Source organism: Vigna radiata, chromosome 5, assembly GCF_000741045.1.
Source record: "Vigna radiata var. radiata cultivar VC1973A chromosome 5, Vradiata_ver6, whole genome shotgun sequence".
Taxonomy (NCBI): Eukaryota; Viridiplantae; Streptophyta; class Magnoliopsida; order Fabales; family Fabaceae; genus Vigna; species Vigna radiata.
In genome coordinates this window covers 23,446,771-23,568,556 of record NC_028355.1, presented here as the reverse complement: position 1 = coordinate 23,568,556, position 121,786 = coordinate 23,446,771, and the positions used below count along the sequence as shown (strand labels likewise).

At 31.7% G+C, this 121,786-nt stretch overlaps 19 protein-coding genes and 1 long non-coding RNA gene across 25 annotated transcripts; 11 read left to right on the top strand and 9 right to left on the bottom strand.

The window, feature by feature from the left end:
• Positions 1-836: 836 nt before the first annotated feature.
• Positions 837-3,945, bottom strand: LOC106760488 (MLO protein homolog 1-like). Its single transcript, XM_014643917.1, has 14 exons — positions 3,817-3,945; positions 3,657-3,714; positions 3,340-3,575; positions 3,122-3,238; positions 2,961-3,021; positions 2,657-2,742; positions 2,504-2,578; positions 2,327-2,415; positions 2,183-2,232; positions 2,033-2,073; positions 1,768-1,941; positions 1,550-1,585; positions 1,333-1,461; positions 837-1,220 (listed from the first exon to the last, which is right to left on the bottom strand). Exons 1-14 carry the CDS (start codon positions 3,943-3,945, stop codon positions 837-839), a joined length of 1,665 nt encoding a protein of 554 aa, XP_014499403.1.
• A 3,588-nt stretch (positions 3,946-7,533) lies between these two features.
• Positions 7,534-10,544, top strand: LOC106759963. Its single transcript, XM_014643369.2, has 5 exons — positions 7,534-7,744; positions 8,350-8,482; positions 9,384-9,480; positions 9,762-9,848; positions 10,168-10,544. The coding sequence occupies exons 1-5, from the start codon at positions 7,702-7,704 to the stop codon at positions 10,300-10,302; spliced, it is 495 nt and encodes a 164-aa protein (XP_014498855.1). The 5' UTR covers positions 7,534-7,701; the 3' UTR covers positions 10,303-10,544.
• A 1,522-nt stretch (positions 10,545-12,066) lies between these two features.
• On the top strand, positions 12,067-14,956 carry LOC106762331 (glyceraldehyde-3-phosphate dehydrogenase B, chloroplastic). The gene is made up of 9 exons (XM_014646193.2): positions 12,067-12,265; positions 12,357-12,470; positions 12,863-13,024; positions 13,110-13,277; positions 13,382-13,542; positions 13,638-13,699; positions 13,787-13,836; positions 13,972-14,378; positions 14,517-14,956. The coding sequence occupies exons 1-9, from the start codon at positions 12,167-12,169 to the stop codon at positions 14,647-14,649; spliced, it is 1,356 nt and encodes a 451-aa protein (XP_014501679.1). The 5' UTR covers positions 12,067-12,166; the 3' UTR covers positions 14,650-14,956.
• A 929-nt stretch (positions 14,957-15,885) lies between these two features.
• LOC106762717 (glutamate receptor 3.3) lies at positions 15,886-20,305 on the bottom strand. The gene is made up of 7 exons (XM_014646758.2): positions 20,172-20,305; positions 19,421-19,876; positions 17,875-19,220; positions 17,505-17,800; positions 17,233-17,264; positions 16,739-17,148; positions 15,886-16,570 (listed from the first exon to the last, which is right to left on the bottom strand). Exons 2-7 carry the CDS (start codon positions 19,677-19,679, stop codon positions 16,172-16,174), a joined length of 2,742 nt encoding a protein of 913 aa, XP_014502244.1. The 5' UTR covers positions 19,680-19,876; positions 20,172-20,305; the 3' UTR covers positions 15,886-16,171.
• A 3,850-nt stretch (positions 20,306-24,155) lies between these two features.
• LOC106762093 (probable protein phosphatase 2C 27) lies at positions 24,156-27,575 on the top strand. The gene is made up of 4 exons (XM_014645803.2): positions 24,156-25,014; positions 25,410-25,604; positions 25,954-26,159; positions 26,792-27,575. The coding sequence occupies exons 1-4, from the start codon at positions 24,802-24,804 to the stop codon at positions 27,342-27,344; spliced, it is 1,167 nt and encodes a 388-aa protein (XP_014501289.1). The 5' UTR covers positions 24,156-24,801; the 3' UTR covers positions 27,345-27,575.
• Positions 27,576-28,109: 534 nt separating this feature from the next.
• On the bottom strand, positions 28,110-32,037 carry LOC106762094 (protein seele). The gene is made up of 9 exons (XM_014645804.2): positions 31,863-32,037; positions 31,630-31,656; positions 31,455-31,534; positions 30,742-30,811; positions 30,469-30,523; positions 29,291-29,342; positions 29,126-29,150; positions 28,926-29,017; positions 28,110-28,464 (listed from the first exon to the last, which is right to left on the bottom strand). The coding sequence occupies exons 1-9, from the start codon at positions 31,983-31,985 to the stop codon at positions 28,413-28,415; spliced, it is 576 nt and encodes a 191-aa protein (XP_014501290.1). The 5' UTR covers positions 31,986-32,037; the 3' UTR covers positions 28,110-28,412.
• Positions 32,038-32,475: 438 nt separating this feature from the next.
• On the bottom strand, positions 32,476-33,199 carry LOC106761690 (IgA FC receptor-like). The gene has a single exon (XM_014645259.2). It carries the CDS (start codon positions 33,147-33,149, stop codon positions 32,730-32,732), a length of 420 nt encoding a protein of 139 aa, XP_014500745.1. The 5' UTR covers positions 33,150-33,199; the 3' UTR covers positions 32,476-32,729.
• A 2,704-nt stretch (positions 33,200-35,903) lies between these two features.
• Positions 35,904-39,069, top strand: LOC106762563 (F-box/kelch-repeat protein At5g42350). 3 transcript variants are annotated; one of them, XM_014646546.2, is made up of 3 exons: positions 35,904-36,143; positions 36,417-36,445; positions 36,660-39,069. In XM_014646546.2, exon 3 carries the CDS (start codon positions 36,747-36,749, stop codon positions 38,484-38,486), a length of 1,740 nt encoding a protein of 579 aa, XP_014502032.1. In that variant the 5' UTR covers positions 35,904-36,143; positions 36,417-36,445; positions 36,660-36,746; the 3' UTR covers positions 38,487-39,069. The 3 variants fall into 3 exon arrangements, with proteins under 3 accessions (XP_014502032.1, XP_014502033.1, XP_022636771.1); XM_014646547.2 differs by having other exon boundaries at positions 36,314-36,445; XM_022781050.1 differs by lacking the exon at positions 35,904-36,143 and having other exon boundaries at positions 36,162-36,445.
• Positions 39,070-41,167: 2,098 nt separating this feature from the next.
• On the bottom strand, positions 41,168-46,710 carry LOC106762251 (U-box domain-containing protein 44). Of its 2 annotated transcripts, none has more exons than XM_014646041.2 (4): positions 46,675-46,710; positions 45,124-45,693; positions 44,702-45,011; positions 41,168-42,934 (listed from the first exon to the last, which is right to left on the bottom strand). In XM_014646041.2, the coding sequence occupies exons 2-4, from the start codon at positions 45,676-45,678 to the stop codon at positions 41,358-41,360; spliced, it is 2,442 nt and encodes an 813-aa protein (XP_014501527.1). In that variant the 5' UTR covers positions 45,679-45,693; positions 46,675-46,710; the 3' UTR covers positions 41,168-41,357. The 2 variants fall into 2 exon arrangements, with proteins under 2 accessions (XP_014501527.1, XP_014501526.1); XM_014646040.2 differs by lacking the exon at positions 46,675-46,710 and adding an exon at positions 46,353-46,646.
• A 3,486-nt stretch (positions 46,711-50,196) lies between these two features.
• On the bottom strand, positions 50,197-61,868 carry LOC106762008 (actin cytoskeleton-regulatory complex protein pan1). Of its 3 annotated transcripts, none has more exons than XM_022781047.1 (14): positions 61,460-61,868; positions 60,060-61,209; positions 56,285-56,503; positions 55,958-56,187; positions 55,251-55,325; positions 54,495-54,566; positions 54,320-54,418; positions 52,719-52,790; positions 52,523-52,637; positions 52,111-52,179; positions 51,717-52,023; positions 51,501-51,573; positions 50,885-51,242; positions 50,197-50,813 (listed from the first exon to the last, which is right to left on the bottom strand). In XM_022781047.1, the coding sequence occupies exons 1-14, from the start codon at positions 61,592-61,594 to the stop codon at positions 50,473-50,475; spliced, it is 3,315 nt and encodes a 1,104-aa protein (XP_022636768.1). In that variant the 5' UTR covers positions 61,595-61,868; the 3' UTR covers positions 50,197-50,472. The 3 variants fall into 3 exon arrangements, with proteins under 3 accessions (XP_022636768.1, XP_022636767.1, XP_022636770.1); XM_022781046.1 differs by having other exon boundaries at positions 50,197-50,851; positions 50,923-51,242; XM_022781049.1 differs by having other exon boundaries at positions 50,197-50,851; positions 50,923-51,242; positions 51,501-51,570.
• Positions 61,869-62,735: 867 nt separating this feature from the next.
• LOC106761472 (WUSCHEL-related homeobox 13) lies at positions 62,736-64,008 on the bottom strand. The gene is made up of 3 exons (XM_014645025.2): positions 63,709-64,008; positions 63,047-63,463; positions 62,736-62,954 (listed from the first exon to the last, which is right to left on the bottom strand). The coding sequence occupies exons 1-3, from the start codon at positions 63,878-63,880 to the stop codon at positions 62,893-62,895; spliced, it is 651 nt and encodes a 216-aa protein (XP_014500511.1). The 5' UTR covers positions 63,881-64,008; the 3' UTR covers positions 62,736-62,892.
• On the top strand, positions 63,721-65,039 carry LOC111241625. The gene is made up of 3 exons (XR_002667639.1): positions 63,721-63,829; positions 63,953-64,039; positions 64,327-65,039. It is a non-coding gene; the product is annotated as an uncharacterized LOC111241625 (long non-coding RNA).
• Positions 65,040-70,275: 5,236 nt separating this feature from the next.
• Positions 70,276-72,250, top strand: LOC106760886 (putative 12-oxophytodienoate reductase 11). The gene is made up of 5 exons (XM_014644325.2): positions 70,276-70,446; positions 70,577-70,717; positions 70,826-70,956; positions 71,333-71,488; positions 71,600-72,250. Exons 1-5 carry the CDS (start codon positions 70,343-70,345, stop codon positions 72,190-72,192), a joined length of 1,125 nt encoding a protein of 374 aa, XP_014499811.1. The 5' UTR covers positions 70,276-70,342; the 3' UTR covers positions 72,193-72,250.
• A 2,682-nt stretch (positions 72,251-74,932) lies between these two features.
• On the bottom strand, positions 74,933-76,893 carry LOC106759646 (HMG1/2-like protein). The gene is made up of 8 exons (XM_014642928.2): positions 76,732-76,893; positions 76,575-76,629; positions 76,282-76,398; positions 75,910-75,967; positions 75,777-75,821; positions 75,612-75,692; positions 75,404-75,496; positions 74,933-75,300 (listed from the first exon to the last, which is right to left on the bottom strand). The coding sequence occupies exons 2-8, from the start codon at positions 76,619-76,621 to the stop codon at positions 75,283-75,285; spliced, it is 459 nt and encodes a 152-aa protein (XP_014498414.1). The 5' UTR covers positions 76,622-76,629; positions 76,732-76,893; the 3' UTR covers positions 74,933-75,282.
• A 1,188-nt stretch (positions 76,894-78,081) lies between these two features.
• On the top strand, positions 78,082-81,779 carry LOC106759818 (proteinaceous RNase P 3-like). Its single transcript, XM_014643164.2, has 6 exons — positions 78,082-79,196; positions 79,498-79,599; positions 79,739-79,914; positions 80,521-80,641; positions 81,129-81,197; positions 81,540-81,779. The coding sequence occupies exons 1-6, from the start codon at positions 78,288-78,290 to the stop codon at positions 81,747-81,749; spliced, it is 1,587 nt and encodes a 528-aa protein (XP_014498650.1). The 5' UTR covers positions 78,082-78,287; the 3' UTR covers positions 81,750-81,779.
• Positions 81,780-81,978: 199 nt separating this feature from the next.
• Positions 81,979-83,346, top strand: LOC106759819 (protein HIRA-like). The gene is made up of 2 exons (XM_014643165.2): positions 81,979-82,118; positions 82,886-83,346. The coding sequence occupies exons 1-2, from the start codon at positions 82,011-82,013 to the stop codon at positions 83,207-83,209; spliced, it is 432 nt and encodes a 143-aa protein (XP_014498651.1). The 5' UTR covers positions 81,979-82,010; the 3' UTR covers positions 83,210-83,346.
• Positions 83,347-86,824: 3,478 nt separating this feature from the next.
• On the top strand, positions 86,825-91,332 carry LOC106759765. The gene is made up of 9 exons (XM_014643099.2): positions 86,825-87,234; positions 87,891-87,927; positions 88,052-88,130; positions 88,250-88,295; positions 88,380-88,478; positions 89,325-89,393; positions 89,489-89,828; positions 89,924-90,072; positions 90,243-91,332. Exons 1-9 carry the CDS (start codon positions 86,905-86,907, stop codon positions 91,059-91,061), a joined length of 1,968 nt encoding a protein of 655 aa, XP_014498585.1. The 5' UTR covers positions 86,825-86,904; the 3' UTR covers positions 91,062-91,332.
• Positions 91,333-94,175: 2,843 nt separating this feature from the next.
• Positions 94,176-96,755, bottom strand: LOC106760487 (glycosyltransferase family 92 protein RCOM_0530710). Its single transcript, XM_022780313.1, is given in 2 exon segments — positions 94,176-95,310; positions 95,312-96,755. Coding segments are annotated over 2 exon segments (1,764 nt in total). The 5' UTR covers positions 96,189-96,755; the 3' UTR covers positions 94,176-94,423.
• Positions 96,756-100,069: 3,314 nt separating this feature from the next.
• On the top strand, positions 100,070-104,391 carry LOC106762292 (probable serine/threonine-protein kinase PBL21). Its single transcript, XM_014646118.2, has 6 exons — positions 100,070-100,469; positions 100,540-100,727; positions 100,875-101,064; positions 102,851-103,242; positions 103,601-103,870; positions 104,069-104,391. Exons 1-5 carry the CDS (start codon positions 100,376-100,378, stop codon positions 103,859-103,861), a joined length of 1,125 nt encoding a protein of 374 aa, XP_014501604.1. The 5' UTR covers positions 100,070-100,375; the 3' UTR covers positions 103,862-103,870; positions 104,069-104,391.
• Positions 104,392-109,081: 4,690 nt separating this feature from the next.
• On the top strand, positions 109,082-112,285 carry LOC106759798 (probable serine/threonine-protein kinase PIX13). Its single transcript, XM_014643139.2, has 6 exons — positions 109,082-109,384; positions 109,624-109,883; positions 110,930-111,065; positions 111,158-111,294; positions 111,526-111,649; positions 111,731-112,285. The coding sequence occupies exons 1-6, from the start codon at positions 109,315-109,317 to the stop codon at positions 112,147-112,149; spliced, it is 1,146 nt and encodes a 381-aa protein (XP_014498625.1). The 5' UTR covers positions 109,082-109,314; the 3' UTR covers positions 112,150-112,285.
• The last annotated feature ends 9,501 nt before the right edge of the window (positions 112,286-121,786 follow it).

The following is a 121,786-nucleotide window of genomic DNA, read 5'->3' as shown; positions in this document are numbered from 1 at the left end:
GACTGTGTTTCTATAATCCCTTTATTAATTAATTTATTTTGTTGTTGAATAATTAATTATTAATGTGCCGTCTTGACATAAAACATGGCAATGATTTGGAATCTTCCAACTAATGATTTTTTTGTGTGGAAGCGATTCCTTGGAAAGTTAGTGTAATATGAAAGTGACAAAAGCAATAGCGTGGGAGAGTTAGCAAAGTCTAATAACATACCCAAAATGTTTGGTATGTGCAAAACCCAAAAAGAAAAAGAACCAAAAGCACTGATTTGACGTACCAACTACACTTATGATTTACAAAAATTATACGAATATTCCTTAATTTTTTAAAAATTATAATAAAAATTACTGAATTAGTAAAAAAAATGACATATGTACTGTAGGAAAATATTATCAAAAAAATCTGATAAAATATTTTTTTTATTTTTTTTCTCTCAAAAGCTTTTTCTCCTTTTCATTAAAAGATACATAAAGATTTTAACAGTATTTTTTGTTACAGTCAATTCTAACCAAACACTCGTATGTCTTTGTTTATCAGTCTGTTTAAATTTTTACATCAGTGTTACAAAACATAAACTTTTGTTAACTGTAAACTTAATATGTTTGGGTAGTTATTACATTATATTTTATAGTTTGAGTTATAACTATTATCATTTGAATCAGAATGTCTTAAAAGAACAAGCACAGCTGAAAGCCATTAGCTTGAGAGAAAGGTTGCATATATGATATGACTCTTGTGCGAGGCTATTCTGCTATATGAATCATGTTCATTATCTTAAACACAGCTTCTTTAGCTGCTATTACCCGTTAATTCTGCAGACACAATCACACAAGTCCTTTCAAAATTGTTCACTTTTAAAGCTTACAAAGGAAAATTCGGTAATATGAGGTTCTCCATTTCTTGGAGCTTGAGGTGTCTGTGTCTGTATTATTTCATTCAATTGGTACGATGATCCTTCTGTGTCAGACAAGTCGGTATCAGATTGGTATGATCGTGGAGAATAAAGAACAGTATCAGTGTCTGTTTGGTTAGGCTTGTACTTGTGAAGTAAATGTATTGGTGATGATCCTTGGCTTGGTGTTGCTTCCCCACTCATTGTTCCCGAAGGAACATCTACCCCTGCTTTTCTCAACTTTCTCTTGTCTTTTGCAACCCTCTGCCATTTCTTTAGTGCCTTTGCAGTTTGCTCTTCAAAAATTGCTTTTTTCATGTGAGATCCCATCTACAAGTTAACACACACTTCATTTTATGATGCTGAATGAAAAGTTGACACAAATATTGGAGCTAATTAATGCTTAATCGAGTAATTTTGTAGTTAGTTTGAAACTGTTCACCTGTGTTACTAGGGAGTAGAGAGGAAATGTAATGTAACTACACACGACTTGCAAGACTATTCCAAGGAAAACCCTTGTCAGTATCAGCGGCAAGTTTTCATGGAAGCAAGATGTGATCTTGAATTCATACTGCAATTTGAGAACATCATTAAAACAATGAAGTACTCTAAGTTTGAAAACATCATTAAAAACATCTCTGGTTATGCATGCTACTTACCCATGTCCACAAGAAAAAGGCTATTTGGAATGCATTCTGCAAAACAACAGATAAATAACACACGTCACAAGAGAAATTGTTTGTTTCACAGTCATAACTTGTACTAACACCTCTTTTTTTATAAATTGAAAATCTCAGTTATATGTCATAATGTGTTAATCCAAATCAGTAATTTTTCTGCCTAAATTTATGTTATATACGGACACACAAGTTATGACCTCGAATAAGGTAAAGTGGATTAAGAAGGTAATCCACTGGGGCCGATTAAACCAAAAATACTTGTTGTTAGGCTCTACAATAGGGACTCCTCTGACAATTGTGGTTCGATCTTGAATTTCTTGGGCCATTTCCATGATTATAAGTTCAAGCTTGGTGCCCACTAATAGAAGTATCTGTCAAGCAATGAAGTTCAAGGGATGTTAGCATCATTAATTTTCTTTCGAGCTTGATACAAGCTTTTCAATAACAAGTTTCCTTAATTACCACTAGCGGCGCTAACGATAGCCAGGTGAGAGTGTACCATTCTGTAGCAATAAACAAAACAAAGTCAAGAACTTCAATAACAACACGGTTTTGAGCATTGCGTGTGTGAGTTGGAGACTTAAAAGAGAGGACCAAGTAGAGAAAACTTACTGTAAACGTTCACCAGCATAAAGACGATAGCGAAAGCCCATAACGGAATACTGCAAAACAAGAACTGATATGGTAAAAAAAGACCAAAATTGTGTTGTTAGATTATTAATGCGTTACAGATTTTTGAGGTCTTATGATTGATACCTTATACCCACGACCACTTTAAAGTCGTCCTCCATGGATCTTTTAATGTACTTTTGGAAGTCAAATTTGCTATTGGGAGCAAAATGTGCCTGAGTTTGTCAAAGTTTGTCACCAACTCAATTAATTCAAAACGGTAACAACATTTATTTAAGGTACATGTAGAACTTTGTCACCCACGTTAATAAATCCATGCCGCATGGTCATGTAATCAACCTTGGTGACAGACGCAAAGAATTGCCTGAAGAATGCTACCTGCAACAAACAATTACAAATATCATTTTGGTATTGTTTTCTTCTTCGTGCTGAACCAGAACAATGAATGAAACTCACAATCCATCGAATTCCTGGCATCCTAGACCAACCAGAGTGACGCCTAACAAACGATGTTTGATGCGCAAACCTGAACCTCGAAGGATCTGCCATAATTACATAAGACACAGTTCCATTACTTCTTATGTTACATATTATATACGTTGAATAACGCGCTTTTTTATACATATATGGGCAAACTTTCACAGATATTACGAAAATAAACAAGTCAAAAAGATATTAACTTCACAACAAAATATTAACATTGAAATCATCATGACTCCTAACATCTTCACTTTTTCAGAAGCTCGTGAAGATGACTTACCATTTGTAAATTGATACTCGAGAGAGGATGTTTCAGCTTCCCAAGCTTTCCATTTCTTCATCTGTAGAGCAATGCCATTTTCGTTATTCCCTTTTTTGTAGAAACAAATTAGGTAGAATAATGGAGTCGTTAGACCTTTGTATTTGGCAAAACAAACTTACTTTTGCTCGGGCTAGTACCATGGTCATTACGCTGTAGAATATGTGAAAAACAGCGAGGACGAAGATAAATATGTGCAACTGGTGCACCCCTGACTGAGAAATCAATGGCACTTTACCCTGATTTCTCATAACACATGTAAAGAGAGATAATTAATTACTGTTTAACATGAAAAAAAAAAAAAAAAAAACCGAGTATCAGAAGAGATAATCTTCCTCACTTTCTGTGAGCAATAATCACCACCAGAAGACGCAGTTGCTAAAACTCGACGCCATTCCATGTTGTCCTCAAAGTAAAGTAACTTCCTTCCGCCATTTGAATCATCTGGGTCCTTTGACGCTTCCACCTTCTTGCATGGAAGCATGATATCACCAGCTGATGCAGGGATGCATATCTTTGCAATGTATTGTGTACCAAAAGTAAGTAACAGGGATATAAATCCTAATAACATTAACTCTGCAAACAAACAAAAATCAACACATGTATCTGTATCTGTATCATCAAAATTTGAATTCACATCAGTCTAATTTTGTTCACCTGCTTTGATTTTCTCCAAGGCTTCACTCATGGCTTTCTTATGTCGTTTTTTAAACCACTGTGAGTGAGAATTAACGAATAACTTGGTCATGATCCAATCCAATTTCGCATAGCAGTTTATAGTTTATAACAAGTTAAAAAAACCAGAACAAAAATGAACCTTTTCAAGTAAATGGATTCCCTGTTCAATCAACACAGAGAGAATAACGAAGACTGCGCAAACAGCAGCCACTGCCCATGTGGGTGTTTCCTGCAACGTTCTTTCTCCGCCGGATGCTCCACCGGCCATTTCGCCAAGCTTAGTTTACAACATAAGAATAATATTAATAATCATTATTATTATAGGAGTTAATTAAGTTAAACACATTGTATTTATTGGTATAATTGAAGGTGTAGAGAAGGATGTTTTGTCATGTGCTTCCATGTTTTATCCGCCCAGAACGTAACGGTATTACAGTTACAGGAACCACGCAGTTTCCTTAGAAGACAGAACATGATTAATTAACTAATAAACATAATATAATAATAACGTTAAAGCCGGCCCTGGAAGATTATGCGTGGAGTTTTATTGGCTATCGATTCTGAGTGATGAACTATTCTTGATGTCATTAACTGAAGACGAGTGGGATCTTAGGACACACTGATCAAATAATAAAACATGTTACAATTAATGTATTTGTATATTAATATTTGTTAAAGTTCCAAAAAAAAGGTTAATATGTTCATAGTTTTCATAAATAAAAATTAAATCAGTTTAACAAGTTAATTTGTTGATTAATTTTAACTGATGTTAACAGTTTAAATTTGGTTAAAGTCATATATTACAAAATCCTCTTTCAAGGATTGTGCATTATTACAATAGCAAGAAAGGAAACTCCCAAACCAATGTGGTTTTTTAAATAATTATAAAGAAAATATTCTTTGACACACTTGAATTTTTTATATTCATTTGATATTATCTTTATTTACTTTTTATTCTCTTCTTTTTTAAAAAATTATAAAATTTTACACTTTTTAAATTATTTTACTTTTTTATTCTGTGTTAAATAAATGTAAAAGTATGTCATGATATTATTTATAAAATCAATGTATGAGAGTGAGCAAATAACGTATAAAAGAAAAGAAATGTGAGAAATGTTGTGAAAAATGTTGGTGAGTTACACTTTTACCCTCTATATATCATATATGATATTTAATATATATGTATCCGAATAATAGTAGTTAAAAAAAGTAATTTTTGTGAAAAAAACGATTTTTTAGGAGTATAATAGATAATTATTCATCAACTAGATTCACCGGTTATATTAATTAGAGGGATAATGATATTTAGACAACATTCTTTTGACAACATTTGAACATTGATTACGTGATTGGTCAAAAATTATTTCACAGTCAATAATAATAATCATAAACATTATTGTGGAGTGATTTTTGACCAATCACAAATTGACACGTAATCAATATTTAGATATTGTCAAAAAAATGTTGTCTAAATAACATTATCCTAATTAGAGATGTTAATTTAATTCATAGACTAATTTCGATTGACTTAAAAAGAATCTCTTTTGGAATAAGTGAAAATAAAAAATCCAACGTCGTAAATACTTTTTTAAAGTGAATTAAGATTAAGGTTAAAGTAAATTTAATCTTGATACAAGACTTTACGTAATTTTTAGAGCAACACATTAAACTTTGATCAAGATAAAATTGAGTTTGTCACAATTAATAATCGAGACGAGTCAGTTTGACTCTAATAAAAAATAAAAACAAATAAACTTTGACAAAAAAATCGATATATATTACTTATGTTAAAATTTAAAATGGGATTCAAAATATATAAGAGATTTAAAACAAATTTAAAAATAAAACAATTTATCTTAAAATGTATCATATTCTATTTTTTTTTAAATCTTTTGAGATGTTTTTTTCTTGTAGGTCTAAAACAACAATAAAAAAATATATTTAAAACCTTATTTCAGACTTAAAGCCATTAATACTAAAAACAATTTATAAAGTTGTTTTTTAAGCTTAAAATAAGAATTTTATCTACCTAGGCGTTAACCGGTCTCCCGATGTATACTTAATTGTAATTGATTGTATCCTATCCTTGATTAATTATGCTTTAATCAGAATTAGTTGTAACGAACTTTGTTTATAATATATATTTTTAGTCAATTGTTGTAGCGAAATTACATAATTTGTTTTGCATATTAAATTGTGTTCACGAGATATTCATATAAACTTTTAGTTCTCAGATGAACTAAGCATTGATTTACTTATTTATAATCTACAATTTGAATACTTAGATAGATGCGTGTATTTGAGTATTACTTATTTACTTACTATTTTACCTGTAGTATAAAAGCATGCATAAATATTTATTTTGGTTAAATATGTTTTTAGTCCCTATATTTTGGGGCGATTTTGTTTTTAATTCATTTTTAAACTAAGATACAATTTAATCTTTTAATTTTAAAAAACTCTGGTTTTAATCTTTTTTACTAAATTTTTTTAACTTTATTTGTTGTTTCAAGCACGTTTCATTATAGTATTTGGACTGTTTGACACTTTTGCTTCAATGTTAACAACATTTTGACGTTTGACACTTTTTTGCTTCAATGTTAATTGAGAAACATGCTTGAAATAACAAATAAAGTTAAAAGAATTTGATAAAAAAGACTAAAACCAGAGTTTTCTAAAGTTGAAAGACTAAATTGTATCTTAGTTTGAAAATGGACTAAAACCAAAATCGTCCCAAAATATAGAGATTAAAAACATATTTAACCCTATTTATTTCCATACCATAACTATTGATATATTTTATATTTAGTTCAATAACAAAAAATATATTTCTAATATAACATTCTTCTTTTTGTTAGTTTTATTTAAATTTTACTAATAACAAATATAATTAAATATAAGTTTGATTTTTAGTAATTGAAAAATGTGTTTATTAACAACAGAAGTAACATTAATATGCAAAGATTTTAAATTTACAAAAAAATGAAAAACGTTTTTTAAAATTAATTATATATTGATCTTCATTTATTATTTTTAATAAATTATTACTAAAAATTAAATATGTATTTAATTACCTCAGCTATTAATAAAATTTAAATAAAATTAAAACTTTTATATTAAAAAGTGACTATTTTTTTTATTGTATTTAAAATAAAACACGTCTATCTTATATATTAAATAGAAAAAGACGCTAAAAATATTATGCATTTGACATTATTTTAATTATTATGATTTTTTTTCTAGGTTAAACGGTTGACTTTTAAAACAATCCAGTTTATTAATTTTTTTTGCAATTATTTTGCAATTATTCTGTCAAGTAATAAACTATATTTTAAAAAAATAGTTTTTTTTTTTACTTTTTCGAACTAAAAAATATATATATTTTAAAAATATACCTAAATATAATTTAGATAATACATTAAAAACAATTATAAACCTTCGTTAATTTAAACATTTTCTATGCAAATCGGAATACTATACTTTTTATTTAATTCCTCTTCCATTTCTTTCAAACCAATCATTCACTTTCTACGTCAAATTAAACAAAACGTTACCAAACATGGAAAAGTATTAAAATAAAATTAAAAAAAAATATTAAGACTGACATTCTTTGGATGCCAAAAGACAACATTTACTGTAAATTTCATCAAATATACAAAGTCTATACAGAAAGAAAGTGTATATAAATTTCATTTAAAACACGTTTCAATTTCAGTTAAGAAAACGTGTTTTAATTAAAAAAAATATAAAAAAAAGAACACCGTTATATTTAAAAACAGTAAAATATTTTTATTATGAGCGGATATTTAGAGGAAAAAAAAAATAGAGAGAGGTGGTTATATCCGGAAGCAGTTCTCTGAACAGAACACGAGGCAGTGATTTGAGATATATATACATAAGAAGAAAGGAGAAGAGAAGAGAAAAAGAAAAGAACGAAACAAGTGTTACTTTCTTACTTGCTTTCCTTACATCCAAGCTTTGATATTATCGAACTTCTTCGTGATCACACTCACTCACCAATTCCATGGCGGCTGCTGTTCCCACCTCTTTCCTTCTAACCAAATCTGGTATCTTTCTCTCCGACTCTTCTTTTTTTCTTTTCAATATTATTCATTCTTCGCTTTATCTCTCTTTAATTACTTCCAAGATTTTTAATTTTGACCTGTTCAATGCAAAATTCGGCTATAGATAACCCAAAAACCGTTTCCCCTTATTTCGATCTCACCATAATCACAAATCTTTTATGTTTTTTTTTTTTCACGGTTCATTAGGGTATTACAGTCTCACTGATTTATCGTGAGCTTTTCTTGGGGTCTGTGTTCGAAGACAAATTGGATTTCACCGTGCCGCAAATTGGCTGTTACTTGTCAAGATAATCTTGTTTTTCTTGCTTTTTGTTTGTCGGGGAAGGGGGAGATGCGTGATATATATTTAAGATTTCCTGTGGAATTGTTTCATGCAATGTTGTCATATTTCTGTACAACATTAGTGGTGGTTTTTATTATTTTACTTCTCCCATTTATTATTCTTTTAACCCGAAAGAACATGTCTCGCTTTCTAGCTTCTATACTGTGGAACTAGACTCGTCTTGTGTTTGTGAGTGTTTTTTTTTTTTTTCCTAACCGAGCATCTTGTTTTAAAACTCTTTTACTGTTGCAAAAACTTTTACCAGCATCGTCCATAAACAAGGTGGACCACTCTCTGGTCAAGATTAAACCATACAACTCATGTCTGAATCTAAATCGACAAGGGAGAATGCAAACGTCTTTAGCAAGAAGGCCTTTAACAATCCAAGCTACATATAGGTATTTCTTTTTGTCTTGTGACTTTGTTATGACTGCTTTCTGTAGTCTGTCTTCATGAATGCGCTGAATTAGATGGGAAGTAATGCTTTATAAATGTTATTTATTCCTTTCGTTTCTTTGCAAGTGTTCTTCTAGAGAAACCAAGAAATGTAATAAGTTTTCTAGATTTTAATACGATATTTATAAGATTTCTGTCTAATCATTTTCACTTATAAATAAAAATGTGTAAACTAATTAAATATTAGGTGAAATATAATGGTATAAATGAAAAAGAAAAAGATTAATGAACGCCGTGTTGAACTTTGAAAGTGATAGTTTAGTAAAAACAAAAATCTTTAAGAAATGCGATCCTTAAAAAGAAACAGAGGGAGTAGTTGTTATGCAAACAATACATGATAGTGTTGATTAGATAGAAGTTGTGAACAGAAACATGGTTAAGCACCTTTTTTGGGAACTTTTGTTTGGTCACATTTGGACTCAAATAAATGCATGTTTGATCAAGAGTATTAATTTAACTTAAATGAGCTAACAATTTAAAAGGAGTTTTATACTTCATCCAATTATAAATGACCGTGTAAAGTAAATTTGTAGACTTGATAACTATTTTAGAAGCTGTACCTAGAATGGTTTCTGATTGTTCGACAGTGTAAAATTCTTGACAAAGCGTGAAAATCAAACCCTTTAAACATTTATAATCATTGTTATTGTTTTTATCTGATACATGCCTTAAAGTCACTGCCACAAATAATAATCACAAGTTCACGACTCTAAGGAAAACATAGCTAAAAGAGGAAGAAACAGAACACCAGAAATATTCTTGAATGAGAAAAAGAATTGACTGTGGAAGTTGTTTGATGAATATTTGCGATTAACTTGACCTCTGCTTCCTTTGGCACTACAGTGATGGTGGAAGGCCCAGCAGTGCTGGTATATTTGTTGGTGGGTTTGTCTTGGGAGGGTTAATAGTTGGCACTCTTGGTTGCGTGTATGCACCTCAGGTAGTATTTGCTACTGAAATATACTTTTTCAACGGGATACTTTCAGATGTTTTTCTTGCTTAAAAACTCATCAATCATGTGACTGCATACTGGAATTAAATTGGTTAACTGCTTGTATTTATCCGGTCAACAAGGTATGTAATATAAATACAAGTAGGTGGCTTTGCACATGTTTAAGATTTCAGGAAGTGCATTGTAATTTTTTCTTCAAAATTTATAAGATGGAGATCGGTATTTTTTTTTTATTGCTTGAGTATTATTATTATTTTATTATTCCACAGATCAGTAAGGCCATAGCTGGCGCGGACAGGAAGGAGTTGATGAGAAAATTACCAAAGTTTATATATGATGAGGAAAAGGCTTTAGAGGTGAGCAGTTGCTTGCTCTTGATACCATCCATCATGTTTATCTTCTTATAAGGGATTCTTGCCAAAGTTGATATTGCCGTAGGCTTTTGCTGGGAGGCCATAACTGTTGTGTGATTAATTTCATTGTTCTCCTTATCAATTTTACTTTAGACCCTTATATGCCAGATTTATATAATTATTGTTCTACTGTTGGAAAAGGTTACGTCCAATTATGTCCTAATACTATGTGGGGAATTGCACCTGTACTTGCTGCAACATGTTGGTTTTAAGAGAGGGTATTACTTCAATGACTAGCAAAATTTGCTTGCCTGATTTGCAGAAAACCAGGAAAGTTCTGGCTGAGAAGATTGAACAACTGAATGCTGCCATAGATGATGTTTCTGCACAGTTACGTTCAGAGGAGGCCACAAACGGAGTAGCTGTTAATTCTGATGAAATTGAAGCTGCCACATGAGACTGCTGCCGAGTGCTGTGATGTCATAGTACAAAATGTGTCATTGCTCTTTTCAGTAAACAATCTTTTATTGGTACAAAGTGTATTTTGATTTTATTGTAATATCTTTCTATTTCTTAATAATAAACTCTGGTTTTCTGCAAATGGCTGCCGCTACTGTGGGTAAAATAGTCGTTACGCTTTTATGGCTCTGATTTCTTTTGTTCTATCAGCCATTTATTTATAGTAAAAAGTTTCCATGATGGGCATGGTACTGGAGCAACGCTGGTCGTTTTCTGGTTGGGATCATTTAATAATCCAGGTTTGATGATTGTTAATACTAGGATCATGTCACTTTTGCTGCCACCATGAATTCGATGAATGTTGATCTATATGTTTATGCTTTTAATCTTACTTGGACAATAACACTTAAACAAGCATTGTGAAAACAATTTAATTAGATTGCATCCCATTATCCTGAAATAAAAATTGTTATAATTCTATACTGCATCAAAATCAAACATGTCTTTAGAAAGAAAAAACGAATCGTGCTTGAAGTTGTTTTTATCACAAATTAATTGACTAATTAACACGAGTAAGCCTCATAAAGCTTCTTTTCATATTCATTACATGTTTTAGCTTTTATATATGTTACCATGAGGATTACACGACTAATATTTGGATAATTGTTTTCAGGATTTTTATGAATAAAAATAATAAATTTCTAAAAGAATTAAATAAGTTATTTTCTAATTTGTAAAAAAAGTAAACTTACTTCCACTGTTAAGAGTCTTAGGATCAATTTATCCAATTAGACTCTTATTTGTTTATTTATGTTTCACGGAGGTACTTAGGGAAAACAACTACTAATAATTAAAATGGTTTATATATATATATATATATATATATATATATATATATATTTGGAAATGTAAATATAAAAAATTAGATTAATTGAAAATATATAAAAATAAATTAAAATTCTAAAGAAGAAGTGGCATATTATTTAATTGTTTTTTTATGTACGATTTAGTATTTTTTCTTCATTTGTTTTTGGTTTCTCGTTGTAATTGATTTTTTTTTATCCAAACTTTTTTCCATGCTAATGAAACAGTACCTTTTACCGTTTACTTCAGAAATTCTTATTACTCATGAATCAAGGTAATACTGCTGAAAATTATGGGTAATTTACTGAAAATAAATAAGTTATTTATTAATATTTCCAAATTACTTTAATTTTAAATTAAAATGAAAAATAGTATTTACTTTTTCACCTTGTTCTTATGTTACACTGTTTGATTTACTTCACGCCTATACAATGAAATTATACATTCTTAAAAGTGGGGAGTCCTCTCTGTTGTACAGTATTTCTTCCACGTGATCTTTTAAATTTTTATATTACCAAAAAGGTCTCACACTCAATTTTTTTTAATGTATTTTATTTTTCAATAATTTCATTATGTTAAAAATAATTACTCGTAATTTGTTGTATCTTAATTTAAATCACTTTTATCTATGTAAGTTACATAATTTTGAATAAAGATCAAACTTATGTAGATACACAGGAAACGTGTGGATGCAAAGTAGGGTTTGTGATTGCCAAAAATGGAAAAAATAAAAAATATTTTCCTGTTGAGAAAGTAATGAACGGCCATAATAATGATACGTGGCTAAAAATATGAAGTGGCAATATTGAAAAAATTGAGCTCCAAACATTATCTTATCCCATAGATTTTCTCACATCTTATTCACCACTCATTCCCGTTATTTTCCTTCTTTTTTTTTCTATGACAATCTGCAAAGAATAAAACAAGAGGAGGAAATGCAACTTTGTTGCTGATATATACATTGTGACACAGAGTTGTAGCACACCCTTGTTGCATCCATGGCCTCTCATGCGGCTCTAGCTTCCACAAGGATCCCCACAAACACCAGGTTCCCATCCAAGGCTTCTCACTCTTTCCCAACCCATTGCACCTCTAAGGTTCATTTCTTGCATTATCAATTTCCATCTTTCCTTCTTTCACTTTAATATGTCTCCACACTCTCTCATACATTTCACTTTGCTTCTGCAGAGACTTGAGCTCACAGAATTCTCTGGGCTAAGATCCTCTTCATCTGTCACCTACGCTAACAATGCTAGGGAATCTTCCTTTTTTGATACCGTGGTTGCCCAACTCACTCCCAAGGTTATTATCTTATACTTATGATTCATTGGATCCTCATGATGAGACTTACTTGTATAGATTATATATATCTATAGACAACAACCTCTTACTTTCTGTGTTTTTTACAAAATGTTACATTCACTACATCTATGATATAGAAACCATGAGAAATGAACGACAAATTTTATCTGTATAACACCTAGAGAGAAATACGAGACTTTGTCGTAACTGTTTTATAGTATCTTTAGTAATGAAAAATCTTGTTTGCCAATAAAAAAATATGATGTGATACACAATCTATTGACATGAAAAGTATTTTTGTATAGAACAATGTAACAATTGTATGAATAAAGCATGGCTTCTTAATTATTCTTTATGTCTTTTTCTACTTCTAATTTGCAAACTAAAAGCAGACCAATGGATCCACTCCTGTGAGAGGAGAAACAGTGGCCAAGTTGAAGGTGGCAATCAATGGTTTTGGACGAATTGGCAGAAACTTTCTTCGTTGCTGGCACGGCCGAAAAGACTCACCCCTTGATGTTGTTGTTGTAAACGACAGTGGTGGTGTCAAGAATGTAAGTCATTTAACTATCTTGGCTTAGCTGGTTTTATTGGCACAGATATTTTTGTTTCACTAATTCTGCTTCACGTATGATCCAGGCTTCACACCTGTTGAAATATGATTCTATGCTGGGAACATTTAAAGCAGATGTGAAGATACTAGACAATGAAACCATCACTGTTGATGGTAAGCCCATCAAGGTTGTTTCAAGCAGAGATCCTCTTAAGCTTCCTTGGGCTGAACTAGGAATTGACATTGTTATTGAGGTAACCTCCATTACTTGATTTATCTTACACATCTTGTATAGTGAATTAAAAATTTGTTTACTAATGGAACAGCTTATAAAAAGAATGAATGAACTTTTGTTCAGGGAACTGGAGTGTTTGTGGATGGCCCTGGGGCTGGCAAACACATCCAAGCAGGTGCCAAGAAAGTTATTATCACTGCTCCTGCAAAGGGTGCTGACATTCCAACTTATGTTGTTGGAGTAAATGAAGGGGACTACACTCATGAGATCGCTAACATTATAAGGTCTGTGACACTGAACATTGTTTTTGTGCCACTGAACTGATTATTCATATTTTATCCTGCTTCTTGTTTTTTCTTATTGTTTCTTCAATGTGCAGTAATGCTTCTTGCACCACAAACTGTCTTGCTCCCTTTGTGAAGATCTTGGATGAAGAGTTTGGTAAGCAAACACTGATCACACTGGCAGTTATTATTTAAGAGAGATGTTACAGGCTCAAAGTCACTTCCCTTTGGTCTGTGTTTCCAGGAATTGTGAAGGGAACCATGACAACCACTCACTCCTACACAGGAGACCAGGTACAAGATCGATCAACCACTGGTTTGACCATGCATTTGTAATTATATGACTATGATTTACACGTCTCAGTTAAATATAGAGAAATGATATCATCACTGCGTATATATATGATCAAGTATCATGTGGTTGTGCAGAGGCTTTTGGATGCTTCACACCGTGACTTGAGACGAGCCAGGGCTGCAGCACTGAACATTGTCCCAACCAGCACTGGAGCTGCGAAGGCTGTGTCTCTGGTGCTGCCACAGCTGAAGGGGAAGCTGAATGGCATTGCACTCCGTGTGCCTACACCCAACGTTTCAGTTGTTGACCTTGTAGTGAATGTTGAGAAGAAGGGTCTCACTGCTGAAGATGTGAATGGAGCATTCAGAAAGGCTGCAGAGGGGCCATTGAAAGGTGTTCTTGATGTGTGTGATGTTCCACTGGTGTCCATTGACTTCCGCTGCTCTGATGTTTCTTCCACCATTGACTCCTCCTTGACCATGGTCATGGGAGATGACATGGTTAAGGTGGTTGCTTGGTATGACAATGAATGGGGTTACAGGTTAGTTACTTCACTCTACATGTATAATAAACTCTATGATTATTAAGGCCGGATTTCTTATAACATAAAGAAGATGAGTAATAAGATTGTGTTTTGATGATAGTTATGAATTGATATTTAGAACATTGGTGATTGCAGCCAAAGAGTTGTAGATTTGGCACATTTAGTAGCAAGCAAGTGGCCAGGAACACCTAAAGCAGGGAGTGGAGACCCATTGGAGGAATTCTGCGAGACAAACCCTGCTGATGAGGAATGCAAAGTTTATGAATAGAGGATCGCTAGCAGCAGCAACCCATTTTTACTCTTTCTTTACCTCTTTACCTTGTGTTAAGCGTATCATGTGAAAAAGAAGGATCTTTTTCAGACAGACAGTGTCTGAGGGCAGATTTTCAAAGTTTAAATTTATCTGTAGCCAATAATAAGTTTTGGCGTGATTCATGTTCATGAATACCACCCATATATTCATTCATATTGCATTTCTTAATTCTTGTGACAGAGTTACATAACTCAAAAACAAGGGCAATTATTACTACTGTAACTTAGATGGGAAAGTGGGAATAATTCAGTGTTGACTACAAGACTCCCTGTCTCCCTCACATGGCTCACGGCTCCATCACCATAACTGGTTTGAGTTTGCTTTTACAGCTACCATCTCTTCTTTTTCCTTCATTTTCTTTCTCACTATAACAAAGACAAACACCAAAAAAACAGACTATTTCTCTCTAAATTTTCCACTGTTCTATAGTTATAATTTGTAAAGAAATAAGTAAGTAAATCATAATAAGATAGTTACAGTAGTTTGTATGAAAAGACTAATTAGAAATATTTTGTCATTATTGAAGGTTAGATACCACAAATTTTATAATAATTGTATTGTTAATGTATTATAAGATTATATATCAAATATAAAGATATCAAATTTTTAATATAAAAGTAAAATAATAAATAAAATAGAATGTTATAAAATAATATATTTAAACATATTATTTTAAAATATAACATTTTGTTTAATACAATTCGATATTAGTTTTTATTTTAATTTAAATTTTATCCTACATCTAATTTATATTTTAAAAATACTTTTATATCAAATTATTTTAAAAAAATATTTTATAAATTTTTTTAATATATATTAAAAAAACTGTTCTATTTCATCAATCAAAATACAAAACTTTTGTTCGTCTCTTCTTCTCTTTTCTTTTCTACTTCAAATCCAAACAAAACATAAGTTAATATTAATAAAATTGTTTTATTCCATTAATAAAATCAATTATAAATTGCAAATTTTTTATTCTTCTCTACTCACTTCTTATACTTTTGTCTCTCCTAATATACTTTTTTTATTTAAAGATTTATAGAAATGGGTAACGATACATAGACATTCCTTCTTTTTTTTCTGCATCTACTTAACATTAATAAAATCGTATTTTTATTATTAAATATGAAATAATTATGAAAGTATTAAATAGAAAAGTAAATATATTCAGTTCTTGAGGTACTAGATAGGTATTGAAAAATTAAAAGGTGTACATATATCATCTTCCTATAAAAAGGACAGAAAACATATCTTTTCTCTATCTGTATTTAGAACATCTTAAAATGTGTAAATACAATAGCATGTAACAGAACTACCTATGTGATGTGTTAACACTTCATAACATGTTCTCCGTCCGAGGAAAACTTGTAACTATGAACATTATCAATAAAAAATCAATGACATCAAAGTGTTAAGTTGAATTAGGTGCCATTTCTGTTTGTAGTTGTAGTTGTAGTTGTAGTTGTACCCTCTTTGGCTACCTTACCAGTTGATCATCAAGTGATCTTTCTCTCTTTCTTCCATTACTCCTTGATGGATCTTCTTTCTCGTCAATGAGCGAGAGAAATCTCTGAAAACGACCAGAAATTGACCAGGCAGTAGTAGAAGATGGAGGTTCAGAAGGAGGAGATTTCCATAACTGGAACATGATCTGCAAAAAATGCAAAAGAAGAGCAACAAAACAAGCTATCCCGCAAATGAGAAATAGACCCCAGAAGCTTTTAAGCTGAAGACGATCTGAGTCGATTTCAGCATTGTCTAAACAAGAGCTTCGTGTCATCCACTTGTCATGAATCCGCTGTAGATCACCCGTTTCAGAGAGTTGTAGAATGGCTGTTGACATATCCTCGGCCAAAGGGGAGTCCCGAGGGAATGCCTGACAGGCCAACAAAACCAGAATCATGATTCTCATAACCAAAAAGTACCATTTGAAAACCTTTTATAGGAGTAAAATGATCATAACAAATGAGTTCATCTAATGCATATATATATATTAGGATTTCAGAAATTATGGATCTAAAAGTAGAGAACTAGAGGTACTCACAAAGCCCCAGCCACTTCTGGTGAACTCCTGACCAACAATTCTGAAGGTGCACTGGCTTGATAAGAAGATTTCAACATAAGGTCGTTCATCAACAATAGCAGCAACACCTCCTCTTTTTTTAGGACCAAGCTTTAGGGCCATAGCATATTCTTCTGGAGTTCCAAGGGCAATAAGCCTGGATTTGGATATTCCAATATCTTCAGTCAGGTAATGTTCTGCAAATGAACCAACTTGGTAACCTATAGGTTCATCACCAGCCTTTAAACTATCTATTCCACTGATAGGAGAAGATAACTGTTGCACTGTGAGTATGGATGTTAAACTTGCAGTGTAGCTGGAAGTGAGGATCAAGACCACAAATAGCCATAGAAGCATCACAAACCGACCAAGACCACTCATGGTATTCTCTCCTGCAGAAACAATGAAAAAAAAAAACAAATAAAAAACTTCATTGTGTCCATCCACCAAACAAAAGAAACCGAGGTTTCACTTACTGTGGGAAAAAAACAGAGTTGACAGGCTAAACCTGCAGACATTGTTAAAATATGGATCAGACACAAACGAGATTATCCAGTTCAATCATGAAGATGATTCTAAAAACGTGTTTTGTGCATCCTATTGATAAGCATAATGGCATGAAAATCCAGTAAACATGATGCTACCGAACAGGAAGGTGTTGCAATGTTTCTCATGGACCACCCACAAGTAAAAGGTATGCAACCATTAAGCCAAGTATAGAAGTAAGATGATCAAGCAAATAACTTACCATAACAAGGTTATAATTTGCTGTCTAGGTGGACCTCTGAACTCATCATTGATCCTGTGTTCCAGAATCCATATAACTATCCCAATGAAAAGGAAGAAACATGCAGTGACAATCCACATAAGAGTAGTAAATGGCTGCAGGAAAGCCCAACCACCAGAATTAATTTTTGTAAATGGGGCCACCACAACAAGTCCCGATGCTGCATACGGTTGTGTAAAATCTACAACCCTTGTCCGATTTGTGACAATAGCGATGTCACCAATGGCACCATCAAAGTACTGTACCAAGAAAATGTACTAATTAGGCAGTTGATTAAAATAACACGCCGCAATATGTTATAGAGGATCAGAATTAGGAGACATAAACATACACCAGTTGTGATCAAACGGACAAGTTCTGTGTAGCTTGGATTTTTGTGTCCGTCTCCAAATGGAACAAATTGGTAAGGAACGGCATAAGGCAACAAGTTCAGAGCTGCTGTGAATACATCAACACAAAAACCTTTAAACATCTCAGTTCCCTTCACTGGTGAAACAAATTCACGATAACTGACTCTGATAGGCACACCAATCCTCAACTGTCTACCATTATTTGGGAAGACCCATCCACGGGGTTTAGATAATGTTTCTCCAGGCCATATCACACTGTAAAGCTTCTGATTCGCACTAGATCTATTAGGTGGCTTTGCATACAGTATCTCAGGAGATACAATTGACAAACCAGAATAGTTGGACCAGTAACCAACCCTCCTAAGGCCAGTTCCAACCACATTAAGCACGTCATAGGCAGGATGAACGAGAGATCGATCTGCTTCAAATTTCATTCGACCTGATAGTCCAACAAAATCACTCTGCAATATGTTGTTCAGCAGAAGCGTTCCGTTGTCAAAAATGCTCATTGCATCAAGGTTCAAATCACTTCCCTTATCAGCAGCACCACCCAAACTTGTGTAATTCGTACTCGAAAGAACCCCACCCTGACTGAAAAAAGCATCAAGGGCCCGTGCAACAAGCCACACAGAATCATAAGCGTAGAGGCCATAAGAATGTAACCCCAAAGAGCCACCGGTCAACTTGTTCCACCGAGAGACAAATCCCCTTTTTCTATCTGAATCAGGTGTATGCTGGCGCAGAACAAGTACTCCTTGGAGAACATCCATTGTTTCTGAAGGGAGAGAAGCAGAATCCAAAAGTGAAGAGAGCCAGTCTGTGACTATCCACACATAGCCATTGTTTGTCATCCCAAGATAACGCGCCACATTGAAAACCATAAAACCATAATCAGTTTGTGCATGGAGAACAATGACTCGAGACTGCATCAGTGCCACTTTCACTAGCAAACTAGTAATTTCTCCTCGGTTGACTTGAGTTCCGGAATTAATCCCTTCCTTGAAGGAGATTCTACAGCGCCTGGCAGCTAGTTCATCGTCCAAAGCAGCCACACCATTCCGTCCATAATCATCATCCACGTATATTGCAATCACCTCCTTCCAACCATAGTAATCAATGATTTCAGCAACAGCCTTCATTTGGTACAGATCACTCTGTGTTGTCCTCACAAAGAAAGGAAATTGCAGCGATGTCAGGGTAGGGTCTGTTGCGGCAAATGACAACAAAGGAACTCGTAGTTCATTTGCAACATGGGATATTATATGCGCAACCACAGAAGATTGTGGTCCTATTATAGCAACAACATCAGTCTCCATGAACCGCAAAGCTGCAATTATCAGTCAAAACAACATACTTATCACCTATTCTTAGTAACATAACAAACAATTAACTACATAATTTAAACACAAAACTCAGATTCAGTTCCAACTGCGTTTATAGTACTGTCTCTCTAATTAAACAGAATTAGAGTAACAAGGTTTGCATTAAATGGAAAAATATAATAGCACAGAATCGAAAATAAATCACCTTGAACCATGCCTAAGAAACCGCTGTAATTGGAATTTTGCATAGTGAGAACAATTTTAGTTCCATGTAGAATGCTAGTGTCGGCGTTAACATCTTTCACGGCTTCCTCCAATGTAATTTTAGCCACTTTCCCTAGAATAGAATCGAGGTTGAAGATTGCTCCAATGTTGACGATGGCGGGTCTCGAGGACGACACGTTTGCAGCCCTCACAAATCCCAGACACCACACCACCCAACAAACCACCCGAAACGAATTCATCTCAATCAAGAACGATTTTTCCCTTCAATTTTTCAAGCATTCACTGATTCCCAAGACAAAAACACCATCTTGCCCGACCCAAAAGAATGGCCGAGAGAAAACGGTAACAGCAACCTCGTACAAACCACCAATCCCAGGAAAGTATTTCAAAACTTTAAATACTTTAGTGAAACAGAGAAGCTTGATTCAATGGAAACCTGGAAGTCGTGAGTGGTAAGGTTTCACATTTATTAAAAAGGAAGCAGAAGAAAATATGGTTGTTTGGAATTACAATGTAAACAAAAAACACAAGAAATAAAACAGTACTACTAGATTTAGAAATTGGATATAAAGGGTGAAGAAATTAATTAATGTCGGTCTGTCTTTCTTGGAGTAAAAAAGTAATAATGGATTGAAGAACAGGAACAGGTAGTGGGTGTGGAGTGGGAGTGGGAATCCCACCGCATCATCTGCAAATTGTAAATAATAAATGATAAAGCTTTTTGTAAGAACCTTATTGCGACCAAGAAAAACCACACACCCTCATCATCCATCCACGCTTTCACATGTAAGACATAGAAACAAAGTTAACTCTTTCAGGTTTAAACTTCTTAGATCCTCCCAAAACTCCATTTTCAATCCTGCTACTGGCCCGCCAAACAAGCAAGCAAAAAAAATTAATTTTTTCCCACAAATATATAATATTACTATATACTTTTAGTTTTAATAATTGAACCATCTTTATTTAATTCATGTGCTAGGTTTAAGACGCTTATTTAACATAATTTTCATGCAAAGCGAACATATAAAGTAGATTTGATTGATTTAACAACACTTTTATAAACTTTATGTCCTAATAAGGCACACATTACAAGAATGAATTGATGTTTGTATTGAATATACGAAAAATGGATTTTTTTCTGGAGTTTTAATTATTTTTGCAGTTACTTTTTCAATATTCTTTTCTTGAGTGCAGTAAGAAGCTGTCTTCTTTTTCCCTGAAACACACCAGGAATAAACTAAACTGACTCTGAAAGAATGAACACACCAACAGAGTGTTTCATTTTGCTTTGTAAATATCGAATCATGAAGTAAAAACTCTTCCTTTAATTTTATAACTTCAAAATTTGAAATTTACAGAATGAAAAATTTCATAACAAAATGCAAAATTAAGTATAAATCTGAAAAGGTTTGGGGTGGGTTAAAAGTTGAAAGAAGGAGTTGGTGTGTCGGGAATAAAGATAAAGATTTGTATGGGGACAAAGCAAAGACACAGTCCTTTTCTTCTTTTTATTTGTTTTTTTTTTCTTTTCTTCTTTCTTTCTTTCTTTTCATATGGAGATAGATGAAAAGAGACCAAACAATGGTATGAGGTTATTGCCGCTTTTTCTCGTACACACAAATGTTATGTTGGAGTGAAAGAATTGGTGACATGGAACATAACAAAATTGCAGCCTTTTCAATCATCTTCTTCTTTTTCCTGCTCTCACCTTCATAAAACAGTATTCTTTATTTTGTTTACATGATTTCTAATCTCCTTTCTTCTTCTCCACCTTTCATTTTTTCAGAAAGTTAAGATCAGATGTCACCCACTTGCTTCCTTCTACTCTTAAACTATTTTATTATCCTTTAATCTTCTTTCTTGTGTATTTTACAGCTTGATTTAAAATATATATTTTCTTTCTCCCTCCTTTTTCTTTTTTTATTTTCAATTATTATTTAGTCCATAGAAGACATAATGTATGAATTTCTTTAATTTCTTCCTTTTTAAATGTGTCATTCATTTTTTAATTCATGTGGTATTTATAGTATTTGATTCTATATTCTTAACAAATTTTAATATAATTCTCAGAAATTTCTTTTAAATATTTTATCACCAGCTTTCATATTTATTGAATGTAATATAATTTATGTTGTTTTAATCAATTTTGACTTTATGTATGTAGTAGCCACATGACAAATGTGTGTAGCATGTCTTGTATTATATACATGCATGGTTGACTATAAGATAATCTTTACATATACTCAAAGTTTGTGTACCTTTATTATATATACATGAATCCATCCATGTGTTAAATTGGTTCCTTTAATTCAATGCCCACTCAAATGGGATGTAAGTGAAAAGACAAAATACACAAACAATAATGTATTAGTCAAAATAACTACAATAAGAAAAATAAGTGAACACGTCTTTCCCACCTGTTGAATCAATAAAACAAACAAATAAAGATGATAATAATTTTATATCTTCTTTAATTACAAATCATGAATTTATTTTGTCAATATATAATTATTAAATTCAATAAATAAAGTGTGAAAGACAGAAAGATAAAAAAAAATTATTAAAAAAATCTTATAGATTAAAAAAGTGATATTTCAGTGTATATATATATATATATATATATATATATATATATATATATATATATATATATATATATAATTTTTTTACTTTGCCAATATTCACTTATTGTGTTTTATGTCATTGTACTTTATTATTTACAAATATTTGATTAATGTTGTAAAAATATTATTTTAAAGAATTTTAAATGAAAAAAAAAAACTCCTTTCCATTTCATACCAAATCGAAAGTTTAATTATCTACAAATAATCATTTATGATAAAAAAGTTATCTACAAAATAAAAAAAAAATATCTATAATAAAATTATAAAATTTAATTACATATTATTATAACAAAGTAAACATGTATACGTGTAACCGCTAATGGTTTCACACTAATAAAAAAGAAAGTTTAATAATATAACTTTTTGTTCATTATTTTTATGTTTTTAATTTGCATTTTGTTACCTTATCTTTGTTTTCTCAAACATAATATATCTATAAACCCAAACATATTATAGAAATTAAGAAAAAATAGAAAAAAAAGAAAAAAACAAGATTATTTAAAGTGAGAAAAAAATGAAATAGAAAATTTATAAGGAAAATGTGACAGAAAAAAAATTAAAATCAACTGTATAATATAACTAATTACAAAAATGTATTTAATTATATTTTAAAAAAGGATAAAATATAAATTAAACTTGGAAATAATTAATTATGAAGTAATTAATTTATATAATGAAAATTAATATATTTTTAAAATATTGCATTTATTTAAATTAAATATATATAATATTTAATTACATATTAATTTTTCACATACAATTTTAAAGAGATAAAAATGTGTTAAAAAATTAATATTTAAAATTAATGTTTAAAATATATTTAATAAAACAATAATAGAAAAATAATATAGCAGAACTACTCTAATAAATAATAGTACATTTTAATTATTAAACATCCATATGAATTAATATGAAAATAGTCAAACAAAATATAAATAGGTTCGACCAACATAAATACGAACATGATAACAACGTAGTACTGCGTTTACTAAAATGAAGATACCAAAATATTACTTGTCATTTACACAAGTGGCAATTAAATTATATATTAAAATAATATATTTTAATATAAATTTTAATAAGAGATGTAATAGTGTATCATGTTCAAAAAGTTTTACATACATTGTCTATGTACAAATATGAATGAAATCACTAATCATGGTTCTGAGAATCCAATGTATGAATAACAGTTTATTTAAAAAATAAACATGTTTGGGATTATTCCAAGTAGACAAATTTTGGTTTGATTAATAAGATGCTGTGCATAGTAATAAGTGAGGGCCCTTTTTATGAGTAAGTGTAGCATTACTTATAAAAGATGGATAATGATATTTATATAACATTTTAGTGTACTTTGAACATTAATTACGTATTAATATATGATTGATCAAAAATTATTCCACAATCAATAATAATAATTATAAATATTATTATAGAGTAATTTTTTACACATAATTAATACTTAAATATTGTCATAAAAATATATGTTTTGTTACAGTTGGCTAATGCATAGTAAATTATAATGTATCCATAAATAACAGTTTAGACAATCATATGCTGAAAGAAACAAGAATCACTTCTAATTTTTCACCAATCACCAGTACACAAGCTAAAATAAAAATTAATCAATTCAGTTTCTTAAATTTAAAATGCAACTTCAAAAAAAATCCATCTAAGAACATGTTGCAAGAATTTTAAATTATTCTAGCAATATAAATTATTTGACTAATTTAATTAAAATATAACATTATTAAATACCATTTTTTATAAGACAAAAATATTATCTCTGAACTATCATAATCTGAGAAAACATGATAGAAAGTATCAAATACTAAGATCCAGCTATAATCATCCGAAGCTCTTGTCTTGGACACGTAGACATAATGATAATCCAAACATTTAAAAACCAATTGTTGCTAAACACGTGTACTTTCAGAATCCAAGGACTTTCACTTACCTTTACCACGTTTGAAAGGACATACCTATCCTCAGCCCTTCATTTCCCTCATCCAACGGCTTCCAGGTCATCCATAACATCCAATACAAACTCTCCACGTGGCGTGATTCCCCATCTAGAACCGCCATAGGCACAACATGTTAACCTGGAATCCCCGGTCACACACGGTGTGCGTAGGTTTCTGTTCTGTTTGTCTCCACCCTGATTTTGTTGGAACAATAGTAATATAGCAACATCGATTTAGGTTTTCTTCCTTCTTTCATCGATTCAAGACAACAACAGTGTTTTGTTTTTTTAGGTGGCTCGCTCTTTTGGTTTTGTTGTGGACATGAAGGCTTCCTTCAACAGCAATTTTGGGTGCCTTATTTCCAATTTCTAATGTGCAAAATTTAGCATCATTTAATGATTTCACCACCTACTCTCTCTCTTGTGCTTTCTTAGTCTACCTGATCCCAATTATTATTTATTTATTGAAACTCACATCTCTGTTTGTTCCAAGACTTCATCTTTTACATCATAATTGTAATCATTAGACTTTTGGATTTATTGGATCCAATCATTCCTTAGTACTTCTTTAGGTACCTTCTATTTTCAATACCAGCAATCAGTGGCCCTGCCAGAGTTACAATTCACATACCTTCAGGATCCTATCATTTCACTCTGGATTTGTTCAGACCGTATATTTGCTGGGACCCTAATAAATCTTCAGTTCGTAATCTCCTGGGAAATACGCAACCACACATAATTTTAAAGTTGCCATTTTAGTAATTGTTGGGTTGTATGCATGATTTGGGAGTGGTTATGCCTGTGGGAATGGATTTTCCTCCTCCTTTTGTTGTGATAGAGGACAAAGACAGTGCATTTGCAATGGAAGATGATAAATCGGGAGATTTGGATAATCTAAAACCAATAGTCAAGGGGAAGCCTCCCCGGCATGTTTCTAGTTTGAGGCACAGCGTTAGCACCACCAGATTGATGGCAGTAGCAGATTTGGTAAGTTTGACATCTTCATCTGATTTGGCTTTGTGGGTAGATTGATTTTGTTTTTGCTAATCTTTTGCCCCATATTTTGTAATTTTGGTTTAAAAAGATTCTTAATGTCACTGTTCTTTGCTCTTTTGTTGCTAGCTGCTATCTTCAGTTAGGCTTTTATCTTCTTTCTCTGTTTGCCATAAGACTGTGAAGCTTTATGTTATGCTTTGCTCAAACTTATGTTCCATCTTGCAAAACTAATATGAACTTACATGCTGTGAAGGTTTGTTATTCTTTCCAAATGTTTCTGGAACCTGAGTTTGTTTTTAACATTAATATAATTTACTTCTCCATTTCTCGTGGTAATTTGGAAAGTGTTGATTACTGAATTTTCTGTTTCTCTCCATTTTTTTAAGAGTTTGGAGGTGGGGGTTACTGGAAGCAAGTCATCTTCTGAAGAAAAGACGGAATTTTTACCAATATTTCGGTCAGGAAGTTGTGCTGAAAGAGGACCTAAACAGTATATGGAAGATGAACACGTATGCATTGATGATCTTATTCAGCATATAGGTCCCGCCTCAACTATTCCTTTACCTGGAGCTTTTTATGGGGTTCGTATGTTTTGTTTATGTTTTACCTGGCTTTATAATTTTCACACGGCTTTACATGTTACTTGGATGCATATGTTTCATCAGAAAGTTGTGTTTTACATTCCACCCTTTCTCAGACTGCAATATTAGTATTGATGAGATGAAATATGGCTGATGTTCGATTTCCGTTACATTTGACTAATCTGGTAACTGGGACAAATGAATTATGTAGACCATGGGAGATGATTCTATTCATTACTAGCAGATACTGTTTTGTTCCATTCATTTTGTTGCCCACATGGTGTGATGGAGACACTATATTGTTTTGATGTTAAGTTCAGCAGTTGATTAACTTCTACTAATTGTTCAGGTGTTTGATGGCCATGGAGGTACAGACGCAGCTGTGTTCATAAGAAATAACATCCTCAAATTCATAGTTGAGGACTCCCATTTTCCAACTTGCGTGGGGCAGGCAATTACAAGTGCGTTTCTTAAAGCAGATTATGCATTTGCAGATTCTAGTTCTCTTGATATCTCCTCTGGGACCACTGCTTTAACTGCTCTTGTATCCGGAAGGTAATCAATTTCGATTATGATCATATTAATTATTTAATATCAATGATTCTGTATCAGTTCACTGATGATGGCAAGCATTAGTTTATGTGTGGAAGTTGCTTCATCATCACCCTAGCAGTAACCGATAACATTGTAGTGGGACTTATTTAATCAACTTTCCTGGAAAATATTCCGGTATCTTACTCCTTTAAAGTTAACAATTCACTTTCAAGTATAAAGTAAGTAAATCAAAATAGTGGTTGATGAAGACATTTAACACTCAATTACTACGAACAAATACCTGGTAAATCATAAATGTATTAAAACTTAGAATATCAAAAATTGATTTCCTCATCAATGACTGAAGTTATTTACCTTATCCTTATATCCTGAATATAAAGGAATCAGATAAAAAGAATCTAAAGATTGATTCTCTCGTCAATGACTGAAGTTACTTAATACTCACATAACCATTATAAAGGAATCGAAACTAAAATTCTAAGTAACTACAGAAGTGATTTGTTTTTTTGCTCTTTGGACATGGGAGGCAAAAGTTAGGGGTAAGAAACTTACGAGTTTTCAACATGCATGTTATTGCCCCATGCAGTTTTATTGGCAATCTTTCTCAAGTTGTGAAATTTCATCGTGGACAGGACCATGATAGTTGCCAATGCCGGGGACTGCAGAGCTGTACTGGGGAGGCGAGGTAGAGCAATTGAGATGTCAAAAGACCAGAAACCAGATTGCACTTCGGAAAGGCTAAGGATTGAGAAACTTGGTGGAGTGGTGTACGATGGTTACCTGAATGGGCAGTTATCTGTTTCCCGTGCCTTGGGAGACTGGCACATGAAGGGTCCAAAGGGTTCTGCCTGCCCCTTGAGTTCTGAGCCAGAGCTGCAGGAAATCATCCTCACTGAGGATGACGAGTTCTTGATCATGGGCTGTGACGGCCTATGGGATGTAATGAGTAACCAATGTGCTGTGACCATGGCAAGGAAAGAACTAATGATACATAATGATCCTCAAAGGTGTTCAAGAGAGCTGGTCAGAGAGGCTCTAAAGCGTAACTCGTGTGATAATTTGACTGTCATAGTGATATGTTTCTCCCCAGACCCTCCTCCTAGGATAGAGACACCTCCTTCTCGGGTCAGGAGGAGTATATCAGCAGAAGGCCTCAATTTACTTAAGGGTGTTTTGGATTGTTAGAGTTGTTTCCTTATGGTTGTTTAGGCTTAGAAAGCATGGACATTGTTGTGTGTATAAAAAACTGATATTGATCTTTGTTATGGAGGTTGCTGGAGGATCTTGGCTCTCCAGTGCTGCCCCATACATTTCGAGCTTATTTTTATCTGTTCACCTTCCTAACTCCCGTTAGATCTGTCTTCTTGTAGATATGAGATTATGAGATCAGAAGTTTCTTCAGTTTCAGGGGTTATATTCATCAGTTCCAATTACTTTGCTCTCAAGAGTGGTATAATTCGAGTGAGATGAAATGCGAGATAGGTGGATTTTATCTTTTCTGTATTCTTCACTGACATTATAAAGAATAAAGGGAGCGGTAAGGTCGGTGAAACGTTTAACCAGTAAGCAGTGTGAGCCGGTGATAGGTATACTCCGACAACACAAATCATGACCAGAGCACCATACTAACTGCTGAATCTTAGAGAATAGGCTGAAAATTTGCAGATTAATGGTCTAATTTGTTGATCTCGGATACGGATCAAACATTTTTCACTAATGTCTTTGTCAAAATTACATGGCCATCTCCAATTGTGATTGAAGATGTGAACTTATTCTGATGACTTTTTTGGTTGTAACATCATTTCTTATAAAAGAACTGACTTCTTACATAAGAACTGAATTACTGTTTCAACAAGAACAAATAAATATGTGACGTGAAGTGCAACTAATTTTAAGAGATTAGGGTCATAGTTCTTAAATTTTATATCGCAGTGTCGGGTCCACTAAAAATAAGATAAAAGAAAATCAGTTGATTTCTCAGTTATGTATCTATTATTTAACAGTAGACGTAATATCTATCTGAATTAGGTATTACCAAATATCTATAAAATACAGAAAGCAAAATAAGATTTTTAGAGCGCAGAGCACCACCCTTAAATTAATAATTAGAGTTCGGTCCACCATATTGCTGAAAGAGTCTTCCACTGTAACGAGAACAAAGACAATTCCAACAGTAACAAATTATCCCATGCATTCTGTCAATTTGTAACTGCCCCAAAAGCTGGTATTTTCAGCCACCGTCGTTCCATGGTTTTAGAGCTCTTCATCATTCTCATCGTCATCGACCTCTGCCGCATGTGATACACTGTATGAATAGAGCCATTTCTAGTCATCTTCATATGGTGTGAGTTTGATGTAAATGGATTTTTTGAGACTTCAGAAAATAAAATAAAAAATCCAAAGCAAGATTTAAAGCTAATAATGACAATATCAAAAGCATTATTTATTTTATTATAATCTGAACCCCTCAAAGTTAGTTGTCGGTGACCTTCAAAGTGCGAAATTATCCTACATGGGTCAAAGGTCACTACCACCAATCATCAAGATGCATTCTAATTTGTTCCTAGAAACACTATTACTAGGAAGATATGGCAGAAGGAAGGCCACCTCACTAATACTAAAAGTTAGAATGTTCATAATCAATAACAAAGATATTATTGAACACCCAAATAACCATTACAAAACATGAATTTAACAAATATATGTCTGGCTTATCAAGCAAACCAATGTGTTAAGATAAATCCCCACAACTATCTTTGAAGTTACCTCGTTTGACTGCAATGTTTGCTTAAATCTTGACAAAGAACTTTGCTCACACCTCCTACTTTAACGGATCCTTTTTTGATCAATTCGGCCAACTGCAAGATAGGCATCATTTGGACAAAAAAAAAAAAATCAGCATTGCAATATAACGCAGATGAATACATATGCGCCAAATGCTGAAAAATCAGAACATGAAAATTCACCTCATCCTCTGTGTCTTCCAGTAATCTGGTCATAGTGCAGAGATGGTTTGGGCACAAATGTAATACAAAAGTTTTTAGCATCACTTGTTGCAAAGATAAAGGCAAAGCTTTGATCCATAAATGTCCCTATTAAAAAGTAAAAGTATACAGATAGTTGCTTCTTACCTTCCACAATAAGAAGATATATCTTTTGAATATGCCCGAGCTTCTTGCTTATCTGCCAAGAGAAGAATTTAGGAAAGAGTATTGTTCAGAAAACTACCATGAAAATGAAAAAATCTCTAGTTTTTCTATTTGCTGCATTAAAAAGAAGAAGCAAAAAACTAAAATGCCAACACTGGAATAGCCGTCACAATGCAACAAACTGCAATAGTTCACTGGTTAGTTTGATACAGTTAGATGTGAACAATACCCATCAAATAGAAAATGTGATAAAGTACCCAAAAACTTGGGAACTCTCCCTAAAAGCTAGCCATCAATGGAGAATGAAGCCACTTAAGAAATGATAAGTACCCCCAAGCACTTGGAAACCCACTCTCAAAAGCTAACTAGTAAGAGAGCGAACAAAACACTCAAATACCTCGACTAGATATGGGACTCAGGCACCCCATAATGATACCAATAGGCAGACTATAGGCAGGCTTTTCTGGGTTACCAAAAACTAGCTCAGATACCAACTGATAACACCCTAAAAGAACTAACGAACAAGAGGGAAAAAAAAAAACACTTCAATATTCCACCATGCTACTCAATTCAACAAGTGACTTGAACACCCCATAATATCCAAGTTAAGTTCCTATCAAGTACTCTACCAAACATCCATACTACTTGATGTGGTACTTGGGGACTCCATAATACCCAAGCCCTCATAAACATGCTACACATCGAAATAAGGATTTCAAAACAAGACATAAGTATGTATCATAAGCGACACGTTGGTAGATTACTATGCAAACATCTCAAACAAACGTAATATTGAATACTAGAATAATCCTATCAAATTGCAGTGTTCTTCTTTCCAGTAATTCAAGAATAGCATTCAAAATGCTAATAAAATATATATTCTTGCCTTGTGTGAATTTTTAGAATAACTTAAATTTAACAGCCCTATACATTTTGCCCCAACAAGTAAAGTAATCGTTAATCTCTTGTAAAGACAGTCACAACATTAAAATAAAGGATGGGTGTTTTCTAAACTACAGTCCCCAGTCGTCGTTTGCCATGAAAACTTGAATACTTAGGATTGAAGAACCCATCTGGAAATATATGTGCAGTATAACAGAGTGAGAAATTCCATGTAGTGGAGTATGCTAGATAAACGGTGGATGAAATAGATTACATACTTGTGAGGTTATCCCAGCTATTCACTTTGATCCATTCATGGGTACTTGTATCTTTCTGCAAAAATAGATGGAAAGTGAAAGCCAATAACACCCATTTTAGAGTATCTAAATATGAGTATAAGCAAAGGGAGAAAAGGAGTAGTAGTTGATTCGATAGAAAAAGTATGATGCTTTTATAAGTAAATTTCAATTCAGAAATGTAGAGACTAACACAGAAAAAAAGCCACAGATTTAGAAGCTGGAACAGTTAAGAACAAGTATATAATTAAGCACCTTGAGTGTATAATCTTCCATCTTTTCGCAAAGGCCATCAAGAAGTTCAACAACTCTTAGCTCGCTAACTCTGTGTATTGTATAAAACAGTTTCAAAGTTATGCAGCCATGAGATGTTAGTAAAAGACTAGAGCAAAATCATTTATATTCGAGAGATCAACATACAGAGATGTAAATACAACTGTTTGAAGAAATCAGATGACCAAATGTTTCAGTGTCAGATGTCAGATTGAATTCTGAAAAATGAAAAGGTAGAAGATTCAGCTGCCAACAACTCTCTACCACACTATCAATTTTAACAATTCCCCAGACTATGTTTGAATATATAACTGAAATGGAATCATGAAAGTGCACTTCAAAGAATATAATACCTTCCCAAGTCATTATCGTTAATAACAAAATTAACTTCGAGAAATATGATGTAATCAAATACATACATAAACTCTAAAATCGTTTACAATTTCAACCAATGATTTTTCAATAATCAGTAATGAAAGCGCACTCCATCACCTAAACTACACTTTCCTCACTTAAGGAGCCAAACACAAAAAGAAGATTCATCTCACACCCTCCAATTGAAAGGAACGGAACCTTGTATCTTCCCATCCCATTGCACTCCATTTCCTCATTTTGCATCAATCCAAACATATTCCCATAATTAATAAAGGTGTTGAAATTGAAGAGTATTTAAGCACATATTTAGATATACGTACGTGTAATCGATTAGCTTTCCTTCACGCTGACCTTTGGAGTCCAATCGATGACGCATATCCAAGTGATTCCGTGGCCTCTCCTGCGGAAACGCAATGTCTCGATATTCGATCGTGTAACCAAAAAATAAAGAGCCATATAATTGAAAAAAAAATAAATAACAAATAAAGACGTTACCCTGGAAAGCCCAATCTCCAGCTCCTCCTGCAAGGTGCAAACCATCGTCAGACCTAAATACCAAATGATTTACCATAGCATATCAAATAAAGAATGAGATCAAATCCACGATACGTGATTCGATAACATCATCTAATAAAAGTGATAGAGAAGATAGGATTAAATGGATCTATATTATGTATGCAATGTTGAGTTTGATTGGGGAGAAAATGAGGACGGCATAGCATATATACCGCGACGGCTTTGCAGGCGGCGCATTTGTCATGAACGGCATGAGAAGTTCTTGTTAAGATTCCGAGGAGTATGAAGAAACAGAGATGCAACATTGACATTGACATTAACATTGACCTTGCCATCTTCTTCTCTCAACCTCACTTCTTCTTTCTCCAGTTAAATATAAATTTTGTGTGAAGATATTCAAAACCATGTCAATCTAATAAACAAATTTTAATATTTTCATCAAAAACAATATTTGTTTAACGTATTGATTAAATCTTTTTAGTTTATACATTAAATAATAAACAATTTTCAAAAAAAAAAAGTTCAAAGTTACTTATTAAATATTAATACCTAATTATTTATTAAATAAGTAAAATTTTAATTAAAATCATTTCTAAGGTAATTAACACCTTTCTTTAGTTAAAGAATAACGTTTTTTTTTTAATTTCTCAAGCTACATCTTCAATTTTAATGCGTTAAATTCACCTTGAACTTTCTGATTTAACAAGTTAATACGTGTTTAACATAATTATTCGTGGCAAATGGAGATAATAATATAACAAGAAAACCTTCAAAATAAGTTTAAAATATATATTGAAACTGTCAAAATAAGAAAACAACGCAGCATAAACTAAAAGCACAAGATTTAGAACGTTAACTATACTGGATTTCAGATAATACAATCTTATTGAATTTATAACAACACTGACACATGAAGGATTTAAACAACTTTAAAACTGAACATAACTTCCAGTACGATTCAAAACTACAAGTAAACCATTACAACAACTCAAACAAATAATCTAACATTCATCAAACAAAATGAACTAGGCATTGCAATATAGACCAGAGGACAAGACTGCAAAACACATAATTCAAGCTCAAGGATGGGTAGCTGGAAATGCTTTAGGAAATTCTGGAATCTTAGCTATCTCAGATAATTTAGGCAATTCTAGAACTTTAGGTGTTTCAGGTTTTGGTATGTTAGGTAACTCAGGAACTTTGAATATTTCTGGAACCTTAAGTAACTCAGGAATTTTGGGTAATTCTGGAACCTTAGGTAACTCGGGAACTTTGGGAATTTCTGGAATCTTAGGTAACTCAGGATTTTTGGGTAATTCTGGAACCTTTGGTAACTCAGGAACATTGGGAAGTTGTGGCACTTCTGGCTTAGGTAATGTTGGTTCTAGAAGATTGCGGGCTCCGACAACCGTTGTGTGGCTATTTGCAGACAATAATGTTAGAACAAGAACTGAAAAAACCACTGTTGACAAACCGAAAGTAGTCATGGTTGAAGACATGAACTTTGCAAGTGTTTAGGGATGTTTTTTGAGCGTATGCTGCAGATGTTGCATGTGGGAGTTTTATACCAAAACTATGTGTCAGGCATGCAGGGCGAGTTGGTGAGATGGTGTAAGAACTGTTAGCTCAACTTCTTAGTTACCCATAACATCCCATATACCAAACTTCAACCAGAACCTTTCTGGGTTAACTAATCTATCTGCATTAGAAGGAACGATGAAAATTGTCACAAAAGTCCATGTTCTCTGTGAGAAAACGGTTGGGATAAAATTAAATTTTAGAAATTTATTATTTTATTAATTTTAGGTATAGTAATATTTAATTTGATTTGATAGAGATAAAATAAGAATGGATAGATGTGATTTTTTGTTTATCTAGGTAAAATATTATTTTATGATAGAATAAGCAAATTTTATTTTTAAGTAAATTGATATTTTATTGTCAATTTTTATTATTTGTACTTGGCCTAAGGTCTAATTTATACCTATTTAAAGATTCTTAAAATTTAATGAAAATCACTCACAATAAATTGAAGAGTAAAATTTATTTGTATGAGTATGTATAATGAGATTTTTCCAACAAAAACTACCACAATTCAAGGAATATCAAAGAGATGTTTGCCATGAAAAACTCAACCTGCTGTGCTTGTCTAAACCAACATTAACCACCTTTTCCTGCAATGCCAAATCTGCCTCAGGGGAGTGTGCCACTGTTATCAATATTTGTTTGGGAATTTATGGCCAGCAGTGGCATATTATTTTTTTTTTCTGATATACTATTATCATATACTACTCTACATTTTCCTACATATATTGAGTAAAAGTTTCGTCATGTGTAAATTAATTACACAGAATATGACATTTGACCTGAACTCTAGAACTATTACATACTATTATATTAAATGCTGAATAGTAATAGATATTTTCTCCTATACACTGTAAAAAAAAATAGCAATATCTGCACGTATACATTTTACTATATATGCATGTTATAATATCATTTCTATCCCGAATTAGGAAGACAAAAAGGATGATGTAAATGAAAAATAGATAAATTAAAGATCTTATGTGTAGTCTTCCGTACTACAAAAATGACTTTTTGTAGTAATTAAAAGAAAAGCTCATTCGAAGAAAACTCTGTTTGTTAAAATAAATAAATTAGTAGCTCTTAAAAATTTAAAGAGTTTTTTTTTTCTATAAAAATAGATGCAAAAAAGTAGCTCTGAGAAAGAAAGAAAAAAGACTTACTAAAGTAACTTTTAACAATAAATTTCACATCTTAGTCTTCTTCACTCTCATCCCAAAATAATTGGTGTAAGACAAAAGAAGTAGTTTCAAAATAATGTTGAACTTAAAAAATTGCTAAATAATTTTAATTTTTAACTTTACACGACTTTAATTTACTTTTCACTATGGTCTTTATACTTAATTTCATGTAGCATTTGTATTAAAATAAATAATATATGTAGTTATATATTAATCACCATTTTCTAAAGTAACACCGAAAATTCTTGGGTTATACTAATATATTTTCAATTGAGCATTGTTACCCTTGTGAATAATTATTTTATAACAGGTATTTATCTCTTTTCTCCTCTCTTTGATTAGAAACTTGAAATGAAAAAAAGAAGAAGAAGAAACTCGAAATGAATTTTTATTTGAAATTAAGAAATTGGACACATGCATTTTAATTAATTGATCTAATATTATTATAACTTTCTCTAATAATACAACTTTATTGATGTAACGAATGATGCTCTGATAACAGTAGTACTACTATGCTTATATTGATACGAAAAATTATAAAATGAACCTTCTTTAATTTCATAAATTAACTATATATATTAAGATGAATTAAATATGTTATATTCCTTAATTTTTTTCAAGTGAAAATTAAAATTAATTTCTCTTTATTCACGTTTTTAGAATTATGTAAATATAATATTTTTAATTAAATTTTGTTAAATTTATTTAAGATTTTATTAACGTTTATTAATTAATATTAACGAAAAAAACGTGTCAAAGTGAAAGTAAGTCTTATAGAATATGTTTAAAATATTAAATAAATTTAATAAAATTTAATTAAAAAAAATAAATTCACACATTTTATAAATTAAGAAACTAAATTAAATTAAAAATTAAAAAAAAGACTAAGTCTAATTTTTAGTAAAATTAAAAACATTTTTGACTTATATTAAGATTAATAATTCCATCGTATCGAGATTAAATTTAGATTCAGAATATTTATCATACGAGAATTTTTAGTTTGGTAAAAACGTAATTAAATTTGTTTCAAAAACATTCCCACAATTTGATATAAATGTTCCTGAGACATGGATTCATCATCTTTTTCAAACACAACCCATACCCATGTTTTTTTGTAATTTAGGGTTTCGCCATTTTCTTCTTCAAAATTTACCTACTTTAATTCTTCTGACCTAGAAGAGAGAGAAACGTGAAAACGTTGCAGAGAGTGAAGTGAAGGGTAACCGTTAAAGGTGAAACGTGGCTTCATTAAATCACACACATGGGGAATTGAATGCTGAGTATAGAGTTATTATTATTACATGACATTTTTTTTATTAGATGTATCATTACAAAACATGTTAGCAGCGTATGAGTGCGGAAAAAAGCATAAAGAAAAAGAAAAGAAAAGAAAAAGTTAGGAAAAAAAGATTAGCTGCAGAATAATAAATAAAAAATATTAATATAAATATTAAAAAGGAGAAATCGACGGGTCGCTTTTCTTCAGCGTTGCAGCGGCTTTACTAAATTCTCGTCGCGACCAATCAAGCCAGAACATTGTTGTTTACTGTCCAAATTTTTTGTTTGTATTTATTTAATTATTATTGATATTTTTATTTTTTTTTGTTTGATTTTTGGATGTGAGGCATAAAATGGAAAAGGTAAAGTTGGAGTAGGTATAAGAGGAGCATTTCCAATGGAGTAAGAAATTGGTGATTCATTTCATTTTTTTCCCAATTGCATTGCAATGTAAGTCTTCTTTCTTTTCCTTTTCCTTTTTCTCTTTCCGTCTTTGGAATTCTGTGAGGTTTCCGTTATGTGTTAGATTCGTCAAACCGCAAAGTTATGTGTCTCTATGAAATCAATGTCTTTGCTTCTGCGAAATATATGCTACAACTCACTGTTCACACTCATCACAGGGATTTACTATAATCACTCTCTCACAACCTTCTTCCGACATCACATACCGCTACTTTCCTATTAAACTGCCTATTTTAATCATACTTGTACGTTTTCCTTCAGGATCTGGACTCTTTGATTGGCTTTGCCAGGTAAAAATCCATTTTTTTTATTTTTTATTTTTATTTTCAGGATCACTTTCGTTTTCCCTTTTGTTTTAATTATAAAATTCTGGGGTTTAGATGTGAAAAGTTAACTGGGACATTAATGCCCAGTGGCTTTGCAAGGGGTGTGTATGTGTCTTCTATTCCTTGACAATGCTTAAATCTGTATTTTTTTTCTTTCTTTTGATTTGATGAATCGTAGAAGGGGGGCTTGCGTGCTGCTCTATACGCATATTTGCCAGATAGCGATGGGTGTTGTATATTTTTTTGTGAAGAATTAGTGAGCATAATGTTTTCTGGAAGATTGGGGGCAGACGAATCTTATTGTCAAGATTTACAGAATTTGAGTGTGTCAAAGCGACTTGTTAGGAGTTTCAGTCAGAGGTTGAAGAAGAAGAATAACAGGAATGCCGGGGAAGAAGATGGTGATGTGAATGGAGTTTCTTTAAGATGCTTAAATCTTTATGGACGAGGTGGGGGCTGCAAGGTAGGTGCTGACACCAGTGATGATTTTGGTGATTCAAACAGTAGAAGGAGATCTAGTGCCAGTGACGAGGGAAAGGGATATAAGCCGATTTGTGGCCCTGAAGAAACTGCCGTGGATTGCTTTTCGTATGGGGTGAAGGACAGGTTTTGGAGGAGACACAACCGAAAGAATTCAGAGCTTGAAGAATTTTTGACAAACAATACAATGCATATCTTTCTTCCTGATGATATTCTTGAAATGTGTTTGGTTAGGCTCCCATTGACAAGTCTCATGAATGCCCGACTTGTGTGCAAAAAATGGAGGTCCTTGACCACCACTCCTAGATTTCTCCAAATGAGAAGGGAGGGTTCCTATCAGAGTCCATGGTTATTTCTGTTTGGTGCTGTTAAAGATGGCTTTTGTTCTGGTGAGATACATGCACTGGACGTGTCTCTGAATCAGTGGCACAGGATTGATGCTCATTTTCTCCGAGGAAGGTTCTTGTTCTCTGTTGCTGGTATACATGATGATATCTTCATAGTTGGAGGGTGTTCTAGCCTCACTAACTTTGGGAAAGTGGATAGAAGCTCTTACAGGACACACAAAGGGGTTCTTGTATTTAGTCCATTGACAAAATCTTGGCGTAAAATGCCGTACATGAAATATGCTAGATCAAATCCTATATTAGGAGTCTCTGAGGTCAGTTTGGATTTTCCAACTTGCCAAAGTCATCAAAGTCGGCAGGATAGACGCTTTCCAAGATCAAGGATTGGTGGCATTTCAGATGTTTATGAGGATCCTCACAAGCTTTCACTGAGACGTCACTGCAGATCTTCTATTAATGAGACGGAAGCTTTGTCTTTGCCCAGTCGAAAGGCATACAAATTCGTTAGACAAAAAAGTGACCATTCAAGCTCAAAGGGCAGTAAAAGGTTCTTGTTGATAGCTGTAGGAGGTTTGGGATCCTGGGATGAGCCTCTGGACTCTGGAGAAATCTATGATTCTGTGTCAAATAAATGGACTGAAATCCCAAGGTTGCCTTTTGATTTTGGGGTTGCTCGTTCTGGAATTGTTTGTGGCAGGATGTTTTATGTTTATTCTGAAACAGACAAGCTTGCAGCATATGACATAGAACGAGGCTTTTGGATTGGAATTCAAACCACTCCAATCCCGCCTCGTGTACACGAATACTACCCTATACTTGTATCTTCTAGTGGCCGCCTTTTCATGTTTTCCGTGTCCTGGTGTGAAGGGGATGGTCAAATTGGGCAACGAAACAAGGCTGTTAGAAAACTATGGGAGTTAGATCTCACGTATCTTACCTGGACTGAAGCCTCAGTTCATCCTGATGCCCCAATGGACTGGAGTGCTATTTTTCTGTCGGATAAAAACCTCATTTTTGGGGTAGAGATGTTCAAAATATTCGGTCGGGTGTTAGGTTTTTTCACTGTTTGTGATGTGTCTGATATCACAAAATGGAACCATATTTCAGGAAACCATGTTACTCATGAGCTCGATGGTTCTTCCTGCTTGACCAAATCTGTGGCAGTGCTACACCTTTGAAATCCTTTGTGCATGTATGATGCCAAACAACAGAATCTTAGATCTTCCCTCTCTGTTTTGAGATGCAGCATGACCGGTAAGTCCTGCTCTATATTTGCTTCATATAATTGTATATGGGCAAATCTTCCGAACGCCGTGATTCTCTGTTTATGTGCTTCTCATGTACCTTTTATTTAATTCATTTCTCACCAATCATAAAAGTTGAATTCCACACTGACTTTGCTCTTGTATTATTTCTCCTATTCATCGAGTTTCTGGAGTAATGGGTTTGTTTTATAACTAGTTGCACAAATGAGTCTCGTTATGACTTTGTCATATCTCTATACTCATGCAATCCAAGTTAGATGTCTTAATTTTGAAGAAGACATAATCTCAGGACCAGGGAATTGGCATAAGGATGGAATCGAGTATATAATGTGTGATATTAGGTGCATTGTTGCACCCTTAAATCTGTCTATGCTAATGTTTGCCGGAAAAGTTGCTGGAGATTTTCTTGTGAAAACACATGAAAGAAAGTAGCATTCTCGTATGTCAGCAAATAGTTCCAAAACCTGTTTCTGTGTTCTAACAAATCCCCCTGATACATTTTTCTCATGAATATTTTCGGTTTGAGTTCTTAAGTTGAGTTTTTTACCCTGGTTATTATTAAAAAGGCAAAGTTCAATTTTTTACTACTTGGTCGTAAAGGATCTGAAATGGCCAATGGGATCTGAGATGTTTGAATCACTGTTATGCGTGTGGACAACCACTAGACAAGTTCGAAATATTAATGCAGGAGCATAATACAAGCGAAAAAATCATTTTAGCAATGTGTTTATTTTATATACTCTATTTTTTTCAACATCTATAATAAAATAAAACCTTTTGGGGGGTCAATTTTAATAATTGCATAAAAGAAGACATTTTGGAAAAAATATCTGCTTCATGTGTTATTTAAAAGGTAATTTAACTATATTTCAGATCATAAACTAATTATAACCACGGATAAATGTATATTTTTTTCCTGAAATTGTGATAATTGCACTTAAATTCTATTAATTTTCATAAGTTCACCAACATTTAGGAGTTTCAATTGAGTTTTTATTAAAAATATTTTAGTATCCAAAATTTTTATATTTTTTTAATTAAAGTTCTTGTGGTTAAAGTTTGTTATTAATTGAAGTGAGGAAGTTGTTGCTTATGTATTACTTTTACTTGTGTCTCTGCATAAAAAAAAAGAAACTTGGTTAAGTTCTAAATATCTTAATCGTGTTTTTAATTGAATCTTTATTTTTTAATTAAGTTCTTATTGTCAATTGGGGTGACTTAATGTTCAATGTTTCAAAAGAAAATTAAAATTCTATAACCATAATTACTTTTACAAAAAAAATGATTGTATCACCTACACTTCTTTTCTCTACAAGTTAGACCTATTTCTCTAGAAGTTAAATCGAAAGATTTACAAATAATTATAATAATTCAAGATTAATAGGTAATTAGGTTACATGATCTAGATTTATCCAGGTAGGTTTAATAAAGATCATATTAATCTAGTATCTGGTTATAGATACAAACATGTCTTATAATATCCTGTTAAAGCGACTATCACTTAACTTTCGGGGTGTCATTATAATACCTAGTGACAACTTTCCACAAGTCTTTAACATGTATTATGTTAAACTTGAAGGATTAATGTCCTGTGTCATGTACTCGGCTCATACCTACTTGATAAGGACAATGTCATACCAACTGCATTCTTAGTTACATTAATCTACAAATTAAATCAAAATATTTATAATTAATTACGATAACTCAAAATTAACATGTAATTATATCTCTTGACCTAACAAGTAATGGTCCATGAATTGTAAATACAAATAAGACCAAAAGATTATGTAACGCTAATATTCAATTGAAAGAAATCTTTTAATGTAAATTCAAATGAAAATATTAAATGACGATTTATAATAATCATGTCATTCAAATTAATTACAAAATTAATTGTAGAAGTGATTCAATTGAAAAATAAAAATTTTAAATACTTGGTAAAACGAATTTTTTTAATAAAAACTTAATTAAAAATAATTTATAAAATACTTAAAACTCAGTTAAATGATTATTTTTTAAGGGTGGAAGAGTGATATTTTCAAGTAACTATGTGTATAAAATGAATACTTTAATAATTATTAGTTAAAATTATTGAAAATTGAAAAAAAGAATAGACTCTTACATAAATAGTGAGACTTACTTGTCTTTCTTTAAAACAGTGTGAGCATTATTTAAAATATATGATATACGTGTATGTTTTTTTTCAAAAAAAAAAAAACAATTTAATTCAATAATAGAAAACCACCCGGGACAATTATTTCTTATAAATAATATAGTTCAAATGTCCATAATTCTAACAAATTTATATTTCCTTGAAATAATCATTCACCGATGTCTGCTTTATTTTCGATTCAGCCTTTCGGGTAACTTTACATTTTATTCTTGTATGTTTTATTGAATGTGACAGTTTATATCTGATATCTGATAGTTTCGAAAAAAGTTCAGTAAATGAAAAAGTTAAATATTCACTTTATTAAGAAAATTACTTGCTATATTATCACAATCATGATTCATATGCACAAAAGACAATATAGATGTAACAAAAAATGGAAAACACAAAAATGTTAGTTCAGAGATTGTAAAAAGAAAGAAGGTGGAGCAACAAATGAAGAGCTCGTAAAAGAATGGGCAACGTAGGTGTATACAGCAATCCCCAACTGTAGTTGGATAAATGCATATAGTAAAAGGATAAGCATAGATACAATCCAAAACTGCTAGGCACAATACAAATTACATACAAATTTTTTGTGATGACGATGATGAAGAGAACAGTGCAGAATGAATTCATCCTAGGTTCTGAAAGATTCCTGAGAAGTTTGGTATCTTATCAACATGTTTGAGAGCACGCTCAGCGGTCTGTCTAGTTCGATAATCACCATGTTGGAATGCATCCACGAGTGCAGTGCTCAGATTCTGGTCTGCAGAAACCTCACAAGCTATATCATCTGTTCTCAACAGTCTCTCCACTGCCCAAACTGCTCTCCTTCTCAATGTCTCTGTTCTCTTCTCAAGTAGCACATCAAGTATAGGCTTCACTCCCTCTGCTTCAACCAAAATTGCCACCCCTTGTTCTATGTCTACTCCATCATCTATCAAAGTCGATAATGCAGCCAGTGCTGCCTCAACCACATTTACATTTGTGTGGTCCAGTAGTCCTACTAACTTGGGCACTGCCTGCCCTTCATACAGGCAAAACGTTTCCTTCAAAGAGCATATTCCTCTGTGGAGCCTACACAATCCACTTATCACTGGCTGCTTGCTGAAGCATGAAAACATCGAAGCACAAAAGCTGGGCGGTGGCACCTCCGGTAATTTGGTTAAGTTTTTTGACTCTATGGATAGATTCTCCAGAGCTGTGGCAGATACCATCTGCACGTTGTCCAGTCCATTGGACTGAAGCAGGTCAATAAAGAGTGCAGCAAGGTTGTAGTCACGGCAGAGTGCAATGGCATCAGGCTCTTCAGCCAAGACATAAGTAACCCTTGCAACAATCTTCACAAGCCCTTCAAGAAATGGTGTGATGAAGCGATTGCCTCTGATCTCTCGCTGTCTGATGGCAATCACCCTGGATATGACCATCACAAAGGCACCTTCATCTAGTAGCTGTCTTGTGAGGCCCAAGTCCCTTTCGGGTAGTTCGGCTAAAAGGCCGACTGCCGCTGCCTGCTCTTCACTGATCCCTGTATTTTCTGATATGACTTTTATTAGACTTCCAAGCTGTCCAACTGAGCCACGTAGTGCATCAGTTAGTTCCTGACCCATATGAGGAGACAAATTCTGAAGAAGTTTTATGGAAGCCAGACGCAGATCTTTCTGTGGTGCTTCAATGAACTGAACTAGACTGATTGTGGCACCAGAGCTTTTGATAGCAGATACAACACTCAGAACTGTAGTTGGAGAAGTAGTAAGTCCAACAAGAACTTGTAGTAGTTTGCACTCTATGGCTGGACCAGTGTTACTTATAAGATGGAGTAGATTACGAACTATATCCTCTGAGACCAGAGTTTGGTGATCAGGTCCAAATGAAATGGAATAGAAGTCTTCTCCAGAGTTTACAACACTGGCAAGAATCGTAGCAGAGATCTCTTTCAATCGTGTGGGAAGCAGGTTAGGACCCACTGCAAAAAGGTCATTGACAAGAGGAGCAAGTATTCCGGCCTCTATTAATATCTTTGCGCTTGTGTCACATGATGATATCTGATTTAGTGCCTTCAGTGCAGCTTCTCTTGATTGCATATTACCACTTTTCATTATATTGATCAGAGATGAACCCACTCTACTAGCAACAAGAACTTTAACATCATTGTTTAAAACCAGCTCCCCAAGGAATCCCGCCATGGCGAGTTTGGTTTCTGGCGGACCTGCAAACATTTTAATGAAAGCAACTTGATACCCGCACCCAATATGAAGTTCTACAAGCAAGGGACCAATCTTGATGCCAAACATTTAGGGTTTTTAATGTAAATAATTGATCAAATCTAACAGAACACACTCACATTACCACCACAATGCAAATTTAATTTACCTTTGGCCACATTCTCTAATATTTTCATGAAATAATATCTTAATCTTTTTTGCAATGCAAAGGTATTATTGAAATTGATCAAAGTACCCTTAATCACAGAAATACACAAGAAGAAAAAAATTACAAAAACCATTCTGATATTAATCCAAACAAAGAAAAGGAATGTTTTCTTGCATACATCTAATTGTTCATCAAGATACCACCAAAAACACACGACAAGCTTCCTCCAAAATATACAATCTATTTACCAAACCATAACATTATTACCTTAATTTTTGATAATCAGTATAGTTTCTGGTGTTTGGGGTGGTCAATATTTTCCAGATGACATTGTTCTATTATTTAAGAGGTGAAAGTGAAACTGTCCATTTAGAGGCCCAAAAAAATATAAGATGATGTATCACTTTCAACAAAAGTTCCCAACAGAAAATATTCTCACGTAAGCTGTTTTCCTCAAAGAAGATATTCCGAATCAGCCATAGAAGAAAAATAACAAGTACGTAAAATCATAAGTGATATCAATATTAGGTTTGAAGCTTGTCTGAAACATTTTTCAAAATAAACAACACTTGTGCAGCTTGTTGAATTGCAAGTCAAATGATAAAGCATGCTGGTTTTTCAATCATGAAAGTTTAGCTCGATCAAATCATAAGATTCGAAGACACAATGAAAAATAGCATAAAATATTGTATAAATGTTGTAAGTGTTCAATGCAATGTTTTAAATTCAGGATAGCAGCTAACTCCAAAAGCGCTATAGTAAGATATTGTATAGTCTAACTCCAAAAGGGCCATAGTAAGATAATGCATAGTCACTACTTTAAACATTCTGTATAGTTCTGTATACCGCACACATAAATTCTAAAAAATGATAAAAATAACTCAAAATTAATAGCATTCATAATTAAAAATAGAAAGTCTTAGGTTTCTCAAATAAAAGATATAAGTGAAGAGTCAAATACAAGTTTCTCATATAGGAATTATCAATCATCATCTTCTAAATCCAAGTCTCTATCATTTTCACAATTATTTCACAGATTTCAATTTTGGAAATTAAAACCCCAAAACAACCTCGGAAAAAGCCCTAGGTCTCTATTTAGGATTTTTGGATTCATCACGTAGCTCCGCTATAACAGCCGCTATTTGGTTTGCTACGGCTGACTCGGACAATGAAACAACCAAACACATTCATGGCCCCTATTTCAGGAGACTAAAAACATAGCAATGGAAAACCAAATTCATGCATGCATAGGTGAGTGATGCGGTGAAACCTTATTTCAGAAGAGACTTCACCAAACATCCGATACTACTCAATATGAGACTTATACACCCCATAATACCTAATATGGCAAGTCAGACTCTTTTCAAAAGTTCCAACTGTTCATTTCATGAGATTCTTCAAATATCCATACAAGAAATATAATTTTTGCATTTGCCCTCCAAATAATTCCAAAACATCAGATGAAAGAAAACCCATGCACATCATTTTTACAAGAAAATGTGTAATACGCTAGTCTAGCGAATTATGCTCTTTCGAAAATTAACATGAAATGGTGAGCAACTTAGCCACACAACATTGGTATGGTGCTATAGAATAATAGTACCTTCGAGAAGTTGGGTAAGAAGAGGCTGCAATCTACCACATTCAGCCATCTGCCGAACATTAGCCTCATACCTCTCCAGATTCGACAATGTTTCCTCAGCCTTATTGACAGTGAGAAGATCTTCTGAATTGCTGCTTGTCATCCCTACTAATATTAGAATGGCTCCGTTGATTGAACCAATCTTCTCACAGAGGGTAGCAGACTTCGAGAGTTCGTAAAGCAAGGAGACAGCCTCCTCTCTTTCTTTAGAAAGCTCGTGGGAAAGGAATTTCACTATAGTACGCACAGTATCCCCTTCAGCCAACAATTCCTTTGGAGCAAATAGAATATGTCAACATGGATTTGCCAACAGTACATTTATGATACCAAAAACCAGAAAGTAATGACATGAATAAAATGATAACCATCAAACTATGACAAACCTTGTTCTCATCATCTTCTTCTACCACGATTCTAAGGGTTTCCAGAGCTCTACATCGAACCTTACGGCTTCCACTCTTCAGCATGTCAACAATCATTGGTATAAGCCCTGCATTGCGGACAGTGTGTTTGTTTGATCGACTTCTTCGGCAGATGTACTGCACATACTTTAAGGCCTGAAGAGTTTCATTTTCTGGACTCGCCATATTCAATGACCTGCGAGCCATGTCCAGCTGTGCAGCTTCATTCCTGGCAGTCCACTCTTCAATGGTGTTACGCAAAGCCATGCTTGGATTCAGTTCTGCGCTTCTTAACTCCTGAAGAGTCAAAGGGCAAACCAGTCTCCTTCCACTCTCCCTACACTCCTTGAACCATTTTTCAATTGCTTCACGTTCAAAAGTCTGTCCATTTTCTAAAGTAACAGGATCACGCATCACTTGCTTCGTCAATGGACATACAAAAGCATCATACAGAGGCTCAATGTGCAACCTCTCAAAATGAAAACTATCATCTGACTGGCTGCCAGGGTCATTACTTCCATCCCAGCTCGCAGCCATGGTAGATCAACCGATCTGTTGTCACAAACAACACAAGATTGAGGTATCGCCAACAAGCTTGCAATGCAAGATCAAACAAATTTGATGTAAATGTGTGGCATTCATATAGAATTATACTTTACTACCCTGAGAGTGTGAAGACTTTTTACATGATTTGACTGTAAGATAACTCTGTCAACTGCTATAACGAATGCTTGGAAAGTTATGCTAATAATGATAATTTGTAATTGATTGACACTAAGTGACTATGCATGAAAATAGAAAGAAGTTTCTATATTTTATATCATATTCAACCAATTGAAGAAAAACACGAGCTATTCGAATAGAAACAGAAACTAATAATTGTGTCGGAGGTTAATTACAATAATGCCCCAATACCAACAACCAAGAAACATAACAAACAGATCTCCCAGAATTGCGTATTCCCATAATTTAAAACAGGGTGATGGAAATTACTTCAATCTATCCTTCCTTTAAACAGAAACTGACGGTGTTTTAACTTAAGTAATCATCATCACTCAATCAAAAATAGAAACTCTTGACAGAGTAGAGAGTGAGTGCCGTTGGGCGACAGCGAACGATCACACAGAAACAAAACGAAGGGATAGTAACGATTTCAAAAACACATAGCAAATCGCAAACGACGGCAATCTAATAAACAGCAAGAAGGGTACCCGTGTTCAAGCTGAGAGAAGCAGCAACCCAGAAGAGAAAAAAACCTACTTTTAGTATTTAATTTGAGAATTAAAGAGAAACCCTTGAAATAGAGTTGATGGGGAAGCGTAATTGGAGTTGGGGCATGGTTAAAGAGTTGGAATTGCAGGAGCAGAAGAAGGGCAGAGGTTGAGGGAGTAGAAGAAGAGAAACACCAAAAATAACAAAGCAGAAATTGAAAAAACTTGGGAAAAGAAAACATAAAGATATATAAAAAAAAAAAAAAATATGTTCTTAGAAAAAATAGAAGATGGGGAGAGAGAAGTTTGACTGGATTATTACAGTGAGGATGTGAGACAAATGGAAAGAGAGAAGATGGAGCTATCATCCACCTGGGCCACTCAACAATACAGCTTGGCTCATATCATCTCCTAATAAAATAATAACGGACAAATTTAGGTATAGTGTTCTAAATTCAAATTAAGATAATGATAATATCATTTACTGTGGTTTATAGTGGTGTTTATGATTATTATTATTGATTATGAAGTAATTTTTAGATCAATAATAAAATGATAGGTAGATGATATTCAAATGTTGTCAAAAAAAATTATTGTTTAAGTATCATTATTTGTCAAATTATTATTCTTTTTGAAGAAAAGTTTTATATTAAAAGACCATATTTATGGTTGAATTGAATCTCAAGTTTCAAATTTAACTTGTATTAATACTAAGAGACGTAAGTTTTGTCTTTAATTTTTAATAATAAGTGTTTTAAAGTGTTCTTATAAACAAAAAAAAAAACAATTAAAGTATAAAATCGGGTAGTTATATTAAAGTTATGGATTTTTAAGGTTTTTTTTTTTTCGTGTGTGACTATGATTTCTTTTGCTACAGTTTTTTTTTTTTTTTTCTGTTATGGTTATTTGTTTATATATATATTTTTTTCAGATAAAAATGATTTTTTGTTAGTTTATTATGGTATATTTATTAATTAAATGTTCACAATGTTTTTCAACCATGATTTGCAAGAAAAATATTTTCATAAAGTAATCTTTTAAATTTATTGGTCAGGAAAGTCTTTTCGATTAATATGTAGTCTTTACATATTATTAATAATATCACTCAAACATAATAAATATTTTTGGTAAATATTTTGAACAACAAAAATTGATTATATTTATAAAAAAATTTATAAATACATAGATATATTAATTTTTTGGATATTTTATCTTTATTTTTCTATTTTTAATTTATTTATTATTTTTATTTTAAGTTTATTTCATATTTTTTTATCATAAATGCAATACTATATATATTTAACACAAAGATAGATTAATTATATTCATAACTTTTATTATATTGATACAAACCAAACAAAAAATAAACCTTTCGAATAGTCTAATATTTGAATTTTATATTTATAATCTATGATTTTATGTACCTATTAGCAAAACTACTATCAGTGCTACTGTTGAATCATGCAGACGCACGTTTTCTAAATTTAGTAAAGATTTTGTAAGGAATATCGTTGGTGGAAATATTGATTGATCTATTTTTTCCACTGTACATTTTGGACTTTGATCTATATGTATATTTTTACGGCCTAGATTTTTTTATTAAATTATTTATGTTGTCTTTTTATTATATCTTTAAAATATATTGATTTTAGTATATTAAAAACATTAATATATTTTAAAACATTATATTATTTTAAAAATACAGAAAAATACTAAAAATCTAAAAAGAAAACTCTAATTAATTTTTTGCAATATAATATTCTAAGTATATGTTTATTGATTGTTGGAATAGTACTACTATAATTGAAAGATTCCAATATACTAAAGTATGAACTGGAAGACTTTAAGATGAGTGTGTTAATTGAACACCTCCAGCTGTTATTTACTTTCGTGTCTATTGCTGTTATTATTTTCTTAATTCTTATTTTGTCAGTCGGTAAAATATCATAATATAACTTTTCACTGATACAAGACTAAAACCATTGTTGAAGAAAAATTTCGATAATAAATTTGTAATAGAAAAAAAATAGATGATTGCATAAAAGTGTATCTTGGAAGTCTCAGATGGATAGAGATAAAACCAATTGATACTATATAGATGGATACAAACCTCATTTTACAAATTGATTTTGTGAGGTTGATTTAGTCTTAAAGTCTACTTTTAATATGGTTAAAGTTTATCCTAACGATATTTGTTGTTTGTTAAATATATTGTTTCACCTGCTATTAGATTGCTATCAGATCACCCATTAATGTTTAGTAATACGCTTAAGATGTATATATCTTGACGTAAGGAAAGTGTGATAGAAATCCAAGATCGACTAGAAATAAAATATACAAGTGGATGCAAACCTCACCTTACAAACTGGTTTTGTGGGATTAAGTTAAGTTTAAAGTTCACTTCTAACTTAAAGAAGAGATTTTGCAGAACAGTAAGAAAATGTCTGACGTGAGAATAGAAACGTGAAGAAAGAAGAAAAAAGAAGATGAAGATGAAGATTTTTTAAACGGTGGGAACTGAATAGAAAAAGAAAGAAAAATCAGCTGTGAAAAGGTGGAAGAACATAATAGAGAAAGGAAAATCAGTATAATGTTTCACTTCATGCTGTATAGTTGCAGCTGTAACATATATGAATATTGTTACGCAGAACGTGAAATATATCGCTTTTTTTTTTCGCCACTCACGGGGAACCTGAGTATTCGTAATCCAGAAACCTTTTTGTCAAAATAATACTTTTCCAAATTATATACTATTTATAATATTCACTCAAACAACATTCTTTATTATTATTCATAATTAAAATTTTATTTAATGAATTTTAAACTTTAGTTTAACACATCGTTACTACAGAAAATAAATTACAATATTTATCAAACAAATATACTTATTTAATTTTAAAATATATTAATAGGTCGTTTATTTATTGCTCAAATCATTAATTTAAATTTTATTTTACTATCAAATAATTTAATATATCTTTAACAAAAATCTCAATATTAACTAAATTTAACAATTTATCTAAGTTATTACAAAATAGATTTTAAAAATTACAGATGTTATAAAATATTATTTATTTGTATTATTATATTTTAATTTTGTAGTTTTTTATAATTTGGTTTTTCTTATAATTACAAAAATTGAAAAAGTAAGTCGGATGTGTTATAATGATGGTCATAATTATACTTCAAACTATATTCTGATAGTGAACAGAAAACAGTTTTTTGAATAAATGTTGTAAATAATGTCATTTGAAAAAAAAAAATATATTCGAACTACTTTGTTGGATTTCTTTTACCAAATTCTAATATATAAGTATATTCAAATAAATATTGTGAATAAATATGTCATATAGAAAGATTTTACTGGAACAGTCCTATTTCGAAAAAAAAAGAGTCCATGCAATTTAAATTCTACATTGTGATGATAATGAAAAATACACATATGATCAAACGTTATTTTCTAAAAGTGCAGGTATTATCACGTTAATATTGAAAACTTAAAAAATGTAAAATTAGTTTATGAATTTAACCATTTACCGGTATTTTAAAATATACATTAATAGTTTTATTTTAGTCACGTATATTTTAGTATTAAAAAACTTGAATTTGAATACCTATTTAAATTTTCACACTTCACAATTTTGAAGACTAGAGTAATTTTTTATTCTCCAACATATACTTTAGTTCATTTGTTATTTTTTATGGATGGATTATTTTGTTGTTTGATTCTTCTGTAGTAAAAATATAATGAGCAATGTGCTTTGATGTTTTAGTTATTCTGTCTGTGATAATAGTTAACTGAGAAGCATTGGAAAATGGCATTGGAATGCATGTAACGAGAGCAAGAAACAAAAACTTTGCATGCAATTGCCATTAAACTCAATAGTACATCCATGATACACAACAAGACATTTAATTTTATCTATCTATCTTTCACACTCGTCCGCGCATTACAAAAAGAAAAAAGGAAAGAAAAAAGTAGAGGAAAAACTCTCTTCAAACAGATAGATTGATCACACAATATAATGTTACCGTCCAGCTTTTCTTCTTCTAGCTATACACAAAAAAAATAGGCTATCATGAACAATAAAGGAAATGGAAACAAACCTTGACATGCAAGCTAGAATGCACTCCAGTTATCTGAACCCTTTTTCGGAGAATGGTTTTCTGAAGAGACCTTAAAAGGGCCAGAGGAGCCAAATGGATCAGAGTCATCGAATGTGAATGCACCACTGGGACCGAAGTCTTTGGTGCTACTTATTGAGTCAAACCTTGCATGGCCTTGTCCACCGAAACCGAAATCATTGTTGCTACTCATGGAATCAAACCTTTGGAGCTTCTCAGGATTGTACCCAAAATCCTTGCTGCCACTTATGGAGTCAAACCTTGTGAATTGATCATTACTGTTGCCAAAATCTTTGCTGCTACTTATGGAATCAAACCTTGTGAATTTATCATTACCAAAGCCAAAATCCTTACTGCTACTTATGGAATCAAACCTTGTGAATTTATCATTNTGAATTTATCATTACCAAAGCCAAAATCCTTACTGCTACTTATGGAATCAAACCTTGTGAATTTATCATTACCAAAGCCAAAATCCTTACTGCTATTTATGGAATCAAATCTCGTGAGCCTCTCTGGCTGTGGAGAATATCCACTTTCGTGCCTGAAGGAATCAAACCTTGACATGTCAAAGAAATTATCCCCCGCCTCACTGTACCGGGGAGAATTTTCGAATTTGGAAACTGGAGTTGCAGGCACTGAATCATCAAAAGTAAATGGGCTTTTTGTCTGGAACGTGCTATCCGTATGTGTAGATCCTGTTCTGATTGGGTTTATACCAAAATCATCAGATTTGAAGAAATCTCCCTGCTCGAAGTCAGAGTCCTACAAAACAGAACGTAAAAAATTTAGTACGTAGTAGCAACTTGATCTTTGAAAAATCACGTCTCTTCTGTTCTTTGGTAAATGTGCTAAGAAATCAATTCCAAAAATTATAATGAAAAAAGACCTCCATTGCCTGTCTCACATCAATTCAGTATAAAAACAATCTCAAGAATTTCCCCGAGAACAATTATTAGTCAATAACAGCGACTAACTACGTTAATATCCTGAACATCAGAAAATTCATATAGAAAGGGTTACCTTGGTCTTGAAACCCCACACTGAGTCCTCATCATCATTGTTGTCAAATGCCCAGGTCGATTCGTCAAAACTTCTGTTGCCATAGATTATAACGTCATAATTACTAGATAGATGCCGCACACTCAAAGCCATGCATTCAGAAACAAAAAAATGGGAATTGACAAATCAACCCCTCCCCCTGAAACACACCCTGGAGACAAAAATAAAACAAAATACCTATGTGTTTCTGCATCTGCTTCAGAACCTTTTCCAAAGTCAGCATTCGAGAATACTTGAGAAGGACTCTCCAAGGTACTCCTCCCAGCTAGACTATCGTGCGGGCTTCTAGCCAGGTCTTCTTCACTATGTGCGTAATCCTCAACTGTATAATCACCGTTAGCAGAGTTTTCTTGCTTCCCGTTTGCTTTCATAGGTGAACCGTGAATAGAGTTATCATCAGAGAAATTTTGTTCTCCGTCAATAGATTCGGGTTTTGGTTTCGAAGATGCCTTTTTGGTGGCAAAAGTAAGATCATTGGCAAATCCTAGAAGTAAACAACGCAATTAAATTAATTCATCCAAAAAAAGGAAATAGTTTTGTAAGGATAAAATAAAAAAAAGATTATGGCTACCTTCATCCTCAAATTTATCCCACTCTTCATCCCAAAGTGCAGCTCCCTCTGGAATTCCAGGTTGCCAACCTTATAGTTCATTAGGTTCATACACACACCAACACAACAACATTAAAGTTAGAATCAGAGAGAAATGCATCCACTTGTAACAAATATAAGTAATTTATCAGTCAGTTGATATGCAATGCCCTTGCTTTTGAAAGAGGGACCTTGGAAAAATACAGTCTTAAGATCACAAAAAGAGGCTTCCACAGAAGCATTAATATAAAGAATCACATAAACTAATCACTTCTATTGAGTAAAAATAAATCATAAAATTGTTGTTGCACGATGATTATTTGAGAATTGACAAAGAACATAAATAATTGATCGAGAAAGAAGACATAATGAGACAAAATGAGATAATAATTACCAGCAGGAAGCTGAACCATTGTAATTGACTTCACATCTATCCCATGTTTCTTGCACCGATCAACTAGAGCCTTAAATAACTCCTCAAGATCTGACTGTATGCGTTCAGCACGGACCTGTGGATTTTTCTAAACATCAGTAACAGCACAAAACAGGTTCCCAGAACTCCCCATCTTTATTCCAGAAATAAAATTCACCTGAAGAATGCCATCTGCACTGCCTCCTTGTTCGATTTTGACAATGGCTTGCTGCAGTTCCACCTTCCTTTCCTAAGTATGTACAGACTAATGATTAAAGATGCATTGAAAATTGAAATGTTTCAACTTTCAAGACATTCACAGTTCACCCAAGACAGGTTTATTGTTGCAATGAAAGGAGGAAAAGGTTGTAGACTTGATCTTAGTGGATAAGAACTTGTCGTTTATGCTTTAGATTGTAAGACCATAAATAAATTTATGCCCTATAAATATAATACACGTGGAAGACTACATGCTTCCTCAGGTTTCCACTGTCCCTCTCATTCACTTTCATTTGATTACTCTACAAGAAGTGGGGAGCTTCACTCTCTTAACATGCAAACGGACGATAGGAAGAAGAGAATCAGTTACAAAATTTAAGTGGCGCAGCCAAAAGTGAACAGGCCCGCTTCCAAACTCGACAAACAAAACAAAGAAGATTCACTAAAAGACCAAAAAAGTTTACAAGGAACTCTTCAAGAAATGAAACCATAAAAGAGCATTTACTTCACAATTTAGGCTATTAAGATATTTGGTCCTAGACAACTGGCCATTAGTCTAATCCTTCTCAACCCCATTCTAAATAAAAGTTGAATTTTAGCCCAGTCTAAGGTGTGGTTACATGTTACGCAAGCAGATTTGGCCAAGGGCGAGGCCAATGAAGCCCTTGCTTTAAGCCTCCGAGAAATAACTTTACTTAGTAAAAATATTTAAGAAAAAAAAAATAATACTTACTTTATAAATGATACAAGGCTATTAAGAATAACATTACTTTGAACAGAAAAAGGCCTCCCGAAGTGCTGAATTGACAGTAGTTATAATTAAATGCGTGCACATACATAATAAATTATGTAATATATAAAATTTAGTGGTTAAACCTTTCATTCATGACAAAAATTTTCAATTTACTTTCTGAAGTGAATCTATTCTTTGGAGAGTACTGTTATGATCTCTAATCTAAGAACTTTTTCTTGAAAAGAAAAAATCAATAAGGTGACAAACTTCATGCTATAAGAATGCAACAGAAAGCTACAGGATTGGTACAGTTGTCAACTTTATATCTGTTTAGTTTAGTTAATGTAAACCCGTTAAATTATTTATTTTAAAATTGTTTCCTATGTTAAATTAACTTTTGTCTAATATGATTTTGTACATGCAATCATATTAAATTATAGTAGTGAAAACTATCATCCCTCATCTATCATAGTAAATAATAAAATGATTTTTTATCGAGAAATAAATCAAAAATAAACTTTTAATAAAATATTGTTATTATTTTTTTGTCAATAAAACATGATTATTTTAGAAAGGCCTCATATCAAAGTTTGCTTTAGGCTTAAAAATAAGTTGAGTCGGGCCTATATGCATGCTTCAAGCCACGGTAGTGCTTTTAGATATAAAACACTCTTGAGCTTTAGCCTAACAACTTAAACTTTTAGTTGTTAGTCCTTCACAATAACATAAGAACAACAATGCAACAAAAAATGTAGTGCATACTAAGTAAGCAATAACTCTCCATTTACGAATAGCCTATTTTTCAACCATTTAGATTTTCTAAATACCTGTATATCACGAAATTTAGCTTCTTCAACAGTCAATTTTGATGCTATTTCGGCTACTTGTTTGTATTTCTCTTCATATTTCTTGCCCAATGATTCTGCCTGTAACACACCACCACATGGTAGCTAATTCTTTTCACATAAACATTCATCACGTTTTCAGAAGAAAGGATTATACCTCCCGCTTATCTGCAGATGCCCTTTCTGTTATCTCATTTAATCGATTATCACATCTGCTTTTATATAGAACCTGAAGTACAAGTAAACATAGGCGGGGAGCGAGTAAGTGCTTCATAGTTCTTTAATCAGATTCATATCATGCAATAAAAAATATTTAAAAATATCATATTGGATTTTACCCTATAAAATCCTTAACTAGATCCAGTTAAAATATCAACATTAACTTTATTTACTGAAAATCATCTATTCCTTTCATGCATAATTCCAGTTAGAGTTTCTTGGGTTGAAAGAAAGTGGTTCCTTGCCCTTAAAATTTCCAGTCTTCTTCCTAACCAGAAATCAATTCCTAGGCTTCAACCAAGGTTAGCTAGAACCATAAAACCCTAAAATTCCGTCACTGGTAGGATGATTTGCATTTGTCATAGCAAACCAAACCCTCCAGCTAAATTGCACAGTTCCAGTACACTTACCTTGTTTTTTGAATTAGCTTGTATTATGCTTATAAGTTATACTATTATAAGCCAGAGAACTATTTTGCTTAGAAGTTATTTTCTGTAAAATCCGAGCAACACTAAACATATTCATATAACTTCGCCAATAAATTTATTTTCAAACACAGGTTTACTTGAAAGTGAGCCACCAGCGGTATGGCCTGGCAAGCCTACAAATAATTTATTTCAATCATGCTAAGCCTTAAGAAAAAATATCAATCTAATATCAAAAATATAAAAGAAACAAGATATGAATTACAGACCAGCTCCTGCATTTTGTTCCGGTAAAACTCCAGCTTCTCCTTTGAATCCAAAATCACGTTCTGAGCTTCTTCAGACTACAATGGCAGAAACAAAAAAATTTATTTATAATTTCTCAAAATGTGCAAGAGAATCAAGACCATTTACAACTGAAAAGATCTGGTCGAGAATATTATAAGACCCATAATTCATTTCAATTTTACATGTGAAATTATAATTAACAACAAAAACTAACTTGGGTCCACCCACCAAACAATCATCATTAATTCTGAAGGGAGTACCAAACAACTGTGAACCTGTACTTGTGTGTCCTTTCCTTTCTACTGGAACAAGATTTTGGCAGAAACAAGGAAACAGCCGTTTTATAGGAGGCTGCAATTTATACAATTATTTTATGTATTTGGTTGGGAAAGAAAAGCCTCATAATTTCAAAGGTGTCTCTTTACCTTACACTTGTTTGTAGATATATAGTTGAATCCCTGGCTATAGGATGAGTTTTATAATTTTCAATTTCTATAAAATGGAACTTCAAAACAAACATAAATAAATTAAGATGAAGGAATGATAACGACAAAGGAATAGGAGAACAGAGCATCTTCCTTGATGAAAACAAAAAACAAAAGCATCAAGAAAAAAACATTATGGATAACCTTCACTTTCATAAATATATTTTTACATGTGGAGAAAATTATAAATGCAGAGCAAATACCTTTTTCTCTGCAGTTGTTGCATCTTGAGGTTTCGTGTTCGATGTATTCTGCTCACCACTATCTGTGCGATTCAGAAAGGAATCCTCCAGCACAGGTGTTCCTGACTTTTGCTGGTTGGGCTGTGTAGTGAAATCAGCCTGAGCAGAACTTCCATGGACTGGTGGCCTGAAACCAGCAGTTGGTACCACTGGCCGAGCACCAGGCATCCCTTGTTGCTGCTGCTGAAAACCTTGAGATGGAAAAAAGTAAGACAAACTCATCAACAGAAGTCCTATATAAGAGAAAAAGAAAAGAATGTTGGAGATAGAGTAACTAAGAGAAAATACCTTGGCTGATACCCCAGGCTGCATTTCCAGGAGCATTTTTTGGTTGGCCTGTCATAGACATCAACGTCTCATCAAACATGACATTGCTTGGAAGAGACTGTGGAAGAGGACGGCCTTCCCTGTACCGTTCCATCAAATAAAGAGCAAAGCAAAACTCCTTCAAAGAAAGCATGCTATCATTGTCTTGGTCAGACAAGTCCCACACCTTCTTTAACACCTCTGCACAAAGTCCACGGATTACGTTATTGCTTTCAGAGAAATGCTAAAAAGGTCATCCCTCTCCAGGAAAATTTCAAAAGTAGTGAAGTTAAGAAACAGTCTAAAAAACATAGTAAAGAAAAAAATCTAGTAAGATCATCTTATCAGTGTATATTGCTTAGTAGCATTTGAGAATTGAATAAATAGGACAGTTAGCATGCTTAGCAAAGAAACTGGCTGTCTGATCGAGTAAGGGAAGTTAGTTAGGACAGTTATTTTAGTTAGTAGGAAGATATTTGAGCGGTAAATAAATAAATAGGAGGATGGTATTCAACTTTTACTAACAAATTTCCAACATAGCCAACAAGGTAGGATTTCAAGAGGGTAGTAATATCAGGCGTGAGTTTGGATAGTTATTGTATTTAGTAAAAGGGTTAAGTCAATTAGATGCCATTTGAGAGATAAATAAGTAGGAGGCAGACGTAAAGGAACAGATATTTTATCTTGTATTATATCATTTGAGAATTCAGCAACTCTTATTCTTTGTTTGGATGTGGAGTGAAATAAAGAGGAAAGAAATACAGAGCAATAATAGAAATATAGAAGAAGTAAAATAGAAAAGTTATGTCATTTGGACGGATAGAAACAGGAAGAGAGAGAATTTCTTTCCCTTTGTTTGGATGAATGGTAAAGAGAATGAAAAATAAATAAACAAATTATGTGAAAAATATTTCAAAATAGTAAAAAAGTATGAAGTTTTAATACAATATTTTTTATAACATAAAACAAATTATTATTTTTTAATATTATATTATAATTTTTAAATAGTAAAGCAAAAAAGATAGATCATTTCCCCATCCATTTCATACCACTTTAGGAGGAAGATACTTTTTGTTGGTTCATATGAAAATAGATTCCCTCCTTCCTAGTTGTCTTTTCAAACAAACTGCGTAGACATAGTATTTTTATTATACTTCTCTCTTCACACTTCCTTCCGCCCCATTTCCACCAAAACAAAATAGAATTAGTGAAAGAAGAAATCGTCTGTCACCTTAAAAGAAAGATCTCTCTCTCTCTCTCTCTCTCTCTCTCTCTCTCTCTTAATTTCTGTTATTTTTCAGTCAAGAAAGTCATGCTTTCTTTTCTATCTTCCATTTAAAAATACATTTCCTCACAGTATAATAATGTGAGCCAAGCCAATATGTTCTACTTAACATAGCAGATCATTAATTAGCTGACAAATAAGTAATTCATGTAGGATGAATGAGATTTGGACATGGTTGATTCTATTGGTTCATACCTAATGTATATATAAATGCGGAGTTTATATCAGGTCTAGTCATTTTCCCTTAAAAAGTAAACAAAAATAACACCAGGAAGGAAAAAAACAAAGGGGAATTTGGCTTTAATAGAGTTCTTGTGGTTCATAGCCTAGTAAATTTCAAAACGTTGAGTTGATCTATTTCTCAGGTCTATATCAAATGACTGTCATCTATCATGGAATCCAGCTGAAACTCAAGCTATCAATATTTTGTTGTTATTCTCCTAGGAATTTGAATTATTGTGATTCTGAGGTCAAACATGAGGATTTCGAATTGATAACGATTTTTGGTTCCATAACCAAATACATTTATAAATTTGTAGTTGATGATCTTAGGTCTAATAACTATAACCCACTATATATCTCTTCTCAGATTATCAATATCTATGTCACCCTTCTTTCTTAAAATAATTATCCATTATGATACAAAACAATTCATAGTATGAATGACATGGATTAAAATGGGTGGGGGACTGCAAACCTGCAATCATTTAAACTCATGCAAATCCATGTGATGTTATTACAAAGTGATGTGTGTTTGTACTATATGTTTCTTTGAATTTCAGCGATAGTTATCGCATCAGGTTCTAGGACAACGGTGGGAATATTTGTTTCTTAGAGGTTTTCCCTTGCTTAGATGATGCTCTTGTATGCATAAGTTTCCACCAACAAATTAATTATTCATATCTCTTGAACTATTCACATTAATAGAAATCTAATTGAATTAGAGGCCCTTTCACTCGATTCTACTCAGTGCGACTAATATACAAGAATTTCAACTACAAATTCTTCAAATCTCTTTTCTAAATTCTAATAAATTATTTTTCAGCTTCTAATTTATTCTCCTAAATCCTAATCCTTTTAATCTGCACAACAGTACTTTACAGAACTGATACAAATTAAGTGTTGCAGATTTCTAGACCTCGCCCTGCTCTTTCTCCTTATGTCAGTGCTATTTTTGGATAATTGAAAATGAGCAATCCACATTACCACTTAATATGTCCATTGCTTATTTAAATCTATATACATATATATCAAATTACTCTAAGTCAGTTATAGGTATTAAAAGTTTTGTAATGAACAACCAGATGAATAGGAATTGACTAAATTTAAGCATATATATGAGAGAAAAAATTACAAGTAACAAAATGTGAGATGATATTTGGGAGGAAAGTATAACAACAGCAAAATGTTGCATTTGATGTCAGATAAGTCAAGTGGCTTATTGAATAAAGTAGATTAAGAGAAGTTCCACTCTGTATTCAAAACAGGGATTGATACTTCTCTGGGGATTCTCAAATAATAAAATCTGTTTCCTCTCAAATTGTGCGAATTCTCAAAGGATTTTGATGGAAAAAGGATACTACAACTTTAAGGCATGTAGTTAATGCAATTGTCCAGTATGGTCAGTGAAGACCACTGATGTTTCCAACGACATCCTCTTTGCCCTTACATTTGCAATGAGATTGCATTACTTTTATGCTTACACCTCCAAACTTTCTAACAATAAATACTGTTATTAACCCAAAAATAATAACAATAATAAAAGAAGACAATAGTGTTGAAGAGCTCCTCTATTTTAATGGGTGTACCATACGTTAGTGGCGTTTTGTATGTTTCCATGGGATACTAGTTTTCTTGGTAATTTTGTTCAAGAAAGAATACTTATCATACTGTCTTTATTCCTTTATAGTGAAATTGTTCATTTAGTTCGTTGGATTCAAAAAAAGAACATTTCCTCACTAAGCGGGTTCAGCAACATGGACCAAACAATGACATTATATTTTGTCAAAACCCAACTTAAATCTAGGTATTTTTCAGTGCATTATTTTACAATTTTCCTTGTTCTTCCTCTACTTCTACTTACTTTGCTATCCTCCATATAATGAACTCTTCTAACTGAGACTTCTATGAATCTTATCATCACATGGCCAAATCATCTTAGGCAAGAGATAAACTCTTGTAGCAATTCATCACCCACCATTCAACACCATAAAGCATTGTCAGTCGTAAGTTTGCTCAGTAAAAACCAATAAAAATTCCAGTATCAGGGCACAGTAGGTTGCTCCTTGTCAACCAAAAATAGCCAGTAAGGCACACCATTCCCATCCCAAAAAATTATGAATTCAAGAAGCTAAAACTATAATTTTAAGGTGACTATGGTTCTTGTTATGTTTCTGACAAGCCAACACATCAATGTACCAACTTCCATGAAGATTACGTCAAAAAGGGTCAGTCAGAACGAAACAGGCTTACCTATTGGTAATCTCCAGCTTAAAAAAAGACTGCGAGCCTGCTCGCCAGTGATCTTCCCATCCCTGTCAGTGTCAACTTCCAAAAACACCTTTGTATATTTCTGCACATCAGTAGGTTTCATTTTTGGCCAAGAAAGCTGCACATTGTCAGAATTTGCATTTCCAACCCCACCTGTCATCCCAGATGGTGTATGTGCTGTCATCCCAGATGGTGTATGTGGCGAAGTAGCTTGTGGTTTAATTTGCTGGTTTGGTGCAGACTGTGGCCGCTGAAACTGACTATTTGCAGGCAGCACCGATGAGAATGCACCCTGCAATGAATCAAGTGCATTTTGCTTATTTGCAGGCTGGGGACCAGTGGAAACAGGAACAATGGCTGATGAGACGTTGGTAACAGAATAACTGTGTCCAGCAGGTTCTTGTTTCGGTGTTGATGATGCGGCAGAGAAAAAATCATTGCCCAAAACTGGATTGGAAGAGAACCCATTTCCAGAAACACTCAATGCTTTAGTGTGAACAGTTGTTGACTGGGGCATTGGTGAGACTGGGGATAACTGTGACATTGGAGAGACTGAAGATGACTGGGGCATTGGTGAGACTGGAGAATGTGACGTCTGTAAGGCAGCCGACGGGTTCATTCCTGCAGGTCTGGTGGCCACCATACCAGGCCTGGCTTTATTCCAATCATTTGATAGCCCAGGATTTGAGAAATTGTGACCCCCCATGTTAACTCCTCTAGAAATATCTGGGCCTGCAATACCCTGCTGCGGATGCGGAGCGCCGGAAACAGGCATGGATTGATGAGGCCGGATCGCAGGATTCTGCTGCGAAGGATAATATTGCGGGTTTGCACCAGGACCTGCTAACCCTTGTCCTCTATAGGCAAAACCTTGAGCCGAATTGGGTGTAGTAACACCCATCTGCCCAACAGACCCAGCATGGGGCCTCGCATTCGGGACAGGTTGAGGTACAGAAGCAAGATTAATCTGCGGCGCAGGGATTTTAGCAGCAGCAGGACCATATAAAGCTGCCTTCACAATGTCAGGCGTTAAATCTCGCTTACTCTGAGCCACAGTAACTAACCTCAGGGCATTAAAAAACTCTGCGCGTCCAAGGAAACCAGTTTTAGCCTGATCAGCATACGCCCATACCTGCAACTCGCACCGAGAACACGAAACATTACACAAGAATAATCTAGATCGGTAAACATTTCCAAGGAAAAGCGAAATGAAGAATGGACGAAAGCCTAAATAAACTATTCTAAGCGCACAATAACGAAAGCATAACCATCGATGCTGAAAATCCAATTACTCCAAGGGAAAAGACATACCGAAACAAGCAATTTAAGTGTAGTGAATTGAAACGTTTGCTCTAGATTAGAAACTTGAAACAGAATAAAACCTGAGCGAGAACTTGTTTGGGCAAATTGGATCCCATGAAAAAAGAGACGGCTTCTGCTCCACTGATTCTGCCATCTCCGTCCAAATCTGCTCTCCTGAAATACGCTTCGAACTGATCCATGTTAGGAGCCGCCATTGCACTCCCTTCGTCTTCGACCGGAGAGTAGATCAGAGTGGGTTAGGGATTTGTTTCGTGGAATTGAGGAATTGCGGGGGCGAGGGAATTGGATTATAGCGTGTTTGTGCGCGAATTGGCAGATTTGGAAGAAGCAAAGGAAGGCCAAAACGTGAATTGAGAAGTGCTTCTATTTTATTCCCGGCGAGGTGGCTGAGATGCGGCTTCTTCTCCAACTGCAACGACCGCAGCACTGGCTGTGTCTAAACGGAGAAATACCAATTTCATTTTCATCTATATGTATATCTCTACATATAGTAATTATCCCACCGTTCAGACACTTTAACAAAATAATAATAATAATAATAATACACAAACAAAAATATTGATAATATAATAACATAAGTTTCATAACTAATTTTGATTTTAATTAAGCCTGTATATTATTATTTATGATGGAACTGTTTTACACAGTTGTTTAATCAAAAAAATAGTTCTGTTATTATATCATTTTCTTTTAATAGTAATTTCTTAAAATTTGAAGATTTATAATAATTATAAATATATTTTTCTGATAATACTTTTTTTCATTAAATTTTTCATTTCTGCTTATTTTGATTTTTTTCTAGGGAAAAGAGAAAGATGGACCATCTAAAACTTTGATTAGTGTTACTATTAATTTTTTTAAGCCCTTCTTATTTTCTGTCGTCGTTTTTAAATAAATGAGTGATCTTCCATTCTTGCATTATAATAAATGTGTCATTTTCATGAAATCGTTAATTAATGGTAAAACCAATAAGAAGTCAATCACCTGACATTTGTTTTCTAATACTTTTTTCATTTTTATTTTTTGCGTTCTTTTTTACCACTGGCATTAATTATCATTCTTTCAATGTTTAAATTATTGGAATTTTCAAACTATTAAGCCAGTTGTGATCTACAGTAAATATTTTTTCATGTATAAAAGGTTTACAACAATTATTTTTAAGTCATTTCAAAAGTTTACGAATAAAGACATCAATTTGTATGATATGATATTTTGTTCATAATTTCGTGTGAATAGAAAAATAAAATGTTTAGAAAAAGACGACATGGTTATTTTATTTTTTTCTAATGACCATCGGCATTAATCAATGAAAAAGAAAAATGATGAAATTGTAAAGACGGAATAATTACTAAATTCTGATTCCATGAAGAAGGAATAATTATCTCTTCTTGCCAGGTGTCATTATAAGTAAACTATACTGATATTTAAAATAACATGAAATAACTAATGTTATATATGAAATATCTTGAACCCATGCATTCCACAGATTTTGTCAAAGAAAATAAGAGCCGTAGCAGCCTGCAACATCTATTTTACTCATCAATTGCTCAAATCCTGCATAAACAAATCGATCATGTTATTAATTTTTGTATGAATGTTTAATGAAAATTAATTATCCTAATAATTCAAAGATTAATTAATAATACCTAAGTCAGGACTGTGGATGTACATGTCCTTGATCCTATGAGGTGATGAATTCTCAAAGGGTTGAACAACCTGAACGCTCTCGGCGGCGCGTATCTTTTTCTCTCTCGGAGAATCGACTTCCGTCTCGGTTTCTGGCTCTGCAACATTTGCTGCGGGAGCGAGTTGCTTCCTCTTTGAACGAGCCCTTCTGTTCTGGAACCAGTTATACACATTTGTCTCTGATATTTGACCATGTTGCCCCAGTTCAATTGTTATCTCCTTGATCTTCTGCTTGCTTGGAGTGCCATTTCCCTCATCAAAAATTCGCTCCAGAATTTGAAGTTGCAGAGGCGTTGGAGTCCAACGCTGCCTCGCAGTTATCTTGTGTCCAGAACACGCCATCAACGGATCACAGTACAAATTACCCAGCCTCAGTCCTGACCCAAAACATCACACAATCCTCTGTCAAATTGCAGATCTTAAAATTACTACCACAGTGCAATAATTTTATGAAATTAAGTCCCACATCAAATAAAAATAATATAACCTGTAACCATCGTTTTCTATTTAAAGTAAGTGTTTGTTCGCTCAGTTTTCCGATCATTATCTAAGGAGGGTGAAACGATAACATGCACTGTTTTGAGTTGTGAAAGTTAGATTCAGAAAAGAAGCTTAGAAAAACCTGCGAGGTCCTGTTGAGTGGTGATTGCTTTGTGCATCTCAACAAGCTGTTCGCAGATGGTGGCGTAGACAGATATCTGTTGCCTCAGCAGTTCCATTTGTTCGTCGGTCATCACTTTAACGTAAAGGCTTCCGATAGCGATTGAGGCATCTTGATGATGCTCTGCCTCCATTTCTTTCTCCTTTTTCTTTGCACAAACAAGAAAATGACTCAGTTTTGTTTTGGATTGGATTGCATTTTGCAGAGACAGAGAGCATCCTCAGACCTCAAGTCAAACCTTAAAGTAGCGTAGTTTACTGCGCGATTTAGCCTAATACCGCAAATCTCGCAGGTTAGCCTCCTTTCCTTTTCTTTCTTTTTTTTTTAACTTTAAGCTTACTTTCTTTCATTAAAAAACATTTTACTTGAAAATGTTGTCTGATAAATATCATTTCACCTGAAGATCAGTTTTAGTAGAAGAAGGTCTTTATAGGATTTTCTCACCGATAATATCACGTTAATTGATTTTTGTTTGATAAAGCATTTATAATTTGTTTTATATGATTTATTTTATAAATTTTTTACTATTATAAAATGTGTTATTAAGCATTATTTTTCCAAAACTGAACGGCTTTTCAGGATGATCGAACGGTTCTCGTTAAGACAGGCAACCGGGACATCCAAGACATACTATTCATCAGATCGGGCGACCATTTGATTAGATTATAAACTATAACAACGGATTAAGGCCCCTAATGGAGGTTAAGGCGTGATTGGGTCGTCGTCAGGTCCACGAAAGGTAAAAGCCCATTACAACTAGTATAAATAGAGGTCTCAGGTATGTCTTCAGACCAGACTGTACTCGTTGCACATTATGTATTACTCTCATCCATTGATATTACCATTTGGTCACTTAACTGACTTGAGCGTCGAAGTTTCTTTGACAGACACCCGCCCACCCGGCCTAGAGAGCGAGGAGGGAGAACCAACAACTTGGAGCACGAGGAAACAACAAGAGATCGTTTAACCTTCAACAGGTGACCACCCTTTCTTCTCAGACTGTTCAGCCTACTACACCAGGAAAAACATTCAGCCTTCACAGACCGTCCGTCCTTTCACACCACTTGGAATGCTCCAGGCACCATCCATCCGGTCTTCACCACTTGACACCACTTTACACCTGAAACAACCATAATTTTTTTGGATGTAACTACTACTATAAACTTTTGTGATTAAAAGAACGTTACAAATTACAATTGTCTCTAACCATTAAGAGTGTTACTCTCTGCACCTCCACACATCACTTCCTGCACCTCCCCATTCCTCTTTTGTCCTTAAATTAAATCGATATCAACTTCCGTCGACGTAAATGGACCTCCGTTGAAGAGACAAACGGATATTGATGTGCGTCCACAAACGTTGACATCCATCCTTGAGGAAATCGGCTTTGGGTATTTGTGATAGGGTTAGCATTTTTGGGTTTGGGAAATCAGCTTCTGCCAAGTTAGCATTTGTGATAGTAAACTGTCATTTTATAAATTGTTGTTGAGCTGTGTATACAAGTTAACTAGATGCAGAAATAAGCATCCGGGGGTGTTATATTATACCATTATTTACCAAAATTATTTTTGATGTTGAAAATATTCAACTTTGGTAGTAACGCAGTGATTAATGTTATTTGGATGTTTTATGAAGCAAGATTTTAAAACCAACCGCTTAGAGATAAAGAGAATCGTTTTTAATTTTGATACTGACACGTTTAACAAAGGAGAGGAAGATAGAAAGTAATTAAAAATGGAGGGGTAGGATTCTCTGCAGAGAAAGTGAAAAATGAGAGAAAGAGAATAATGAAGAGGTGCATGAAAATTTAGGATTTTAAAAAGGATAAAAAGTTAAATGGTAAAGTTTAAATTAATTTAAAATATTTTTGGAATAAAATAAATATTGAAGAGGTGTAGGCGGGAGGGTGGAGGGATCATTACCCAACCATTAATCAGTGAAACAGGCCCATTTTCATTTCTGTTTAAGCCCATTAATACTGTCACGAGGGGAAGTTACTCCCTGTACCTCTCCAATTCCAACCCCCACCCCCCCAATTTTTTTGGATTTTTTTTTAAATACAAAATTAATCTTTATGTTTTTTTTTTATTTTTACCGTTTTATACCTATTTACTAAAGTTAACCTACTCTTTTACAGTCTGCCTCAGTCAAAACACACAGACTCAAATTCCTCTCCTTCGTATTCCCACCTCCACCCCCACCAAAGCTTTTGAAACGCTCCTCCTCCAAACGCTCTCTGCAACTCTCACTCTCCCATTTATACGTTAAAAATATATTTAAAAAAATAATACATCAAAACATATAAATTCCATTATTAAAATATCTGAAAATTAATATAAAAAGTAAACTAATAAAACAAATCTTAAAAATGGAATGGGGGGTGGGGGTTAGAATTGGGGAGGTAGAGGGAGTAACCCCCGTCACGAGGCCCATTAATAAGTGTTCTGAGATCTCCCGAGGCACACAAAGATACGTCCACAGTTATAGTCATAACTTTTTCCTGTCATGAAATGAACATTTTTCTATTTCTTTAATTTTAACTTATTCTAGAGAAACCTCTGCCTTCATGCTTGGTTGACAATTTTTAAAATAATATTTTTTATATATATATATACAATTTCCAACCTTTTATTTTTAAACAATCATATATATACTCTTTTAAGGATATGATATTTTTTTAAGTCATTATTTCATATTTTTTAAAACATTAGTGCCAGTGCCTCTCGTCTTTTATTTTAAACATGTATTTATATATTTTATAATGAGTTTCATATTAACTACAGTTTAATTATAGTCTACTTGGTAATAATTAAATACTTTTTTATTTCAACCTTATATTTATAAATTTTAAAACTTTCAGATTAATAATGATTTAATTATAATCCACTTGCTGATAATCATTTTTTCTTGTTTGTTGTAAATTAATTAATATTTAGGTGTAATTGTTAAGGTAACCTTTATGTTAATCACAATCAGTCTTAAAATTATAATTAAAATTATTTTATGTTGATAGAGTAGTTATCAGTAGATATAAAACTATTCATATAATAACAAAAAAGATATTTAGTAAAAAAGAATCTCATATTCTAAATTGAATAGAATAAATAAAGAATAATATAAAAATATAATTAGAAAACATTATAGTTATATATTAAGTAGTGGCTCAAAGAAGGGTAGACATGGGTGTAGTTATTGGACATAGTGGATTGTGTTTTTAATAATAAGAGGAGATAATGTTATGATTGCTATTTATAATAATTCAACATATTCGTCACTTTTCAACATTGCTAAATCCATCAATACTTTCCTTTTTTTTTTTTGCACGAGTCTTTTGTCTGGACCAACTTCTTCACTAAAATACAAATTCATTGTTTTTTTTAAAAAAAGTTATTTAAAAAACAATGCCCAATATAATTCATTTTTCACAGATAATTTGATATTTGACTTTGATTGAATGTAATTTTTTAAAAATTTTAAATTTTTATATAAAATTAGAATTTATTCATATTTTAAATTTGGTTTAAACCTTTTATTGGTCTCTAAGTTAAGTTTTGATGTTCAATTTAGTCTCCGCTTTTAAAAATGTCAACCTTTAGTCCCCTATGATATGAAAAATGTATTAAATCAGTCCTATTCATTAACAAATCACGAATTTATTGTTCATTGACTGATTTGATACATTTTAAGGTTGACATTTTTAAAAGTGGAGACTACTGAACATCATAAGTTAACTTAGGGACAAAAAAGGTTTAAACCTTTAAATTTTAATAAAATTTGATTTTCATTTTTAAATTAAATAAATATAACTTTTGTAAAGTTGACGTTTGAATTATTTACATTTATTTAATATTATTAATCTAAAATGTTATTTAATATGTAAAACAATTAACATATTTAAATTAAGAAAATTATATTTATTTATTTGTTTTTAAAGTTTGAGACATAAAATATATAATTTGAGAGTTTTAAGTTTATATTTAAATTTAGAAAGTAAAAACATATTTAATAGTAAAACTTTAACATTTAATCATAATTGCTAACTTTTTTTAATCATGTTAAAATAATTAAGGTTTGTGTGGTAAAATTAATCATAATAAGTTAGCTTTTGGTTTATAAATTTTGAGCTGGTGAGTAACTTCATTGAAGTAAAAATATATTTGAAGTTAGCTAATAAATTTGCTTTTCAAAATAAAAATAACTTAGCATGTATTCATAATTATAATATTTGTTCAAATAATTAATTTTTCATTATTTCAATTTACTTTTTAAAATTCTATATTTTTTATTTGAATATGTATTTTTTAATTTAAGCCAATGAGTATTAATTAGATTTAATTTTTATTGATTTTAAAAATTTTAAATTATTTATTTATAAGTTAAAAATATTGTTACATTTATTTTGTAATATTTTGAAATTAAAATTGTTTAAAAAGCTAAAATATAAATTAACAAATACTAAAATCAGTGTAATAAGTAATTATGTCTGTAATATTCAAATGGATAATAATAAACAAAACAAAACTCAAGGATAACAAAAACAAATATTTAAATATGAAAAATAGTAATGAAAATAAATAAATTACAAGAAATAATTTATAACTTAAAAATTAGGAAATTAGGAAAATAACTATTGCATTTAATTTATAATATGTTTTTTTCTTTTATATTACCAACAACCATGTGAATACTTAATTTAATGAATAAAGTATTTGAATATTTTTAGAATAATGTCAACATTTATATGAGAGGAATGAAAGAAGAAGCTAGTTTTTAGTTGGAGAATTGCGGTGATTATTAGTTTAGATTCCGTGGCTCTTCCACCATTTTTTTTATCACGCCATACCAAATTTTCCTTTTCTTCATTATTTCTTGCACTCAATTTTTTTAATATATTTATTTAAAAAAAAAAACTACAGGCTGGGGAACACTAAGACTTTTTATATCAATAATTAACTTCAAAAATTACTTTAAGAAAATATTAAAGATGGAAGTGGACATTGACCAATGAAAGATCAATACAATAATTACACTAATCATTATAATGGTGTATAATTAAATGGTATTATAATTTTATATTATAAATATTTTATATGAAGGGCTCTAAAATTTTATAGATGGTAAAAATTTGTCTATGTTATCCTCTAAAAAAATATTTGAAAAACATTATTTTTTTTCAATTGGAGAAACCCTTAAACTATAAATATCAAACTATAAATAAAGAGGGTAAATTGGATTGGAAAAGCATCCATTTCAATGGAGTCATTAGTCCTTACCATCCAATTTTAAAAGATTAGATTAACACTAAGAAAAAATAACATTAACATTGAAATCCTTAATTAAGATATGCTAAATAAATGGAGTATATCATGAAAGCTTTCACTCTCCACCCAAATCTTATGACCTATCACAACATACCAATATAATAAAAGAAAAAGATATGGTAGAAAAAGGACCTTCTCCACTCTTCTTCCAACTTTTTCAATTCTCTCTCACCCCCACCAAATCATTCCTATTATATTTATTTATTTTATTTTTTTCATTAATGTCAACAATTTTTTTACCACAATATGTTAAGAAATAGCTCATGTGAGTTACATAAACATAATTTTGAGTTTAAATATGGGAAAATCACATATAAAGAATTGGTATTCTCAACTCACATGAGAGAGAGAGTTAAAGTTTTTTTTTTCTCTACAAATACAATGCACAACAAAACCATTTAAAGTATGTGAGTGAAAAAAATAAATAAAAAGATAAATTAAAAAATGAGCATAATTTAAAAAGAGAATGAGACCGTGTTTCATAGGAGTGGACATCAATAGGGAGAACAATAGAGGATGACTAAAACCAATGATTATATAATATACTAAAATCACTTTCAATTATTCTTGACAAGATACCCATCAGCAAAAAAATAAAATAAAAAAAATAAAAATCAGCAAATATTAGGACAATTAACTCTAATATCTTCAATTGAAAGAGTGATGATAACTTGTAGCATACAAATTTTATGTTTATTTATCTTTTTATGTATAGGCCTATAGTACAATTATTAACTATAAATGAACTTTAAGAGTATAAACTCGGTATCTTCATTAATTGAACATATTTTAACCGTGTCTTTTAACCTAAATTCTAAAAATATGTATTTTATTTCAATCAAAAACCATCTCAAAAAGTAAAAAAAAAAAAGGTGATTATTTTAAAAAAGAGACAAAAAAAATTCGATAAACATACATGCGTTTAACTATTTTCCATTTTTTAATATTCCGATTAATATTTAAATTTATTATGAAAAACATTGCGCATGGGGAGTGTATATATATAATTAATAGTATGCGAGAAACAAAAAAAAAAAAAAACTTAAATCCTGTGCAAAACAATTAATACTAGAGAAAGAAGAGATATTTTTCCAACAAAAAGAAAGAAAAGGTATAATAGTTCAAATAAATGCAAATTGAGTAACTCAAGGCAAAGTTAAAGAGAATTGCTTCATAAGGTGCTCATATTTTCTTTTCAGCTACTATAAGAATGAAGAGCAAGAGTCCACACATTCCATCACAGATTCTGAACTTCCAAGGTGGGAAAAGAAGAAATGAACAACACAATGGTGGAAGAGAAGGAAGATGTGATCAATGGAAGGGAAGTTATACCCCTTCTCACCCCATTCAAGATGGGAAAATTCAACCTTTCTCACAGGTAAATTAGCATCATTATCAGTGTGTAGAAGAGGAATGGTTTATAATGTAAGAAACTTGCTGAATTAGTCTCCTCAAGTTGTATTGTTTCTGTGTATTTGTAGTTTTGATTTGTGTGTTCCATGGTGTAGGATTGTTCTGGCACCATTAACAAGAACAAGATCTTACAACTTCGTGGCTCAGCCTCATGCTGCTCTCTATTATTCTCAAAGAACAACAAAGGGTGGACTTTTGATTGGAGAAGCCTCAGGAGTGTCAGAAACTGCACAAGGGTATTCTGATCTTCCATTCTGTTAATTTCTTTGTGTATTTTTCTCAAAAAGCTTTGATATCTGAATATTTGATTATTTGATTTGTTCCATGATTTTTCCTTGTTAAAGGTACCCAAATACACCAGGCATTTGGACAAGAGAACAAGTGGAAGCATGGAAACCAATTGTGAGAGCTGTTCACGAGAAAGGGGGAATATTCTTTTGCCAACTTTGGCATGCTGGAAGAGTCTCCAACTATGGTATTTCTATTTCTATTTAATCACTTATACCTATGCAAAACGCTAAACCTTTACATGACAATGCTATATAGTGTTAGAAATGGGTTTTAGGCCTAACTCAACCTCACAAAACCGACTTGTAAAGTGAGGTCTGCATCCCACTTATATATTATAAATTGGTTTTATCTCTGGTCGATGTGAGACTTCCAACATATAGTATATTCATTTTCAACTTTCATTAACTATTTTCAAGCTTGACACTAATAATGCAAGCACATTTAACATTTTTGTATGCATTGGAAGAAGAGAAATGAATGTAAAGTTGTGTCATCGTGTTATTATTATGATTATTCATAAGAGAATGCTGTAATAAACACTGATAGTATATAGTGATCAGTGTATCAGCCAAATGGACAACCTCCAATTTCAAGCACAAACAAGGCAATTGAAGGAAGCAACACCAAATACCCCTCTCCACGTCGTCTCAGAACAGATGAAATACCTATGATTGTCAATGACTTCAGAATGGCAGCCAAAAATGCTATAGAAGCTGGTACCAACCTTTGCTTAACAGTTTCTAGTTTTTCATTCAAAATGTAACTTCAAACTATCTGCATGCAAGTGATATACTAAATACTACCGAAACTGATATAAATTTATTCAGGCTTTGATGGTGTGGAGATACATGGAGCCAATGGATACTTACTTGACCAGTTCCTAAAAGACCATGTGAACGACAGAGACGATGAATTTGGAGGTAGTTTAGAAAACCGTTGTCGATTTCCACTGATGGTCGTGGAGGCAATAATTAAGGAGGTTGGATCAGACAAAGTTGGTGTTAGACTCTCTCCTTTTGCTAACTACTGTGATTGCAAAGACTCTGATCCTCAAGCACTTGGCATTTACATGGCTCAATCCTTAAGAAAATTGAACATTCTTTATTGTCATGTCATTGAACCTAGGATGGTTACAATGTTTGAGAAGTGTGATACCAATGTGTCATTGTCGGATATTAGAAAGGCTTTTGGTGGAACTTTTATTGTGGCTGGAGGTTACAATAGGAGTGGTGGAAACAAAGTAGTCGCTGACGGTGGTGCTGATTTGGTGGCTTATGGACGCTTGTTTTTGGCTAATCCAGATTTGCCTAAGAGATTTGAGCTTGATGCTGAATTGAACAAGCCTGATAGAAGCACTTTTTACAGCAGTGATCCTGTAGTTGGATATACAGATTATCCTTTTCTTCAACATGATCACTGAAACAGCCTATGAAATTATAATTACATGTGTCTATTCAATAAAGAGCTGTGTTAATACATATAGTATCATTGTGCAAAATGACTTACACCAATTTCATTCAACTGGTTATGAATTTTTTGTAGGATGCAACATGTAAAGCACAATGTAGATATTCAACTTGTTTTGAGGTAGACTGGGGTGAAAGGAAGAAATAGAAAGAAAACATGATGAACTGGAGAATATGTTTGTGTTAATATAAGTCATTATAATGTTTTAACTAATATTTAAGGAATGTGATTAAGCAGTATGAATGTTTAAACAGTGAAGTATGTAACACAAAAGACATTTCTTATATTTGATAGGAATTAAAGAATTTGTGATGAAACAATTCATAATCCAGAAAATCTTCCTAGACTTTTAGCTAAGTTATTTTTAAGTTAAAATTTTTAAATGAAAAATATTGGGTAAATTTTTCTTTCATTTGGTTGTTTCAAAGTACTATCTTGCCCAATAAAAGTGACATTCAGTTTGTCTAAAACTTTAGATGTCAGGAATCATTTTTTATGATTTTAAACTTATGGTATAAGTTTGAAGAATTAAACACGCTATTTTAGAAGTTAGTGAAATAAGCAAAAGTTGAAATAATGACAATCTTGATATTGATATATACTGGAGAAAAATAAAATAATCAAGTTAACCAAAAAAATAAAATTTAAAAATTTATTTTATAAAATTAAAACATCACATAAACCTAAACAATACTCTTAAAAAATATAAACTAGATAATTATTGAAATTCAAATATAATTGAAATAATGTTGCGTCTTCAATACCAAATAAAATTGGAAAGTTGGTAGAATTTGTAAAAACTAGATGTAATTTAATATAAAATATAAATCATACAAATGGTCATTTTTTACAAAAAGAATTATATAATCAATTTTTCCCAGAAAACTTAAATTTTTTATAATAAATTATTATTAAATAAACAAACTATTTTAAACTACTTTAACATAATTATTCTTTTATAATTCCAATTTATTTTGACATTTATAAGTAAAATATAAATTAAACTATAGCTTTACTAATATAGATTGTATTGCTCATTTGGTATCTAATTTTAGTAAATATAAATTTCTAACTATACAAAGAGATCCATAATATTTGCTGTGCATAGTTTAAAGTAACAATTTTTTTTTTTCTCACAATCTTCTTTACACTATTATTCATTAACATAACAAAAACACTATATATTTATTTTGTAACTACCAATAAATAAAATAATAGTGATACGTTCTAGTTAATTCTTTGTCAACTGTAAGCAAATAATATATGTAAGTATAATAATATGTTTCATTTACTTTTATTATCAATTCGAAATCTGAAATAGCTGAAAATGATATCAAAACAATTATTACACCAGACGCATATAAAATACTTATTAAATTATAATATAATAAAGGCATACTTATTAAATTATAATATAATTTTGAACTTCAAAATAACAAGTAAATGAAAAACAAATAATAAATAATGTAAGAATATGAAAAATGAAATATATTAAACATGAGGATATTTTAACCATTTTGATATAACTAAATTTTAAAAAATAAAATCAAAAGAATTTCCAAAAAGATTCTTACAAAATCTTTTTTGTACAAATTCTTACATGAGTTGACTGATATACAAAGAATTTTACTTTACTTTTGAAATATTAGAAAAATCATACAATCTAATTTAAGTTCCGATTAATATACATAATTAATTTTTTATATACCCAAACTATTTGCACTGATATAATTCAATTATTTATATCAGAAAAAGCCTTAAAACAATTTACCTTTATTAACAAGTTCAACAATCATATTGTGGTGATGCATTTTTAAATAGCCATATAATTTATATATGAGCTATTATCAAATTTTTAATATCCAACGGTCATATTACCCTAATAAATTTAATAAAATTTATTTACAACGGTAACTAATAAAATTCAATTATGCAAACCAAATGTAAAAATTCATAAATGAAAAATGTTCTAATAACTGTTTCTAATATCCAAATAATTTAAAATAATGCTTTAAAACACTTCTATAAATTCAAAAATCACTAATAATTTTAAATCAAAAAAGAATTTAAACTAAAAAAAATAAAAATTCAATTGAATAATAAAAAATAATTAAACATCTATTAAAAAAAACAAAGAATCGAAAATCAGAATATACATTAAGACAGGACAACAAATCAAGGTTTTGCATTCAAAATAGAAACAGTAAGACAGGTATACAATGCATTACAAGACTAGAAAAAATATTACAAATTAACTATTTTAAAAAATCAGTTGCAAAGGAAAGAAACTCCTAATTCTAAGACGATAATATGAATTATGCAACTGGCACATTTTGAATAACAAAAAACAGTTAAATAGTTAAAAAATTACAAGTTCTTTATACTTTCAACACATCAGAAAATGTCATATATATATATATATATATATATATAAACTGTTTGCATAATAGAAGATCTCCAAAGATTCTAAAATTTCAATTAAGTTTTATCAAATGCATTTTGAAGAATGCTGATTATAATTCACTGTTGACAGCAAAACACGGTTTTTTAACACAGTTCAACTTCCATTTGGGAAAGTCAAAAGTACAGTAACATTCCTCCACACAACTGTACAGCAGAACACAACACCCAGATCAAATCAAGCATACAATAAAATCAAAAACAAATAAACACACACATCAAAGCAGCATTAATGAAGGTCTGACGCGTCATAGCATACGTGTATATATACAGCAGAAAAGGGATGATAAGCCAATTATATTCATACAAACTTAACCAGATTTCAACAAGAAAACTAAATCAAACTAAATGCTCTACAAAAGATAAACACCCCTTAACTAAACAGTTGGATTTAGAAGTACAAATAAAGATCTCCCATCTTTCAACTATTCACGTTTTGGACAGACAAAACAAATTTACGGAGGGAGCAGAGAAATATTTTCTGGAAGCAAGAAACATGTTTGTTTATCAGGAAATGACCAGACCACCTACAAAAGATGATCAAAATCATCAAAACCTACATAAATGGTTATCGGTCCACTTTCTAATCATCATCTTCCTCCTGCACGGAAAAACAAAAACAAAAAAACAACACCAAGTAAAGACGAAGCAAATAGATACCATAACCAATAAGAGAAAGGTGGAAAAAGAATAAATATAAAAACCTCGGCACTGCCCTCCTCATCATCATCCTCATCATTCACCTCAGATACTGACTTCTCAGACTCTTCTTCATCTCCACCAGTAGGACCTTCCGACTGACAACATCCAACAAAAACAGAAGCACATGAGAACAATAAAAAGCACATCTAATGAATCATATCACCAACTAGGTATTGCTATAATAAAAAACTTTATCAAATATACATCAACCTGTTTCTTGTTGTAGGCTCTCATGCTTTTCTCATACTCCACCTTTCTTTTCTCAGACTTTGCCACATATGGTGCTTTTTCCTGAACAATCACCCAACATTTCAATAATATGTTCAAACTTATTTCAGTTTACAATTTATGATCAATAAACAGTCGACTACATACAGCATCAGACAATGACTTCCATTTTGCTCCGGCAGCTTTTCCCACCTGGAATGTTCAATTAAAGTCAGACAGCTGAAAGATAACTAGGTCTGTACTGCATAAACACAAAAATACAACAATAAAAGTCACTTACAGCAGACACGGCTTTGTTGTCAGGATGTTCCTTGTTAAATTGTTTCCTAAACTCCTCCCTTTAATGATAAAGATATTATAAGAAACCAAACACAGAAGAAGTGTACAACATCGTGTTAAAAGAAAATGCACCAGATAAATATATTGAGCCTTCAAGGTGCATATCCAGGATATAAGATAATCATCATGCATGTTTTTTCTACTTTATATTTAACCAAAAAAAAAAAAACAAATCCATAGCAAACAAGCAAAATTATCAAATATACATAAACAGGCAATTTTTCATTGGACAACTATAAAAGTTTAACCGCATGAAAAATACACCGCATGCATGAATAACAGGAAAGAACAAAACAAAATATTTAAAAATTACATGAAAACAAAGAAAGCACTGGGAGGCCTCTTTGGCTTGTTAGGGTCTTTAGCAGCCTTGCCCTTGCCTGCGGGTTTCCTGGCCTTGGCTGGCGCACCCTTCTTATTCACAGCAAGTCTGAAATTCGGAGCAAAATCAATGAAATCGAAAATCAACAGAGATCTCAGATCTGAGATCCAGAAAGTCTTAAATTATAACTTTGTTGTATATTTCGCTGCAGGAAACATATCGTAGGCATATAAACAATACAAAACAACTGAAGATAGGATAAAAATAAAATAAATGAAACTTACTTGGCATCGCCTCTCTTAGATTCGGTTTTTGACTTGCCTCCTTTCATGGCGGATGCTGCAGTAACACAAGGAGGTTAGTTTTTTGGTTTGAAGTCACGGAAGATCGATGAAAACGACGAAAAATTGATGAAAAATTGAAAAAAATTGAAGGAATTACGTAGGGAGAGAGTGGAATAAGGTTGGGAGTTAGGGTTTGGGTGGAGAGAAGAAGAGAGAGAAAGATAAGGGAATGATATGATATACTATGACATAAGGCTAGGCACATATGCGGGGAGATATTAAGCTCATTCAGAAATCAGAAATTGAAATTCAATTGCAAACGAAATGAAAATCAAAGGGGTCAGGGGTTTAGGCGGGAATTTAAATTTATTGCCATGTCATTGATCCGTGTCCTTATTTTGTGTTGGGTGCGTTATTCCTAAGCTTATGTCTCCGTTACCCTTTTGTGTTTTCTGTGTGCTTTCTTCTGCAATCGCCGATCTTCTTGGTTGATTTTACTTCTATTTTCCGACTTTGATTTGGGCCAGTCCACCTTCTTTCTCAAACCCAATTTTAATCTGACTGCCTTCTTCCAAGCCCACTCTTTTTTTATTCACGAACCAAAACAAAAATTATCTTATAAATTATATTTTAAAAAAGATAAAATAAAAAGAAACAACAAGAAATTTAAGAAAATAAAAATCTGGATGACAGTTAAATTAAATTATTAAATTACATAACTTATTTGATAAATTTAATAATTAATTAGTAATCTATTTTTATTTCAGACGGATATAAAATATAAAATAATTAGTTAGGTTAAATCATTCATTTTTCTTTACTTTAACTTAACTTAATTTTTTTCATTAACTTTTATTTCTGGATCAAATTAATATGATAGTAAAATATTTTATTATCAAATTTATATGAATGGATATTTTGAAGGTATATTGTTTTCTATGGCACATTGCTGCACTTTAAATTGTTTTTATATGGTAATTTATATGGAAATTTTGAATCTTAATCACATTCTGTTTTGTAATAAAGGAAACACAAATATCAAATACGTTTTGAATCACACATTTTATTATTTTCATTCTTTTTACAAAGTCATCTAGCCTAATATATTATACAATTTAATGGTTTTGAGCATTGTTTATATAGGAAAAAAATGAAAAGAAAAATAACTTCAGTAATACGTAAAATAAACAAAAGTTATTTTTAAACACATTAAAATAAGTGAAAAAATAATGCAAAATTGAGAACATGCTTAAACCAGAATATAAGTAACATCCATGTTGATAACAACAACGAAAAATAATAGTAAATTTTATGGACAAAATAAAAATATCTACAATTAAGGTGAGTTCCGATAATAATTATTTTTATATATTGCAGTATTTTTAACCATCACTTTTTACATTTGCAGTGATTTCTGAAAATTTTGTTTTTCACCCTTGTTCTTCAATTTAGGTTTTTCACCCTTTGAGGAAAATTGCAGAACCCTTAAAATTTCTGTTTTTACTGTCTGGGTTTCACTGTACTTTGGGAGGTTCAGAACCAGGGATTTGTGAGTTTTGGGCATAGCGGGTGAAGTTCTCTTCTCATTTCGCTGTCCCCAAATTCAAACTTCTTTCTTCTTTTGAATTTGCAGCAAGCAGAGTGGAAGAAAGATAGTGTCTTTTGTCCATTTATCACCAAGATTTTGGACCAATTTCTCAGTCTTGCGCTTCAATGGAGAATCCAAAGAAGAAGAAGAAAACCAGTCAAAATCCTGAGGCAAAGTTCCAATTTGAACTCAACTCGTGTTCCAAGACTAAGGACCTGCGAGGTGCCATATCCCTCTATGACAATGCTGTTTTGAACAACACGCGCCTCAACCAACACCACTTCAATGCCCTCCTCTACCTCTGCTCCAACTCCGTTGCCGACCCATCGCTCAAAACCACCGCACTTGATTACGGTTTTGGCGCCTTCCGCCACATGTCCGCTCTCGGCGTCGTTCCCAATGAGGCCTCCGTCACCGCCGTTGCACGCCTCGCTGCGGCCAAGGGTGACGCCGATTATGCCTTCGAGTTAGTGAAGGACATGGGCAAGTACAACAACGCTACCCCGAGGCTGCGAACCTACGATCCTGCGTTGTTTTGTTTCTGTGAAATGCTAGACGCAGATAAGGCCTACGAGGTAGAGGAGCACATGAATGGCGTTGGGGTGAGTTTGGAGGAGGCGGAACTCGCCGCGCTTTTGAAGGTGAGTGCGCGGAGTGGTAGAGCGGACAAGGTGTATGAGTATTTGCATAAGCTTAGAAGCTGTGTGAGGTGTGTTAGTGAGTCCACTGCGGTGGTTGTTGAGGAGTGGTTTTGTGGTGCCAAGGCCTCTGAGGTTGGTGAGGTGGAATTTGATGTGGGGCGGGTCAAAGAGGGGGTTTTGCGGAATGGGGGAGGGTGGCATGGTCAGGGATGGGTTGGTAAAGGGGATTGGGCCGTCAGCAGAACGAGTGTTGGTGCTGATGGACATTGTTGTTGTTGTGGGGAGCAATTGGTTTGCGTTGATATCGATGACGCGGAGACGGAGAAGTTTGCAGTGTCTGTTGCTGGCTTGGCCTTGGAACGAGAGGTCAAGGCCAATTTTAGTGAATTTCAGGTGTTGCTGATCTCTCCATTCATTGCAATGCAACACAATTTTAAATGAGATGAATGATGATATATTATTGTTAGAGTTTAGTTTCTGTGCTAGGTAGGTATCAATCAGGAATCTTGATAGGTATGACTTTTTTAGGGTAGTTATTGTTAAAGTCAACAAACTTAATATGCAAGACAATTTATGATTGGATTACTTTCGTATAAAAACCCTTTACAATATTGATGCATCCATTATTTACTCTTGATATTGTTAGTCTAGCTATAATAGCTCGGTTTTGATACTTGTGGTTGATCCCTTACAGGCCTGGCTTGAAAAACATGACTCTTATGAAGCTATAGTGGATGGAGCAAATGTTGGGCTCTACAAACAAAATTTTGCTGATGGTGGATTTAGCATTTCTCAGGTTGTATTCCTAAGTTATAGAGTTCCTTTAATTTTACTGTCTGAACAAGTTATGTATGTTTATTGCTCTTGCCTGATAATTTTGCTGGATTGCTTTTGCAGCTAATTGTGGTTGTATTGTTGATTTTGTAATAGTGCAGCTTGATTGTGTTGTAAAAGAACTTTACAATCAAAGTGGGAATAAATGGCCGCTCGTTGTGCTGCACAACAAGCGCCTAAGAGGGCTGATGGAAAATCCTTCCAGCAGGAAATTGGTGGAGGAGTGGGTGAATAATGGTGCACTGTATACAACTCCTAATGGGTCCAATGATGATTGGTAAATTTCCAAATAAATGTCTTAAACATTGCATTTGTTTTTCACTGTTAATCTTTGGACAACAATATCGTTTCTTGATCTGTTTGACTGTTTATTTAAAGTACATTCAGAAATGATTATTTACTATTTGGTCTTAAAAATATTCACTTTCTTTCGGCCCCTTATTTTTTTTTTCAACTGTCATTACATTAGTTGTTGGCATTCAGTTTTGTGTGTATGCATTTAGAACTTGAATTTATCATGTTATCTATGCAATATGTGTAATCTTGTGTGGGACTTAACTCACATTCAATGTCCCGTATATGATATGTTTCTGCATTAGACAGCTGAAGCTCTTGGTGAAACCAAAGTGGACATAGACTTGAATAACTGAGAAGGTCTAAGTGAAAGCTAAACTTTTTCAGTACTAAAATGTAAACGATTGTAACTTTTGGAGGTTCAAATATTTAATAGTTAATTTAGTCAAAATTCTTGTGTTTTTTCATGAATATGTTATAACATTTTTATTTTCTGTTTGGTACGGATTCATATGTATTTTTAAAATTTAGTTTCAATCTGTTAAGTTTAATCACTCATTTACTTATATATTAATCTTTTGGGTTGCAGGTATTGGCTCTTTGCAGCTGTAAAACTTAGGTGCTTGCTTGTGACAAATGATGAAATGCGAGATCACATATTTGAACTCATAGGAAGCAACTTTTTTAACCTGTGGAAAGAAAGACATCAGGTAAGTTATTTATTTTTCTGGCTTTGGTTACTTTAGCAATATATGAGTGAGTTGTTGCCTATTCACAAAAATGGGTCTTCTATGGGATCTTTTTCCCTATAAATTTAAGTTGTAAAATTTTATTATATCTGTGTCATGTTTGGGCACTTTTCTGAAATTGATTACTCCTAAGGTTAGTTCAGGAGATTTTTCATTTGGATATTATGATTTTGTGTTAATTAAATTTTATTGTACCTGTTTTATGTGGGATTGGGATTTTTCCGGGAGGGGTGTGTGTATTTTTTGTGAAAAAAAAGTTATGCATAATTTTAAATTGTTTGTTATTCCCTTTAGGACATTTTCCTATGTTTGACATAGGAATAGTTGATTCCGTTTCGAGCTGTTAAGGTTCTTCTGTGTATAGTCCAACATGTAATATGTATATTCAAGATTTATATGGCTTACCCTTCTTTTTCTTTACTAGTTATCTTGTTTTCTTTGTATATAGGTTCACTACACTTTTATTAAAGGAAACCTAAAGCTTCAGATGCCTCCATCGTATTCATTGGTTATCCAGGTAATGCTTGGAGTGACCACTCTACTGTTCCTTCTGGGATGCGCCTGCATTCTGTTCTGTGTGACAAAATCCTAAATTAGTTTCATATTACAAAAATAGCGTAGAAACCGGTGAAGTTGTATGTTTGGAAATTGAAGTTGTATATCTGATGATTGTTATTAGTGAAACATAACAAGTTGTATAAGAGCATTGGAATTATTCATGTGGCATCTAAACTGAGCTTGCAAACATAAAAATCCTAAATACTTCCAGCATCCAAAATGTTTGTATACCATGCCTCCTCAAATTCAGAACTTTGTTTCTTGACCACTGTTGCTAAATGCTGTTCTTGAAATGTTTCAGGAATCGGAAAAAGGTTATTGGCATGTACCGCTAGCACCGGGCACTAGCAGTGAGTCTTTGATATGTTGGCTCTGCATTACCCGGCCAAGTGATCATGATGCTGTCGCTACTGTTTCCAATGGTGTAAGTAGCTGCTTGGATTCCCAAGTCGATGAAAACAATGCCACTTGCATCAGTGGTAAAAGAAAAGAGAGGTCTCCTCCTTCATGATAAATCTTTCTATGGGCTTGCCCTTAGTTTGACTTGTCCTTTAACTGCTTTGGGTATAATGGTGGCAATATAAACGGCAGCAAACTGTGTCATGATTGTAATTTTCTTCTAATTCACCTTTCCATTTTCCTTGTACTTTTTCTTGACAATAGTTCTATTCTGAATTTGACATATGTTTGATATGATATCTATTAAAAAATGGTCTTTTGAAGAAAGATCGTGTCTTTTGTGTGAAAGAAGAAATTTTATTTCTTGGGGAAGATGATAGCCGAGAAACCTAGTTGGGTTAGGCATGAAGGTATGCAAATTTTCTCCATTGATGTTCAACCCGGAGGGCTTAGGTTTGCTACCGGTGGTGGTGACCACAAGGTACGTAATTTTTTACTGTCTTCAAAGTTCAGCTGTGGATAATTTTGAATTTTGGATATTCAGTTATATGGTATTCAGGGAAATAACTTCCCATTTTTATTTTAAGATTTTAAACTTATCAATACCCTATTTTTTGAATATGTGATTTTTTTATTGTTCTTTCTTTTCATTGGATATAGAGGAATATTGCTTTGTTTATATTTTCCATTAATAGAAATCATTGATCAAAATTTCTAATGAAGTACAGAAATTGTTAAATATTTTTCTTCATTTCAGGTAAACTGAACTTCGTGTTTAGTTTCTGGATAACAACTGGTTCTTACGGAAGAGAGTATCTTTTGTGTCATTTATAAGAATAGCTTTCTAATGAGCTTGTCAGTTGATTTTTCACACACAACTTTGTTCTTGAAACCAAGTTTTCTTGGTGCTTTGTGGTGAACTCTTTTTTCGTGTTAAAAAGTAAGAAATACTAAAGATCTAAGATTAGTAGGGTGCCTAGTGTCAGCTTCAGGTATACATCTAAGTAGTATGTCATGTGCAGTAGTTGTGCTACAGTTTATTGATTTTCTTCACTTTTTTTATTTTCATAAGTTTCCTGACTACCTTAGTACCGATCTTCCTGTATGTTGGAGAAAACCAGCTGTATACCACTTCTGACCTTCAGGGCAGGACTACATTGGGTCCTTTTTCAACATTAATTTCTTAATCTGTTTTAAGCACCTGAATTAATTTTTATACAATTACATTCTCAACTATGTATTATGCAGGTTCGAATATGGAATATGAAGTCTGTTAGTACTGACATAGAAAATGATGCCTTTTCTCAAAGGCTTCTTGCAACCCTGCGGGATCACTTTGGATCCGTCAACTGTGTTAGGTGGGCAAAACATGGAAGGTTTGTTGCATCAGGGTCCGATGATCAGGCTATATTAATTCATGAGAGAAAACCTGGTTCAGGAACCACTGAATTTGGCAGTGGAGAGCCCCCAGATATTCAAAACTGGAAAGTTGCAATGACTTTGAGAGGGCACACTGGAGATGTGGTAATGCTATTGCTTTTATTTTTCAATCTCGTCCTCTGCAAAAAATAGTTTCTTGTGTCAACCATTTGATTCCATTCTGCCATTTGCTCTCATATTTGAATGAATCAATTTGTCACCTAAATGGATAACTAGCTACTTGTTCAAAAGCTTGTTGCACTTTCAATGATCATCATTAACTTGGGATCTATTGGCCTGGGATCCTATTGGCTCTTTTATAGCAAGTCAATCTGATGATAAGTACTGATTTTGTGATTCATTAATTCCATCACTAATAAATATATAAAATAAAAATTTAATGTAAAACACAGAGGAATTATGAGTGGAAATGAGACTATTTGTGGTTGTGGCAAAGTTAATAGACAATTTCATGAAGTTAGAATCTCTTTTTGAGAAGAAAAGAACTTACTTATGAATAACTTTGAAAAAAAAATAGAGATTTTAAAAATTATTAACCCATTGATAACTAATATACTCAATGTGATGCTTATGGTTGTATGAATCGATGTCATAACATTGAATTGTTGTCATAATATTATTATTATTATTCAAGTTCTCCAAGTTATGACAATAATCACTTCGCAATCAATAACTATTAATCTTTATTTATAATATTATGAAATTTTGAGATTCTGTATACTTTGAATGAATTTATCCTTTACACGTGACACTAAAATACTGTCAAATGCATGTTATAAACAAAACAAAATAATAACCAGAAACTTGAAAATGATTTATAAGAAAAAAATAGCATTTGATTTGTGTGGATACAATATTTTTTTTATTAAGGTTTCACATTAGAAACCAAATACTCATTAAAAAATAGATTTTTTTTTATCATATCTACTCGATTAAACTTAGACTAATATTAAGTTCACCTAATTTAACAAATTATGTTGCATAGTCGAGATAATAATATAGGAATCCAAAACCATCACTTTTGTGCTTTACGAGTAAATATCTTGTTATTTTATTATTCTGATATAGTAAAAGTTATTAAATTCAATTAGTAACTTTACAAAGTGTTAGATAGAGATACAGATATTATTATTTTTTGGTTTAATAGGTTCGAAGGTCCGGGTTTGTTTCAATTGGGTCCTCCAATTTTGGAAGTGATCAATTAGGTATCTAATCTTGTCAATTTGAATCAATAAAAGTTTTTTTGTTAAATGCAGTTAAGGTCGTGAAGTTTTTGAACATGTGGTACGCTGACACTTCTAGGTAGCACCATTTCAAGTGCATAGGTGGATTATAAAAGGGTGAAATCCCTTTTAATTTAGGGATTTCACCTTCAAATACACCCTTTTAATTTAAGATTTCACCCTTTTATAATCTACCTATGCACTTGAAATGATGCCACCTGGAAGCGTCAGCGTGTCACATGTTCAAAAACTTCACGGCGTTAACTGCATTTAACATAAAGACTTTTATTGATTCAAATTGACAAAATTAGGGACCTAATTGATCACTTCAAAAATTGGAAGACCCAATTGAAACAAACCTCCCTTATTTTTTATAGTTCAAACCCTTGTTGTACACATAAGAGAAGACGTAATTTAATACATTTTTCTATAGTTCTTTATTGATGTAATTTTATCATGTTATTAAACATAATTGAATACAGAATTTAATGAATAAAGAAGTATTGCATCATATGATAAAACTGGATATTTTTACAAATATCAAAGTTATCACAAAACATATTTTTTCTTTTATGATTGAAAAGGATCATAAAAAAAAAAAAAAAATCTCAAACGGTTTAGAGGAAAAACAACACTCATATAGGATTTAGTGTGGGACGGGCCAGATGGACCGACTCACAATGAAAAGAGCGGGTGGGCTAGGGTTCTAAGTCCATTGGCCCGCATAACCTATAACTTACGCAAGCCTACGACAATTACAAAATTTACATCAAATACTGACTATAAGTAAACTAATAATTTTAATATTTTTATTCGTTCAACAACCTTATGTTCCCTGACTTAACAAGACATTTTCATCACTAACCAATACTTGAAAACTAAGTCTTAGTTTAATTGTAATTTGAGATAATTAGTTATTTGTAATTGTTAAAAATAATTCTAGGTACTATTGTTCATGAATATTTGAATAATGATCTGTTTACCAAGTCTTAAAATTTTGTAGTTCCAAGTTTAAAAAGGCTCATTTTAGGTTGGTGAATTTGAAGGGGTGATAAACTACCAGTGATACATTAAGATCATCTAAATGAAATAACAAGTATTACTTAAAAATAAGAAAAAAAACTGTAATCCCATGTATAATAAAGACGTTTTTTTCTCTCCTTTGTACAGTAAAGATGTTTTTTGGACTCAATTGCAATTCAACATCAATACTTATCTTCGCCTCACTGAGGAAATAGTTTTTGGTTTGAGCTTGTGTTTAAGGTTGTCGGAATAAGGTTTGGCGTGGATGGTGTATTTTTTTCTGTAAAAGTTTTGTTGAAGAGAGAACCTACAAAATATATTAAAATCTTGTTTATTTGAGTGAATTTGAAGGAAAGTAATTGAGTGAATTTGAGAGGATTTAAAAATAATTTTATTTATTGTTTATTTGAATAAATTTAAAGATAAACGAAAATTGATTTGAAAATAAAATTTATAAAAACCAGTATAGAATTTGATTTATATGACAAATTAAAAAAATCTACCTCCAAATCGACTCCAAACATAATGAGATTAGAGTAAAGATGAATCAAGGCAGAATAACAATAAACCGCCAAATTGTAAAAAAATATTATAAAAAAATTAATTACAAACAAGATTAAATGTTATATTTTACTCGAGACCACATATTACAAAATCGACCTAAAAAATTTACTCATAATTACAAATTTATCACCACATTTTTCTCTGAATTTAATCTGAAGTAACAAATACACAGTGGACTATCCAATAGTTTATTTACATCTGGTCAAATTAACGTAATATAAAATTCTGAAGATATACTCGCATACAAACTGTATTCATTTTGTTAAATTTGAGGCACACAGTCGTGATAAGGAATAATTATAATCAAAAGTTTGAAATGGTAAGCAACTACGTTTTGATAATGTTTTTTTAATAACACACCTATAAATAATAATAATATATTTTTTAACCTTAAAATATTTAAAATTGAAAGACAACGAATTCATCTGTCGAAGATTTTTTTTTTTTAATCTCAATACTAGCATAAAAAACATCTTACACATTAAACAGAAATTTAATTTAAATATCGAACAGCCGCATACATAACTAGAAAAAGTTGGTGAAAAAGAGACAGGAGGAATGGAATATTGAAATTAATATAAAGAAGCACATAAAATTCATAAGAAAACATTTATATTGGTAGAAAAATGGAAAGCATAAATATGAAATATATATTTTGTGCCATATAAAAACTATATTTTTATAACAGAAGGTAGTTATAAGATTTGATGGTTAGTTATTGGAAGTGGAAGCTGAAAGTTTTTGGAGAGTGTAGCATAGTGATAGTTATAAGTTAAAAAAGGTTATTGTAGGAAGAAGAAGAAGAAAAAGAAGGAACAAAAGGGGGATAGTCACGTGAGGTGCACGCGTGGAGCAGAATATAGATATTTTGTTTTATGTATTTATAATTAATTATTAAAATAATTATAAGAATTTAATAAATTTGTTTTTGTTAAAAAAGGGGAGAATAGAGAGAAGGTGTTGAACGTGTTTGTTTGTGTGTGTTGTTTGGGGAGAGCGAGAAAAGAGGAGGAAACAATGGGCGAGGTATCTGAAACGATGACGAAGAAGAAGAAGAAGGGACGCCCATCTCTTTTGGATCTTCAAAAGCGATCTCTCAAGAAGGAACAGCAACAGAACCACCACAACAACCACCGACAAAACAACCCCAATTCCACAAATTCACACTCAAAAAACACCAACGTTGCTACCCACGATGACGACGACGACGAGAGAAAGGAGAAGAAGCACAAGCTCCTCGTCGGGCTCAATTCCCATCTCCACAACCCGACATTATTCCCCAATTCCCAGCCATTCAATTCCGATCCCAAGAGGCGCAAGATTGACCCTCTCCACAACCACCAAACGGTGCGTTTCGCCATTCCTCTCACCCATTATTACAGTCTCTCTGTTCCGCTCATCCGATTTGTGGGGTCTTCGTGTTAGAACGCCGATTTTCTCTATTTATTTTATAATCTTTTGGGAATTCGCGCGTAATATTGTTTCCTTTTTCTTTTTATTTTAATTCGCGGTGAACTCGCTGAACTCGGAACCGGTGGATGTGTTTGTTGGTTTGACCGTTTAGGTTTTCAGTTTTCGTGTAATTTAATTTAATTTATTTGGGGGAAAATTTATGTGGGGCACTGGCACTGGTGGGTGCTTCTTCTTTCTTTTTGGCCCTAGTTTTAATCTTTCATTATTGGCTGTACGCCAGATCGAGCCTTCGTTTATGCACGGATATGAATAAAAGCTTCAATTTGTCTTTTCTCCCAGTATTGTTGGGGCTATTCATTTTTTAATTTTCTCTTTTATTCCTTGCCCTTCAGCACAAGACTCTATAGCTTAGTAGCTTGCTCGTGAGTTGCGCCTTTTAAAAAAAAAAATTAATAGTAATTGTTTTTGGGGGGGTTGATTTTCGATTCTCTTTTGGAGGACTATGGATAAAAAGTGGATGTCTGTGTGTGGCAAAATCACACGCACATGTCTTTTTATGGTATTTGATGATGGGGTGATTTTGCTTGCAGGATGGGAAGGTTCCGAAAGCGACTGACAGTAAACATGGTATGTATAAAATGAAGCGTTTTATGAAATGATTTCTCAACGGAGGTGCAATGGCAGGGGGCGTACATAGTATATAGTATAGTGGGGGAATATTAATGGCGATTTTTATATTATGTGTTGACAGGTTCGCAGGGGGAGTCCGGTCCCACTACACCTTTGCCAGACAAAAAGCTCTTGCTGTTTATCCTTGACAGGCTTCAAAAGTGTGTCTCTTATAGTCTTATTTGTTTCTTTCTTTCTTTTCTTTTTCTTTTTCCCCCTTGTTTGTTTTTTTTTTCAAGTTGGGTATTTGATCTTTCTTTACTGCTCGACCTTCTTGCAGAAAGGACACACACGGGGTGTTCTCCGAGCCTGTGGATCCTGAAGAGGTGCAATTTTTTATATGATAAAAAAGTACTTGCAATTGATTTCTTCCTGTTTGAATGCTCAGCACCTTAACCTTGTTGCTGCAGCTTCCTGATTATCATGACATCATTAAGCACCCGATGGATTTTGGAACTGTGAGAAAGAAATTAGATGGGGGACTTTATACCGACTTGGAACAATTTGAGGTTGGTGCTACTATTTTCTGTAGCAACTCTCAAAAGCTCTGCTAACTTTCTTACTGGACAGATTCTATGTGATTTACTTCTGGGTCAGAACTCCCATGGCATTCTATTATATGACTTTCATTCTTTTTCTGGTAGTGTTTATCTACGAATAAAAAAAATCCTTGAAACGAAAGAAGAAATGTTGCATACAGTGCAGATTTTTTGATTCTTGCTAAGTAACTAATGCTGCTACATCCGTATCTACCTCTCCTTTCTTGTTGTTCTTCCCAAAAATCATTACTTATTTATTTATATATTTGATTACCATGACAGGACACCTGGAATGTAACTATAGACTAATGCTTCTTAATTATGGTTGATGCTTGCTTGACAATTATGTAGAAGGTTAATGAAACTATTAAGATTTTTTGAAACTAGTGCTAAATGTAAGATTTAAAAAAGTTTCTTGTGGGAAACCAACATATATGACAAACTGATAATTTGTTACATCGTTAGCATTCTCAAGTTTTATTAAGGACGATTATTCCTGATATGTCATGTGCAGTGCAGTATGTAATTCCTGGTCTGTGATTGCTTGTTATCTATTAAACCCATGCATTGATATGACCAATGGCTGTTTCTTGACATGCTACCCTGTTTTAGATTCACTGATATGTCTGATTTGGGTAAACTTTAAGTTTCTGGTCATTGTAGCATATCTTCACTAATTATGCAACTCACTGTTGTGTTAGTTTGGGTGGGTTATTGAGTGGATGGTTTGGGTTCCATGTACTACTTTGATCATTGAGGAGAATATTTCTTGTTAGTCTGATACAATTTTGAAATACCGTTGCTTCATTCTTGCAGAAAGATGTGTTCTTGATTTGCTCTAATGCAATGCAATATAATTCATCGGATACCATTTACCATCGACAGGTTTGGAGATGTTTTTAACCAAAACGAAGTTGTTTCCATCCCTTTGTAGTATTTGTTTAGTGTCTGTTAAAGGGAAATATTTTACTTTTTCTCAGGCCCGAGCAATGCAAGATATAGCAAGGAAGGACTTTGAGAATCTTAGACAAGATAGTGATGATAGTGAACCGCAGCCCAAAGTTGTGCAGAGAGGAAGGCCACCAGGCAAGCCCTCAAGAAAGTCACTAGGTATGCCTCCAGCTGAGCGCGTCGGACCTGAATCTTCTTCTGATGCAACTCTTGCTTCTGGCGGGGATATTGCTAGTGGCTCCAACGGTTATAATCTCAGGAAAGGACCAAGCAAATTTCAGCCTACAGATTCAATTGCTAGGCCCTACAACAACACTTTTAACAGTGGAGGGTATACTGGTTGGTCTGAATGGGAGAATGAATTTCCAGGTCACTGCCTATGTCTACAATTTCCCATTGTTGCAAACAAATGCATCTATATCATTTTATTGGAATTATTCAATTAATTATGTCTTTGTTTGCAGCTTCTGTTGTAAAAGCTGTGTTAAGATATGGAAAGAAGCAGTTTGTAGTTGATGAGACCAGGCGCGATTCTTACAAATTACCAGTGACTTCAGGAAATGAAGGACCGCTGTTGACCACAGTTGAAGATGAAGTCAAACAACTTCTTGCTGTACGGACTTCTGTGTTTTTTTTTTTTTTTTACTCTTTCCTCTTTTCTTAATCATCATACTTAAAAAGTCTTTTATTGTCTCTATCTTGTCAATATGTCACGCTCAGTCAAATTCAAAAGGTTTTTATTTGGCCACAAAATTCACGTTCGCCTCTTTTTGTATAAATCAGGTAGGTATACACATGAAGCATAGTTATGCAAGAAGTCTAGCCCATTTTGCTTCAGATCTTGGTCCCGTTGTTTGGAAGATTGCTGCAAGTAAAATCAGCAGTGTTTTGCCTACAGGACATGAATTTGGTCCTGGATGGGTAAGTGAAAATGACGAGCCACAGAAACAGCACTTCCCAGTTTGTGACGAGGGTAGAACTTCAGACCCTCCCGTAGTAGAGGATTGTAAAAGTAGATTTTCTTCTCCATCTGGATCACTTCCCCTTGCAAATAGATCCTGCATGCAAAGTGCTGACATGGTTATAAATAATTATCAAAAAGAATTGAATTCGGCAATCAACATTGCTGGTGGATCTGAGTCCATAACTCCTGTGAAGATTCAGCAGGAATCCATGCCGCACCCTGATGATTTTGGTTCACATGATTGGTTAGGTTCTAATTTTTCACCACAAATGAAGATGGTAAGACTTGCTGACCTAACTGGGTCACCGGGTGCTGGGGTTGCTCCTCAAATGGATCCCATAAGCGGCCGCATTGCGCAGACAAATACTAATCCTTCTCTTTTGGGACAGTACGGGAGCAAATCAAGTCAATTAGAATCCGGTAATTTATTGGCCCGGGAATCTGGGTTTGAGCCACGAAGTTGGTCTCAAGGAATTGCTGGAAAATCATCTTGGCAGGGTTTGGAAGTTCCCACTAAACAGAAGTCTTTTGCACTTTCTAATGACTTGAATGGAAGGATTGGAACTACAAATTCACCCAGTAGTTCCAATGTGGAGGCTGGTTCTCAGTTGCAGCCTAATTTGGCATTACAGCTCTGATGATATATTTTTTCCTTTTTTTGGGATTGAATCCACTCATTGCTTACTAACATGATATTGTCATGTTGTAGGAAAGAAAATACCCTATTTAATGGACCTTTCTTTTTAAAATCAGAAGCATTCAGAAACAGTCCTTCTGAATTTTTTTGTTTTTTTGACTTTATAACACAGGTTGGCCACTCCATTAAGTATACAGTTCAATTGATATCGGCCAAGTCTTTATGACACAGTGCGATTGAGACGTCAAATGTTTAATTATCCTTCTCATTTACTATACTGTTTTGATTAACATCCTCTTGCATTTTCTGTGTCAACTAATAATTTGGTATAATTAATGTAAGTCAGTGTCAGCCAAAGTGGCGGTTTTTTCTGCAGCTTTGTAATGTCGGTAGTGAAGTTTTCGCCGTATTAAAATATAAATTACAGTAATAAGTTATTAGATGACATATTTTATTAACTTTTAACCTGTTAATACTGTAATTCTCTATCCATCTTATATATATATATATATATATATATATATATATATATATATATATATATATAGAGGTGTGTAAACGATGTTAGTTTTTTCTTCTTTGTTTTGTTTTATATTGTATCGGTAAATACTTTTTCTATTTATTACTTAAACATATAAAATTTGAAACTGAAATTCAATTCATATATTGATATGAAGTTTTAGTTCAGATGTATTATTTGTAACATTTTCTTGAAGATGTTTCCTAATTGTTTCCTTATAATTTAAGAAATTGTATGTTAAAAGATTATATTAAGTTTTGTAAAAAGGAAGATTATAGAAGGAAAAAGTAATAATTTCCGTGTACCGTTATGTTAAAAGAAATACTGTTATATGCTCATAAAAATAACTACTGTTGTGACTTAACATAATGAGTGTATCTGCTATTTTCACTAAAAATTTATTAAAAAAGTTTCAAAATGAAAATTAGGTATTTATAGTGCTACAAACAGAATTATGATTACAGGTTTTTAAACTTTAAACACAAAAATATATAAGTAATTTTATTTCATCAAATATTCAAAAAATTAAGTACTTACCTCAGTTTTTTTTTTTTTAAACTGACAGATGCTTTTTCTCTGTTATGTTTATCATATTATTTTCAATCCAGTTCAATTTAACTTTTTTTAATTAAATCCAATTACACACTACATTATTTAAAAAGTAAATTCAAATTTTCTCTGAAATTTTCAATTCTTTCTATCAATATCCTTATTTTAGTGAGTGCATTTGTCAATTTAAAATAAAATCAGTAATTTAAAGTTTATCCAATTTATCTATCATAGTCAACTTTCATGGAAAAAATTCATTAATATATTGGATTATGATAATTACTTAATTGAATGTTTTACTTAGCAGGTAAAACAATAAATTTAGAAAACAACATGTTAAGATAACTTTAATTCATTCTGATATCTTATAAAACTCACTATTATCAAATTATCAATTAATACTTAATTGACATTTAAATATATATATCTTACGAAAATAAGTATATTGAAAATCTTTTATTTTTTAATAAGACTAATTTACATGTAAATTTGTTCTTAAAAATTAAATTTATAAGATTAAGATAATTTAAAGTTCATGCAAACATATATGCATATAAACTTGCTATATAAACTTAACATCACTATAGCAACCTTCTGGCCAATTTGGATGTGTCAAATTTTGGTTAAGTTTACATTTCTAGTCATTGATGCATGCAGTAATTAATCCCAAAAACCTTTGGTCAGTTGGGCTTACCATGTTAGTCTTATACAAATTTGAAATATGTGTTCTTGATATTATTCTCTAATATCAGTTCAATATGATTCTATCACACCCATTTATTTACTGGAACTGCTCATTTAATTATGTCACTATTTGCAGTCTCAATCATGAAAGCCGTGTTAAGGATATGGATAAAAGTAGGCGCATTCTTCCAAAAACATTATATATATATATATATATATATATATATATATATATATATATATATATATATATGAGTAATGTTTTAATACGTCTCTATTTTCGTTTGTTTTTTTTTCGATGTCACAATTAAGTTTTTATTTTCTTACAATTAAATCAAATAAAATCTTTCTGTCACATTGAAATGACGTCGTTAAGAAGGATACATTGACCCGTGTAGTTTTTTATTATGTGGCATTGAAAATGTGACTGAATTGTATCTTTTTAATTTTTAAATTAAAAAAATACAATTCAGTTTTTAATGTCACGTAATAAAAAAATTACACTGTTAACATATCCTTCACAGTGACGTCATCTCAATTTAATAGAAAGATCCTATTTAATTCAATTTTACAAAAATAAAAATTCAATTGATATATCAAAAAGAAAAAAAAGTATTTGAAATTAGCGAAAATAAAAGACAAAACATTAAATATATATATATATATATTATCTTTATTGTTAATAAATTTCTTAACAACTTTATATAATAAATTATTATCATTTTATTGATTTATATATTTGAAATAATTAGTCACGAATTACATATAAGTAATTGTAAAAAATTATTAAAAAAAATATTTTTTAATCTTCATGTTATTTATACTGAGATCAAATCATTTTTTTTTTTGTTTTACATGCATTTTTTTCTAAAATATTCATAGTTGAGTAAGATAAATACTAACTAAATACGAATATTTCTCTCAGTAAAAACTTGAACACTGGCATGTGATGAATTTTAGTTGAAAGCTTGGAACTTAAACTTAAGTTATGAAACGAGATCATGTCAATTTTTTTATTATTTAAATCTTCGAAATCCAAAATTTAGATTCAATTTATACATTTTGATATTTAATTTAATATTTTAATATTTTAGTAAGAGTGTTTTTCAATTTAAATTGAAACCATTTGTTAACTAAAACAACTAACAGACAATAAGAAAGAAAAAACTTGGTATGTACTTATGTTTGATTGATAAGTGTGATTTGAAATTTCAACAACTAATATAAATTGGAGTATGCTATACTGATATTCTGGTTTGTTGATTTTCTGTTTCATATGTTTGATTTGTGTTTCAGATCATAAAACAAGGAAGAAAAGGAAACAAAATTAACCCACAGACCAAAATGAGAGGGAGAGAAAGCATGTCAAAATTGAAGAAAGTGAAAGAAAATGGAACAACGACAGTTCCTCCGAAAATTCCATTCCTCGTATAAAAAAATTGAGGAATAGAAAATGAAAAGTGGAACAACAATGCCACACGAAATATATATACCTCAAACCTTTCTAGTTTTTTTCTGAATGTGACATGTAAACAAAAGGAGGCGATGATTCTGAATAAATTTATCACTGTACCATAAAAGCTATGGTGTTTGTGTCGAAACAGGAATCATCATCGGTTTTGCCATGCCATTCTGTAGCCGTTGGGCGTGAGCAACCGGAACCATTTTCGGGTCAAGAACTTCAACCTCAGGTCTGTAACTTCACAGAATCTTTGTGTCCAATCTTCGGGTTCTATGGGTTTGAATCCCAACCCAGGAGTTCTATCCTTTGAGGTTGGGTTCAACTCTTGTTTCCAATCGACAACATAAGCAGAAACCCTCCTTCGGAACTTGTTCTTGAACTCATCCCATGCTTGATACTTGTAGTGATTCACCAAACCCTCTTCCAAGCTAACCTGCTTCGACACGAACCCTTCCTTTTCGTTCACATAAAAATGGTGTATCACGTTCCTCAAACTGGGGTCCACCGCATCCACCATCACCATTGATTTGTGCCTCTGCTCCGCCCTCATCCGACACGTGTACCCCTGCGTCACACCTTCCTCTGGGTGTCTTCGTTGACCCGAAGGCCCAAATTCCAAACATTTCATCGACACTTGTCCCACCTTGTTCCTTGTTCCTTCTTCTAATGGCTGTTTGTGTGGTAGCAATGATTTTAACGAAGGGTTGCTTTCATGTCCCCAAGAGGGAGAAAACACGAACTCGTCAACATCCACGTACATAATCCATTTACACAGTGCCTTTGATTTGGAGTACACGACACTGTGGGAAAACCCGGCTTCTTGAGTCTTTGGCCAGATCCAAAACACAGTGCTAATGTTGTACCCTTCTTGTCGGAGCTCCCTGATCAAACTGTACAAATCATCATCGCTTCCATTGTCGTATAAGATGAAATTATCCACACCAACTTTCGAATGATACATAACCCATTCTCGTAAGAATTTTGCCACGTTGTGAACCATGGTGCAGGCACATAAGACATATTTGGGTTGTGCCTGCACCGAGTCTCCTTGTGCAGGCGTCGAGCTTGGGCTTAGAGCTAGGAATGTAATACGCCACCGAAGGGACAACGGTATTTTCCGCAACGATCTCAAGGGAGATTCCGATTCTCTGGGGCAACCCATAATAAGAATCTAAAATCGGCTCAAAGTCTGGGTGGGGGCAACGAAACACTTCTTGGACGGAGCTCGTGACGGCGGTACGAACTCCATTTCCAAAGTCAAAAACGCAGCGGAGTTCCCCCGGAGACCTGTCGTATCCATTGCGATGGTTAACCCCTTTGGCGAAAACAACAACATCATTTTCCGTGGAGAAAGACTCGAACACGAGAAAGTTCCACTTCATGAGTTGAGGCATTGGTTTCAGCAACTCCGTCTCTGATGTTCCCGTCACAAGCGTCGGCTGGGAGAACATGCGATGTCGCCGGACGGATTCCGGCATGTCGCACTTGAAGGTGGGGCGATTGGTGTAAGGTAAGACGCCGGAGAATCTGGCCAAAGACCTGGCCTTGTTGGGGAAGAGGCAATGATATTGGTGGGAGGAGGAGAAAGGCGTGCTTACGACAACGATGACGAGAATCTCCCAATCGGGGATGAGAACGGAGACGGTGGATAAGGAGTCCTTGACAGAGGATACACGACGTGTTTGGCGGGTGAGTTGGCTAACGTTGTTACTCTCGACGACATTCTTGTTGTTGCTGTTGGCGGTGGTGTTAAGAAGGAATGCATTTTTGAAGGCTTTTAAATTTGCTTTTGGGATGTCGGAGTAAGGTTGCCAAGTGGAAATGGCATTGCGAGAGAAATAAAGAGAGAACGAAGCGAAGGTGATAATGGAGAGTATGGAGACAATGAAGGTGGTGCGGGGTCTCCGCCGCATGATTTCCCCAAGGAAAGATAACAAGGACGACGACGACGACAAGTTGTTGGTGAAAGTTGGATTGTTAATATTGTGGTCGAAATGGGACGGGAGCAAAAGTTGCGGTGGAAAAAGGAAGAGCAATTTGAGGTGGGAGAATGGTATTGGAAAAGAGAAAGCTTTTTCATTTTCTTTATTAAGAATCATGTTATCCTATGAGGTGACAAGCTTTTGAGTGTTTGTTATAAATAGTCGAGGTCCCTTTTGTATATATAGGAACTATACAGAGGGAAATATACATTTGCGTCTGAAACTGAAAACTAGGGATGAAAGAAAGATGGTGGGAAGAAAGTGATAGAGGGTGTACATGTTGTGTTCTGGGGAGAAAGACAGAAATGGAAGAGACAGAGATGATGTTATGGTCGAAAGATGTTTGTGTTGTAGGGGACGATGCAGTTGAAGGCATGGCATGTGGAGGTCAAAATGGCCAACCACAAGGGTAATAGTAAACTTAATCCTTGTTCTTCACGTTGTTGCGAACTTCTTGCGCACAGAATGCGCGACATGTCGTTTTGACCTTTTTCAAATATTGAAAGATATTGACCACCATTGATCTTTAATTTCAGCTAAATTTTATATCAATACCATTCAATTTTTCTATCCCGTTTCATAAAACCTCATACTTTTCTTTTTTATTTTATTTTATGTTCTTTAAACTATTTTATATTTTAATTAAAAAAATTTAGTTTTATTAGAATGGTGTGAGTGTAAAGTAAAAATGTATGAATTTTAAGTTACAAATATAACATTTGTAAATCTGTAAAATCTAAAATATATGAATTAATTTACGAAAAGAAAAAGCAGAGTATTAATTGCATATTTTAAAAGACGTCCATCGATAAACTTTTTATCTATAAAAAGGCATATGTAAACTCCATCATATCTCACTGAGGTAATTAAGTTCATAAATAAATAAAGCAATTCAATGTAAATATTCCTAAAAGCATATTTATTGTAGGGGTCGTATACTAAGTCTCACAATTAGTCTTACATACCTTCAACCGAAGTCATACGAACATTAAAATTTAAAATAAGATAGAGTCATACGAATAATACGTTATTTTTGTATCTTGAAAATGTATTGTTTTTTCAATTACCAAATAAAACATTAGAAAAAATATGACTGTTGAAAGAAGTTTCAGAAGTTTTTTCAATATATATATATTAGCATGAAAGTTAAGACCTTGAATTTTAAACGGTGAGTCATAAAAGTAGAGAGTTATATTTACAAATAAAAACAATTTATGTTTCAAATAAGTATTTAATAATATTAAATATTTTTAGCTTTAATTGTAGATAATACACAATTAAATACCAAATTGTATTAATCACTCCTAAATAAGAACATGCACATAATTTTGTTTTCATGGCATACTTATATCTTATAATATTAAAATATTAATTACAATTATTAGCTTTTAAACGATACATCTCTTATACTATTGACCTTCAGAAAACCTTAATGTAATATGTATAGTTAAATTAATCTTATCAAATTTGTACTTATATTGTTTGAAAATTAATATAATTAATTTTACATAATTTTTAAGTTGGTCAAATTTATCAATTTGTTGCAACATTGTATTTTTGTGTAAATAATGTCTAAAAGTGAACAATATTCTAAAACGGACCTTCCATATTTCTATCTGTTCGGTCACACTCTCGTAGAAAAATCTCTTATTTGATTATTTATTACATGATAGTAGTTAAAGATTACATACACTTTATGTTATTTTCATATTTATATATTTTGTATGTTATATAAAGTTTTAAATTTTTTTCTTTGAGTTTGGCTCTAAAGATACATTGGATTTTTCTTGGTTTGATATATATATATATATATAAAAGATTTTCACTTTGTAACACAATTGTTTCATGTAACATAAAAAATATCTCATAGCATTAAACGGCATATTCGTAATTTTCAAGTTTAATTTTCTCTTGTAAATGTATCTTATTGAATAAAATAATCAAATATTAAATGTATATACACTTTTTGTATCGACGTTTTCTTAGTTCATCACATTAGAGTAAATTTTCGACTGTTTGAATGAAACAAATTAGCAATGAATTGAAGTTAATTGCATGAACTTAATTATTTTGAACACAATTAAACCAAGTTATTATTTTTATTTAATTTAAAAAAATTAATTACTCATAGCAAAACTACTCGAATTACAATTAAAAAAAATTAAAAGTATGTTTTTAAATAATATATTTATCAATGATAGTTTAAACAATTTTCTAGAGTCGTCAAAACTCGGCTCACAACAGGTTCGGACCGGGTTGGGTTTGAAAAAATTGAATTTTTTTTATGCGGGTTAGATTTCAACCCTGCTCATTTAAACCCGGCTCATGCGAGTTGAAATCCGTGGTGGGGCAGGTTGGCCCGTCAATCCCCCTACCAAATTTCATTTTTTTAATTTATTATTTTATTTATGAAACTCTAAAAATTAAATACTCTCTTCACCTGTGTATACCAAAAACTTCTGCACTGAAATTTTTCAAGAAACAAGTTTTTTTGTATGTTTTTTGTGTTTGTTTTTGGATGACATTTGAATTATATTGTACTTTTTATTATTATTTTGAATTGTCTTCGGTTTAACATCATTTTTTAGAGTGAAATTTGTTTACATTTGAATATAGAAATTTTGTAATTTTTTTATTTTAAAAAAATTCTAATTAAATGGGCTAGTGAGCCAACCAGTTTACCCACCAACCTGTGGTGGTTCGAATGGTTCAAATTTTTCTGACTTGCTATTAAATGAACCAGGTTGAATTGACTTATTAAGTGATCAACCCGTAATAGTCCGGACCGGATCGAACTTTTGACAGCTCTACAATTTTCAATGTAAACCATTGTAAAATATTTGAAAATAGTTTAATTTTGTTCCCTTAACTTAAATCATAATATAACTTAATTCATCCACTTAATAAAATACACCGCATCATTTTATAGTTCATTTAAAGTTTCATTCAATTTAATTACGTTATAACTTGCCAATATTATTTAATCCGAGTTTTACATAATAAAAAGATATTGTCTATTTTAAATATTTACGTCAAACTTTATGAAAGAGAAAATAATTCGTACGTATTACAATTCAACCATCCAGCTGTATTTATATTATTATTATTATTGTCCTTGTCACTCGTCAGAACATTATTATTATTATGCATATTATTATTCCAAATTATATTTCTAAACTAAAAGAAAAATAGATTTATTCAAACCAATAGAAAAAGGTAAGTTTACATTTTCATATACGTTTAAAAAATCTAAAATTTACATAATAAAAAAATATTATTTTAAAATCTCCAACGAATTCAACCACCAACATTTTGAAAACGGTGGAAAGTTAACGGGGTTATTTGAAATGGTTTTCCAGGGAGTAACGGACTAGTAGTAGACGCGGCGTTAAAAGTTAAACAGAGAGAAGAGCTTTTTGTAACGGTTAGATAGGGATTGGTGAAAGCAAAAGACTGCAAAACGAACGGAACAGCGAGGGTGAAAATGTAAAAAACAAAGGAAACGATGATGACTGGGACCGTAACGTTTATAAATGCGCACTAGATTGAAAGAGAAGGGTTGAGTTGAGAGCGACTCGCAGCAATCACGCGGAGACATAAATGCAACCAAAGTGGAACTCGAATAATTCAAAACCTAAAACAAAATAAAAACGAAAACACTTATTATATTTATTTTTCCTTAATACTAATATAAATTCAAAAATCCAACTTGGAAATTAATAAAAAGAAAAATAAAATTAAAAAAAAAAGCTATCCACTAATTTAGATACAGTGTTCCATCTAGTTCCAGAAGAAGGCTGAACTAGCAGACAAAGTAAAACCATATTCAGATTGTTTCATACGCATCTTAAATTTTATCTTCCAGAAACGGCATTTTGCATTCTCTTTGAATTTTGCGGATCTTGTTATTATTTTTATTCTTATTTAATAGATTTAATATTTAATATTACTATACTTTCCATAATTATTATTATTTTGGGGACTGGGCTCAGTGATCCCTAGAGAGGGGAATCGGAAATGCAGAACATCCTCTCTCTGATTCACTCCTTCGGATCTTGTTTCTTCTTAATTGCTGTTATTTGTTATTCAGTTTAAACGAAATTGAGTTCTCTGTAGCTATGAGTTGTTTTTCGTGCTTTGTTTCTCGCCGGAAAGATGTGAGGAGGGTTGAAATTGACAATGGCACTCGATCTGCTACTGCTGCTTCCTCGGGTTCGTTACGAGACTTTTTTTTTTTTTTTTAGTTTAATTTGTTAAATATTTTGTTTAATTTGAATTGCAGAGGGTGAAAGGAAGAGAGAATCGTCAGAGGCAAAGGGGAAGAGTGTGAGTAGTGGTAAAGGAAGTACCGCAGCGGCTAGTTTTGGTTTCCGCGAACTCGCTGCGGCGACGAGGGGTTTCAAGGAAGTGAACTTAATTGGGGAAGGTGGTTTTGGAAGGGTTTACAAAGGTCGACTTTCAACGGGCGAGGCAAGTTTTATTTTTGCTATTTTCGGTATTTTTTTCAAATTTTTTTTTAATGTTAGTTTCTGATTGTTGGTTTGGGGCATTTGGATATTTCGGTTGTTGTCTCGTGATAATGATTTTTTTTTTTTTTAACTAAAAAAATTTGCGCAGCTTGTTGCCGTGAAACAATTGAGCCATGATGGTCGACAAGGTTTTCAGGAATTCGTGACAGAGGTTCTTATGTTGAGCTTGCTGCACCATTCTAATCTTGTGAAGTTAATTGGCTACTGCACGGATGGAGATCAGAGGCTTTTGGTTTATGAGTACATGCCCATGGGTTCACTGGAAGATCATCTTTTTGGTAAACTTATTATTGCTTCTTTTTGGTAGCCACGAGTGGCGTACTTTCGGCATTTAGAAGTTGCTTTCTTGTGTCATGTTATCTAGTTCATTAATTTGTATTGTATGTATCCTACATTACAACTTTGACTGCGGGAAGTAATACAAGCTTAATGTGTGTTTGGATGCGCGTTCTACACCTATGTACTCGTGTGTTTCTGAAGCATAACAAGGTTGTTTCTTCGGCTTTTCAAGAATTTGATGCTAAAGTATCAACTCATACATGTTCAAAACGCCACACTAAACATGCTGTTAAATTTTCTGGATAGGTTCTTAAATTTTGGATTTTTCCTGTATTTGTTAGTCAAGAATCTATGCGACTATGCAAAATTGCACATCTTGTTCTTACTGAGATAAGGGTTGTTCATTTGTGTTAGCATTACGAGATGATTTTTAACCTTAGGTATATCTCATTTGTTTTCTGTTGATACTTTATTGCTATTAACTCCATGCTAGTATTTCCAGCTTTTGTCGACTTCACTACATCACGACAGAGTCCATTCTTTGCTTTCTAGTCATTGACTACATAACGACAGAGTCTCTGACTTATTTTGTATTTATGCAAATATATGAATGAGCATAAGCCTTATGAATAAAAGGCTTTTGCTCCCTCTAAAGGAGGGTGTTAGTTGTTTTCTTGTTCTGGGATTTAACTATTTTAGTGTAGGGGCTACAAGCAGCTTCTGGAGAGTGTCATAATAGTTTCATTATGGCGTTGTGGAATTCTTGATAACTTTGATCACAACTCCGTCCACTATGGGTGTTGTGGTTGTGGCAAGTGTCCTATATCCTCTTGTCATCTCTGACGAGTCACCAACCAATTGATCCTGTATTGGCAAACACACTCTACTGCATCAGATAGGAAATAGCAGTAGAGAATTTGACTTCTATTTGATGCAAAAGGGTGTAGTGTTGCAGGTTTGAAGAAGTGGAATGCAAAAGAGCTCGTGTGCTTTAGTGCCTGTGATTTTGAAGCAGCACTGGAAAACAAACTTTACCCCTTTTTTGGGTTTTAATATTTTTTTTTGTCTTTCCGACACCCCTTTTTGCTTTATTAGGTTGACCCTTCTCCCATTTGAACAAGCTGGCAAAAGCAAGTCTTTGATTTGTATCGGATTTTAATGTTAGTGATATTGGCAATGGATTTTGATTATTGATTATGATCATGTCTTCAAAATTGACTATTTTTAGTATTTATGTGTATGATATAAATTATGCATATTATTTTTTAGACTTTGCAATAGTGATCATCTTCCTTCCTGGTATTCTGCTTTAGAAAATTTTGGAGTTGGCCGTTATGTGCTGCTATCCAGGGTTGACTACTTCAAATTTTGAACTTTTTGGTTAATATTATGACAGTGGTATGCAAACACAACTCAGATTTTTATATTTCAACTGCTATTTGCCCTATAGCAGATTAATGGTTTTCTGCAATCTGCAATCGGTAGCATACCTGTTTTTTCAGCAGAGGTAGTTTTGTGCTTGAATTATTCTGTATGTACTAAAAGAGATCACGGTTATTTTTATTAAGTAGGTCAAGAGGTGGTAAATTTAAGATAATAGATATCTTGGCCTAAATGTGAAGTTATGAAAAAGATCGGTTTATTTTGATTAGGTTGCATGGTTATGAAGTCCTCTTGAAATATATCACTAAATTAATGTTTCCTTTATGTTATGTTTACCTCTCCTACTTTAGATGATTAAATATACTATTACTAATCAGGTTATAACTTTATTCCTCCTTTCAGATCCGACCCAAGACAAAGAACCTCTAAGTTGGAGTTCTCGAATGAAGATTGCTGTCGGAGCTGCTCGTGGCCTCGAGTATCTCCATTGTAAAGCAGATCCACCTGTTATTTACAGAGACTTGAAATCTGCTAACATCTTGTTAGATAATGAATTCAATCCAAAACTATCAGATTTTGGGCTTGCTAAACTTGGACCTGTTGGAGACAATACCCATGTTTCAACCAGAGTGATGGGAACATATGGCTACTGTGCACCTGAGTATGCCATGAGCGGCAAATTAACTCTTAAATCTGATATCTACAGCTTTGGTGTGGTTTTGTTGGAGTTGATCACTGGACGTAGAGCAATAGATACCAGTAGAAAGCCAGGAGAGCAAAACTTGGTTTCGTGGGTAAGTGTTTAATTTGTACAGTTTCTATAAAAGGAAATTCCCCTTTTAAGTTAAGCGTGTAAATTTTTCTTAGCTTTGCATGTAAGTGGTTCCTTTTAAGATTTTAATATTTTCTCTACGTACTGAGAACCATCACATCATTTTATATGGAAAAGTGTGCAAAAACTAGTAAGTAGATCATGTCTCATTGTGAAAACTATAACGTGTGATCATAAGATGTTTCTTCATCAATTATAATAAATCATTGGGATTAACTGACAAGTCAAATGTTTTTTTTATGTTTTTGTGGATGACTTTATTGAAATGAATCTTCTTCACATATAGGTTTACTTCTTACACTTGGTATTTTTTTGTCCAGTCTCGTCCATATTTTAGTGACCGGAGAAAGTTTGTGCATATGGTTGACCCTCTTTTACAAGGCAACTTCCCCTTGCGGTGTTTGCATCAGGCAATTGCTATAACTGCCATGTGTCTCCAGGAGCAACCAAAATTCCGTCCACTTATTGGTGATATTGTAGTTGCACTGGAATACCTAGCTTCTCAGAGTATTACTGAAGTGCATAGACATGGTGGGCGCAGCTCACCGCAACAACCATCTTCGGAAATGGACAGAAATTAATATTGACAGGTATCTGATTCTAGCCTGCCTACAGATTTCCTTAGCGGTTTGGTCAGCGTAAACTACCAACTTGGCTATTTTAAGTGTTGTGTTATTGCTTCAATGAACTTATTTGGCATAGCAGTAGTAAAGATAAACTTGGTGATATAGTATTAGTGAACATGTGAATCTATTTAATTAGAATGCGTATGATTTGTTGTTGTTTAGGCTTAAACATCCTCGAGTCACCTCTGACACGCATCTTGTCTTTTCAACCAAGTGAGAAAGGGTGGAGGTGAAGAGTGTTTTTACTTGTTGCTTTTGGAGGTGAAGGTATAAAATGAAGGGTATTTATTTTTTATATATTTTAGTTGATAGAGAGGGAATATTAATGCTTCCAAAATCTTCTTTATTCTTTGGTGTTGTTTAAGTATATAGATTAGCTTGTACATATGTTCGTCTACGATCCTTCTTTCTGTCTGTTGTGAAAGAACACCACTTGTATGTTTAAAAGTGCACCTTTTTGTTATAATGGACAAGTGATTACCCAACTTACTTATATAAATTTTAAAACTAGAGAGACCTTTCTGCTATCTATTATAATATAAAAAATACTAACAAATTTATTTTATTATTCCTTTTATTTTATTGATAAATGGTTTAAAGATTACTCCTTCAATTATTTTTATTTTTTATTTATATTTATTTTTTGTGTAAGGTATATATGAAAATTATTTTATTTATATATATTTTGTTATCACACTTGAAGATTTTTTTATCTATTTATTTTACTTTTGAAACGACTTTTTATTCTTAATTTTATTTTTTGTAATTTTTAATTAATTAGTCATTTAATAAGTTATTAAAGAATAATTTATAGTTAAAATATTTTTTTATATTATTATTTTCATTTTTAGTTTTATCTTTTTATGATTTATAATTATTTAATATTAATAAAATTAAATTTAGAGAACTCCTTATTTTATTTTCATTTCTTAAAACAATTTTATTTTAAAATTTGTTTATATATATATATATATATATATATATATATATATATATATATATAATTCATGTTATGAATTCTTAAAATTATTTTAAAATTTGTTAAATTTTAACATAAATAAATAAATATTTATTTTAACGTGTATCTTTAAAGACATTTTTATTATTAGTAAAAAATTATAATGTATTATATTTATTATGAAATAGTAATTTATATTTAAAATATTTACTCATTTGTTTTTCTCATTCTTAATTTTATTTATTTAAATACTTTTATTATTTTGTCTCTTTCAATTAAATAACACACTCTAGAAAATTAAAAATGAAAATTGTTTTCTGATAACCGCGTTTTCAAACCACCAACTTTACCTTAATAATAAAATTTTATTTAAATAGTTAAATCTTACAGGAGATCGATTCGATTTAATCTGATTTGATTTTATCTTGTTTGAATATGTTGAATGTGTTGGGTATGACTGACTTAATCTTTTATAACTTAAGCAAACTCATCTTGAGTTTATATTTTCAAAATTTAAAATTTAGAAATATAGATTTAGATCTAAACATATATATTAAAATAGGTTTAAAATATTAAATTTAAATAACTATAAATTGAGTTAAAGAGTTAAAATTATTTTCGAAAGGTAAAATGAATTCGATAAAGTTTTTCTTCTTCTGCGGCTTGTAGTTCATATTTTAAAGATATTTTTGCTTTTAGCATCAACATTATTATTTGACTTCGATTATATTTTAAAGCAAAATGAAGAAAAGTTGTGTTCTATTATTGTAAGAATATAGTATATAGTACGTCCAAGGAATGCAGAAAGAGATGTCACGTGGGCGATTCCAAGGGTTCACACACACATTCATTCATCACATCTACATGCACGTGATTCTAAATTCAATTCATTAATTTATTCTCAACAATTTCAAAAATACAAATTATATATATATAATAAAAGATAAACTCTCAGTTTTCTTAATCTTAATTAAGCTGAATCGTTTTTCATCTTAAGATCAATATATATATATATAATATGGATAATTATATGCTAATACATATTTTTTACTGATACATAATTATATGCTAATGGATAATTACTATAATATATATATGTTTCATTTAGAATATATTAGCATAACAATGAATATAAAAGAAATATTTATTGATGATACTTTAAATTAATATATTACATCGGTCAAAGTAATTAATTCGAAGTTTATCTCGAGTTAAAATGAATTAGTTTAGTTCAACTCTTATTATCGTACGTGGATTAATTTATTTAAGAATGTTTTATTTTTTTATTTTATATTATCATAATACAATTAAAATGAATTTATTTTAATTAATTTTTTTAATACAATCACATTACTCTCCTACTCCATTAGTTAAAAATATTAATTTAGAATAGATTAAATAAAAAGGTACTCTTTCAACTTCAAATCATTTTGAAGTTTGAAATTTTGTTTATAACTTTATTTTTAGAAAACGTATCGTGAAAGAATTTCTTTTTTTAAATTATATTTAATTTTAATTTTTAAATAATATGAGAGTACCTTAAATGTAATATTTTTCTAGATTTTTTTTCCAACCCTGCATGCATTTACATTGAATTTGCAGAAAATGGAGTTGAAAGGGGCCCAACCCTTTTCCCTTTAGTCTCGAAAGTGAATGAGTCTGTGCAATGTCCCCAACATTCATTGCATATGTTTACTTTCTTAGATCAATTTTCATCATTAACACAAAACTGCACAATGCATGCATTCTTCGATTAATAATTCTATAACACATTTCCATTCATAGTAAAAAATAAAATGATCATAAAAATGTTAATTTTATATTCTTTTCAAAAAAAAAAAGTAAAAAATAAGTAACAATAGTGTTAAATGAATGTAAAAAATTTAGGTGTGTCAAATAATTATTTTTTTTACATTGTTTATTTTTTTTTTTATTATAATCGAATAATGATATCATGACACACTTTTTCATTCATTTAACACCGAATACAATAGTAAAATAGTTATAAAAATATAATTTTTTATATTTTTCAAGAAAAAAGTAAATAATAATAATAAAAAATATTATCAAATAAATATACAGATTTATATGGGTCAAAATATTATTTTTCTAACCCAACCACGATCAAATCATAAGATTCTCCTCTAATTTATCAAATTCAAAAATCTCTCACTTTCACAATCATATACCAACAACGTTTACCACACAGACACCTAATAAATTTGTACACATAAAGTCAATCATTTTATTCTTTACTTTTTTCTTCTTTTATAAACGCAAAAAGTTAACTTTTTTTTAATAATTCAAATATTCTTAAACATGAATTGTGTCAAAAAAACATTTTTTATTGTTTATTTTTGAAGACGATAAATCTTCCAAAAAAACGAGTCCAGCGCAATAACAATAATAGCATTTTATAATATCAACAAAATTAAATCCTAAATTATTTATTGAAGAACGAGAGAGAACTTGGGCAATATGAAATACAAAGAACATATTAAAAATAAAAGCATTTAGTAGAAACTAAAATATTATATTCTTTTAAAAAATTCGCATCGTAGTGTGAAAATGAGAAGACCGTTTAGAGGAAAAGTTCTTGTTCTTACGTTTCTCTTTCAAAGAAGCCAAAGCTCAACAAAATTAATATACCTATTTTCATACTATAACATACTGTATAATTAATAAATAACACATGGGACTACTTTAATTCCGTATGAAAAAAAAAACTAATTTATATATTAATTAAACTAAGAATTATTTGACATATTATTCATTTTTTGGTACATTATGTGTGTATATAAATAACCAAGTCAAGCCTTGACTACATAGTTTAAGAGGTCAAAGGATGTAATTGTTCTAGCTTTTGAGAGGTTCAACGAGCCATTATTATAGATGGCTACTATATTATATAAACTATACCAAGTCTTCAACATATATGCTATTTCTCTTTTACTTTCCTTAATATTTAGACGAATAAGTCAAACATGAAAGATATGTTACACAAACTAATATGTCGAAAATATTTGTTCCCAAAGGTTTCAAAAAGCAAAAATTTAACCTAGTTTTCTATGTATGCCAAGCTCATGTAAGTTAAATATTATATATCTTTAAGTATTTAGATTAAGTTTAAATCTAATTCAATCTAAAAAAAATTCTTTTCATTTTTATGTTATATTTATTTTTTCTGGGTTCTAATAATTGAACGTTCGACTAATCTATAATTTCAGATAAACAAGTTGAAAAACTAAACAATGGAATTATAAAAACAGAATTGACGATTTAAACAATGAAACTATAAAAACAGAATTAACTATTGGAAAAATCTCACGATACACTCTTCTAAGCTCAGGATACACACTTCTAAGTATGTATAGTGAGATTTTTCCAACATTAACATTTAAAGATAGTTATGTTAATAATAAAATACACTATTATTGATACACTCTTCTAAGCTCAGGATACACACTTCTAAGTATGTATAGTGAGATTTTTCCAACATTAACATTTAAGAATAATTATGTTAATAATAAAATACACTATTATTATTCCGATTCTAATGACAATATTAATAAGAAATGTATTCCAAAATTTATAAATACTTATATTTAAATATCGATTAACACGGTAAGATATTTACCGACTTTAACATCGAAGTATTTTTTATACAAACTTTATCATCGAAGTATTTTTTGTAAGTAAATGGAAGAAAAATCTTAACTCGAACTTGAAGATCCGAGACCATTGCAAGAAGAAAACTTAACCTGAACTCACCGAACCAAGAAAAATAGAGTCAAATATAAAAAAATTGTGTGACATGGAATCTAATCGGTATAAGAATTATGGTGGATGTATGATTATGTGTAGTGGATGAAGAGGAAGCAGAAAACATATGCAGAGAAATTATGAATGGTTTGTAGATTTTGTCTCAACGGAATTTGTTTTGAGTGAGTTCATTCGCTCAGTGCATTAAGGATCATGGTGTGAAATGTTAACGCCAAGGCTGACTTTGACGGATTGAACTGCAATTTTTTCTTATTGGAGGTCCCAGATGGTGTTTACCGTGCGTGAGGTTTAATTTGGAAATCTTTCGTTTCACAAACCTGAATTTCTTCCAGTTTGCAAGAACGATTTCAGGTTACACGTGGAAACAAACAAGCCTTAACTGCGAAGTCAATGTGGGACTAGGGAATCATAAACTATTATTTACAAAGCAAAAAATCAATACTAGGAAGACACAAATGTTACATTACATACAAAGAAAAAGTCAAGAACCACACTATTCTCCTTCCTTTCAATTCCCCAATTAAATTTCTCTCCCTCAGCCCTTTCTTTTCAACTTCTCCTCACTTTCGTGGAAAGCCTCATCCTTACTATATCATAAATCCGTAACTTTGTCAACTTCATCTTTCGATCACACAGACTTGTTCCAAAGCTCACCACTGTGTCACTCATGGGAAACTGTTTTCGAAAGACAGATCATGGTAACAACGAAATTCGAACCATCAATAAACTTCCCCCAGGTACATATCATCACCATCCAATATACTCAGTTGTGTGTGTTTCTGTGTTTCAGTGTATCCCTCACATAAATGAAATAAAATAAAGCCTTTCATTATTTTTACTTGCGAGCTATATATAAAAGTTTCTGTTTTCACCCTTTTTTGTTTTCTTAGTATCGTATGTGTTAAACATAGGATTGTTTGTGTGGATTAATGTTATCCCCACATTGGAAATGAAGTCATTAAGTGATTAAATGCAGGGAGATCAGAGAAGAAGGAAACGATGGAAGGAAGAAAGGAAGAGGATTTGAGGAAACTCATAAATTACACGTTGGATGATTTGAAAAGTGCGACAAGAAACTTCAGACCAGACACGGTCCTAGGTGAAGGTGGTTTTGGACGTGTTTTCAAAGGGTGGATTGATAGCAACACGTTCAAACCTTCGAGAGTTGGAGTTGGAATCCCCGTTGCGGTGAAGAAATCTAACCCCGATAGCCTTCAGGGTATGCAAGAATGGATGGTATGTTCCCTTCTAATTCCTCAAGATTCTTGTCACACTGATTTGATTTCGTTATCTTCAATTGTGCTTTTGTGTTTGTGGGTGCGCGCCAAAAGCATAAAGTCTTTGCTTTTTTTCATAATTCGGTCGATCAATGATAATTTATGTCTTTTCCAACTTGCTACATGTTCCACTACATGAATATGCATCGATATTGGATTCTGAGTTGAGTGTATAAAACCAATACATAACCCACCTCAAACTTCGACTATTCCATTTTGGTGACTTCAATTGTGTCTCCACTTTGTTCCAAAACTTCGTATTGGACAAAAATTGCCGGTTAACTTGCCTCCCTTGATCATTGGTGTTAATTTGTCACCGTTGTGTGTATGGATAGAGATGATCCAAGAGATTTGAGTAGTTGGCGTGAGATTGAATATTACATTATTGTGTATAAAAAAGCTCTTAGACAACCATGTAGAGAAAAATTAAGAGACAATCTTGGGGGCAGCTTTCATGTGAACAAAATCTCATACCAAAAGGGTTGAGTCCAGAATTAAATTTGAATTTCTGTTAAATAAAAAGTGTTTGTATTTAGATGTGTTTTTAAATAAAGTTGTATGTAAAAGAGTGTGAGTAAAACAGAAAATTCCCAGACATAGTTAATAACAAGAGATATCTTAAAAAAGTAATAAAGCTTATCCTGAAGGGGTTTGGATTTTAGCTAAATCTATTTAGTGATTTTGGTTCCAAGTAGTCTGCCATTGCAAGAATTGGTCCATATGTATATCCAAATGTCGGTGTCAAGAGAAGAGACCATATATATACTAAGGGGGTCAAGTCAACTTTTGTAGGGCTGCAATATTTTACTCACACATGCCACATGCTGATCAATGTTTAATATTTCAGAAAGCATTAATGTTCAATTTTTTTCTGAAAGAGTACCACTGTAATTCATAACTAATCTCCAATGTACTTCATATTTGGTAATAAAGAATCTACTGTCAATGTTATGAGTTTTGTAAAACACTGACAAGACCTTATGTATTGATAATATTTGGATGCAGAGTGAAGTGCAATTTTTGGGGAGGCTCTCTCATCCAAACCTAGTTAAACTAATTGGCTACTGCTGGGAGGATAATCAATTCCTGCTGGTGTACGAATACATGCAAAAGGGAAGTCTTGAAAGCCACCTGTTCAGAAGTAAGAAATAACATTAATTGTGGCATAGTAAAACTAAAATACAAAGATATTCGTCTGTTCAAATTACCGTTGTTGCAATGTTGCACTTGCAGAAGGTCCAGAACCACTTTCATGGGATATAAGGCTGAAGATAGCCATAGGAGCTGCCAGAGGCCTAGCTTTCTTGCACACATCAGAGAAAACTGTCATATATAGAGACTTCAAGTCCTCAAACATTTTGCTAGATGGGGTATGTAAATATATATGTATATAGATGTATATCTATGTGTGTGCACTGCTAATTCCCTCCTCATTCAATCAATAATCACAACCTTTTCCCTCTTTTTGTCACATCAAATTACTATCAACATTGATTATTTTTCTTTTTCCTCTTCTACACCAAAGTGTGGTGAGGGGTGAGAAAATTTATCATCCATCATTGACTTAACCTGGTCCCATTGTTGTGTTGCGAATTCATTAGGATTTCAATGCAAAGCTATCAGATTTCGGGCTGGCAAAACTTGGCCCCGCCAATGGTAAATCCCACGTAACCACACGGATCATGGGCACCTATGGTTACGCTGCACCTGAATACATGGCCACAGGTACCCTCGTCAAATGAAAATTATATGTCAAAAAAATGATGATTTGTTGATGAGAGAAAACATGTATATGAAAAATTGCAGGGCACCTGTATGTTAAAAGCGATGTGTACGGATTCGGCGTTGTTCTGCTAGAATTGCTAACGGGCAGAGCAGCTCTGGACACAACCCTACCCACAGATATGCAGAATTTAGTGCAGTGCAGTATGTCATCTCTGAATGACAAAAAGAGACTGCAAAAGATAATGGACCCAAAATTGGACTACCAATATTCACCAAGGGCAGCGTTTCACATAGCCCAAGTTATCATCAAATGTTTAGAATCTGATCACAGAAAACGACCCTCCATGGTGGATGTTTTGGCAACATTAGAAAAAGCACAAAGTATGAAGTACAGACCCAAAGGGAACAAAGCCTCCGCAATTCGTCAAACATCAGACGTGCATCACCCGAATTACCCACGTTCTTCACCGTCACCGCTTCACTACAAAAACAACGATTAGGTTACACACCACAAATCGCCCACTCATTCTCCTTCGCACCACCATATCTTTTCTAAGCACTTGTATTCATAATTTATCTCTTGTACCTCTACAATTTTACATTTCACTACATCAATCTAAAAACCATTCCTTATAATCCATTTTAGTTCTTGCAAATTTAGACTCTGTGCGCTAAAACAAATTAAAACTGCAAAGATTAACAACAGTATTCTTTTAAAATATAAAAACTAAAGAGTAATAAACCATCATATATTATAAATGTCAGATATTTATTATCGATTATCACACCTCTATTCTTCCTCTTTCAGTCATAAATGTTTTCATAGATAGAGTTTCGCTCTCATAATACTTTGATAATCAAATCCAGAACTTTTATTTTTAGAAGCTCGTCCTGAATACCCACAAAACATGTTTTTTTTTTTGTTTTTTTTTCTAATTATCACAATTTAATAATGAAATCACCAATATAGTAATATAGTGCAAGTTTTTTAAAAAAATAAAATAAAACTTCGAGATAAATGGTATGAATGAAACATAACTTTATAAAAAAACTATGTCAGTCTGACAGGACTACGTTGGCCTTACTTACCTCAAGTTATAATTTTTTAAAATTTGTATTAAATTTGATAATTTTAACGTTAAATTGACTTCGATTGATTAAAAAAATTCCTCAAAACACTCCTATATATCAAGTTTAATGTAATAGTGTATGTTATTTTGAAATAAACAATCTTAACATACATAAAAAAAATGATTAAATCACAGTATAGTTTTTGTTTGCACTACTTATCCTGTCTGATGAAATTTTAAACAATTTTATCACATACTTGTGGCATGAATTATTCTTTAAATTAAGCTTTTTTTATCATATTGCTCAAAAGTAATTAACCAAATTTGGTTTAACATTTTCACGAATTATTGGAACTTTTTTAAGAGAACCGAGTTTTAATTTTAGGCGTGTTTCGATTAAATATGACGTTTAACTAAAAACTAGTGCAACTTATTCAAAGTTAATTAAAAAAATGATGAAAATGTTCAAATTTGTTTAAAATACACCAATATGGTACATTTATTTTAACTTAATAAGCAAAAAAAGGCCACATAAGTTATTTGATTCTTTTTATAGGTTTTGTATTTTTATAATGATAAACATTTTTGTTTTCAACAGAAAAATGTGTGTTTTTTTTTAAATTTTTCTTACCTATAAATAAAGTTACATTTATTTTATTTTTATTTTTCAACTTTTCTTTTCCAAAAAAAAAATTCATTGCCAAGAATAAAAAAAAGGCTCTTTTTTTCTGCACCTTCATTGTTACTAACTGCACCACTGTACTTTGAAAATTTTGTCCTTAAAAGCTCATTCCAAATTGCATTACAAGTGAACTAAAAAAAAATTATGCAAATTTTGTTCCATAAATTTCATTGCAGAAATCATAATTTGAAAATTTCAAAAACCTAGTTCGAGAATATTTAAGAAACATGAAATCCAATATCACATTTACGAAGAATAAAATAATCATTTTAATAATTTTAGAGATCGTAGGGATGTTATGGGGGTGCAGAAAGAAAATGGTAGAAAAACTGATAACATCATCTTAATGTCAGGTCCAAAAAAACCTACCAGAAGACGCAAACAAAGGTTCAAATTATAGCACTATATGCATGCTGCAAAGTGTACACAGAGATGATAAGTTTGTCGGATCACATAGACATCTTCTATCTGTTGTTTCTTTCATGATTTTTGTTGGAAAATATGTTATTTCCATGAAGGAAGGTTCCTTGTAACTGTCACTTTCTTGCCTATCTTCGGTTGTTTTCCATGTCAGTGTTCCATTATACATAAGAAGGTTTTCTGGTGTGTGTGTGTGTGTGAACAACATAATAATGTTCATTGTCAGCTTTCACAGATTTGTATTCACATTGCTTCATCCTCCTTTGTTTGGAGATAGTTGGTTGGTGAAGTTTCCCATATTCATGTTAGTACAACTTTTGGAAGTGAACCAAAACAAAAAGTTGGAAATACCTTATTTGGATCCTATGGTTTGATTGTTTTTTGTTTAAAAAAATAAAATAAAATCAGTTTTCACTGTGTGAATGATTTGTTGAAAGTCTCACATCGACTGGAGTTAAGACCAAATTATAATATATAAGTGAGTGCAAATTTTATCTTATAAGTTAATTTTGTAAGGTTGAGTTAAATTCAAATACAACTATTATTGTAACATGGATTTTTTTTATATAGTGTTTATTTATATCATTTTAGTGAATTTAAATCTGGATAGATTAATCAAGATTATAATTATTAATTATGTTATTGATCTTGCATGTTGGTTAATTCAGGATAATCTTATTTAAAAAAGAATTCTAAATGCTACGGGCGATCTCAGTTTCATATCATTGGGATGATATAATGTAAGTAAAAAATTGTTGTTTCTGAAAATCATTTAAGTTTAAATTTTATTTCATGTTCATATATTTAAAAATAATTTATTTTAATTTGTATATATACTAATGTAATTCCGGATAATCTCTTTATATAGATGAATTATGAATTGTTTACATATAAAACTTATTCAAATTATATTTTCAATTATTTGTGGGAAGTGAAAATTTAATCGACTCCATCATTAAAATTTGTTATTGTCATGGTAATTAAGTTTACAAAAATTTCCCCAAAATTTTAATTTTAAAAATATTGTATTTAACGATAAATATATAAATATTTTTAAATATCATATAGTACATTATAATTTAATGTTGTGATAAAGTTTAAATAATCCTAAAAGGGTATGAAATTATTTGGATTAATCAAATTTATATGCAAAATAAATTAAACCTAATAAAGGATATCATCCATATTGATAGATTTCATAAAATAAAAACATAAACACACTATCATTTTCACTATTATTTATTAGTGAAAACACATATATTATACGCGTGTGTCCTTTTTTTTAATAAAAAAATTATTAAATTATAGAATATATATTTTATTAAAAATAATTATAAAATACATAATTTGTGTAATTTATTATATAAATAATTGTTTGATTTTTTAAAAAAATTGTAAAAGAATAACACTAGAAAATATTCTTATTATTGTTATTATTAGTAATTATTTAAATTTAAGAAATAGTTACTAAAAAAAGTAAAATTGGAAAAGAAAACGTAGATACCAATAAAATAAATCGCCTTTACGTGATGATATAGATGAAGTACAAAAAGCTAGCTTAAGTTTAAAAATAAAATGTTTCTCGAAAAGGAAAAAAAAAATCTTAAAGTAAAAAAGAATTATTTATATGTCTAAATTTTCATTTATGCATAGTTTACAGATCTTCTTGTCAACATACTTTTTTCATTCAAACTTTCCTTCCAAACGTAAAGGACTAGGGAAGGAAAGGATAGTTAAATTAAATAACAAATATTTTTCAGAATAAAAATAGGTAAAAAAAATTTATTTTATTTTAAAGCATAACCAGTTTCTTAAAACAATTGTATATATTAAGTAGTTTATTTAACGGGTAAAATATATTTGAATTTCTTAAACTTATACATAAAATTGAAATTCTTCTGTTTTTTATATTCTTAAATTCTAAAAATAAATAAATATAATTATGTTATTTTAAGTGTATCATAATAAATAATATTTTGACTATTATTTAAGTTGTTTAAATCATTTAACACGTCAGCTTCAAGTATCTTTTAAAACGTTATGTAACATCTAAAAAAATAACTATATCCAAATTAAGAAAATTATATACATTTAATTTTAAAATTTAAAAGTAAAAACATATAAAAAAGTTGTACCAATAATAAATTTTAATTCTACAATAAGTATTAACATATTTAAGCATTAAAATATATATGATTAAACTAATGATTTGATTTTTGTTTGAATGAGCATATTGAAATTAAATGTGTGTGATGTTGCTACTAAAGCAAGGTACAAATCTAACTGGCATGTAGACTCCTTTTTGAGGTTCACCGCAGAATCTGCTTTTGAAAGGATGCGCTTCTGAAGCAGCGGCGTGTGGCTATGTGCATGATCAAGGCGTGTAGGTCTGTTTGAGTTGAGTGATAAAGAAAAGATATGATAACATGGTATGAATAATAACATCTTATGAAGACAATTATGACGGCTAATGGGTCCTCTCTTTCAAAAGCAAATCACCTATTCATACCTTTTACCATATTTTTTTACAACATTTTAATATTACATGTCATTACGTGATTGGTTCAAAATTATACTATGAATCAATCACGTAATAACACCAATATTAAAATTTTGTAAAAAAAAAATCATTATTCTTATCATAAAGTGGAAACCATTTACTCAACAACTTATTTAAGCAAAAAATAGTTTATTAATGATGAGTGGGCGCGCAATGCGAAATGATATATATAAGGTCCCACATCTACAAACTCGCTCTTCCTTGGCTCCACTTTCACACTCACCATCATTAATCCCACTAACTTATCTCCCCAACTCTTAACTACACCACTCAATCATTCAACTCTTTCCTCCTTCTTTTACCTATTTCTCTATCCTCACTCACACATTTCTATATTTTACACCATCATAATTATCATCATCTATCCACCCAATCCCTTTGACCAAACAATTCTCTTTCATTTCCCACATTTAATAAAACATAACTATAATAAATACATTTTCGAATCAATAGAGATGTATCATCCTTAGGTCAATATTAGATCGGATGCTTCAGACGTTAAGTAACTATATTTGTACATATGCAACTAACCATTAATAAATAATTCAATAATAATAGTTGAACGACAAGTAAAATAATAAACAAAGTAAAAAAAGAGCTTTTACTAAGATAGATTATGATATTATACTTAATAAAAACATAATTTTAAGTTTTACTTAACTCTATAAGATATAATATTTAATTGGTGTAAAAATTTTCAACCAAAAGTTGTTGTTGAAATTATGATAAAATACTTGAAGCTCCACGAGAATACTAGAAGCGTCGGATCTAAGGCGGTTTGAAATTATATGATTTTGGATGCATGGGGTTGAAGCACATGAATTGAAAATGAAGGTGTGATTGCAAAAGCCGAAAGAAAGAAAGAAGTGTGAGCACGCTGATTAGGTAGCTCAAGTAAAATATTCTCATCAACAATTCTCATCATGCGGTTTTCCTTTCACAAAATCTAACAACAAAAATATTCTTTCAAATACCTAATTTTTTTATATTTATTTAACACAATTTTTATTTACTTACTTTTTTTAGGGTTAAATATGTTTTTAGTCTCTATATTTTGGAGAGATTTTGATTTTAGTCACTCTTTAGATTTTGATTTTAGTCACTCTTTCAAACTAAGGTATAATTTAGTCCTTCAACTTTAGAAAACTCTGGTTTTAGTCCTTTTTACCAATTTTTTTTAAATTTATTTGTTGCGTGTTTCTCAGTTAATATTGAAGAAAAATGTGTCAAACAGTGTAAACAATACAAATGCTATAATGAAACGTGCTTGAAACAACAAATAAAGTTAAAAAAATTTGGTAAAATGGACTAAAACCAGAGTTTTCTAAAGTTAGAAGACTAAATTGTACCTTAGTTTGAAAGAGGAACTAAAACCAAAATCGCCCAAAAATATAAAGACTTAAAACATATTTAACCCCTTTTTTTAATATAAAAATTTATATTTTATAATTATTTTATATATTATATATTAAATGAATGTAAAAATATGTCATAATATAATTACATATTTAACGATACACGTTATAACCTTTATACTTTATATTTTTAACAAACGGTTAGTTAACCTTTACATACTACTTCAATGTCTCTCTTCGATAAGGAAAAAAAATTCCATTCATCATCATCCATGCATTTCTCACCTATAATATAGAACCGATTGACCCTATCAATGCTACAAATATACAAAAGCAAAAGTCAATCACAAATCATGATGTTCATAGCCTCAACCATACGAATCAATCATCACCAACACACTATCATTTCTTCGCTAATATTCCCCTTTCTGTAAACCCTAATTCCTCTTTTGCCTGCTTACATTATTTATAATGCTTCTCATTTATAACCGTTGAGGTAATATATAATTTCCTTACATGTTTCAAATATCCAAATTTGGTTGCATCTAACACATGGGGTTTCTCATTTCTAAAATTGAATAATTCATTTATTTGTTTGTGTATGTGTGCATATACTATATAAAGTATATGTACTACTAACTAACTGTTTCTTGGCATGTCATTTACGATTGATCCAACACACTTTCATATCAATTCCAGCAAGCTAATTAATAATTGATATGTTAAAGTCTGTGTTTTTTTGCGTGAAGCATTGGACTATAATCAGTTTTAAAATATACTTTTTGTTAATATGTATGCAACTTAATCATACTTACGATTTGTATGATTTAAGAATCAATCGTCTCAAAGTAAAATTCTTATTGTTAAATAGAAAAATAATACGACTATAAAAGAAAGAACAGAAAGAAAAAATAATACGTGCACGCAGAAAAACATTACTTATTCAATATGGTTTTCTCCATTTGTCATTGATATTAATAGCAAATTAACCATTAAGTAAGAAAAAGTGTTATTCAAAAGAAAAAAAAAAGACAAAAATTGGAACAAAAATATTACTTCATCGTGGATCTTAAAAAAAAGGTTTAATTACTTCTTTTGTTCCCAGTTTGGTTGAAGTGTGTCAAGTTCGTCTCCCTTTTAGAAAAATGTCAATTCCGTCTTTATATAGAAGAAATTTGTGTCAATCAAGTCATCTTCGCTAAAATACAAACTAATGGTGTTAAAAATTTAAATGAGTTTTGAATAATAACCATTTCATAGGTCCGATCCCTAATATTGGAGTGGATAAAGTGAGTTTTGAAAGCAATATTTTTAAGGGAGATGACTTGATTGACACAAATTTTTTCTATATGGAGACGAAATTGACATTTTTCTAAAAGGAGGACGAATTTGACACACTTCAACCAAACTAAGAAAAAAAAAACAATTAAACCTAAAAAAAATAAAGTTCCAGGTACTATAAAAAATTAATGAAAAATTGCTGCATTAATATACATATCTAACCATTTATTGGTTTATATATTTTTAGGTAACAATGGAGTTTTAAAATTTTCAATCATATTTATTGTAATTATATTATTAAATAGTAGAAATGGAAATAGTTAAAGTGAACCTCTATATTTCTATTTTACCGTTTGTGTATACTTTTAACCAGTTATCTTACGATTGTTTTCAAATTTTAAATTTTAAATCTAATCATTAGACAAATTTTATTATGTTTTAAGATAATTATATTTTACTAAATTTATTAAAAGATGTTGTTCTATCACAACGTGAACTCTTACTTAAAAAAGATTATCATATTTAATGTTAGACTGTATCTTTGATGAGATTGTTTCTAAAAAAATAAAAATAGCTATAGAAAGAAAAAAAAAAACAATTAGTTTTTTCTTCTGGTACACACAGTTTACTATATTTTTATCGTTTCTATTAATAAAAGGGTAATGATACATAGACAACATTTTTTGACAACATTTGAACATCAATCATACATGTCATTGTGTGATTGGTTCAAATGACACAATGACACTACCATGAACCAATCACACAATGACACGTATGATGATGTTTAAATGTTGTTAAAAAATATTGTTTAAGTATCTTTATCCTTAATAAAACGAGAAAAGGTAGGTTTATGCATTAACGGTACAAAAGTTTCTTTATTAAAAAAATGAAAAGAAAATGTGTGTTAAAAATCATAAGGTTCGTGAATATTATTTTATATAAAAAAAAACATAAAAAAGATAATTATTAACCCTTTTAAAAGTAAAAGTGGATTACAAACATTTCTATGTAGAGAGAATAAACTAAGTACAATTATTCTAATTAATATCTTTAATTTTAATTTTCTCTATTTTCATAAAATACAGTTGGTCTCTTTCACTCCATAAAAAAAACATAGATGAAAGTATTAAAATCACCTAAAAAAGGGGAATACAAAATCTCTTGTCTTATGTAATTAATACGGGGAAGTTTGTTTTGTACTATTGGGTAACGTTTTACTGTTGGCACCAATTCAAGACAAGTCTTTTTCCTTCAACTACCACACTTCACAAGTTCCAACAATCAACAACATTGAATATACAACACACCAACCTTTTATATTTAATTAGGATAATGATATTTTTTTAATATTTTTATAACATTTTAATATCATCTATATTTTATTTTGTAACAGTATTTATGATTATTATTGATAATAAAATAATTAAAATGTTGTTAAAAAATATAATTAAAAATATCATTATCTATTAAAATATCATATATATAACAATTGTAATGTGTTTTTTTTTTTCATTTTCTCATATGTTTCTAACATTATATTTATTCAAAATTTTAATAGCAAATATGTAACTCATGTGAAATACTATGATAAATATAAAATATAATAATCTATATAAAAACACATGTTAATCAACTTCATGAACGTTGGTCAATATAAAAGATTAAAGTTTTGTATTTGACTATATGGTTAACTATCAAGAAAGACGAGAAAAAGAAGTTGAAAAAATATATGAAAGAACAAGAATATTAAACGACACATTATTATTAAATTTCTCTCCTAAATTAAGTTAATGTCTTCTTATTATGATTTGTATATTACTTATGTGTGATTTGTATAAATAAATTAAGAAAATAAAAATCTATAATAAGTTACAATACATACATAATGATGTCAATTTTTCATGTTTTCAAAAAAACAAAATTGAAACAATTTATAATTTCTTTTTATATATTTTTAATCAACTTAACTATTACAGTATTCATTTTCTAATTTAATATATAACCACGACTTTAAAATTTCAATATTACTTTAATTTGATCTTCAAGATAAAAGTAAAAATAAAATTAAACTAAGAATATATGTAGACGTCTTAAATCACACACACACGTGTGTGTGTGTATATATATATATATATATATATATATATATATATATATATATATATATATAAAAGAAATAATAACACCACTTTTAATTTTTAAAGATAATGAGTCTTTGAATTTTTATTTATTTATTGTTCATCTCGCTCAAAGTAAAATTTTTAGCTTCAATTTTAAATTTCTCCAAACTGAAATTTTATCAAATTTAATATTAAAACCAACTATGCAAAAATAGTATTTTTAAGCTATCTACATAACGTGCAAATGACTATTAATATTTAATTATTTTATAGTAAATCTCAAATCAAATATTAATAATGTACGTTTAATATATATCAATACAAAATTAAACATAAACGAAAATATTAAAATATATAAATAGAAAACATCTACTAATTACACAGAAATATATTTTGAAACGTCAACTAAATTGAATAAGTTCCCTTAAAATCTTTTATAGTTATGATTTCATATAGGTTTATTTGATATTTATAATTTTATTAAATGAAATAAAGCAATTTAGTCCCTGTAATTTAATTAAGGTAATGTAATGTCGTGAACTAGAGTATTTTAAATGAATTTAACTTAATACGTGCAAAATCATTTCTTAATTTTTAGTTTTTATAATTAAGTTTCAGAGTCAAATATATAATTAATTTGTTATAA

Bases quoted from the DNA above. Each gene is read 5' to 3' on its own strand.
- LOC106760488 (XM_014643917.1), bottom strand. From the start codon at position 3,945: ATGGCCGGTGGAGCATCCGGCGGAGAAAGAACGTTGCAGGAAACACCC. The intron at 2,743-2,960 runs GTAAGTCATCTT...TAATTATGGCAG, and splicing joins CGAGTATCAATTTACAAATG to ATCCTTCGAGGTTCAGGTTT. The intron at 2,416-2,503 runs GTGGGTGACAAA...TGACAAACTCAG, and splicing joins TGCGGCATGGATTTATTAAC to GCACATTTTGCTCCCAATAG.
- LOC106759963 (XM_014643369.2), top strand. From the start codon at position 7,702: ATGGCGGCTGCTGTTCCCACCTCTTTCCTTCTAACCAAATCTG. The intron at 8,483-9,383 runs GTATTTCTTTTT...TTGGCACTACAG, and splicing joins ACAATCCAAGCTACATATAG to TGATGGTGGAAGGCCCAGCA. The intron at 9,849-10,167 runs GTGAGCAGTTGC...CCTGATTTGCAG, and splicing joins ATGAGGAAAAGGCTTTAGAG to AAAACCAGGAAAGTTCTGGC.
- LOC106762331 (XM_014646193.2), top strand. From the start codon at position 12,167: ATGGCCTCTCATGCGGCTCTAGCTTCCACAAGGATCCCCACAAACACC. The intron at 13,025-13,109 runs GTAAGTCATTTA...CGTATGATCCAG, and splicing joins ACAGTGGTGGTGTCAAGAAT to GCTTCACACCTGTTGAAATA. The intron at 14,379-14,516 runs GTTAGTTACTTC...TGGTGATTGCAG, and splicing joins GACAATGAATGGGGTTACAG to CCAAAGAGTTGTAGATTTGG.
- LOC106762717 (XM_014646758.2), bottom strand. From the start codon at position 19,679: ATGAATTCGTTTCGGGTGGTTTGTTGGGTGGTGTGGTGTCTGGGATTT. The intron at 17,801-17,874 runs GTATGTTTATGT...CTGCCTAATTAG, and splicing joins TCCGTTTGATCACAACTGGT to TACATTTTCTTGGTACAGTA. The intron at 17,265-17,504 runs GTAAGTTATTTG...CAATGTCTGCAG, and splicing joins CAAATTATAACCTTGTTATG to GTTTAGCCTGTCAACTCTGT.
- LOC106762093 (XM_014645803.2), top strand. From the start codon at position 24,802: ATGCATGATTTGGGAGTGGTTATGCCTGTGGGAATGGATTTTCCTCCT. The intron at 25,015-25,409 runs GTAAGTTTGACA...CATTTTTTTAAG, and splicing joins TGATGGCAGTAGCAGATTTG to AGTTTGGAGGTGGGGGTTAC. The intron at 25,605-25,953 runs GTTCGTATGTTT...CTAATTGTTCAG, and splicing joins TACCTGGAGCTTTTTATGGG to GTGTTTGATGGCCATGGAGG.
- LOC106762094 (XM_014645804.2), bottom strand. From the start codon at position 31,985: ATGGCAAGGTCAATGTTAATGTCAATGTCAATGTTGCATCTCTGTTTC. The intron at 29,343-30,468 runs GTATGTAATCTA...TTCTCTTGGCAG, and splicing joins TAGCTGGGATAACCTCACAA to ATAAGCAAGAAGCTCGGGCA. The intron at 29,151-29,290 runs GTAAGAAGCAAC...CACTATGACCAG, and splicing joins ATATCTTCTTATTGTGGAAG to ATTACTGGAAGACACAGAGG.
- LOC106761690 (XM_014645259.2), bottom strand. From the start codon at position 33,149: ATGTCTTCAACCATGACTACTTTCGGTTTGTCAACAGTGGTTTTTTCA.
- LOC106762563 (XM_014646546.2), top strand. From the start codon at position 36,747: ATGTTTTCTGGAAGATTGGGGGCAGACGAATCTTATTGTCAAGATTTA.
- LOC106762251 (XM_014646041.2), bottom strand. From the start codon at position 45,678: ATGGCTGCGAGCTGGGATGGAAGTAATGACCCTGGCAGCCAGTCAGAT. The intron at 45,012-45,123 runs GTTTGTCATAGT...TTTGCTCCAAAG, and splicing joins AAGAAGATGATGAGAACAAG to GAATTGTTGGCTGAAGGGGA. The intron at 42,935-44,701 runs GTACTATTATTC...AAATGTTTGCAG, and splicing joins TCTTACCCAACTTCTCGAAG to GTCCGCCAGAAACCAAACTC.
- LOC106762008 (XM_022781047.1), bottom strand. From the start codon at position 61,594: ATGGCGGCTCCTAACATGGATCAGTTCGAAGCGTATTTCAGGAGAGCA. The intron at 54,419-54,494 runs GTATAATCCTTT...GGTGTGTTACAG, and splicing joins CATCTGCAGATAAGCGGGAG to GCAGAATCATTGGGCAAGAA. The intron at 52,180-52,522 runs GTAATTATTATC...ATGAACTATAAG, and splicing joins AATGGTTCAGCTTCCTGCTG to GTTGGCAACCTGGAATTCCA.
- LOC106761472 (XM_014645025.2), bottom strand. From the start codon at position 63,880: ATGGAGGCAGAGCATCATCAAGATGCCTCAATCGCTATCGGAAGCCTT. The intron at 63,464-63,708 runs GTTTTTCTAAGC...GTTTTGGGTCAG, and splicing joins CACTCAACAGGACCTCGCAG to GACTGAGGCTGGGTAATTTG. The intron at 62,955-63,046 runs GTATTATTAATT...TTGTTTATGCAG, and splicing joins CATCCACAGTCCTGACTTAG to GATTTGAGCAATTGATGAGT.
- LOC106760886 (XM_014644325.2), top strand. From the start codon at position 70,343: ATGAACAACACAATGGTGGAAGAGAAGGAAGATGTGATCAATGGAAGG. The intron at 70,447-70,576 runs GTAAATTAGCAT...TCCATGGTGTAG, and splicing joins AAATTCAACCTTTCTCACAG to GATTGTTCTGGCACCATTAA. The intron at 70,718-70,825 runs GTATTCTGATCT...TCCTTGTTAAAG, and splicing joins GTGTCAGAAACTGCACAAGG to GTACCCAAATACACCAGGCA.
- LOC106759646 (XM_014642928.2), bottom strand. From the start codon at position 76,621: ATGAAAGGAGGCAAGTCAAAAACCGAATCTAAGAGAGGCGATGCCAA. The intron at 75,693-75,776 runs GTATGTAGTCGA...GTGATTGTTCAG, and splicing joins GGAAGTCATTGTCTGATGCT to GAAAAAGCACCATATGTGGC. The intron at 75,497-75,611 runs GTTGATGTATAT...GGATGTTGTCAG, and splicing joins GAGCCTACAACAAGAAACAG to TCGGAAGGTCCTACTGGTGG.
- LOC106759818 (XM_014643164.2), top strand. From the start codon at position 78,288: ATGGAGAATCCAAAGAAGAAGAAGAAAACCAGTCAAAATCCTGAGGCA. The intron at 79,600-79,738 runs GTTGTATTCCTA...GTAATAGTGCAG, and splicing joins GTGGATTTAGCATTTCTCAG to CTTGATTGTGTTGTAAAAGA. The intron at 79,915-80,520 runs GTAAATTTCCAA...TTTGGGTTGCAG, and splicing joins AATGGGTCCAATGATGATTG to GTATTGGCTCTTTGCAGCTG.
- LOC106759819 (XM_014643165.2), top strand. From the start codon at position 82,011: ATGATAGCCGAGAAACCTAGTTGGGTTAGGCATGAAGGTATGCAAATT. The intron at 82,119-82,885 runs GTACGTAATTTT...TGTATTATGCAG, and splicing joins CCGGTGGTGGTGACCACAAG to GTTCGAATATGGAATATGAA.
- LOC106759765 (XM_014643099.2), top strand. From the start codon at position 86,905: ATGGGCGAGGTATCTGAAACGATGACGAAGAAGAAGAAGAAGGGACGC. The intron at 87,235-87,890 runs GTGCGTTTCGCC...TTTTGCTTGCAG, and splicing joins CTCTCCACAACCACCAAACG to GATGGGAAGGTTCCGAAAGC. The intron at 90,073-90,242 runs GTACGGACTTCT...TGTATAAATCAG, and splicing joins AAGTCAAACAACTTCTTGCT to GTAGGTATACACATGAAGCA.
- LOC106762292 (XM_014646118.2), top strand. From the start codon at position 100,376: ATGAGTTGTTTTTCGTGCTTTGTTTCTCGCCGGAAAGATGTGAGGAGG. The intron at 100,728-100,874 runs GCAAGTTTTATT...AAATTTGCGCAG, and splicing joins GTCGACTTTCAACGGGCGAG to CTTGTTGCCGTGAAACAATT. The intron at 101,065-102,850 runs GTAAACTTATTA...TCCTCCTTTCAG, and splicing joins ACTGGAAGATCATCTTTTTG to ATCCGACCCAAGACAAAGAA.
- LOC106759798 (XM_014643139.2), top strand. From the start codon at position 109,315: ATGGGAAACTGTTTTCGAAAGACAGATCATGGTAACAACGAAATTCGA. The intron at 111,066-111,157 runs GTAAGAAATAAC...TTGCACTTGCAG, and splicing joins TGAAAGCCACCTGTTCAGAA to AAGGTCCAGAACCACTTTCA. The intron at 111,295-111,525 runs GTATGTAAATAT...CGAATTCATTAG, and splicing joins CAAACATTTTGCTAGATGGG to GATTTCAATGCAAAGCTATC.